The following is a 133,229-nucleotide window of genomic DNA, read 5'->3' as shown; positions in this document are numbered from 1 at the left end:
CCTAAAAACCCGGATCTGTCACTCATTGATTTTCAATGCACCTGTATTTAGTGATGAATCCTTTTAATTCTGTTTTGATTTCACTCAACCACATCCTAACGGAACAGATGTATCCTGATGTGTAAAATCAAAACTGATCCGTTTAATTCCAGCATTGAGATCTCTGCTGGATCTCAATACCGAAATTAACAACGCAAGTGTGAAAGTAGCCCATTTAAAACATTAATTGTGATCAAACAAAATAAATATATCTGATCAGGTTAACAAAATTATAATTTATCCAAGGAGATAGTACATTCTCTATATAAGGACTCATGCACAAAGACCATAGTTTTGGACTGCATCCGATCCCAATTTTTTGCGGATTGGCTGTGGACCCATTTACTCATTTACTGTTAAGGGGACAAGTTGGGTGTCACTGTTATGGGGATGCTGTGGATATCACTGTTATGGGGATGCTGTGGATGTCACTGTGGATGGCCCTGTTATGGGCCACTGTCAATGTCACTGTAATAGGAGCACTGTGAATGACACTGGTATGGGAACGCTGTGGATGACACTGTTATGGGAGCTCTGTGGTTGTGACTGTTATGAGAGCACTGTGTGGCAGGCGCAGCACTATGAAGTGCCTTTTGCGCTGTGGCATTAGAAGAATTTTGATATCTCTGACTTTTAGTCTAACCAGACTGTCTATTAGGCCTCATGCACACAACCGTTTTTTTTTGCGGTCCGCAAAACGGATTTCCGTTGTTCCGTGATATGTGACCGTTTTTTCTTCCGTGGGTCTTCCTTGATTTTTAGAGGATCCACGGACATGAAAAGTGAAAAAAAAAACGAAGTCAAGTTTGCATTGAAAATGATAGGAAAAACAGACACGGATCACGGACGCGGATGACTATCTTGTGTGCATCCGTGATTTTTCACGGACTCATTGACTTGAATGGGTCCGTGAACCGTTGTCCGTGAAAAAAATAGGACAGGTCAAATTTCTTTCACGGACTGGAAAAACAGATCACGGACGCGGAAGCCAAACGGTGCATTTTCCGATTTTTCCACGGAGTCAATGGGTCCGCAAAAAAAAAACAGAACAACGGCCGTGGATGCACACAACGGTCGTGTGCATGAGGCCTTACTCTGTAATTCCTCTAGCGCCGTTCTATGGAAACAGTAGGTTAAAGAGCACACAAAATGCTTCAAATAACTTCTTTATTACCTTCAACTTTTCTTCATATATAACACTGCCGCCTCAGCAGCAGATAGTCCATGTACAAAACATGTGTTGAAAAGATATCACAAAATGGCGGTATGCATAAGATGGTGGTTCAACTGTTCAATCTTGTCATTCAATTTAAAATGGTGGATATATTTCTCTCGAGTATCTGTACTGTCACTTTAAGTTATTTAAGCACTTTATGATCTCTTTGAGAGGTATATCTGAGGTCTAACTAATAGTTCTGCTTGCTCAACTTGGTTTGCAGTATGCAATTGCTTATGATCTGGTATGAGCAGTTCACAGTTTGTATGCAATTTGTATGGAATCTGGTTTGTATGCTTGCAATTTGTAGTTTGCAATTGTTATTTGCAATTTGTAGTTTGCAATTTGGTGGAACTGTAAGTAAACACACATATAACTGGTTCAGTATACAGTTCTAATCAAAATACTAACAATATGAACATTATATAACTGTTCTAAATACCTATTTTGGCCTCTTGTTCCCATAAAACTGGACTCTGACTGGAACTTTGTGTCTGTTCAGCTCCTCTCTCTGGTGAGTAATGATTCTAGCAGCTCCTGCTAGGGGAATTCCCAGACAGGCTGTGTGTGAGGCTGGCTGTGATTGGTGAAAACTCTTGCTGTGTGAGAAGCTGGCTGTGATATGTCTAGACTTCTGCCCAGCAACAACAGATTAACACTATGCTTTCTGTTGTTTCTGCTGTGTCACTGAGCTTACCTTACTTTACAAAATGAATCTTAAAGGCATATTATCTTTTTCTGCTTTTGTGAACACAAAATATAACAGTTATATGACATCCAAAACATGATGTCACAGTAAATAACTCTGCTTTTGTCTTTAACACATAAACATAGGAACTGTATTAAGGTTATTAGCAGGTCTAGCTGTATACACATATAAGCTATACTAGCAACCTAGGACAGGTCTTAGCTGGCCAGCTACACACTGTAGATGTCACTGGTATGGGAATTCTGTAGATATCACTGTTATGGGAGCAATGTGGATGACACTGGTATGGAGATTACTGTGAATATCTTTTAACAAACAAAATAGACCTCTGTGAAGCCAGGTGATTCTGCTAGTATTAAAAATTATTAAGAATTAATAAAACTTAACTTTAATTATTTCATTAAAACAAAAAGCAAACCTAAAGAGAAACAACCCTCCCCAGTCTCTTTAAAATTAGACAAGATGGACACGAGAATTGTGCAGAGAGTATAACACCTCATGCAGATGAGGCAGAATGGCACCTGTACAGCCCCGGTATAATTGTCATAAATAGAGTCCATGTTCCCTAGTGTGAACAGACCCTTACACAGGCACATTGAATTCTTTACTATAACATAGATCTCCTACAGAAAATGGGAAAAATCCTAACCCCTATGAGGGCCATATTATCTTCTCTGCTCTAGATTTATGGATGACACTTGTTACAAAGAATGTAGGGCATGTCAAATGTGTCCTGTAAACAGGGGTTTAAAATGGCACACAAGTGATAATGAGGTTAATTTACAAACCATTTTACACATCTTTTTGGAATAAAATTGATGCACAACCCCTTTTATTTGCTTTATAAATGCTTTTTGCCAATATTTGTTCCATGAGTGTTTTTTTACACAATGTTGGACACATAGGAGTGTCAAGGGAATGGCAAAGACTGGGACTCTAGCCCTGGCAAATGAACTAATCTTACACCAGCAAAAAGGTATAAAAGTTAACAAAAAGCTACGGCAGCCAGGGGCTGCTAAAGATTTTCTGGCAGGTGCAAGGATTACAAAAGATACGCCTAATTTATCAAGAAAGCAAAAACAAACACAATGCAACAGCACTCTGCAAACACAAATAATAAAGTAAATACAATAGTGCCATACTTACTATACAAAACTTGTAATATTATTACACTCCAAAAATGCATCCAGGACCCTCTTCAACTCTTTTAGTGAATTCACTACAACCACCTCCTCAGGCACCCTCTTCTATGTTTGTGTACAAACCTTCTTTCCTCTAAGTCCTGGGGATAAATAGATGATAGGAGAGATCTCTGTACTGACCCCTGATATATTTATACATAGTTATTAGATCTCCCCACGGTCATCTTTTTTCTAAACTGGATAACCTTAATTTTGCACAATGCTCCATGTGTGGTCTGACTAGTAATTTAAAAAGTGGCAGGACTATTTTCTCATCACGTGCATCTATGCCCCTTTTGATGCACCTCATGATTTTATTGGCTTTAGCAGCTGTCTGGCACTGGTGTCTATAGTTAAGTTTGCTGTCTACTAAAATTCCTAAGTCCTTTTCCATGTCAATGTTACCCAGTGTTTTACCAGGTACAGTCGTGGCCAAAAGTTTTGAGACTTACATAAATATTGGAAATTGGAAAAGTTGCTGCTTAAGTTTTTATAATAGCAATTTGCATATACTCCAGAATGTTATGAAGAGTAATCAGATGAATTGCATAGTCCTTCTTTGCCATGAAAATTAACTTAATCCCAAAAAAAACTTTCCACTGCATTTCATTGCTGTCATTAAAGGACCTGCTGAGATCATTTCAGTAATCATCTTGTTAACTCAGGTGAGAATGTTGACGAGCACAAGGCTGGAGATCATTATGTCAGGCTGATTGGGTTAAAATGGCAGACTTGACATGTTAAAAGGAGGGTGATGCTTGAAATCATTGTTCTTCCATTGTTAACCATGGTGACCTGCAAAGAAGCGCGTGCAGCCATCATTGCGTTGCATAAAAATGGCTTCACAGGCAAGGATATTGTGGCTACTAAGATTGCACCTCAATCAACAATTTATAGGATCATCAAGAACTTCAAGGAAAGAGCTTCAATTCTTGTTAAGAAGGCTTCAGGGCGTCCAAGAAAGTCCAGCAAGCGCCAGGATCGTCTCCTAAAGAGGATTCAGCTGCGGGATCGGAGTGCCACCAGTGCAGAGCTTGCTCAGGAATGGCAGCAGGCAGGTGTGAGCGCATCTGCACGCACAGTGAGGTGAAGACTTTTGGAAGATGGCCTGGTGTCAAGAAGGGCAGCAAAGAAGCCACTTCTCTTCAAAAAAAACATCAGGACAGATTGATCTTCTGCAGAAAGTTTGGTGAATGGACTGCTAAGGACTGGGGCAAAGTCATATTCTCCGATGAAGCCTCTTTCCGATTGTTTGGGGCATCTGGAAAAAGGCTTGTCCGGATAAGAAAAGGTGAGCGCTACCATCAGTCCTGTGTCATGCCAACAGTAAAGCATCCTGAGACCATTCATGTGTGGGGTTGCTTCTCATCCAAGGGAGTGGGCTCACTCACAATTTTGCCCAAAAACACAGCCATGAATAAAGAATGGTACCAAAACACCCTCCAACAGCAACTTCTTCCAACAATCCAACAACAGTTTGGTGAAGAACAATGCATTTTCCAGCACGATGGAGCACCGTGCCATAAGGCAAAAGTGATAACTAAGTGGCTCGGGGACCAAAACATTGACATTTTGGGTCCATGGCCTGGAAACTCCCCAGATCTTAATCCCATTGAGAACTTGTGGTCAATCCTCAAGAGGCGGGTGGACAAACAAAAACCCACTAATTCTGACAAACTCCAAGAAGTGATTATGAAAGAATGGGTTGCTATCAGTCAGGAATTGGCCCAGAAGTTGATTGAGAGCATGCCCAGCCGAATTGCAGAGGTCCTGAAAAAGAAGGGCCAACACTGCAAATACTGACTCTTTGCATAAATGTCATGTAATTGTCGATAAAAGCCTTTGAAACGTATGAAGTGCGTGTAATTATATTTCACTACATCACAGCAACAACTGAAACAAAGATCTAAAAGCAGTTTAGCAGCAAACTTTGTGAAAACTAATATTTGTGTCATTCTCAAAACTTTTGGCCACGACTGTAGTATGTATGGGTGACTTTTATTCCTTTCCTTGTGCATAACCTTACATTTGCCAGTGATAAAACTCATCTGCCACTTTTCTGACCAAGCCTCCAGCATAGCCAGATCGATCTGTAGTAGTATACTGTCCTCTTTCGTGTTAATTACTTTAAATAGTGTCATCTGCAAAAATTCAAATTTTTGCGTGCAAGCTTTCTACAAGATCATTATAAAAATTATTGAAGAGAATACGGCCAAATACTGACCCATGTGGTACCCCACTAGTGACGGTGACCAAATCTGAGTGTGTACTGTTAATAACCACCCTCTGTTTTCTATCACTGAGTCAGTTACTTAAACACATATGTACATTTTCTCCCAGTCCAAGCATTCTCATTTTATATACTTGACTTTTGTGTGGAACAGTATCAAATATTTTGGAGAAGTCAAGATATACGACATCCATTGACTCACCCCGGTCAAGTCTAGAACTTACCTGCTCATAGAAACTGATTATATTAGTTTGACATAACCGATCCCTCATGAATAGTGTTGCTCACGAATATTCGAATTGCGAATATCTGCACTTCGAGAATTCGCGAATATTTAGAATATAGTGATATATTCGTAATTTCGAATATTCTAGATTTTTTTTTTAAACCTCCCTTCTTGCTTGTGGGCCAATGAGAAGGCTGCAATGTCTTTGTCTCAGCTTAGCAACATCCCTAGCAACCAATAGGAAAATTTCCTACCCCTTACTTTATATGTCACGAGAAGGGGATGGGGAAGGTGCAAACTAACTCCACCCACTCCTCTGTCCCTGCCTATTTGCGCTTACCCGTCCTAGGCAACGGAGCACAACTGGGCGGCGATACCTAACCTGCATAAGTGCGGAGGGACAAACAAACAAAGCGAGATCAAATAGCAAGGTCAAAACCAGGAGGTCAAGGCAGCACAAGGGAAAATGCAGAAGCAGCATCAAAGAACAAACCAAGAGTCAATACCAGGAGAAGCAAGTCAGACAAAAGGAGCAAGCAAGAGACGAAGTCAAGTAACTAGCCGAAGACAAATACCAAGTAAAAATGCCAACAGAATATTCACTAGATATAGGACCTAAATCACAGGCAACCTGTGGCCAGCAGGCTGCCTGTTAAATAGGGGAGCGAAGGACTCATCCCCCTGAACACTGCTGACACGAGTGTCCAGTTCGGCTCCCAGACTTTTCGTCGAACTTACAGGAGCGGAGGACGCCGGTCACGCTAAGGAGGCGTGTGCAGCCGGTCCTCTCCACCCACGTTGCCTTGAAGACGTCCTTGCTCCGTAGTTATCGCAGGGAGCCAGCGGACAGAAGGGAAGGAGGGTGAAGCCGGCACCCTGTGAGAGTACCCCCTCTTCTACGAGGGGCCACCGGACCCAAAGTAGCTGGAGAAGGTTTTTCTGGATGAGCAAGATTAAAAAATTTTAGCAGCCTAGAAGCATGAATCTTATTCACTGGCACCCAGGACCTTTCCTCGGGTCCATAACCCTTCCAATGAACAAGGTACTGAAACGAATTATGGACTTTCCTAACATCAATGATTTTAGAAATAATAAATTAATTTTGACCATTCACCAGTACTGGGGGAGGGACTGCCTGAGATGGAACTACGGGTGAAATATATTTTTTAAGCAGAGATTTATGAAATACGTTGTGGATACGAAACGAGTCTGGCAGCTTCAACTTTAAATATACAGGATTAATGATGTCGAGAATTTCATACAGTCCAACAAATCGTGGCACAAATTTCCCCAACCCCTTTGGAACGCTTCCTATTGGCTTTAATTTTCTGAACTTCCTGAGCTTTTTCCAGGTTCGACTGAACCTGAGCCCAAAGTGTGCACAGTTCTGAAGTTACGCTATCAGCTTCAGGTAATAGATGAACAAGAATTAAAACGAGGATGGAAACCAAAATTACAGAAGAATGGCGAGACTCCAATGGAAGAGTTCACGCGGTTATTGTTGGCGATTCGAATTCTGCCAAAGTAAGATATTTCACCCATAATTGCTGATTATCAGAGATGTAAGATCTTAATAATTGTTCCACAGCCTGATTCATTCGTTCAGTCTGTCCATTAGTCTCAGTATGAAAAGCTGATTAAAAGGACAACGATATCTCACACCTCTGACAAAAGTCTCTCCAAAACTTGGAAACAAACTGAACACCCCTATCAGATACAATGTTCTCTTGAACTCCATGCAATCGTACCACTTGCTCAACAAAAACAGAAGCCAGAGTCAGAGCATTTGGGAGCTTAGCCAGAGGAACAAAATGTACCATCTTATTAAACCTATCGACCACTACCCAAGCCACAGATTTTCCCTCAGAGGGTGGCAAGTCAGTAATGAAATCCATAGAAATATGTGACCAGGGTTTACTAGGAATGGGTAGTGGTCGTAATTCACCAGCAGTGCGTGTTCTAGGAGTCTTGGATCTGGCACATACCTCGCAAGCAGAGACAAAAGAACTGACATCCCTAGATAACGTGGGCCACTCCCTAGATAACGTGGGCCACCAATAAGACCTGGACACCAGTTCTCTTGTGGCCTCAATACCAGGATGACCACATAAAATAATGACACTCGCTCAGCAGTCGGAGATGGAAATGACCAGGAACAAACAACTTATCTGTGGGTGTCTGTTCTGGAGCTAGGTGTTGTGCTGCAATATCAGAAGCAAGATCCGCGGATAAGGATGCCAGAATGATGTTAGTCAGCAAAATAGGTTCAGGAGGAGTGTCAGGAGGTTGAAACGCACAAAAGCTTCGAGACAAAGCATCAGCTTTGACATTCTTACTTCCTGGCCTAAAAGTAATAGAAAAGTTAAAACGCGTGAAGTACAATGCCCATCTGGCCTGACGAGGATTCAGGCGTTTCTCGGATTCGAGGAATAATACATTTTTATGATCAGTAAGAACAGTGATGCAATGTTTGGCCCCCTCCAAAAAATGTCTCCACTCCTCAAATGCCCATTTAATGGCTAACAACTCACGATTGCCAATATCGTAATTCCTCTCAGTAGGAGAGAATTTTCGTGAAAAAAGCACAAGGTCTTAAATTAGTGATGTTAGAGGGTCCCTGAGAAAGAATAGCCCCCACCCCGTCCTCAGAAGCATCAACCTCCACCACAAAAGGTCTCTCTTGATCCAGCTGAATCAAGACTGGGGCCTTCCCAAAAGATTTCTTAAGAGTTTCAAAGGCTTCTATGGCCTCAACAGGCCAGTTAACAAGATCCTCTGAATATGTCATTCATAAAGTTTTGAAAGACTGCAGGAGCATTACTGAGCCCAAAAGGCATGACAGTGCCCCTCCGGAGTATTAAAACCAGTCTTCCATTCGTCCCCTTCTTTGATACGGATCAAATTATATGCTCCTTTCAACTCAAGTTTGGAGAACCATGATGCCCCCAGAACCTGATTGAACAGATCGGGGATCAATGGGAGAGAGTATTGATTTTTAATGGTGATTTTGTTCAATTCACGATAATCAATACACGGTCTGAGGTCTCCATCCTTTTTTTTTTGCAAAAAAGAACAACGCCTCCATAGGAGACCCAGAGGGTCTGATGTGTCCATTATTTAGGCTCTCCTTAATATACTCCCTCATAGAACTGCGCTTTGGCCCAGATAAATTATATATCCGACCCTTAGGGAACTTGGAATCCATTACTAAATCAATAGTACAGTCATAAGATCTGCGGGGGGGGGTAGACTCCCTGGGTCAGATGAGGAGAACACATCAGCAAATTCCTTTATATATGAAGGTAACCTCTTAGATTCAGCAGAGATACCCGCCTGTAAAATGGGTAAACAAAAGTTACATTTGGGACCCTATTTTTCAACCTCACCTCTGGTACAATTAATGACAGGGTTGTGTAATTAGAGCCAGGGCATAGCTAAAACCATTTCAGCGGGTACATTTTCTAAGATCAACAAGGAGCAATTCTCAGTGTGGGTAATGCCTACAGTTAGGGTAATTTCAGGTGTACAACACTGCACAGTGCCCCCCAGCAAGGGGGTAGAGTCAATGACTACAATGTAAATAGGATTGGGAAGGGCCAACATAGGTATCCCCACCTGAAGAGCAAACTTAAGGTCCATTCACACGTCCGCAATTTCGTTCCACATTTTGCGGAACGGAATTGCGGACCCATTCATTTCTATGGGGCAGCACGATGTGCTGCCTGGATACGGAATTGCGGACCCGCACTTCCGGGTCCGCAATTCCGTTCCCGAAAAAATAGAACATGTCCTATTCTTGTCCACAATTGCAGACAAGAATAGGCATATTCTATTAGTGTCGGCAATGTGCGGTCTGCAAAATGCGGAAAGCACATTGCCGATGTGCGTGTTTTGTGGATCCGTGGATCCGCAAAACACACACAGACGTGTGAATGGAACCTTAAGATCAATAAAGTTAGAGGCCGACCCAGAATCAACAAAGGCCCCACCTGACCAAATGAAATAGTAAACGGTACCAATAACTTCTGCTTTACCACCCCAGGGTGTACCTTAACTTTAGATCCCTCTGGTTTGGGTGATCTTTCGGAAGGAGGGACCTTGGGACATTGCCGGATCCAATGATCGGAGTCGCCACAGTAAAAACATGTACAACGGCGATGACGTTGATTTCTTCTGGTCAAACCGAGCTGCTCAGGATAGGTTTCTGGTTTGGACATACGGCCTGTGATTCTGTCACGAGAAGGGGATGGGGAAGGTGCAAACTTACTCCACCCACTCCTCTGTCCCTGCCTACTTGCACTTACCAGTCCTAGGCAATGGAGCACAACTGGGCGGCGATCCCTAGCCTGCATAAGTGCGGAGGGTCAAACAAACAAACAAGCAAAGCAAGGTCGAATAGCAAGGTCAAAACCAGGAGGTCAAGGCGGCACAAGGGAAAAGGCAGAAGCAGTGTCAAAGAACAAACCGAGAGTCAATACCAGGAGAAGCAAGTCAGACAAAAGTAGCAAGCAAGAGACGAAGTCAAGTAACTATCCGAATGCCAACAGAATATTCACTAGATATAGGACCTAAATCACAGGCAACCTGAGGCCAGCAGGCTGCCTGTTAAATAGGAGAGCGAAGGAGTCATGTGACGTGGCCAGCGTCACATGACTCATCCCCCTGCACACTGCTGAGCGCCGAGTGTCCGGTTTGGCGCTCAGAATTTTCGTCGAACTTACGGGAGCGGAGGACGTCAGCCAAGCTAAGGAGGCATGCGCGGCCGAATATAGCCCTTTCCGCTCATTGCTACTCATGAAGCCAGGCTGATACGGTGTTATACGCTTATTTTCATTGAGGTACTCCAAGATAGCATCCCTTAGAAAACCTTTAGTTTACCCACAACAGATGTTAAACTTACCAGTCTATAGTTTCCAGGGTTCTGCTGTTGATTACTTTTTAAATATTGGCAAATATATATCTATACAGTGGATATAAAAAGTCTATACACCCTTGTTAAAATGTCAGGTTTCTGTGCGGTAAAAAAATGAGACAAAGATAAATCATTTCAGAACTTTTTCCACCTTTAATGTGACCTATGAACTGTACCACTCAATTAAAAAACAAACTGAAATATTTTAGGTGGAGGGAAGAAAACAAAAAAAACTAAAATAATGTGGTTGCATAAGTGTGCACACCCTCTTATAACTGGGGATGTAGCGGTGTTCAGAATTAAGCAATCACATTCAAAATCATGTTAAATAGGAGTCAGCATACACCTGCCATCATTTAAAGTGCATCTGATTAACCCCAAATAAAGTTCAGCTGCTCTAGTTGGTCTTTCCTTAAATTTCCTAATCACATCCCACAGCAAAAGCCACGGTCCACAGAGAGCTTCTAAAGCATCAGAGGGATCTCATTGTTAAAAGGTATCATTTAGGAGAAGGGTACAAAAGAATTTCCAAGGCATTAGATATAACATGGAACACAGTGAAGACAGTCATCATCAAGTGGAGAAAATATGGCACAACAGTGACATTACCAAGAACTGGACGTCCCTCCAAAATTGATGAAAAGACGAGAAGAAAACTGGTCTGGGAGGCTACCAAGAGGCCTACAGCAACATTAAAGGAGCTGCAGGAATATCTGGCAAGTATTGGCTGTGTGGTACATGTGATGTGACAACAATCTCCAGTATTCTTCATATGTCTGGGCTATGGGGTAGAGTGGCAAGACGAAAGCCTTTTCTCATGAAGAAAAACATCCAAGCCAGGCTACATTTTGCAAAAACACATCTGAAGTCTCCCAAAAGCATATGGGATAAGGTGTTATGGTCTGATGAAAACAAGGTTGAACTTTTTGGCCATAATTCCAAAAGATATGTTTGGCCCAAAAACAACACTACACATCACTAAAAGAACACCATACCCACAGTGAAGCATGGTGGTGGGGCTGTTTTTCTTCAGCTGGAACTGGGGCCTTAATTAAGCTAGAGGGAATTATGAACAGTTCCAAATACCAGTCAATATTGGCACAAAACCTTCAGGCTTCTGCTAGAAAGCTGAACATGAAGAGGAACTTCATCTTTCAGCATGACAACGACCCAAAGCATACATCCAAATCAACAAAGGAATGGCTTCACCAGAAGAAGATTAAAGTTTTGAAATGGCCTAGCCAGAGCCCAGACCTGAATACGATTGAAAATCTGTGGGGTGATCTGAAGAGGGCTGTGCACAGAAGATGCCCTCGCAATCTGACAGATTTGGAGTGTTCTTGCAAAGAAGAGTGCGCAAATCTTGCCAAGTCAAAATGTGCCATGCTGATAGACTCATACCCAAAAAGACTGAGTGCTGTAATAAAATCAAAAGGAGCTTAAACAAAGTATTAGTTTAAGGGTGTGCACACTTATGCAACCATATTATTTTATTTTTATATTTTTTCTTCCCTCTACCTAAAAGATTTCAGTTTGTTTTTCAATTGATTTGTACAGTTTATAGGTCACAATAAAGGTGTAAAAAGTTCTGAAATGATTTATCTTTGTCTCATTTTTTTACATCACAGAAACCTGACATTTTAACAGGGGTGTGTAGACTTTACATATTTTATTCTAAGCTGCCACTACGGTCCCCCAGGCCGTCAACTGGGACACCGGGGGATGGCCGGGGGATCGGTGCTGAACGTTGAGTCTATTGGTCGCCACCGGCAGCTTAGTGCACCCCCTTAGCCCTCCTTAATATCCACGGAGACATATGTGATGTTTGGGTGCATGTTCGCTTAGGCGATCATCTCGGTTCCTCCCACTGATGTTTAGCCTGGATGTATACATTCCAGGTTACCATGACCACAGGCACGCCCCTTACAGCTGAGTGGATGTGGCCCGTGTCACATGGTCTCCCCCCTTCTCCTGGCGCTGCCACACGTGCGATGTGCTCCACGGTAAGACGCTGCGTTCCAGTGAACGTGAGAGTGTGGGCACGTGGTGCGGGCCGGGAGAGAGGTGGAGACTGTCGGGCCCGGCGCATGCTCATAGCATAGATGGGGACGCCAATACTCGCTGACACGCTGAAACATTGATGCTACGTTTTTAAAACTTTATAAGATACAGCTGTATCTCTTTTGTTAAGAGATGTTTTTAACCTTTAATACACCTAGCACCTTTGTAGTATGATCTATACAGACCCTTGGCTCTGATATGTTAGCTGAAAAGGAGTATAGACTTATGTATAAGTCATACATTATGCACAGTATATTTGTACTTATATCACGACTGGAATTGTTTTACACTTTTGTATTAACATGTATTTATTAACGTTTATGGAAATGTCACAGAGAGTGTCATATGACGGAGCATGGATGGTGATCATGTGACTGATAATTTGCAATTGTTAACATGTGTATCCACTAATTGTATAATGTGATTGCACTGGCTTGTGGGTATATATACCCTTTGTTTTGCACTGTTGTATAGCTTGACAAAGGCCTCATTGAGCAGGCCGAAACGTTGCTGGGGAATAAATTTTGGGGTCTTCACCCTTTCACTGAAGTCTGGAAGTGCTGCCTCGTTTTTTGGAACGCATATTTCGTGGAGGAGAAGCCTGCCTCCAGGAGGAATTGCACCCAGTACACACAGTCTGACTGTGCTGCTGCGGTATTTGCTAAATAAATATATATATATATATATATATATATACTACTTAATAATATATTATATATTCTAAATATATAATAATATGTAAATATATTATGGCTAAAAACTTATATATATGTTCAAATTAAATTTAGCCTCCTTTTCTGAATAGTTTCTGACGGATTCGAACTCACTACCTTCTACATTACAGCCAAGAATCTTAACCACTACACTATAAAGCTGCATGGCCAGTTACTTAAAAAAATAAAAATAAATGAGACTTCTGCTGTATAGGAATACTTACTAGTAGTAAGTATTCCTATACAGCAGAAGTCTTTTATTTTTGTTTAGTAACTGGCCATGCAGCTCTATAGTGTAGTGCAGGGGTGGCCAACCCGCGGCTCCTCGGACCTTCACTTGCGGCTCTCAGAGGAGCGCGGCCTCCTCTACATATGCGGCTCGTAGAGGGGAGCAGGCCAGGGATGTCGCAGGTTTTCAGAATATTAGCAGCACAGGGGAGAAGGAAGAAGAAAGCAGTTTCCTCCTCCTCCCTGTGCTGCTGCCGCTGCCACCAATGAGAATGCAGAGGGGAAGAGGAGGGGAGGGGCTGTTTCCACTGCCACCAATGATGTTAACTCACTCATTTATTCAAATACAGGAGGCGGGTTCTGGCTGCAGAATCATATAGCCCGCACCTGAGGGGTTAAGTGCTGGGGAACGCAGCATAGAGGCCAGGTGTCGGCTATGTGATTCTGCCGGAACCCGCCTCCTGTATCTGTATTGAAGGTTGTCATTGGTGGCGCAGTGCACCCCCCCCCCCTTAATACATGCAGGCCCGCGCTCTGACCTGACGCTGTGCACGTCAGGTCACTGTGAAGAGGTCGCCACAGTCTTCAGAGCAGCGGCAGCAGAAGTAGGAATAAGCCAGCTCCTAAACAGTTTTATTTTATTAAAGTACTGATCTGGGGGTCTTATCTGACATGGGGGTAGTATGAGCTCAGATAAGACCCCCAAATCCTCATCAGACCCACAAAATAAGCCTCCCCAGTGCTCAGATAATACACTAAAAATCAGGGGGTGTCATCTGATAATAAGGCGGTCATCTGAGCATGGGGCGTCATCTGAGCATGGGGCGTCATCTGAGCATGGGGCGTCATCTGAGCTTGGGGCGTCATCTGAGCATGGGGCGGTCATCTGATAATAAGGCGGTCATCTGAGCATGGGGCGTCATCTGAGCATGGGTCGGTCATCTGATAATAAGGCGGTCATCTGAGCATGGGGCGTCATCTGAGCATGGGGTGTCATCTGAGCATGGGGCGTCATCTGATAATAAGGCGGTCATCTGAGCCTGGGGCAGTCATCTGAGCATGGGGCGATCATCTGAGCATGGGGCGGTCATCTGATAATAAGGCGGTCATCTGAGCATAAGGCGGTCATCTGAGCATGGGCGGTCATCTGTGCATAAGGGTGTCATCTGAGCATGGGCAGTCATCTGAGCATGGGGCGTCATCTGATAATAAGGCGGTCATCTGAGCATGGGGCGGTCATCTGATAATAAGGCGGTCATCTGAGCATAAGGCGGTCATCTGAGCATGGGCGGTCATCTGTGCATAAGGATGTCATCTGTGCATAAGGGTGTCATCTGTGCATGGGGTGTCATCTGAGCATGGGGCGATCATCTGAGCATGGGGCGGTCATCTGATAATAAGGCGGTCATCTGAGCATAAGGCGGTCATCTGAGCATGGGCGGTCATCTGTGCATAAGGGTGTCATCTGAGCATGGGCAGTCATCTGAGCATGGGGCATCATCTGATAATAAGGTGGTCATCTGAGCATGGGGCGTCATCTGATAATAAGGCGGTCATCTGAGCATAAGGCGGTCATCTGAGCATGGGGCGGTCATCTGAGCATGGGGCGGTCATCTGATAATAAGGCGGTCATCTGAGCATGGGCGGTCATCTGTGCATAAGGGTGTCATCTGAGCATGGATGGTCATCTGAGCATGGGGCGTAATCTGATAATAAGGTGGTCATCTGAGCATGGGGCGGTCATCTGAGCATAAGGCGGTCATCTGAGCATGGGCGGTCATCTGTGCATAAGGGTGTCATCTGAGCATGGGCGGTCATCTGTGCATAAGGGTGTCATCTGAGCATGGGCGGTCATCTGAGCATGGCCGGTCATCTGTGCATAAGGATGTCATCTGTGCATAAGGGTGTCATTTGAGCATGGGGTGTCATCTGAGCATGGGCGGTCATCTGAGCATAAGGCGGTCATCTGAGCATGAGGGTGTCATCTGAGAAATCTTGAAACACATTGTGAAAAACAAAGATTGCCAGAATTCTCACTAAAGCTGTCTACACTACAGGTAGGAAAGGTGGTTTAAATGCACTTTTAAATGTTTGAAAACTGAATTGCAGTAATACTGTCGTGTGCACGCATATTTGTGTAAACGGATAGCTTGTGGCTCTTGGCAGTCATACGATTTTTTTTTTCTGTCTCTTTGTGTCTGTAAGGTTGGCCACCCCTGGTGTAGTGGATAAGATGTATGGCTGTTATGTAGATGGCTGTGAGTTTGAATCCCACCAGAGACTTTTCAAAAATAGAGGCTAAATTAGATTTAAATACACTGGGTGTCCCCAAGCACTGACTCAATATATGGACATAGCTATATGTAAAGTCAGAGCAGGGACTCCTATGCCAAACTAGAGTCTCGACACCTTCCCCTATTCAGAACAGGTGGTGCCTGGTTTAATCCGTGAGTTCTTCCATTGACTTCCATTGTGCTCAGGTGCTCTGTGGAGCACCTGAGCATCGGAAAGTGTTCTACACCAGCACTTTGTTGACCAACACTACTTCCTTTATATTTCTATTTATCAACATTGTTTTTTTCTTGTTCCTTTTATTCCTATAAGATATGTACCTCTCACAATTAGAGTTTATAGTGCTTTTAAAAATATCCCATTTTGTGGCTGCATTTTTATTTTGAGGAGGTTGCCCCAATTAGTGAGGCTAATGGCCTCTCTTAGCTGGTCAAATTTAGGTATATTTTTCACCTCCCTGAAGAAACACTCTTTTGAATGACAATTGGAAGGTTATTATTTTATGGTCACTATTTCCCAGGTGTCCCCCAACCTGCACATCTATTGTTCTGTCTGTGAACCCTTTGGAATGATATGGATTTCTGCACAAATTGGTCATAAAATGTGATCTGATCTTCATCTAAGTCACAACAATAGACAATCACAGTCTGCTTAACCCCTTCAGGACACAGTCTTATTTCACCTTAAGGACCAGGCCATTTTTTGCAAATCTGACCAGTGTCACTTTATGTGGTAATAACTTTAAAACACTTTTACTTAGCCAGGCCATTCTGAGATTGTTTTTTCGTCACATATTGTACTTCATGACACTGGTAAAATTGAGTTAAAAAAATTCATTTTTATTTATAAAAAAATACCAAATTTACCAACATTTTGGAAAAATTTACAAATTTCTAACTTTCAATTTCTCTACTTCTACAATACATAGTAATAACTCCAAAAATAGTTATTAATTTACATACCCCATATGTCTACTTCATGTTTGGATCATTTGGGGAATGCTATTTTATTTTTTGGGGACGTTACAAGGCTTAGAAGTTTAGAAGCAAATCTTGGAAATTTTCAGAAACTTTCAAAAACCCATTTTTTTAGGGACCAGTTCAGGTTTGAAGTCACTTTGTGAGGCTTACATAATAGAAACCACCCAAAAATGACCCCATTTTATAAACTACACCCCTCAAGGTATTCAAAACTGATTTTACAAACATTGTTAACCCTTTAGGTGCTCCACAAGAGTTATTGGCAAATGGGGAGGAAATTTCATTTTTATTTTTCCATTTTAACCCATTTTTTTCCACTAACAAATCAAGGGTTAACAGTCAAACAAGACTGTATCTTTATTGCCCTGACTCTGCCGTTTACAGAAACACCCCATATGTGGTCGTACACTACTGTACGGCCACACGGCGGGGTGTAGATGGAAAGAAGCGCCGTGTGGGTTTTGGGGGGCTGATTTTTATGGACCGGTTAATTTACACCGTGTCCTATTTCAAGACCCACTGATGCACCTCTACAGTAGAAACTCCCTAAAAGTGACCCTATCTAAGAAACTACACCCCTCAAGGTATTCAAAACTGATCTCACAAACTATGTTAACCCTTTAGGTGCTCCATAAGAGTTATTGGCAAATGGGGATGAAATTTCTGAATTTGGGAGCTCATCATCGCTTGATGATGAGGAGGATGCGGATGACAACAGGAACGTGGGATCATCCTCATCCTCACTGGGGCTCTCGGGCTCAGAGGCAAGGAGGGCGTATGCCTCCTCGGCCGAGAAAGTCCGGCTGGCCATCGGGGAGTGTGTATCTGCTTGTGTGTGTGCATGCGTGGAAAACTTTATTAGGTGTGCGTGTTCACGCACTTACTCTATAGCTATAAAAAAATAAAAATAAAAAAAAGATCCCTAACTAAAAAAAGTTTAAAAAAAGTGTAAAAAAGAAAAAAAATACAAATGCGCTGTGGGGCGGGGTGGGCGATGTGCTAACAGTGGACGGACGCAAAGAGTGCCGGCCGCAGATAGCGCATGCAAAGAAAAAAGAAAAAAAACTTGCACCCCCAAAAAGTGTGTGTGTGTGTGGGGGGGCAAGCTGGGGGTCTAGGGTCACACAGCTAACTGCTGTGGACCCCAGACACCCGATCAAGGGGCTCACAGACCAAAAAAGTTTTTGTTTTTTTACCTAATTTAACCCTAAACTTGCCCTAACTACTCCTCCTACTACCTGCCTGCCCCTGCCTGCCCCTGCCTGTCCCTGCCTCCTAAGGTGCCTGATGGCACCAAAAACTCACAATGTCGGTGGGCAGCGCGATCTCCTGCTGCTCTCCCCGCTCAGGAGAGCAGCGGCGGAGATTCAAACTTGCAGCGCTCCGCCCACATGCCACATGGGGACCATCCGCAGGCGATCCTGAGAGGTGGCATGATCACCACCTCACAGGATCGAAGGACAGTGATTGGTGGTGTATAATCACACCACCGATCACGTCCTTTCCGGGTTATCGGGTCATCAAAGACCCAAATAACCCGGAAACGCAGAAAACCGCAGGTCTGAATTGACCTGCGGTTTTCTGCGATCGCCGACATCGGGGGGTCACAAGACCCCCTGGGCATTGGTACAGAGTGCCTGCCGAATAGTTTCGGTAGGCATTTTGTTCTGATCACCGTAGAAATTCTCAGGACGTACCGGTAAGCCCTGTGTCCTTAAGTACCAGGACATCAGGGCATACCGGTATGCCCTGTGTCCTGAAGAGGTTAAACTAATAACACATAAATAATTAAATGTTACAATGTTTTTATTTAACACACCATGTAAACATTCTCAGTGCAGGTGTAAAAAGCATGTGAACCCCTAGACTAATGACATCTCCAAGAGCTAATTGGAGTGAGGTGTCAGCCAACTGGAGTCTAATCAATCAGATGAGATTGGAGGTGTTGGTTACAGCTGCCCTGCCCTATAAAAAACACACACCAGTTCTGGGTTTGCTTTTCACAAGAAGCATTGCCTGTTGTGAATGATGCCTCGCACAAAAGAGCTCTCAGAAGACCTACGATTAAAAATCGTTGACTTGCATAAAGCTGGGAAGGGTTATAAAAGTATCTCCAAAAGCCTTGCTGTTCATCAGTCCACGGTAAGACAAATTGTCTATAAATGGAGAAAGTTCAGCACTGCTGCTACTCTCCCTAGGAGTGGTCGTCCTGTAAAGATGACTGCAAGAGCACAGTGCAGACTGCTCAATGAGGTGAAGAAGAATTCTAGAGTGTCAGCTAAAGACTTACAAAAGTCTCTGGCATATGCTAACATCCCTGTTAGCGAATCTACGATACATAAAACACAAAAAAAGAATGGATTTCATGGGAGGATACCACAGAGGAAGCTACTGCTATCCAAAAAAAAACATTGCAGCACGTTTACAGTTTGCACAAGAGCACCTGGATGTTCCACAGCAGTACTGGCAAAATATTCTGTGGACAGATAAAAGCAAAGTTGAGTTGTTTGGAAGAAACTCACAACACTATGTGTGGAGAAAAAGAGGCACAGCACACCAACATCAAAACCTCATCCCAACTGTGAAGTATGGTGGTGGGGGCATCATGGTTCGGGGCTGCTTTGCTGTGTCAGGGCCTGGATGGTTTGCTATCATCGAAGGAAGAATGAATTCCCAACTTTATCAAGACATTTTGCAGGAGAACTTAAGGCCATCTGTCCACCAGCTGAAGCTCAACAGAAGACTGGTGTTGCAACAGGACAACGACCCAAAGCATAGAAGAAAATCAACAACAGAATGGCTTAAACAGAAGAAAATACGCCTTCTGGAGTGGCCCAGTCAGAGTCCTGACCTCAACCCGATTAAGATGGTGTGGCATGACCTTAAGAAAGCGATTCACACCAGACATCCCAAAAATATTGCTGAACTGAAACAGTTCTGTAAAGAGGAATGGTCAAGAATTACTCCTGACCGTTGTGCACGTCTGATCTGCAACTACAGGAAACGTTTGGTTGAAGTTCAACCACTTATTAAATCCAAGGGTTCACATACTTTTTCCACCTGCACTGTGAATGTTTACATGGTGTGTTTAATAGCAACATGGTAAATTGAATTCTTTGTGTGTTATTAGTTTAAGCAGACTGTGATTGTCTATTGTTGTGACTTAGATGAAGATCAGATCACATTTTATGACCAATTTGTGCAGAAATCCATATCATTCCAAAGGGTCAACACACTTTTTCTTGAAACTGTAGTTGCATAAAGAGTTCACTAAACTATGTTAAAAGATATATACAAAAACAGTAAGTAACAGTAACGGAGAGCCGTCAACAAATGGATGAGCTCCATAGAACAGTGCCCAACATGGCACTCAGCCAATGCCCATATGATATAAAAAGAGGTGATGGTAGCAAGGCATCTTACCCTGAGGCTATCTTCAATGGATCTGAACTCTCTGTTCCAAAACTATGTTTTTTACTCTACTGGCCCCTCCTAAAGGTCAGTAAGCATGTACAGTTACCTCATACTGCATAAATGTGGCCAGGTATAGACATCCCTAAATATCTTCATGAAATTAAAGGGGATGTCACTGTGGATGGCTCTGTTATGGTGCACTGTCGATGTCACTGTTATAAGAGCACTGTGGATGACACTGGTATGGGGACGCTGTGGATGACACTGTTATGGGAGCGCTGTGGATGTCACTGTGAATGGCCCTCTTCTGTCAATGTCACTGTAATAGGACCACTGTGGATGACACTGGTATGGGAACGCTGTGGATGACACTGTTATGAGAGCACTGTAGATGTCACTGGTATGGGAATGCTGTAGATGTCACTGTCATGGGAGCAATGTGGATGACACTGGTATGGAGATTACTGTGAATATCTTTTAACAACAAACAAAATAGACCTGTGTGAAGCCAGGTGATTCTGCTAGTATTAAAAATTATTAAGAATTAATAAAACTTAACTTTAATTGTTTCATTAAAACAAAAAGGAAACCTAAAGAGAAACAACCCTCCAGAGTCTCTTTAAACTTAGACAAGATGGACACGAGAATTGTGCAGAGAGTATAATGCCTCATGCAGATAAGGCAGAATGGCACCTGTACAGCCCCGGTATAAATGTCATAAATAGAATCCATGTTCCCGAGTGTTAAAGGACCCTTACACAGGCACATTGAATTCTTTACTATAACATGGATCTCCTACAGATAATGGGAAAAAGCCTAACCCCCATGAGGGCCATATTATCTTCTCTGCTCTAGATTTATGGATGACACTGGTTACAAGGAATGTAGGGCATGTCACATGTGTCCTGAAAACAGGGGTTTAAAATGGCACGCAAGTGATAATGAGGTTAATTTACAAACCGTTTTACACATCTTTTTGAAATAAAATTGTTGCTCAACCCATTTTTTTAACTTTATAAATGCTGTTTGCCAATATTTGTGGCATGAGTGGTTTTTTTTACACAATGTTGGACATATAGGAGTGTCAAGGGAATGGTAAAGGCCGGGACTCTAGCCCTGGCAAATTAACTAATCTTACACCAGCAAAAAGTCATTGCCGTACATTTTGTACAAATTATTTGTGCCTGCTCGCCAACAACAAGGCGATCTGTTTAGGAATGTACAAAATGTATTTGCCAAGAATCTCACATTTATAATGTAGCATTAGTATTAGTACATTTTCTATAGTGAGTATGGCACTCACTCATCGTATTTACTTGACTATTTGTGTTTGCAGAATGCTGTTGCATTGTGTTTGTTTTTGCTTTTGTGCTTTCAGTCATGGCAACTGCACCTGCGCATTGGGGTGTGCTGATTAAGCCCCCTTTTTTTTTTTTTTGCTGCCTAATTTATGACTAGACTCACAAATGTCATAAATTAGGCACATCTTCTGGCAGCAACACTGACTTAAAAGGTACAAAAAAGACTGCCAAAAAAGGAATGTCTTAATACTGTAAATGACCCAATACTTACCAATGTTTCAGGGCATATAAGCCACACCGAACCCACTGGAAACACCCATGTATTGCCACTAAAAAGTCAGGACGCCTCCAATATACCTCATGGTAAGCAACAAATGTTATATTCTCCTCACAAAAATGCTGCTTGAGCCAAGGCCAGCATAAATTTACCGCCTTACTAGCCTCGTGACGTCATACTGGGGGCAGTAGTGATGGGAAATCTAGTTTCTTTTGCAGATTTGTTCATTCTGATTTAGTTCATCTGAGAGATTAGTTCATTATTTCTCTGGATCTGATGCTGCTGAGAAGTGAATAGAAACAGATCTAGTGTTTTATGCAAATAATTTACTATCTCCTTGAAAAAAAAATATAGTTTTGTTAACCTGATCAGATATATTTATTATTATGTTTGATCACAATTAATGTTTCAAAGGGGCAATGACTGATAACAAAGATGAATGTGACCTAAAAGGGGTGTCATTTACAAACATTTTTCCGTCAGTTTTTAGCATGTTTTTTGTGACCCTTTTTGAACAGCCATGCGACAATATTTTGTTGCATCAGCACTTTTGCTCCACGTTCTCCACATAGAAGTGCCTAGGATGTGATGGGGACGTGAAAACTGCTGGGACCCGACAAATTTACCAACATTTATGTCTCGAAACAGGAGCAAATGTTAGCAAAAACTACTCCAGCCAGGGGCTGGTCTAGTTTTTCTGCCAGGCACATGGACTGCTGAAGGTACGCCTAATTGATGATGAGGCACACATCTCATCATAGATTAGGCTCATCTTTCACCAGCAAAGTCGGCACAAAAGAGGAGTAAAAGACCAGCAAAAAGAGAAGTTTTTTGTAAATGATGCCCAATGAGTTAATTCACTTTGCAGAACAGTTGATTTTCAATTAATCGTCCGTGAACTACCCATCACTATTGTACAGTACATATGTTTTCACCCTTTCAGTCCCAGATTTTTTGTTTTCGTTTTTTAACTCCCTGCCTTTCCAGGGCCATAACTCTTAATTTTCAGCTCACATAGCCAAATAAGGGCTTATTTTTTGCAGGATAAGTTGTACTTTCTAATTGCACCATTTAATATTGCATTAAATGTGGTGGGGAGCAGGAAACAAAATCCAAATGGGGTGAAATTTGAAAAGAAATGCAATTGTACAACAGTTTTAACCACTTCATCTCCCCTAGCTTAAACCCCCTTAATGACCAGACCACTTTTTACAATTCTGCACTACACTACTTTCATGGTTTATTGCGCGGTCATACAACTTACAAATGAATTTTACCTCCTTTTCATTTGGTGGTATTTTATTGCTGCTGACATTTTTACTTTTTTTGTTATTAATCGAAATTGACCGAAATTTTTGCAAAAAAAAATTCATTTTTCACTTTCTGTTGTAAAATTTTTCAAACAAAACTACATTTCTATATAAATTTTTCTCAAAATTTATTGTTCTACATGTCTTTGATAAAAAAAATATGCAATAAATGTATATTTATTGGTTTGCGCAAAAGTTATAGCGTTTACAAACTATGGTAAAAAATGTGAATTTCTGCTTTTTGAAGCAGCTCTGACTTTCTGAGCACCTGTCATGTTTCCTGAGGTTCTACAATGCCCAGACAGTAGAAACACCCCACAAATGACCCCATTTCGGAAAGTAGACACCCTAAGGTATTCGCTGATGGGCATAGTGAGTTCATGGAAGTTTTTATTTTTTGTCACAGTTAGCGGAAAATGATTGATTTATTTATTTATTTATTACAAATTTTTATATTCCACTAACTCGTGACAAATTTTTTTTTTTTTACATGAACTCACCATACCCCTCACGGAATACCTTGGGGTGTCTTCTTTCCAAAATGGGGTCACTTGTGGGGTATTTATACTGCCCTGGCATTTTAGGGGACCTAAAGCATGAGAAGTAGTTTGGAATCCAAATGCGTAAAAAATGCCCTGTAAAATCGTAAAGATACTCTTTGGAATTTGGGCCCCTTTGCGCACCTAGGCTGCAAAAAAGTGTCACACATGTGGTATCGCCGTACTCAGGAGAAGTAGGGCAATGTGTTTTGGGGTGTCTTTTTACATATACACATGCTGGGTGAGATAAATATCTCTGTAAAAGACAACTTTTCCAATTCTTTTATACAAAATTTTCATTTTACAGAGATATTTTTCTCACCCAGCATGGGTATATGTAAAAAGACACCCCAAAACACATTGCCCTACTTCTCCTGAGTACGGCGATACCACATGTGTGACACTTTTTTGCAGCCTAGGTGCGCAAAGGGGCCCAAATTCCAGAGTATCTTTACAATTTCACAGGGCATTTTCTACGCATTTGGATTCCAGACTTCTTCTCACGCTTTAGGGCCCCTAAAATGCCAGGGCAGTATAAATACCCCACAAATGACCCCATTTTGGAAAGAAGACACCCCAAGGTATTCCGTGAGGGGCATGGCGAGTTCCTAGAATATTTAGTTTTTTGGCACAAGTTAGCGGAAAATTTTATTTTATTTTTTTTTTCTTACAAAGTCTCATATTCCACTAACTTGTGACAAAAAATAAAATTTTACATGAACTCACCATACCCCTCACGAAATACCTTGGGGTGTCTTCTTTCCAAAATGGGGTCACTTGTGGGGTATTTATACTGCCATGGCATTTTAGGAGCCCTAAAGCGCGAGAAGAAGTTTGGAATCCAAATGCGTAAAAAATGCCCTGTGAAATCGCAAAGATACTCTTTGGAATTTGGGCCCCTTTGCGCACCTAGGCTTCAAAAAAGTGTCACACATGTGGTATCGCCGTACTCAGGAGAAGTAGGGCAATGTGTTTTGGGGTGTATTTTTACATATACCCATGCTGGGTGAGATAAATATCTCTGTAAAAGACAACTTTTCCCATTTTTTTATACAAAGTTGTCATTTTACAGAGATATTTCTCTCACCCAGCATGGACATGGGTAAATGTAAAAAGACACCCCAAAACACATTGCCCAACTTCTCCTGAGTACGGTGATACCACATGTGTGACACTTTTTTGCAGCCTAGGTGCACAAAGGGGCCCAAATTCCAATGAGTACCTTTTAGCAGGGCATTTTTAGGCATTTGGATTCCAGACTTCTTTTCATGCTTTAGGGCCCCTAAAATGCCAGGGCAGTATAAATACCCCACAAGTGACTCCATTTTTGAAAGAAGACACCCCAAGGTATTCCGTGAGGGGCATGGCGAGTTCATAGAATTTTTTTTTTTTTTGCACAAGTTAGCGGAAATTGATTTTGTTTTGTTTTTTATCACAAAGTCTCCCTTTCCGCTAACTTGTGACAAAAAGTTAAATCTTTCATGGACTCAATATGCCCCTCAGCGAATACCTTGGTGTGTCTACTTTCCGAAATAGGGTCATTTGTGGGGTGTGTTTACTGTTCTGGCATTTTGGGCGGGGCTAAATTGTGAGCAACCCTGTAAAGCCTAAAGGTACTCGTTGGACTTTCGGCCCCTTTACACACCTAGGCTGCAAAAAAGTGTCACACATGTGGTATCGCCGTACTCAGGAGAAGTAGGGCAATGTACAGGTCCAGCTACAACGTAACCCTCATAAATAGATAAACTTTAATATTACTCATACAACAAAAAAATTGTCCAGTGGTGTCCAAGCGCATACCCGTCCACCGGGATTCGTAATGCTAGTTAGAATTGGGGGGAGGTTAGCCCTGAATTCATGTCCTGAGACTAGGCCCTCTGCCCAGGGGCGACTCCTGATGGTGGAGACCCCATGTCCTCAAACCTAGACTGGCAGCTCCTAGCTTGCCCTATTGTGAATGGGCTGGAAATCGTTGATCTAAAGGTGGACTGATATACGCACGGACAGAGAGGACCAAAAAACACAACACAAAGTGCACAGTGTATACAACCCTGATGGTGTATAACACCAAGAGGTACACGGTGCAACAGACTACTAATATAAAAGACACTTTAGTAGGATAGCTATTGATACCACAGAAATTTTGTGATCAACCCCAACGCGTTTCCCCCACGGTCTGGGATCATCAGGGGGTAAATAGATTTAGATATTTGTATAGATAACTTAGAAATTGTAGAACAGAGGGAGGCCCAAATAGTATTGGGGCATCCATAGAAGGAATAGATATGGCCGTTCAACATAAAGTGGTGTCAAATAACGGTCAATAGTGAGATTAAAAGATTGGACCAGATGACACTCCTGGGAAGAAAAGACGGAGGGACAGACACCAACTGTCTTGATGTACAGGACACGTATATTTCACATGGGACAGCCAAAGAAGGTATCTGTAGAAGAGAGAGGAGAATATACATATGTATATATGCATAAATTTAAACACAAACACCAATATAGGTTGCGTGAGGGACCACCACCAGCATAAGCCTTATTCAAGGGAGTCACTCACTGTGTCCAGGGGAAAGTAGTGCAATGTGTTTTGGGGTGTCTTTTTACATATACCCATGCTGAGTGAGAGAAATATCTCTGTAAATTGACAACTTTGTATAAAAAAAAATTAAAAAGTTGTCATTTACAGAGATATTTTTCACACACAGTATGGGTATATGTAAAAATACACCCCAAAACACATTGCCCTACTTCTCCTGAGTACGGCGATACCACATGTGTGACACTTTTTTGCAGCCTAGGTGCGCAAAGGGGCCCAAATTCCAATGAGAATCTTTACGATTTCACAGGGCATTTTTTACACATTTGGATTCCAAACTACTTCTCATGCTTTAGGTCCCCTAAAATGCCAGGGCAGTATAAATACCCCACAAGTGACCCCATTTTGGAAAGAAGACACCCCAAGGTATTCCGTGAGGGGCATGGCGAGTTCCTAGAATATTTTTTTTTTGGCACAAGTTAGCGGAAAATGATTTTTTTATTATTTTTTTTCTCTTACAAAGTCTCATATTACACTAACTTGTGACAAAAAATAAAATTTTACATGAACTCGCCATGCCCCTCACGAAATACCTTGGGGTGTCTTCTTTCCAAAATGGGGCCCTGGCATTTTAGGGGCCCTAAAGCGTGAGAAGAAATCTGGAATATAAATGTCAAAAAATTTTTACGCATTTGGATTCCGTGAGGGGTATGGTGAGTTCATGTGAGATTTTGTGTCACGTGTTAGTGGAATATGAGACTTTGTAAGAAAAAATAAAGAAATAAATAAATAAGTCAATTTTCGCTAACTTGTGCCAAAAAAAAAAAATCTTCTATGAGCTCGCCATGCCCCTCAAAAGTGATCTTTATAGAGCCGCAGCGATTTTACGGTGTTTTTGCAGTGATCAGAAAAAAAATATTTATGTCACTGTGGTGGGGCGGACTGAACGCAAGTGTGCGCACAAGATCAGGGCTGATCAGGCGAACACTACGTTTTTTGTAGACCCTATAGAACATGTCCTATTCTTGTCCGCAATTGCGGACAAGAAAAGGCATTTTCTATATAGTTCTGGCAATGTGCGCAAAATGTGGAAAGCACGTGTTTTGCGGATCCGCGGTGTCCGTGTTTTGCGGATCCGCGGATCCATGGATTTGCGGATCCGCGGATCCGCAAAACACATAATGACGTCTGAATGGAGCCTTACAGGGGGGTGATTAATGACAAGGGGGTGATCAGGGAGTCTATATGGGGTGATCACCCCCCTGTAAGGCTCCATTCAGACGTCCGTATGTGTTTTGCGGATCCATGGATCCGCAAAACACATACTGGCGTCTGTATGGAGCTTTACAGGGGGGTGATCAATGACAGGGGGGTGATCAGGGAGTCTATATGGGGTGATCACCCCCCTGTCATTGATCACCCCCCTGTAAGGCTCCATTCAGACGTCCGTACGTGTTTTGCGGATCCGTGGATCCGCGGATCCGCAAAACACATACGGACGTCTGATAGGAGCCTTACAGGGGGGTGATGAATGACAGGGGGTGATCAGGGAGTCTATATGGGGTGATCAGGGGTTAATAAGTGACAGGGGGGGTGTAGTGTAGTGGTGTTTGGTGCTACTTACAGAGCTGCCTGTGTCCTCTGGTGGTCGATCCAAGCAAAAGGGACCACCAGAGGACCAGGTAGCAGGTATATTAGACGCTGTTAACAAAACAGTGTCTAATATACCTTTTTGGGGTTAAAAAAATTGCATCTAAAGCCTGCCAGCAAATGATCGCCGCTGGCAGGCTGTAGATGTACTCGTTTACCTTCCGATCCTGTGAACGCGCGCTCCTGTGTGCGCGCGTTCACAGGAAATCTCACCTCTCGCGAGATGACGCGCCGGCGCGTCCAGGAGGAACAAATCGACCGCCTCCGGAACGCAATCCTGCGTTAGGCGGTCCGGAGGCGGTTAAAGGAAAAAATCCCTTGCCGACTCCAATCAGGCAGTCAGAATAACTCCCTGATCAATGACCCTTCTCCAGAAATCTAGTAACTATAACCTGTAATATTATTACACTCCAAAAATGCATCCGGGACCCTCTTCAACTCTTTTAGTGAATTCACTACCACCACCTCCTCAGGCACCCTCCTTTATGTTTGTGTACAAACCTTCTTTCCTCTAAGTCCTGGGGATAAATAGATGATAGGAGAGACCTCTGTCCTGACCCCTGATATATTTATACATAGTTATTAGATCTCCCCTCAGTCATCTTTTTTCTAAACTGGATAACCTTAATTTTGATAATCTTTCAGGGTACTTTAGTCGTCCCCCCATTCCAGTTATTACTTTAGTTGCCCTTCTCTGAACCCTCTCCAGCTCTGCTATGTCTATCTTGTTCACAGGAGCCCAGAACAGTGCACAATGCTTCATGTGTGGTCTGACTAGTGATTTGTATATGAATGCATAATATGTTGGAAACTACTGCTGATGTTTTAGCCATAATATATTTACCTTTATTATAATATATTATATATTCTAAATATATAATAATATATGTAAATATATTATGGCTAAAAACATATATAATAAGATCACCTGCGGTCACAATGTAAACAGTCCACTCCCGCTACTTACAACACAACACAACAAGGAAGGAGTGTGCAACACACCAATGGAGAATTAAAAAGAATTTTATTAAAGTATCAATAAAATATACATAATGCCAAATATATATATAGATAATAAAGCAGGGACAGCCACAGTCCTACATCACCCCGTACTCAGCCCAGAGATGTGAAAAATGTAAACCAATATCTCAATAATTACTCAGTCAATTACCATATGATCTAAAAGACATAATATGGGAATGAATGAGACTTCTGCTGTATAGGAATTCTTACTACTAGTAAGCAGAAGTCTCATTATTTTTTTTATTTTTATTTTTTAAAGTAACTGGCCACACAGCTCTATAGTGTAGTGGTTAAGATTCTTGGCTGTAATGTAGAAGGTAGTGAGTTCGAATCCATCTGAAACTTTTCAGAAATAGAGGCTAAATTAGATTTAACAACACTGGGTGTCCCCAAGCACTGACTCAATATATGGACATAGCTATATGTGGAGTCAGAGCAGGGACTTCTAAGCCTGGTTTAATGCTCGGGTTCTCCCATTGACTTCCATTGTGCTCAGGTGCTCTGTGGAGCACCTGAGCATCGGGAAGTGTTCTACTCGAGCACACGAGCACTTTGGTACTTGACCAACACTACTTCCTTTACACTTCTATTTATCTACATTGTTTTTTTCTTGTTCCTTTTATTCCTATAAGATATGTACCTCTCACAATTAGAGTTTACGGTGCTTTTAAAAATATCCTATTTTGTGGCTGCATTTTTATTTTGAAGAGGTCGTCCCAATTAGTGAGGCTAATGGCCTCTCTTAGCTGGTCAAATTTTGGTATTTTTTTTGGCCTCCCTGAAGAAACACTCTTTTGAATGACAATTGGAAGGTTATTATTTTATGGTCACTATTTCCCAGGTGTCCCCCAACCTGCACATCTGTTGTTCTGTCAGGTCTATTGGTTAATAGTAAGTCCAGTATGGCCGTCCCTCTAGTCGGATCCTGAACCAGTTGGACAAGGTAATTGTCTTTGGTTATTGCCAAGAACCTGTTTCCTTTGCAAGATTTACAGGTTTCTGTTTCCTTGTCTATATCCGGGAAGTTGAAGTCCTCCATAATAATGACCTTATTATGATTTGCCGCCTCATTTATTTCCCTTATTAGTCAATTTTCTGTGGACTCTGTTATACTATTTGGCTTATAAAAAAAACTCCTATCAGTATTTTATTATTGCTTTTGCCTCCATATATTTCTACCCACAGTATCTCCCTTGTTCATTTCTCTCACTTATATCTTCCCGAAGTGTGAGCTTCAGACAAGACTTTACATAAAGGCAAACCCCTCCCCCTCTCTGTTTTTACTATCTTTTCTAAACAGACCTTATGCTGTAAAACTGACTTGTTACTTTCTTCAGGTCAGTATGATTACTTATTATATTTTTTCTTTTGGGATTTAATACTGAAAAAAAATAAAAACCTTAAAAAAAAAATATATATATATATATATATATATTTTTTTTTTTTTTTCGCCGAATTCTGACCCCTATAACTTTTTTGTAGTTATGTTTACAGAGCTGTGCAAGGGCTTATTTTTTGCAGTGCAGCCTGTACAGTCGTGGCCAAAGTTTTGAGAATGACACAAAAATTAGTTTTCACAAAGTTTGCTGCTAAACTGCTTTTAGATCTTTGTTTCAGTTGTTTCTGTGATGTAGTGAAATATAATTACACGCACTTCATACGTTTCAAAGGCTTTTATCGACAATTACATGACATTTATGCAAAGAGTCAGTATTTGCAGTGTTGGTCCTTCTTTTTCAGGACCTCTGCAATTCGACTGGGCATGCTCTCAATCAACTTCTGGGCCAATTCCTGACTGATAGCAACCCATTCTTTCATAATCACTTCTTGGAGTTTGTCAGAATTAGTGGGTTTTTGTTTGTCCACCCACCTCTTGAGGATTGACCACAAGTTCTCAATGGGATTAAGATCTGGGGAGTTTCCAGGCCATGGACCCAAAATGTCAACGTTTTGGTCCCCGAGCCACTTAGTTATCACTTTTGCCTTATGGCACGGTGCTCCATCGTGCTGGAAAATGCATTGTTCTTCACCAAACTGTTGTTGGATTGTTGAAAGAAGTTGCTGTTGGAGGGTGTTTTGGTACCATTCTTTATTCATGGCTGTGTTTTTGGGCAAAATTGTGAGTGAGCCCACTCCCTTGGATGAGAAGCAACCCCACACATGAATGGTCTCAGGATGCTTTACTGTTGGCATGACACAGGACTGATGGTAGCGCTCACCTTTTCTTCTCCGGACAAGCTTTTTTCCAGATGCCCCAAACAGACGGAAAGAGGCTTCATCAGAGAATATGACTTTGCCCCAGTCCTCAGCAGTCCATTCACCATACTTTCTGCAGAAGATCAATCTGTCCCTGATGTTTTTTTTGTAGAGAAGTGGCTTCTTTGCTGGCCTTCTTGACACCAGGCCATCTTCCAAAAGTCTTCGCCTCACTGTGCGTGCAGATGCGCTCACACCTGCCTGCTGCCATCCCTGAGCAAGCTCTGCACTGGTGGCACTCCGATCCCGCACCTGAATCCTCTTTAGGAGACGATCCTGGCGCTTGCTGGACTTTCTTGGACGCCCTTAAGCTTTCTTAACAAGAATTGAACCTCTTTCCTTGAAGTTCTTGATGATCCTATAAATTGTTGATTGAGGTGCAATCTTAGTAGCCACAATATTGTCACGGAAGGTGTACAGCAAACAAGAAGACACAAAAGGAAGATCCGACTGACTGGATCCAAAACTAAGGAACAAAAGGGGGAGCCCTGCAACAGACCTGACTCTCTCCCTAACTGCTCAGCCTATGCAAAATTCTCAATGGTAGAAGATCGCATATCCTCGTACCTCGACTGTATAACACCTGAACACCCTATAATAGTGAGGGGACACGAACACCGGCTCCCTATACTTGATACGGAGGGAGTCAGGGTCACCTGAGATCCAGCAAACAGGAAAATATAAATGAATGAACAAAACTTATCTGTAGAAGACTCAGTAGAAGCATCCAGCATGCATACACTCCAGGAAGTTGTATAAACTGCAAAGTGAAGCAGTATGGGAAGGGATTTAAAGGGATGCAATCAGTGCAACTACATGACAGCTGAGAGAGGCTAACGAGATGAGAAAATGAAAGCAAAACAAAAGGAACCTCAAGGAGGAGGTTCTGAAGGACGTCTGTCAGAGCTTCTCAGATGTCTGGTGGTGACAAATATCCTTGCCTGTGAAGCCATTTTTATGCAACGCAATGATGGCTGCACGCGTTTCTTTGCAGGTCACCATGGTTAACAATGGAAGAACAATGATTTCAAGCATCACCCTCCTTTTAACATGTCAAGTCTGCCATTTTAACCCAATCAGCCTGACATAATGATCTCCAGCCTTGTGCTCGTCAACATTCTCACCTGAGTTAACAAGACGATTACTGAAATGATCTCAGCAGGTCCTTTAATGACAGCAATGAAATGCAGTGGAAAGTTTTTTTGGGGATTAAGTTAATTTTCATGGCAAAGAAGGACTATGCAATTCATCTGATCACTCTTCATAACATTCTGGAGTATATGCAAATTGCTATTATAAAAACTTAAGCAGCAACTTTTCCAATTTCCAATATTTATCTAATTCTCAAAACTTTTGGCCACGACTGTACTTTTCAGTGATACCATTTTGGAGTGTGTATGACTTTTTGATCACTTTTATTCAATTTTTTTGTCGGAGGTGAAGTGACCAAAAAAGGATGCAGGCAGCGTTTTCGCGCACAGCGATGCCCATGATGTTTATTTTGTTATTGTTTATGTATTTTTATTTTGTGAAAAGGGGGATGATTTTTATTTTCCTATTTTTTTTTTACATTGATTTTTTTACTGTTTGTATTATGATGGGATCAGAAGTTCAGGAAAAAATAGACTTAACACGATATAGGTGCATAAAGAGTTCACTAAACTATGATAAAATATATATACAAAGATATACAAAAACAGTAAGTAACGGAGAGCCGTCAACAAATGGACAAGCTCCATAGACAAGTGCCCAACATAGCACTTAGCCAATGCCCATATGATATAAAAAGAGGTGATGGTAGCAAGGCATCTTACCCTGATGCTATCTTCAATGGAGCCGAGCTCTCTGTTCCAAAACTATGTTTTCTACTCTCCTGGCCCCACCTAAAGGTCAGTAAGCATGTACAGTTACCTCATACTGCATAAATGTGGCCAGGTATAGACATCACTAAATATCTTCATGAAGTTAAAGGGGATGTCACTGTTATGGGGACGCTGTGGATGTCACTGTGGATGGCTCTGTTATGGGGCACTGTCGATGTCACTGTTATAGGACCACTGTGGATGACACTGGTATGGGAATGCTGTGGATGTCACTGTTATGAGAACACTGTAGATGTCACTGGTATGGGAATGCTGTAGATGTCACTGTTATGGGAGCAATGTGGATGACACTGGTATGGAGATTATTGTGAATATCTTTTAACAAGAAACAAAATAGTCCTGTGTAAAGCCAGGTGATTCTGCTAGTATTAAAAATGATTAAGAATTATTAAAACTTAACTTTAATTGTTTCATTAAAACAAAAAGGAAACCTAAAGAGAAACAACCCTCCAGAGTCTCTTTAAACTTAGACAAGATGGACACGAGAATTGTGCAGAGAGTATAATGCCTCATGTAGATAAGGCAGAATGGCACCTGTACAGCCCCGGAATAAATGTCATAAAGAGGAATCCATGTTCCCGAGTGTTAAAGGACCCTTACACAGGCACATTGAATTCTTTACTATAACAGGGATCTCCTACAGATAATGGGAAAAAGCCTAACCCCCATGAGGGCCATATTATCTTCTCTGCTCTAGATTTATGGATGACACTGGTTACAAAGAATGTAGGGCATGTCACATGTGTCCTGAAAACAGGGGTTTAAAATGGCACACAAGTGATAATGAGGTTAATTTACAAACCGTTTTACACATCTTTTTGAAATAAAATTGTTGCTCAACCCATTTTTTTTACTTTATAAATGCTGTTTGCCAATATTTGTGGCATGAGTGGTTTTTTTTACACAATGTTGGACATATAGGAGTGTCAAGGGAATGACAAAGGCCGGGACTCTAGCCCTGGCAAATTAACTAATCTTACACCAGCAAAAAGTCCTTGCCAAAAAGCTACGGCAGCCAGGGGATTTTCCGGCAGGTGCAAGGATTACCAAAGATGCACCTAATTTATCAAGAAAGCAAAAACAAACACAATGCAACAGCACTCTGCAAACACAAATAATAAAGTAAATACAATAGTGCCATACTTACTATAGAAAATGTACTAATGCTAATGCTACATTATAAATGTGAGATTCTTGTACATTTTGTACAAAATTATTTGTGCCTGTTCGCCAACAACAAGGCGATCTGTTTAGGAATGTACAAAATGTATTTGCCAAGAATCTCACATTTATAACGTAGCATTAGTATTAGTATATTTTCTATAGCGAGTATGGCACTATCGTATTTACTTGACTATTTGTGTTTGCAGAATGCTGTTGCATTGTGTTTGTTTTTGCTTTTGTGCTTTCAGTCATGGCAACTGCACCTGCGCATTGGGATGTGCTGACTAAGCCCCCTTTTTTTTTTTTTTGCTGCCTAATTTATGACTAGACTCACAAATGTCATAAATTAGGCACATCTTCTGGCAGCAACACTGACTTAAAATGTACAAAAAAGACTGCCAAAAAAGGAATGTCTTAATACTGTAAATGACCCAATACTTACCAATGTTTCAGGGCATATAAGCCACACCGAACCCACTGGAAACACCCATTTATTGCCACTAAAAAGTCAGAACCCCTCCCATATACCTCATGGTAAGCAACAAATGTTATATTCTCCTCACAAAAATGCTGCTCGAGCCCAGGCCAGCATAAGTTTACCGCCTTACTAGCCTCGTGACGTCATACTGGGGGCAGTAGTGATGGGAAATCTAGTTTCTTTTGCAGATTTGTTCATTCTGATTTATTTCATCTGAGAGATTAGTTCATTATTTCTCTGGATCTGATGCTGCTGAGAAGTGAATAGAAACAGATCTAGTGTTTTATGCAAAGAATTTACTATCTCCTTGAAAAAAAATTGTAGTTTTGTTAACCTGATCAGATATATTTATTATTATGTTTGATCACAATTAATGTTTCAAAAGGGCAATGACTGATAACAAAGATGACAATATCTATCATTCTTACCATTGCTCTTATATTTTACTGCTATATCATAGTGTGCAAAATGGGAAAGTAGAACACAACCAAACACATAGAAAACCCCTGGAATGTATATCTTATAGCCTGTAATAAGAACAAGCAGATGATGTGTGTAGAGTAAACAGCACTACAGTATAGCTTATAGCCTGCCCTGCAGCTCTCAGCACTGTATTCTGAGGAGGCTGATAGGGAATGGATTCCGTGACTTGTGACCTAACTGAACTGGATGAATAAGGCCTCTCGAGTTTGTGGATCCAGCAGGGTCTCCCGGCACAGAGCAGCCTGCCGGATCTCACAGATTCGGCTTTGCCAGATCCTCTACTTCACTGCTGGATGCCCATTGACTACAATGGTGTCCGGCAGTGATCAGGCCGATTGCTAGCAAAAATGCTGTGTTTCATACAGACATAAACCACTGCATGCAATGGTTTTCTTCTGGCCAAAACCCTGGCATTTTTGCTGGAAATTGTCTGGATTACCACCGGACCTCATTGCAATCAATGCAGTAAAAATTGTTTGCATGTCCCCCCATGTGACAACATTAAGTGACACAGCCAGTATCGAAAAGTTTTCGACAGTTGCGCAGAATGGGGCAGAGCGGGGACCATGCTCGAGGCACCAGGAAATTTACTGTTTCCAGGCGTACACATTGGGCTAATTCCCCGGCTGGCAAGGGGAAACAAAGACCGGTTGGTCTTTATAAATGTTCCCCACTCTTTCTCACACACCTACACATGGGCTGTGCCTAGGCAGTGTGATTTCCGATTTTTTTATTTTATTATATTTGTATTTGCTGGGCTGTATTGTTGTGTTTTTCTACTTTTCTAGCAGTAGGAACTGAAAAGTATATGGTAGTGTGACAGTGAGTGATCCTGCTGTAGCTTCTGTATCATCACTGTATAACCCTCCCACTTGGTTTAGTTCCTAACAAACTAATCTTTGTCAGGAATGTGACCTAAAAGGGGTGTCATTTACAAACATTTTTCCGTCAGTTTTTAGCATGTTTTTTGTGACCCTTTTTGAACAGCCATGCGACAATATTTTGTCGCATCAGCACTTTTGCTCCACGTTCTCCACATAGAAGTGCCTAGGATGTGATGGGGACGTGAAAACTGCTGGGACCCGACAAATTTACCAACATTTATGTCTCGAAACAGGAGCAAATGTTAGCAAAAACTACTCCAGCCAGGGGCTGGTCTAGTTTTTCTGCCAGGCACATGGACTGCTGAAGGTACGCCTAATTGATGATGAGGCACACATCTCATCATAGATTAGGCTCATCTTTCACCAGCAAAGCCGGCACAAAAGGGGAGTAAAAGACCAGCAAAAAGAGAGTTTTTTTGTAAATGATGCCCAATGAGTTAATTCACTTTGCAGAACAGTTCATTTTCAATTAATCGTCCGTGAACTACCCATCACTATTGTACAGTACATATGTTTTCACCCTTTCAGCCCCAGATTTTTTGTTTTTCGTTTTTTAACTCCCTGCCTTTCCAGGGCCATAACTCTTAATTTTCAGCTCACATAGCCAAATAAGGGCTTATTTTTTGCAGGATAAGTTGTACTTTCTAATTGCACCATTTAATATTGCATTAAATGTGGTGGGGAGCAGGAAACAAAATCCAAATGGGGTGAAATTTGAAAAGAAATGCAATTGTACAACAGTTTTAACCACTTCAGCTCCCCTAGCTTAAACCCCCTTAATGACCAGACCACTTTTTACAATTCTGCACTACACTACTTTCACGGTTTATTGCGCGGTCATACAACTTACCACCCAAATGAATTTTACCTTTTTTTCTTCTCACTAATAGAGCTTTCATTTGGTGGTATTTCATTGCTGCTGACATTTTTACTTTTTTTGTTATTAATCGAAATTGACCGAAATTTTTGCAAAAAAAATGTCATTTTTCACTTTCTGTTGTAAAATTTTTCAAACAAAACTACATTTCTATATAAATTTTTCTCTAACTTTATTGTTCTACATGTCTTTGATAAAAAAAATATGCAATAAATGTATATTTATTGGTTTGCGCAAAAGTTATAGCGTTTACAAACTATGGTACAAAAATGTGAATTTCCGCATTTTGAAGCAGCTCTGACTTTCTGAGCACCTGTCATGTTTCCTGAGGTTCTACAATGCCCAGACAGTAGAAACACCCCACAAATGACCCCATTTCGGAAAGTAGACACCCTAAGGTATTCGCTGATGGGCATAGTGAGTTCATGGAAGTTTTTATTTTTTGTCACAGTTAGCGGAAAATGATTTATTTATTTATTTATTTATTTATTACAAATTCTCATATTCCACTAACTCGTGACCAAATATTTTTTTTTACATGAACTCACCATACCCCTCACGGAATACCTTGGGGTGTCTTCTTTCCAAATATTTTTCTCACCCAGCATGGGTATATGTAAAAAGACACCCCAAAACACATTGCCCTACTTCTCCTGAGTACGGCGATACCACATGTGTGACACTTTTTTGCAGCCTAGGTGCGCAAAGGGGCCCAAATTCCAGAGTATCTTTACGATTTCACAGGGCATTTTCTACGCATTTGGATTCCAGACTTCTTCTCGCGCTTTAGGGCCCCTAAAATGCCAGGGCAGTATAAATACCCCACAAATGACCCCATTTTGGAAAGAAGACACCCCAAGGTATTCCGTGAGGGGCATGGCGAGTTCCTAGAATATATTTTTTTTTGCACAAGTTAGCGGAAAATTGATTTTTTTTTATTTTTTTTTCTTACAAAGTCTCATATTCCACTAACTTGTGACAAAAAATAAAATTTTACATGAACTCACCATACCCCTCACGGAATACCTTGGGGTGTCTTTTTTCCAAAATGGGGTCACATGTGGGGTATTTATACTGCCCTGGCATTTTAGGGGCCCTAAAGCGTGAGAAGAAGTCTGGAATATAAATGTCAAAAATTTTTTACACATTTGGATTCCGTAAGGGGTATGGTGAGTTCATGTGAGATTTTATTTTTTGTCACATGTTAGTGGAATATGAGACTTTGTAAGAAAAAATTAATAAATAAATAAGTCAATTTCCGCTAACTTGTGGCAAAAAAAAAAAATCTTCTATGAACTCGCCATGCCCCTCAAAAGTGATCTTTATAGCGCCGCAGCGATTTTATGGTGTTTTTGCAGTGATCAGAAAAAAAATATTTATGTCACTGTGGTGGGGCGGACTGAACGCAAGTGTGCGCACAAGATCAGGGCTGATCAGGCGAACACTACGTTTTTTGTAGACCCTATAGAACATGTCCTATTCTTGTCCGCAATTGCGGACAAGAAAAGGCATTTTCTATATAGTTCTGGCAATGTGCGCAAAATGTGGAAAGCACATTGCCGGTGTCCGTGTTTTGTGGATCCGTGGTGTCCGTGTTTTGCGGATCCGCGGATCCGCAAAACACATAATGACGTCTGAATGGAGCCTTACAGGGGGTGATTAATGACAAGGGGGTGATCAGGGAGTCTATATGGGGTGATAACCCCCCTGTAAGGCTCCATTCAGACGTCCGTATGTGTTTTGAGGATCCGTGGATCCGCAAAACACATACTGGCGTCTGAATGGAGCTTTACAGGGGGGTGATCAATGACAGGGGGGTGATAAGGGAGTCTAAATGGGGTGATCACCCCCCTGTCATTGATCACCCCCCTGTAAGGCTCCATTCAGACGTCCGTATGTGTTTTGCGGATCCGTAGATCCGTGGATCCGCAAAACACATACGGACGTCTGATAGGAGCCTTACAGGGGGGTGATGAATGACAGGGGGTGATCAGGGAGTCTATATGGGGTGATCAGGGGTTAATAAGGGGTTAATAAGTGACGGGGGGTGTAGTGTAGTGGTGTTTGGTGCTACTTACAGAGCTGCCTGTGTCCTCTGGGGGTCGATCCAAGCAAAAGGGACCACCAGAGGACCAGGTAGCAGGTATATTAGACACTGTTAACAAAACAGCGTCTAATATACCTTTTTGGGGTTAAAAAAAATCGCATCTACAGCCTGCCAGCAAATGATCGCCGCTGGCAGGCTGTAGATGTACTCGTTTACCTTCCGATTCTGTGAACGCGCGCTCCTGTGTGCGCGCGTTCACAGGAAATCTCGCCTCTCGCGAGATGACGCGCCGGCGCGTCCAGGAGGAACAAATCGACCACCTCCGAAACGCAATCCTGCGTTAGGCGGTCCGGAGGCGGTTAAAGGAAAAAATCCCTTGCCGACTCCAATCAGGCAGTCAGAATAACTCCCTGATCAATGACCCTTCTCCAGAAATCTAGTAACTATAACCTGTAATATTATTACAGTCCAAAAATGCATCCGGGACCCTCTTCAACTCTTTTAGTGAATTCACTACCACCACCTCCTCAGGCACCCTCCTTTATGTTTGTGTACAAACCTTCTTTCCTCTAAGTCCTGGGGATAAATAGATGATAGGAGAGACCTCTGTCCTGACCCCTGATATATTTATACATAGTTATTAGATCTCCCCTCAGTCATCTTTTTTCTAAACTGGATAACCTTAATTTTGATAATCTTTCAGGGTACTTTAGTCGTCCCCCCCCCCCCCCCCCCCCATTCCAGTTATTACTTTAGTTGCCCTTCTCTGAACCCTCTCCAGCTCTGCTATGTCTATCTTGTTCACAGGAGCCCAGAACAGTGCACAATGCTCCATGTGTGGTCTGACTAGTGATTTGTATATGAATGCATAATATGTTGGAAACTACTGCTGATGTTTTAGCCATAATATATTTACCTTTATTATAATATATTATATATTCTAAATATATAATAATATATGTAAATATATTATGGCTAAAAACATATATAATTAGATCACCTGCGGTCACAATGTAAACGGTCCACTCCCGCTACTTACAACACAACACAACAAGGAAGGAGTGTGCAACACACCAATGGAGAATTAAAAAGAATTTTATTAAAGTATCAATAAAATATACATAATGCCAAATATATATATAGATAATAAAGCAGGGACAGCCACAGTCCTACATCACTCCGTACTCAGCCCAGAGATGTGAAAAATGTAAACCAATATCTCAATAATTACTCAGTCAATTACCATATGATCTAAAAGACATAATATGGGAATGAGCAGGAGATATATATATAATGCGTGTCTGTGCCCTGGCACTACTACAAGGCTATATGGCCTGGATCCGGATGAAACAAATCAAAATACCAGGTCATGCACAGAGTGGTGAGGCAACATACCTAAAAGACAGGGACTGGAGTCAGGGTAATGGCGCTCCTCGACGAGCGTTTCGCGTGTTGTTCGCTTCCTCAGGAGGAGTTCAATAGCCATGTAGTAGTGCCAGGGCACAGACACGCATTATATATATCTCCTGCTCATTCCCATATTATGTCTTTTAGATCATATGGTAATTGACTGAGTAATTATTGAGATATTGGTTTACATTTTTCACATCTCTGGGCTGAGTACGGGGTGATGTAGGACTGTGGCTGTCCCTGCTTTATTATCTATATATATATTTGGCATTATGTATATTTTATTGATACTTTAATAAAATTCTTTTTAATTCTCCATTGGTGTGTTGCACACTCCTTCCTTGTTGTGTTGTGTAAAAACATATATACTGTATGTTTAAATTAATTTTAGCCTCTATTTCTGAAAGTTTCTGACATATTCAAACTCACTACCTTCTACATTACAGCCAAGAATCTTAACCACTACACTATAGAGTTGCATGGCCAGTTACTAAGCAAAAAAATAAATAAATGAGACTTCTGCTGTATAGGAATTCTTACTACTAGTAAGCAGAAGTCTCATTATTTTTTTTATTATTTTTTTTAAAGTAACTGGCCACACAGCTCTGTAGTGTAGTGGTTAAGATTCTTGGCTGTAATGTAGAAGGTAGTGAGTTCGAATCCATCTGAAACTTTTCAGAAATAGAGGCTAAATTAGATTTAACAACACTGGGTGTCCCCAAGCACTGACTCAATATATGGACATAGCTATATGTGGAGTCAGAGCAGGGACTTCTAAGCCTGGTTTAATGCTCGGGTTCTCCCATTGACTTCCATTGTGCTCAGGTGCTCTGTGGAGCACCTGAGCATCAGGAAGTGTTCTACTCGAGCACTTTGGTACTTGACCAACACTACTTCCTTTACATTTCTATTTATCTACATTGGTTTTTTCTTGTTCCTTTTATTCCTATAAGATATGTACCTCTCACAATTAGAGTTTACGGTGCTTTTAAAAATATCCCATTTTGTGGCTGCATTTTTATTTTGAAGAGGTTGTCCCAATTAGTGAGGCTAATGGCCTCTCTTAGCTGGTCAAATTTTGCTTTTTTTTTGGCCTCCCTGAAGAAACACTCTTTTGAATGACAATTGGAAGGTTATTATTTTATGGTCACTATTTCCCAGGTGTCCCCCAACCTGCACATCTGTTGTTCTGTCAGGTCTATTGGTTAATAGTAAGTCCAGTATGGCCGTCCCTCTAGTCGGATCCTGAACCAGTTGGACAAGGTAATTGTCTTTGGTTATTGCCAAGAACCTGTTTCCTTTGCAAAATTTACAGGTTTCTGTTTCCTTGTCTATATCCGGGAAGTTGAAGTCCTCCATAATAATGACCTTATTATGATTTGCCGCCTCATTTATTTCCCTTATTAGTCAATTTTCTGTGGACTCTGTTATACTATTTGCATAAATGTCATGTAATTGTCGATAAAAGCCTTTGAAACGTATGAAGTGCGTGTAATTATATTTCACTACATCACAGAAACAACTGAAACAAAGATCTAAAAGCAGTTTAGCAGCAAACTTTGTGAAAACTAATATTTGTGTCATTCTCAAAACTTTGGCCACGACTGTACAGGCTGCACTGCAAAAAATAAGCCCTTGCACAGCTCTGTAAACATAACTACAAAAAAGTTATAGGGGTCAGAATTCGGCGATAAAATCATGTATCTCCCCTGTCCACCTTATAACTACAGTAATGTGAAGTTTTATAACCTGCTGATATCGGGTTCAATCTGCCCAAGGGGCGGTGCTTCACCTCAGAGGCTGCCTCTGAGAATGAGACTGTGCGCAGGCGCGATGTGATCCCGGCCAGTGAGGGTGCCGGGCGCATGCGCTGAAGATAGCCGGGGACACTAGTAGCCGCCCAGCGCCGCCCAGCGAAGTGAATATTGATGCGCTTCAAATGGCAGTTGCGGCGAGGCTGGCTGGGCGCAAGCTGAGGTAAAGCACCGCCCCTTGGGCAGATTGAACCCGATATCAGCAGGTTATAAAACTTCACATTACTGTAGTTATAAGGTGGACAGGGGAGATACTTACATGATTCTTATACACTTTATAAGACCTGTACGGTCATATATATACCTTATTATGCTTTTTGGCCCTGTCAGTGTCCCTTTAAAAAAAATATATATATATATTTTATCGCCGAATTCTGACCCCTATAACTTTTTTGTAGTTATGTTTACAGAGCTGTGCAAGGGCTTATTTTTTGCAGTGCAGCCTGTACAGTCGTGGCCAAAGTTTTGAGAATGACACAAATATTAGTTTTCACAAAGTTTGCTGCTAAACTGCTTTTAGATCTTTGTTTCAGTTGTTTCTGTGATGTAGTGAAATATAATTACACGCACTTCATACGTTTCAAAGGCTTTTATCGACAATTACATGACATTTATGCAAAGAGTCAGTATTTGCAGTGTTGGTCCTTCTTTTTCAGGACCTCTGCAATTCGACTGGGCATGCTCTCAATCAACTTCTGGGCCAATTCCTGACTGATAGCAACCCATTCTTTCATAATCACTTCTTGGAGTTTGTCAGAATTAGTGGGTTTTTGTTTGTCCACCCACCTCTAGAGGATTGACCACAAGTTCTCAATGGGATTAAGATCTGGGGAGTTTCCAGGCCATGGACCCAAAATGTCAACGTTTTGGTCCCCGAGCCACTTAGTTATCACTTTTGCCTTATGGCACGGTGCTCCATCGTGCTGGAAAATGCATTGTTCTTCACCAAACTGTTGTTGGATTGTTGGAAGAAGTTGCTGTTGGAGGGTGTTTTGGTACCATTCTTTATTCATGGCTGTGTTCTTGGGCAAAATTGTGAGTGAGCCCACTCCCTTGGATGAGAAGCAACCCCACACATGAATGGTCTCAGGATGCTTTACTGTTGGCATGACACAGGACTGATGGTAGCGCTCACCTTTTCTTCTCCGGACAAGCCTTTTTCCAGATGCCCCAAACAGACGGAAAGAGAATTCATCGGAGAATATGACTTTGCCCCAGTCCTCAGCAGTCCATTCACCATACTTTCTGCAGAAGATCAATCTGTCCCTGATGTTTTTTTTGGAGAGAAGTGGCTTCTTTGCTGGCCTTCTTGACACCAGGCCATCTTCCAAAAATCTTCACCTCACTGTGCGTGCAGATGCGCTCACACCTGCCTGCTGCCATTCCTGAGCAAGCTCTGCACTGGTGGCACTCCGATCCCGCAGCTGAATCCTCTTTAGGAGACGATCCTGGCGCTTGCTGGACTTTCTTGGACGCCCTTAAGCTTTCTTAACAAGAATTGAACCTCTTTCCTTGAAGTTCTTGATGATCCTATAAATTGTTGATTGAGGTGCAATCTTAGTAGCCACAATATTGTCACGGAAGGTGTACAGCAAACAAGAAGACACAAAAGGAAGATCCGACTGACTGGATCCAAAACTAAGGAACAAAAGGGGGAGCCCTGCAACAGACCTGACTCTCTCCCTAACTGCTCAGCCTATGCAAAATTCTCAATGGTAGAAGATCGCATATCCTCGTACCTCGACTGTATAACACCTGAACACCCTATAATAGTGAGGGGACACGACCACCGGCTCCCTATACTTGATACGGAGGGAGTCAGGGTCACCTGAGATCCAGCAAACAGGAAAATACTAATTAATGAACAAAACTTATCTGTAGAAGACTCAGTAGAAGCATCCAGCATGCATACACTCCAGGAAGTTGTATAAACCGCAAAGTGAAGCAGTATGGGAAGGGATTTAAAGGGATGCAATCAGTGCAACTACATGACAGCTGAGAGAGGCTAACGAGATGAGAAAATGAAAGCAAAACAAAAGGAACCTCAAGGAGGAGGTTCTGAAGGACGTCTGTCAGAGCTTCTCAGATGTCTGGTGGTGACAAATATCCTTGCCTGTGAAGCCATTTTTATGCAACGCAATGATGGCTGCACGCGTTTCTTTGCAGGTCACCATGGTTAACAATGGAAGAACAATGATTTCAAGCATCACCCTCCTTTTAACATGTCAAGTCTGCCATTTTAACCCAATCAGCCTGACATAACGATCTCCAGCCTTGTGCTCGTCAACATTCTCACCTGAGTTAACAAGACGATTACTGAAATGATCTCAGCAGGTCCTTTAATGACAGCAATGAAATGCAGTGGAAAGGTTTTTTTGGGATTAAATTAATTTTCATGGCAAAGAAGGACTATGCAATTCATCTGATCACTCTTCATAACATTCTGGAGTATATGCAAATTGCTATTATAAAAACTTAAGCAGAAACTTTTCCAATATTTATCTAATTCTCAAAACTTTTGGCCACGACTGTACTTTTCAGTGATACCATTTTGGAGTGTGTATGACTTTTTGATCACTTTTATTCAATTTTTTTGTCGGAGGTGAAGTGACTAAAAAAGGATGCAGGCAGCGTTTTCGCGCACAGCGATGCCCATGATGTTTATTTTGTTATTGTTTATGTATTTTTATTTTGTGAAAAGGGGGATGATTTTTATTTTCTTATTTTTTTTTACATTTATTTTTTTACTGTTTGTATTATGATGGGATCAGAAGTTCAGGAAAAAATAGACTTAACACGATATAGGTGCATAAAGAGTTCACTAAACTATGATAAAATATATATACAAAGATATACAAAAACAGTAAGTAACGGAGAGCCGTCAACAAATGGACAAGCTCCATAGACAAGTGCCCAACATGGCACTTAGCCAATGCCCATATGATATAAAAAGAGGTGATGGTAGCAAGGCATCTTACCCTGATGCTATCTTCAATGGAGCCGAGCTCTCTGTTCCAAAACTATGTTTTCTACTCTCCTGGCCCCACCTAAAAAGTCAGTAAGCATGTACAGTTACCTCATACTGCATAAATGTGGCTAGGTATAGACATCACTAAATATCTTCATGAAGTTAAAGGGGATGTCACTGTTATGGGGACGCTGTGGATGTCACTGTGGATGGCTCTGTTATGGGGCACTGTCGATGTCACTGTTATAGGAGCACTGTGGATGACACTGGTATGGGGACGCTGTGGATGACACTGTTATGGGAGCGCTGTGTATATCACTGTGAATGGCCCTGTTATGTCAATGTCACTGTAATAGGACCACTGTGGATGACACTGGTAGGGGAATGCTGTGGATGACACTGTTATGGGAGCGCTGTGGATGTCACTGTTATGAGAACACTGTAGATGTCACTGGTATGGGAATGCTGTAGATGTCACTGTTATGGGAGCAATGTGTATGACACTGGTATGGAGATTACTGTGAATATCTTTTAACAAGAAACAAAATAGACCTGTGTAAAGCCAGGTGATTCTGCTAGTATTAAAAATGATTAAGAATTAATAAAACTTAACTTTAATTGTTTCATTAAAACAAAAAGGAAACCTAAAGAGAAACAACCCTCCAGAGTCTCTTTAAACTTAGACAAGATGGACACGAGAATTGTGCAGAGAGTATAATGCCTCATGCAGATAAGGCAGAATGGCACCTGTACAGCCCCGGAATAAATGTCATAAAGAGGAATCCATGTTCCCGAGTGTTAAAGGACCCTTACACAGGCACATTGAATTCTTTACTATAACAGGGATCTCCTACAGATAATGGGAAAAAGCCTAACCCCCATGAGGGCCATATTATCTTCTCTGCTCTAGATTTATGGATGACACTGGTTACAAAGAATGTAGGGCATGTCACATGTGTCCTGAAAACAGGGGTTTAAAATGGCACACAAGTGATAATGAGGTTAATTTACAAACCGTTTTACACATCTTTTTGAAATAAAATTGTTGCTCAACCCATTTTTTTTACTTTATAAATGCTGTTTGCCAATATTTGTGGCATGAGTGGTTTTTTTACACAATGTTGGACATATATGAGTGTCAAGGGAATGACAAAGGCCGGGACTCTAGCCCTGGCAAATTAACTAATTTTACACCAGCAAAAAGTCCTTGCCAAAAAGCTACGGCAGCCAGGGGATTTTCCGGCAGGTGCAAGGATTACCAAAGATGCGCCTAATTTATCAAGAAAGCAAAAACAAACACAATGCAACAGCACTCTGCAAACACAAATAATAAAGTAAATACAATAGTGCCATACTTACAATAGAAAATGTACTAATGCTAATGCTACATTATAAATGTGAGATTCTTGTACATTTTGTACAAAATTATTTGTGCCTGTTCGCCAACAACAAGGCGATCTGTTTAGGAATGTACAAAATGTATTTGCCAAGAATCTCACATTTATAACGTAGCATTAGTATTAGTATATTTTCTATAGCGAGTATGGCACTATCGTATTTACTTGACTATTTGTGTTTGCAGAATGCTGTTGCATTGTGTTTGTTTTTGCTTTTGTGCTTTCAGTCATGGCAACTGCACCTGCGCATTGGGGTGTGGTGATTAAGCCCCCTTTTTTTTTTTTTTGCTGCCTAATTTATGACTAGACTCACAAATGTCATAAATTAGGCACAACTTCTGGCAGCAACACTGACTTAAAAGGTACAAAAAAGACTGCCAAAAAAGGAATGTCTTAATACTGTAAATGACCCAATACTTACCAACGTTTCAGTTGGTAAAATTGGGGCATATAAGCCACACCGAACCCACTGGAAACACCCATTTATTGCCACTAAAAAGTCAGAACCCCTCCCATATACCTCATGGTAAGCAACAAATGTTATATTCTCCTCACAAAAATGCTGCTCGAGCCCAGGCCAGCATAAGTTTACCGCCTTACTAGCCTCGTGACGTCATACTGGGGGCAGTAGTGATGGGAAATCTAGTTTCTTTTGCAGATTTGTTCATTCTGATTTATTTCATCTGAGAGATTAGTTCATTATTTCTCTGGATCTGATGCTGCTGAGAAGTGAATAGAAACAGATCTAGTGTTTTATGCAAATAATTTACTATCTCCTTGAAAAAAAATTATAGTTTTGTTAACCTGATCAGATATATTTATTATTATGTTTGATCACAATTAATGTTTCAAAAGGGCAATGACTGATAACAAAGATGACAATATCTATCATTCTTACCATTGCTCTTATATTTTACTGCTATATCATAGTGTGCAAAATGGGAAAGTAGAACACAACCAAACACATAGAAAACCCCTGGAATGTATATCTTATAGCCTGTAATAAGAACATGCAGATGATGTGTGTAGAGTAAACAGCACTACAGTATAGCTTATAGCCTGCCCTGCAGCTCTCAGCACTGTATTCTGAGGAGGCTGATAGGGAATGGATTCCGTGACTTGTGACCTGGATGAATAAGGCCTCTCGAGTTTGTGGCTCCAGCAGGGTCTCCCGGCACAGAGCAGCCTGCCGGATCTCACAGATTCGGCTTTGCCAGATCCTCTACTTCACTGCTGGATGCCCATTGACTACAATGGTGTCCCGACAGTATTTAGGCCGATTTCTAGCAAAAATGCTGTGTTTCATACAGACATAAACCACTGCATGCAATGGTTTTCTTCTGGCCAAAACCCTGGCATTTTTGCTGGAAATTGTCTGGATCACCACCGGACCTCATTGGAATCAATGCAGTAAAATTAGTTTGCATGTCCCCTTTCTGACCGGCCATGTGACAACATTAAGTTGGTCTTTATAAATGTGCCCCACTCTTTCTCACACACCTACACATGGGCTGTGCCTTAGCAGTGTGATTTCAGATTTTTTTAAAAAAATTTGATTTGTATTTGCTGGGCTGTATTGTTGTGTTTTTCTACTATTCTAGCAGTAGAAACTGAAAAGTATATGGTAGTGTGGCAGTGAGTGATCCTGCTGTAGCTTCTGTATCATCACTATATAACCCTCCCACTCGGTTTAGTTCCTAACAAACTATTCTTTGTCATGAATGTGAACTAAAAGGGGTGTCATTTACAAACATTTTTCCGTCAGTTTTTAGCATGCTTTTTGTGACCCTTTTTGAGCGGCCATGCGACAATATTTTGTCACATCAGCACTTTTGCTTCACGTTCTCCACATACTGTAGAAGTGCCTAGGATTTGATGAGGACGTGAAAACTGCTGGGACCCGACAAATTTACTAACATTTATGTCTCGAAACAGGAGTAAATGTTAGCAAAAACTACTCCAGCCAGGGGCTGGTCTAGTTTTTCTGCCAGGCACATGGACTGCTAAAGGTGCACCTAATTGATGATAAGGCACACATCTCATCATTGATTAGGCTCATCTTTCACCAGCAAAGCCGGCACAAAAGGGGAGTAAAAGACCAGCGTAATTTTGTAAATGATGCCCAATGAGTTAATTAACTTTGAAGAACAGTTTATTTTCAATTAATAGTCCATGAACTACCCATTACTATTGCACAGTACATATGTTTTCACCCTTTCGGCCCCAGAGTTTTTTGTTTTTTTTTCATTTTTATGTTTTAGGTTTCTTTTTATGAACATTAATTTTTATTAAGCATTATAATAGGCATAATCAGGGATAATGAAATATATAACAGTCACAATACATAGAATTAAATGGAGATGTAACAATTGTAACAATTGAATCGTATGTTACAGAGAAGGGTAAGTTAGGAGGGGGAGGGTGGTATTCAAAGTAACCCAAGGCGATGCAAATACAGAAAACCATTGTGAATAAAAGGCTAGATAAAAGGGTCTAATATCTCATAAAAGAGTCAGCAGAAATATTGCAAAAGTTGCTCTGAAGCCATGTTTCCCATCTATGAAGAAAGGAATGCTTTTTATTATTTGACGAAGCCCACATATAGTGATGGACGAACATCGGTTGGGACGGTTCGCGGCGGGCCCCATACACTTTAATGGCAGGCGAACCTGAAAAACCTTCAGCTCATATTTGCAGCCAGCAAACACTTACTAGAAGTACACAAATAGTCCCACAACATGGACAGTGATATACCAGAGGGGGATCATTGGCAAAAATTCCCACAAAACATACGTATTTTAATCAGGGGCCATTTTTATGCGTCTTAAAGGGAAACTCTCAAAAATGTGCCCTGCTGGAGCCTAGAAAAAATTTATTTCCTATCGGTTTGATGTATACAAATGTGCAGCACTCCATGTTTTTGTATCCTGCAGAGTCTATTAAAAAATGCGTACGTTAACGTATTTTTTTTCTACCATGGAACTGTATGGTGTACTGACGGATGAGGACTGTGTTTCCCAAGGATCATTTTCTACTGGGAAATACAGGGCACAGTATAATACACTAGAATCTATATAATATAAAGATATTAGCCCTACCCCGGAATGCATGCTCCTGATGAGGTGGCGGACGGTCTCCTGAGGGATCTCCTCCCAGACCTGGACTAAAGCATCTGCCAACTCCTGGACAGTCTGTGCTGCAACGTGACGTTGGTGGATAGAGCGAGACATGATGTCCCAGATGTGCTCAATTGGATTCAGGTCTGGGGAACGGGCGGGCCAGTCCATAGCATCAATGCCTTCGTATTGCAGGAACTGCTGACACACTCCAGCCACATGAGGTCTAGCATTGTCTTGCATTAGGAGGAACCCAGGGCCAACCGCACTAGCATATGGTCTCACAAGGGGTCTGAGGATCTCATCTCGGTACCTAATGGCAGTCCGGATACCTCTGGCGAGCACATGGAGGGCTGTGCGGCCCTCCAAAGAAATGCCACCCCACACCATTACTGACCCAATGCCAAACCGGTCATGCTGGAGGATGTTGCAGGCAGCAGAACGTTCTCCACGGCGTCTCAAGACTCTGTCACATGTGCTCAGTGTGAACCTGCTTACATCTGTGAAGAGCACAGGGCGCCAGTGGCGAATTTGCCAATCTTGGTGTTCTCTGTAAGCACAATCCCCACCTGTGGACATCGGGACCTCATATCACCCTCATGGAGTCTGTTTCTGACCGTTTGAGCAGACACATGCACATTTGTGGCCTGCTGAAGGTCATTTTGCAGGGCTCTGGCAGTGCTCCTCCTGTTCCTCCTTGCACAAAGGCGGAGGTAGCGGTCCTGCTGCTGGGTTGTTGCCCTCCTACGGCCTCCTCTACGTCTCCTGATGTACTGGCCTGTCTCCTGGTAGCGCCTCCATGCTCTGGACACTACGCTGACAGACACAGGAACTATCCCATTTGCACAACAGCATGTGAAATTGATTGTCACTCAGTGTTGTTTCCTAAGTGGACAGTTTGATTTCACAGAAGTGTGATTGACTTGGAGTTACATTGTGTTGTTTAAGTGTTCCCTTTATTTTTTTGAGCAGTGTGTGTATATATATATATATATATATATATATACAGTACAGACCAAAAGTTTGGACACACCTTCTCATTCAAAGAGTTTCCTTTATTTTCATAAATATGAAAATTGTAGATTCACACTGAAGGCATCAAAACTATGAATTAACACATGTGGAATTATATACATAACAAACAAGTGTGAAACAACTGAAAATATGTCATATTCTAGGTTCTTCAAAGTAGCCACCTTTTGCTTTGATTACTGCTTTGCACACTCTTGGCATTCTCTTAATGAGCTTCAAGCGGTAGTCCCCCAGGGGTCTACCTCTTGAAGCTCATCAAGAGAATGCCAAGAGTGTGCAAAGCAGTAATCAAAGCAAAAGGTGGCTACTTTGAAGAACCTAGAATATGACATATTTTCAGTTGTTTCACACTTGTTTGTTATGTATATAATTCCACATGTGTTAATTCATAGTTTTGAAGCCTTCATAGTCATGAAAATAAAGAAAACTCTTTGAATGAGAAGGTGTGTCCAAACTTTTGGTCTGTACTGTGTATATATATATATATATATATATATATTAGCTCTGGATAGGCGGCACTTCTATTAATAATATATGCTGGCACTTGTAGTTCAAGCACAATAGACCACTCCATCATAAAATAAATGCTTAAAATTAATATATGCAAAAATCATAAAAATCAAAAGGGAACATTATACTGTATACTGGATTGGTCCAATACATGATTTACATAGATCTGTCACAATTAGAAGTTCATAGCCACAGCAACATCAAGGTTGAGAGTGGGGGGTAGGGTGTAAAGTTACACCATATACTGTTAAAGAGACGCCCTCACTTGTTCACAAATAGCCAAACATGTGATAATGAAGGGCTCTATTAGCATATGAACTTTTATCTCATTCTGTTAATAAAACCTATTTTTTTTTATTGTGAATGGGCAGGGCAAAAACATATGTGAATATATATATATATATATATATATATATATACACATATATACACACACAATATACAGTATCTATATATAGAAGCTGCAATTTAGAACTTGGCTACTACTATAGCGAACTCCATGAGGTACTAAATCACCTAGCGCTGACACCAGAGGAGGAGGGGTTAAGTGCTTTAACCTAACCCTGCACCCTCAGAAATGAGGAACTCTGCTTCAAGTACAAGTGACACTGGAGCGCAGTTCATCATTCCTGGGGGTGCAGGGTTACGTTAATGCACAGAGGAGTTACAAGTGCAAGCATAAATCATTGATTAAAAAAAAGTACCCTATCCAGAATACATAAAAAGATAAATAAAAAAAATCTATATACACCTAAAGAACAAAAATACAGATGAATGCAATAATATAGATTGTGTATAAAATATACTTAAAGAATAAAAAATATATACAGATATAAGGAGTGAGTTAGTAGTGCCACCAAGCACTCGCCACCCCCTTCCATTCACTCCTAACAGTGAGTACTACGCTGGAATAACATAATATATATACATTGTTTCACACTATTTCAATTGGGATAGATTGAAAAAGAGCACCTTTGATACAAGAGACTTGCTCTGTTTAGCATATCCCACAGAGCTCTATATCAACAGCTGCACGTAATGCAGGCCCCATAGAAATGAATGGGGTTGCGTGAAAATCGCAAGCATCCGCAAGCAAGTGCGGATGCGGTGCGATTTTCACACACGGTTGCTAGGAGACGATCGGGATGGAGACCCGATCATTATTATTTTCCCTTATAACATGGTTATAAGGGAAAATAATAGCATTCTGAATACAGAATGCATAGTAAAATAGAGCTGGAGGGGTTAAAAAAAATAAAAAATAATTAAACTCACCTTAAACCACTTACTCGCGCAGCCCAGCTTCTCTTCTGTCTCCTTTTTTGCTGTGTGCAGGAAAAGGACCTGTGGTGACGTCACTCCGGTCATCACATGGTCCGTCACATGATCTTTTACCATGGTGATGGATCATGTGATGACCGGAGTGACGTCACCACAGGTCCTTTTCCTGCACACAGCAAAGAAAGAAGACAGAAGAGATGCCGGCTGCGCGATCAAGTGGATTAAGGTGAGTTAAATTATTATTATTATTTTTTAACCCCTCCAGCGCTATTTTACTTAGCATTCTGTATTAAGAATGCTATTATTTTCCCTTATAACCATGTTATAAGGGAAAATAATACAATCTACAGAACACCTAACCCAAACCCGAACTTTTGTGAAGAATTTCGGGTTTGGGTACCAAACATACCGATTATTCTCACGCGAGTGCAAAACGCATTACAATGTTTTGCACTCGCGCGGAAAAATTGCGCATGTTACCGCAACGCACCTGCACCTTTTCCCGCAACGCCCGTGTGAAAGAGGCCCAACAGTATATGGTGTAACTTTACACCCTACCCCCCACTCTCAACCTTGATGTTACTGTGGCTATGAACTTCTAATTGTGACAGATCTATGCAAATCATGTATGGGACCTATTAGACCATTGATTTTTATGATTTTTTTATATATTAATTTTAAGCATTTATTTTATGATGGAATGGTCTATTGTGGTGAAACTACAAGTGCCAGCATATATTATTACTGTATTACTTTTAATACAATAGATTTGTATTAAGGAAAGCATAGTTTTGTTTTAAAAAAAACAATTTTATATATATATATATATATATATATATATATATATATATATTAAGGGGGTGGCGAGTGCTTGGTGGCACTACTAACTCACTCCTTATATCTGTATATATTTTTTATTCTTTAAGTATATTTTATACACAATCTATATTATTGCATTCATCTGTATTTTTATTCCTTAGGTGTAAATAGATTTTTATTTTTTATTTCTCTTTTTATGAATTCTGGATAGGGTGCTTTTTTTATCAATGATTTATGCTTGCACTTGTAACTCCTCTGTGCATTAACGTAACCCTGCACCCTCAGGAATGATGAACTGCGCTCCAGTGTCACTTGTACTTGAAGCAGAGTTCCTAATTTCTGAGGGTGCAGGGTTAGGTTAAAGCACTTAACCCCTCCTCCTCTGGTGTCAGCGCTAGGTGATTTAGTTTTTCTCTATAGTAGTAGCCGACTTCTAATTTGCGGCTTCTATATATATAGATAGATACTGTATATTGTGTGTGTGTTTGTATGTATATATATATATATATTAGCTCTGGATAGGCGGCACTTCTATTAATAATATATGCTGGCACTTGTAGTTCAAGCACAATAGACCACTCCATCATAAAATAAATGCTTAAAATTAATATATGCAAAAATCATAAAAATCAAAAGGGAACATTATACTGTATACTGGATTGGTCCAATACATGATTTACATAGATCTGTCACAATTAGAAGTTCATAGCCACAGCAACATCAAGGTTGAGAGTGGGGGGTAGGGTGTAAAGTTACACCATATACTGTTAAAGAGACGCCCTCACTTGTTCACAAATAGCCAAACATGTGATAATGAAGGGCTCTATTAGCATATGAACTTTTATCTCATTCTGTTAATAAAACCTATTTTTTTTTATTGTGAATGGGCAGGGCAAAAACATATGTGAATATATATATATATATATATATATATATACACATATATACACACACAATATACAGTATCTATATATAGAAGCTGCAATTTAGAACTTGGCTACTACTATAGCGAACTCCATGAGGTACTAAATCACCTAGCGCTGACACCAGAGGAGGAGGGGTTAAGTGCTTTAACCTAACCCTGCACCCTCAGAAATGAGGAACTCTGCTTCAAGTACAAGTGACACTGGAGCGCAGTTCATCATTCCTGGGGGTGCAGGGTTACGTTAATGCACAGAGGAGTTACAAGTGCAAGCATAAATCATTGATTAAAAAAAAGTACCCTATCCAGAATACATAAAAAGATAAATAAAAAAAAATCTATATACACCTAAAGAACAAAAATACAGATGAATGCAATAATATAGATTGTGTATAAAATATACTTAAAGAATAAAAAATATATACAGATATAAGGAGTGAGTTAGTAGTGCCACCAAGCACTCGCCACCCCCTTCCATTCACTCCTAACAGTGAGTACTACGCTGGAATAACATAATATATATACATTGTTTCACACTATTTCAATTGGGATAGATTGAAAAAGAGCACCTTTGATACAAGAGACTTGCTCTGTTTAGCATATCCCACAGAGCTCTATATCAACAGCTGCACGTAACGCAGGCCCCATAGAAATGAATGGGGTTGCGTGAAAATCGCAAGCATCCGCAAGCAAGTGCGGATGCGGTGCGATTTTCACACACGGTTGCTAGGAGACGATCGGGATGGAGACCCGATCATTATTATTTTCCCTTATAACATGGTTATAAGGGAAAATAATAGCATTCTGAATACAGAATGCATAGTAAAATAGAGCTGGAGGGGTTAAAAAAAATAAAAAATAATTAAACTCACCTTAAACCACTTACTCGCGCAGCCCAGCTTCTCTTCTGTCTCCTTTTTTGCTGTGTGCAGGAAAAGGACCTGTGGTGACGTCACTCCGGTCATCACATGGTCCGTCACATGATCTTTTACCATGGTGATGGATCATGTGATGACCGGAGTGACTTCACCACAGGTCCTTTTCCTGCACACAGCAAAGAAAGAAGACAGAAGAGATGCCGGCTGCGCGATCAAGTGGATTAAGGTGAGTTAAATTATTATTATTATTTTTTAACCCCTCCAGCGCTATTTTACTTAGCATTCTGTATTAAGAATGCTATTATTTTCCCTTATAACCATGTTATAAGGGAAAATAATACAATCTACAGAACACCTAACCCAAACCCGAACTTTTGTGAAGAATTTCGGGTTTGGGTACCAAACATACCGATTATTCTCACGCGAGTGCAAAACGCATTACAATGTTTTGCACTCGCGCGGAAAAATTGCGCATGTTACCGCAACGCACCTGCACCTTTTCCCGCAACGCCCGTGTGAAAGAGGCCCAACAGTATATGGTGTAACTTTACACCCTACCCCCCACTCTCAACCTTGATGTTACTGTGGCTATGAACTTCTAATTGTGACAGATCTATGCAAATCATGTATGGGACCTATTAGACCATTGATTTTTATGATTTTTGTATATATTAATTTTAAGCATTTATTTTATGATGGAATGGTCTATTGTGGTGAAACTACAAGTGCCAGCATATATTATTACTGTATTACTTTTAATACAATAGATTTGTATTAAGGAAAGCATAGTTTTGTTTTTAAAAAAACAATTTTATATATATATATATATATATATATATATATTATATATTAAGGGGGTGGCGAGTGCTTGGTGGCACTACTAACTCACTCCTTATATCTGTATATATTTTTTATTCTTTAAGTATATTTTATACACAATCTATATTATTGCATTTATCTGTATTTTTATTCCTTAGGTGTAAATAGATTTTTATTTTTTATTTCTCTTTTTATGAATTCTGGATAGGGTGCTTTTTTTATCAATGATTTATGCTTGCACTTGTAACTCCTCTGTGCATTAACGTAACCCTGCACCCCCAGGAATGATGAACTGCGCTCCAGTGTCACTTGTACTTGAAGCAGAGTTCCTCATTTCTGAGGGTGCAGGGTTAGGTTAAAGCACTTAACCCCTCCTCCTCTGGTGTCAGCGCTAGGTGATTTAGTTTTTCTCTATAGTAGTAGCCGACTTCTAATTTGCGGCTTCTATATATATAGATAGATACTGTATATTGTGTGTGTGTTTGTATGTATATATATATATATATATATATATATATATATATATAAAATCACATATGTTTTTGCCCTCCCCTGCTTATTCACAAGAAAAAAATTGGTTTTATTAACATAATGAGATAAAAGTTCCCAGGCAATCAAGTAAATTGATGATTACAGGGTTTTTTTTAAACAAGTTTTATATTGGTTAACAAGGTAATTAACCTCAATTGCCTGGGAGCTTTTATCTCATTGGCTCTCAGGACCGTAAGAACATTTCACTGATTGTCTGATTATGATGTAGTCTGTGAATGAAACCTATTTTTTAATTGTGATTGGGCATGGGAGGCCATGTGACTTATGGAACCAATGAAACAAAACCTCCCCGTATATAAGGACCAGCCAGAAAAGAAAATGGCAGTCCAATTTTGTTTGGGGAGCAGGGATGTTGCTCTTTTTTTATTCTTTAGAGCTACTGTAAGATGCATGATAATTTATAGATTCTGCATATTTTTATTTTCTTTTTCATAGGAAATAAAATGTATTTAACAATATATCAGGATGTTTTGTGTGTGTGTTTCTGCTGAAGCGCTGCAGAGCTCAGTGACAGACTGAGACTGAGGCTACAGAGGAGACTGACCGTTCCACAGCTATAGAGGACACTGACCCTCCTTAACTGTATTTGGTGAACAGAAAGCGGGAGACTATTTGCTATATATACACACATGAGGTACTAACCTAGCGCTGACACCAGAGGAGGAGGGGTAAGTGCATTAACTTAACCCTGCACCCTAAGGAATGATGAACAGCGCTTCAAGTACAAGTGACATTGCGGCTTCTAAGGAGCATTTTGCTTTTATTGGGACTTTAGTTTTGCATGTAATTTATATTTCAGCATTTTTATTTATTTATTTTTTTATTCTGGGCAAACTCCTATACATCACACATCGCAGGATCATAGTGGGAGTAGTATATTAATAAATCAATACAGCAGTGCTGCCTAAGGTGTAAAATACACCAAATGTTGACAGGCTAAAATAGAACAATATGCTCATGCTGTATTGATATATTAATATACTACTCCCACTAATTATTTAAACTAATTAAATGTCTATCATTTTTATATATTTAAAATGGGTTAATAAATAATCCTTTTTTTAACCAAACATGCATATATTAATACAAAAATATATACTATCTATATATATCTATTGAAGCCGCAATGTCACTTGTACTTGAAGCACAGTTCATCATTCCTGAGGGTGCGGGGTTATGATAATGCACTTCTAGGGTATAGTCATCTGCCTTGTGTTTCTGCCGACTTCTGTGCTCATGGAGCGTCCCCATCACCATGGGAACGGCTCCATGCTAGAATGTACTGTCGGATTTGAGAAAGTTCAAATCGCAATGCGATTAATTCAAGTTCTATGAATCACATTGTGATTTCAACTTAGTCCTAGGCGCAACATCGTGAGCCGGAGCTACTGTACAGTACTGTACCGTACAGTGCACAGTAGCTGTCTGGTGAACTTCCCCCCCCCACCCCGACACCCGATTTCTTCTTTTTGGCCGCGTGCGTGATGAAGGGGACAGTATACTGTACATTACCGTATATATTGTCCTCAATGCCACGCAGGTTACTGTAATCTCCGCCACCTTGGTGTTTCCATAAGGGTGAACGCGACCAGACGGTAATTACAGTAAGCTGCGCAGAAGCGATAATTCATGCATGTGTATGTCTTGTACATGGCTGTATTTTTATTCATGTATTGCCATACTTTTTAATTAAATACAGCACATGTACAGTACAGTACAGAGTCCAACAGAGTATAGGGAACAGGAGGATGATGAAGTCGGCTACCCGACAGACCATACGGCTTAACGCAGCCACAAGTACTGTAGATAATGATATACTGTAGGTGCTTACTGTACACATACAGTGGGGGGACACTAAGTTTAGGGGAAAACAAACATTAAGGGTGCTAGGCAGAGTGGGGAGGGATGACGGGAGTCGGTAAAACGGGAAGTATTTGAATACCTTAACTAAACACCACCATCTAGTGGCTTTGCTGTGTATTGCTACACTGAAGGAGATAAAATCGCGTTTCGGTATTAACGAATTGCGAAAAAAGGGAGCGGTAACGATGATACATCTGTATATGTACAGGTTTGGGAAAATACTTTTGTGATCTAAGGCGCATGGGAGCTATGACATCCCTAGCGTTAGAGATGTGTGAATTTTATTCAATATTTTTTTTATCTCTAGGACTGTAACTGGTTAATCTTAAGTTGTTACAAACTTCTTCTTATCTCAGGAGCCTCCCCCCTCCCCTTTTTTCTGTTACTCGAGCTCTGTCTATGCAACGCTATGAGGAGAGGAAGGGGGGAAGAGAGCTGTGCTGTGGGCAGCATCTGAATTCCATCTTCCCACAGATGCCTTGAAGAAGATGTGTGCACAGTGATAGGACGCTAGAGTGTTATCTCTTCTTCTCCCATCCCTTCCTCCCTTTGAGCCAACGAAACAATGCCTGGGCCTCAAAGCACTGCCCCTTTAATCTAAGTCATATTTTTGGAAGGAATGGATATATCTGTGGGATATTTCCTAAATAGGGAGGAGAGGTCTTCTGAGGTGAACCCCTTGTCAATTCTTTTTCTAACTCATGTTTCTTTTTATATCCCTCCTGGTTCTCTGCCTTCTGTTTCTTAACCTTTTTATTTGGTCTATCATACCAATATGGTGCATAAGTAAGCCAACTTTCCCCTCCCAACTTCATATACTGCAGGTCCCACTGGGGGTCTGGACCATAATATGGATAACCCTTTTACCATATCCATATGGAAGGTGTCATTAGCCCCTTCCTGAGGGAACGAATTTATACTCTTCATCCCCTCTGTCTATACTGCTATATTATCCACCCAGGGAGTAACTAAATAATAATCAGTACCACAGACCTGGGCTACATAATCCTTACATGTTTCTCCTACATTCGGAGGGGGTGGAGAGACCTTTCCTTGCTTTACACCCATTTCTTATAACTGAATTGAGACGGAAGCAGAGCTGAACTCTCCCCAGGACTGGCTGTACTGAACCGTAAAGGCTCCGACAATCCTGTCAACTGGTTAGAGAGGACTTATGTCTATGCTCAACTTCCTTCTCAACGGACTGTTAGTATTATCCCTTCAAACCGTCACTTGCGTTCACTAGTTTTGGGTTAGCGGGTTTCCCCTCGCCAAAGTAGTGGGGCGTCTTACAGTTATCCAGGACACACACAATAAAGTTAGTACAGTTTTCACAGTATCCTTTGCTGCTTACCTTCAGCATAAAAATTACTTAATGCTTCATAACATCATAAAATACAAGAGAGCATAAAGAAAGCGACAGATAAGAAGCAATAGAAATTGGCTGACAAAAAAAAAAAAACAGGGTGCAGAGACTATTTAAATTCTTCCCAAAAGAATTCCTCTTTGAAATCCTTCCCTAAAGAATTTCTCTTTTAAATTCTTCCCTAAAGAATTTATCTGTTAGACTTGGCCAGTAGTCTATTTATAGTCTATCTTGCCTAAAGATAGGTACTATTCCTTTCAGTGTGTCTGAAGTGGATTCAAAATAGAAGCAACAGCATGTTTTTGTTCGGAAAGCATCGGAATGTCCCCAGTCATTAAAGACAGGAATATTCCTTACTTACCCGAGATGCTGTATTGTTCTATCCCGGACAGAGCTCCTAGCTGAAATAAATCTGCTTCCTAATGCACCCTGGTTCTTCCTTTGTTTGTCACAGACAGGTACCCGGGGAACTGGTCTCAATAAGATACACACACAGGCGTGTTTCTGAAACCGTTCTGCTTTAATTCTCGGAATTCAGCACCTTTATAGACATTCTTCCACACATATTGGAAACAGATGTGATTCACATATTCACTGTTGCTGGGCAGACTCCATTCCCTATATGGACATAAGGCTAATGTAAACATATTCTCCCTCTAGAATGATGTCACCCAGCATCCTGTCCCGCATACAGATCATATATAGGGATGAGCGAACCCGAACTGTATAGTTCGGGTTCGTACCGAATTTTGGGGTGTCCGTGACACGGACCCGAACCCGAACATTTTCGTAAAAGTCCGTGTTCAGGTTCGGTGTTCGGCGCTTTTTGAAAGGCTGCAAAGCAGCCAATCAACAAGCGTCATACTACTTGCCCCAAGAGGCCATCACAGCCTTGCCTACTATTGGCATGGCTGTGATTGGCCAGTGCAGCATGTGACCCAGCCTCTATATAAGCTTGGGTCACGTTGCGCTGCACGTCACGCTGCTGATTGAAGCATAGGGAGAGGTTGCAGCTGCGACGTTAGGGCGAGATTGGGCAGTGATTAACTCCTCCAAAAGACTTCATTCTGTGATCGATCTGCAGCTGTGGATCATTGAAGTGCTAGTATTGACTTGCTCACTTTTTTGAGGCTGCCCAGAGCGTTTTTAGATCACTTTTTTTCTGGGGTGATCGGCGGACATTTTGTGACTTGTGGTGCGCCAGCACAAGCTATCACCAAGTGTATTTAACCATCAATAGTGTGGTTATTTTGTGCTATATCCTACATCAGCTGCAGGCTGAGCCTGTGTCACCGAAGTGCATTTAACCATCAACAGTCTGGTTATTTTTTGGCCATATACTACATCAGCTGCAGGCTGAGCCTGTGTCACCGAAGTGCATTTAACCATCAACAGTCTGATTATTTTTTGGCCATATACTACATCTGTTGCAGGCTGAGCCTGTGTCACCCAAGTGCATTTAACCATCAACAGTGTGGTTATTTTTTGGCCATATACTACATCAGGGGCAAGTTGAGCCTGTCACCCAGCGCCTAAAAAATAGACCTGACATTTCTATTCAACCAAATCTGTACTGTTTTAGCTGGTCAAGTTATTTGTAGTGACCGTAAAAGCACACTTTTTGTTCTGGGTTGAAAAACTATTCCCAAATTTGCCACTCTCAAAATAACTAGTTTCTGGTATATGAGGCCTACTTGAAATCTATCCCAAAAAGGATATCTTACATTGAAGGTACTGATAGTGTCATTCAGAAAAACCTAAGACACACGCTACCGTGCAGATAGAAGTCTGATTCTGAGATTAAACCTTAACCTGTCACACAGTGCAAAAAAAAACAGGTCTCACATTTCTATTCAAGCAAATCTGTACTGTTTTAGCTGGTCAAGTTATTTGTAGTGACCGTAAAAGCACATTTTTTTTTCTGGTTTGAAAAACTATTCCCAAATTTGCCATTCTCAAAATAACTAGTTTCTGGTATTTGAGGCCTACTTGAAATCTATCCCAAAAAGGATATCTTACATTGAAGGTACTGATAGTGTCATTCAGAAAAACCTAAGACACACGCTACCGTGCAGATAGAAGTCTGATTCTGTGATTAAACCTTAACCTGTCACACAGTGCAAAAAAAAAACAGGTCTCACATTTCTATTCAAGCAAATCTGTACTGTTTTAGTTGGTCAAGTTATTTGTAGCGACCGTAAAAGCCCTTTTTTTTTTCTGGGTTGAAAAACTATTCCCAAATTTGCCATTCTCAAAATAACTAGTTTCTGATATTTGAGGCCTACTTGAAATCTATCCCAAAAAAGGATATCTTACATTGAAGGTACTGATAGTGTCATTCAGAAAAACCTAAGACACACGCTACCGTGCAGATAGAAGTCTGATTCTGAGATTAAACCTTAACCTGTCACACAGTGCAAAAAAAAACAGGTCTCACATTTCTATTCAAGCAAATCTGTACTGTTTTAGCTGGTCAAGTTATTTGTAGCGACCGTAAAAGCACACTTTTTTTTCTGGGTTGAAAAACTATTCCCAAATTTGCCATTCTCAAAATAACTAGTTTCTGGTATTTGAGGCCTACTTGAAATCTATCCCAAAAAGGATATCTTACATTGAAGGTACTGATAGTGTCATTCAGAAAAACCTAAGACACACGCTACCGTGCAGATAGAAGTCTGATTCTGAGATTAAACCTTAACCTGTCACACAGTGCCAAAAAAAACAGGTCTCACATTTCTATTCAAGCAAATCTGTACTGTTTTAGCTGGTCAAGTTATTTGTAGCGACCGTAAAAGCACACTTTTTTTTCTGGGTTGAAAAACTATTCCCAAGTTTGCCATTCTCAAAATAACTAGTTTCTGGTATTTGAGGCCTACTTGAAATCTATCCCAAAAAGGATATCTTACATTAAAGGTACTGATAGTGTCATTCAGAAAAACCTAAGACACACGCTACCGTGCAGATAGAAGTCTGATTATGAGATTAAACCTTAACCTGTCACACAGTGCAAAAAAAAACAGGTCTCACATTTCTATTCAAGCAAATCTGTACTGTTTTAGCTGGTCAAGTTATTTGTAGCGACCGTAAAAGCACACTTTTTTTTCTGGGTTGAAAAACTATTCCCAAATGTGCCATTGTCAAAATAACTAGTTTCTGGTATTTGAGGCCTACTTGAAATCTATCCCAAAAAGGATATCTTACATTGAAGGTACTGATAGTGTCATTCAGAAAAACCTAAGACACACGCTACCGTGCAGATAGAAGTCTGATTCTGAGATTAAACCTTAACCTGTCACACAGTGCAAAAAAAAACAGGTCTCACATTTCTATTCAAGCAAATCTGTACTGTTTTAGCTGGTCAAGTTATTTGTAGCGACCGTAAAAGCACACTTTTTTTTCTGGGTTGAAAAACTATTCCCAAATTTGCCATTCTCAAAATAACTAGTTTCTGGTATTTGAGGCCTACTTGAAATCTATCCCAAAAAGGATATCTTACATTGAAGGTACTGATAGTGTCATTCAGAAAAACCTAAGACACACGCTACCGTGCAGATAGAAGTCTGATTCTGAGATTAAACCTTAAAGGGGTTATCCAAGTTATATTTATTGATGACCTATCCTCAGGATAGGTCATCAATATCAGATCGGCGGGGGTCCGACACCCGGCACCCCCTCCGATCAGCTGTTTGAAGAGAAGGCATGTGGTGTCAGCGCTGCCTCCTCTTCACTGTTTACCTTCTAGCCGTTGCATCTGCAGTGGTGAGCAGGTGTAATTACACCCAAGCCGTCCCATTCATTTCAATAGGAAGGCTTGGGTGTAATTACACCTGCTCACCACTGCAGATGCAACGGCTAGAAGGTAAACAGTGAAGAGGAGGCAGCGCTGACACCACATGCCTTCTCTTCAAACAGCTGATCGGAGGGGGTGCCGGGTGTCGGACCCCCGCCGATCTGATATTGATGACCTATCCTGAGGATAGGTCATTAATAAATATAACTTGGATAACCCCTTTAACCTGTCACACAGTGCAAAAAAAAACAGGTCTCACATTTCTATTCAAGCAAATCTGTACTGTTTTAGCTGGTCAAGTTATTTGTAGTGACCGTAAAAGCACATTTTTTTTTCTGGTTTGAAAAACTATTCCCAAATTTGCCATTCTCAAAATAACTAGTTTCTGGTATTTGAGGCCTACTTGAAATCTATCCCAAAAAAGGATATCTTACATTGAAGGTACTGATAGTGTCATTCAGAAAAACCTAAGACACACGCTACCGTGCAGATAGAAGTCTGATTCTGAGATTAAACCTTAACCTGTCACACAGTGCAAAAAAAAACAGGTCTCACATTTCTATTCAAGCAAATCTGTACTGTTTTAGCTGGTCAAGTTATTTGTAGCGACCGTAAAAGCACACTTTTTTTTCTGGGTTGAAAAACTATTCCCAAATTTGCCATTCTCAAAATAACTAGTTTCTGGTATTTGAGGCCTACTTGAAATCTATCCCAAAAAGGATATCTTACATTGAAGGTACTGATAGTGTCATTCAGAAAAACCTAAGACACACGCTACCGTGCAGATAGAAGTCTGATTCTGAGATTAAACCTTAACCTGTCACACAGTGCCAAAAAAAAACAGGTCTCACATTTCTATTCAAGCAAATCTGTACTGTTTTAGCTGGTCAAGTTATTTGTAGCGACCGTAAAAGCACACTTTTTTTTCTGGGTTGAAAAACTATTCCCAAGTTTGCCATTCTCAAAATAACTAGTTTCTGGTATTTGAGGCCTACTTGAAATCTATCCCAAAAAGGATATCTTACATTAAAGGTACTGATAGTGTCATTCAGAAAAACCTAAGACACACGCTACCGTGCAGATAGAAGTCTGATTCTGAGATTAAACCTTAACCTGTCACACAGTGCAAAAAAAAACAGGTCTCACATTTCTATTCAAGCAAATCTGTACTGTTTTAGCTGGTCAAGTTATTTGTAGCGACCGTAAAAGCACACTTTTTTTTCTGGGTTGAAAAACTATTCCCAAATTTGCCATTCTCAAAATAACTAGTTTCTGGTATTTGAGGCCTACTTGAAATCTATCCCAAAAAGGATATCTTACATTGAAGGTACTGATAGTGTCATTCAGAAAAACCTAAGACACACGCTACCGTGCAGATAGAAGTCTGATTCTGAGATTAAACCTTAACCTGTCACACAGTGCAAAAAAAAACAGGTCTCACATTTCTATTCAAGCAAATCTGTACTGTTTTAGCTGGTCAAGTTATTTGTAGCGACCGTAAAAGCACACTTTTTTTTCTGGGTTGAAAAACTATTCCCAAATTTGCCATTCTCAAAATAACTAGTTTCTGGTATTTGAGGCCTACTTGAAATCTATCCCAAAAAGGATATCTTACATTGAAGGTACTGATAGTGTCATTCAGAAAAACCTAAGACACACGCTACCGTGCAGATAGAAGTCTGATTCTGAGATTAAACCTTAAAGGGGTTATCCAAGTTATATTTATTGATGACCTATCCTCAGGATAGGTCATCAATATCAGATCGGCGGGGGTCCGACACCCGGCACCCCCTCCGATCAGCTGTTTGAAGAGAAGGCATGTGGTGTCAGCGCTGCCTCCTCTTCACTGTTTACCTTCTAGCTGTTGCATCTGCAGTGGTGAGCAGGTGTAATTACACCCAAGCCGTCCCATTCATTTCAATAGGAAGGCTTGGGTGTAATTACACCTGCTCACCACTGCAGATGCAACAGCTAGAAGGTAAACAGTGAAGAGGAGGCAGCGCTGACACCACATGCCTTCTCTTCAAACAGCTGATCGGAGGGGGTGCCGGGTGTCGGACCCCCGCCGATCTGATATTGATGACCTATCCTGAGGATAGGTCATCAATAAATATAACTTGGATAACCCCTTTAACCTGTCACACAGTGCAAAAAAAAACAGGTCTCACATTTCTATTCAAGCAAATCTGTACTGTTTTAGCTGGTCAAGTTATTTGTAGCGACCGTAAAAGCACACTTATTTTTCTGGGTTGAAAAACTATTCCCAAATTTGCCATTCTCAAAATAACTAGTTTCTGGTATTTGAGGCCTACTTGAAATCTATCCCAAAAAGGATATCTTACATTGAAGGTACTGATAGTGTCATTCAGAAAAACCTAAGACACACGCTACCGTGCAGATAAAAGTCTGATTCTGAGATTAAACCTTAACCTGTCACACAGTGCAAAAAAAAACAGGTCTCACATTTCTATTCAAGCAAATCTGTACTGTTTTAGCTGGTCAAGTTATTTGTAGCGACCGTAAAAGCACACTTTTTTTTCTGGGTTGAAAAACTATTCCCAAATTTGCCATTCTCAAAATAACTAGTTTCTGGTATTTGAGGCCTACTTGAAATCTATCCCAAAAAGGATATCTTACATTGAAGGTACTGATAGTGTCATTCAGAAAAACCTAAGACACACGCTACCGTGCAGATAGAAGTCTGATTCTGAGATTAAACCTTAACCTGTCACACAGTGCAAAAAAAAACAGGTCTCACATTTCTATTCAAGCAAATCTGTACTGTTTTAGCTGGTCAAGTTATTTGTAGCGACCGTAAAAGCACACTTTTTTTTCTGGGTTGAAAAACTATTCCCAAATTTGCCATTCTCAAAATAACTAGTTTCTGGTATTTGAGGCCTACTTGAAATCTATCCCAAAAAGGATATCTTACATTGAAGGTACTGATAGTGTCATTCAGAAAAACCTAAGACACACGCTACCGTGCAGATAGAAGTCTGATTCTGAGATTAAACCTTAACCTGTCACACAGTGCAAAAAAAAACAGGTCTCACATTTCTATTCAAGCAAATCTGTACTGTTTTAGCTGGTCAAGTTATTTGTAGCGACCGTAAAAGCACACTTTTTTTTCTGGGTTGAAAAACTATTCCCAAATTTGCCATTCTCAAAATTGTGGTGAAAGGGAACAATGAGGAAAACATCTAATAAGGGACGCGGACGTGGACATGGTCGTGGTGGTGTTAGTGGACCCTTTGGTGCTGGGAGAGGACGTGGCCGTTCTGCCACAGCCACACGTCCTAGTGTACCAACTACCTCAGTTCCCAGTAGCCACCAGAATTTACAGGGATATTTGGTGGGGCCCAATGCCGTTCTAAGGATGGTAAGGCCTGAGCAGGTACAGGCATTAGTCAATTGGGTGGCCGACAGTGCATCCAGCACGTTCACATTATCTCCCACCCAGTCTTCTGCAGAAAGCGCACAGATGGCGCATGAAAACCAAGCCCATCAGTCTGTCACATCACCCCCATGCATATCAGGGAAACTGTCTGAGCCTCAAGTTATGCAGCAGTCTCTTATGCTGTTTGAAGACTCTGCTGCCAGGGCTTCCCAAGGGCATCCACCTAGCTCTTCACCAGGGGTGGAAGAGATAGAATGCACTAACGCACAACCACTTATGTTTCCTGATGATGAGGACATGGGAATACCACCTCAGCACATCTCTGATGATGACGAAACACAGGTGCCAACTGCTGCGTCTTTCTGCAGTGTCCAGACTGAACAGGAGGTCAGGGGTCAAGACTGGGTGGAAGACGATGCAGGGGACGATGAGGTCCTAGACCCCACATGGAATGAAGGTCGTGCCACTGACTTTCAGAGTTCGGAGGAAGAGGCAGTGGTGAGACCGAGCCAACAGCGTAGCAAAAGAGGGAGCAGTGGGCAAAATCAGAACACCCGCCGCCAAGAGACTCCGCCTGCTACTGACCGCCGCCATCTGGGACCGAGCACCCCAAAGGCAGCTTCAAGGAGTTCCCTGGCATGGCACTTCTTCAAACAATGTGCTGACGACAAGACCCGAGTGGTTTGCACGCTGTGCCATCAGAGCCTGAAGCGAGGCATTAACGTTCTGAACCTTAGCACAACCTGCATGACCAGGCACCTGCATGCAAAGCATGAACTGCAGTGGAGTAAACACCTTAAAAACAAGGAAGTCACTCAGGCTCCCCCTGCTGCTGCCGCCTCGGCCTCTTCTGCTGCTGCCGCCGCCTCGGCCTCTTCTGCTGCTGCTGCCGCCTAGGCCTCTTCCTCTGCCTCTGGAGGAACGTTGGCACCTGCCGCCCAGCAAACATGGGATGTACCACCAACACCACCACCTGCGTCACCAAGCATCTCAACCATGTCACACGGCAGCGTTCAGCTCTCCATCTCACAAACATTTGAGAGAAAGCGTAAATTCCCACCTAGCCACCCTCGATCCCTGGCCCTCAATGCCAGCATTTCTAAACTACTGGCCTATGAAATGCTGTCATTTAGGCTGGTGGACACACACAGCTTCAAACAGCTCATGTCACTTGCTGTCCCACAGTATGTTGTTCCCAGCCGCCACTACTTCTCCAAGAGAGCCGTGCCTTCCCTGCACAAACAAGTGTCCGATAAAATCAAGTGTGCACTGCGCAACGCCATCTGTGGCAAGGTCCACCTAACCACAGATACGTGGACCAGTAAGCACGGCCAGGGACGCTATATCTCCCTAACTGCACACTGGGTAAATGTAGTGGCGGCTGGGCCCCAGGCGGAGAGCTGTTTGGCACACGTCCTTCCGCCGCCAAGGATCGCAGGGCAACATTCTTTGCCTCCTGTCTCCTCCTCCTCCTACTCAGCTTCCTCCTCCTCTTCTTCCACCTGCTCATCCAGTCAGCCACACACCTTCACCACCAACTTCAGCACAGCACGGGGTAAACGTCAGCAGGCCATTCTGAAACTCATATGTTTGGGGGACAGGCCCCACACCGCACAGGAGTTGTGGCGGGGTATAGAACAACAGACCGACGAGTGGTTGCTGCCGGTGAGCCTCAAGCCCGGCCTGGTGGTGTGCGATAATGGGCGAAATCTCGTTGCAGCTCTGGGACTAGCCGGTTTGACGCACATCCCTTGCCTGGCGCATGTGCTGAATTTGGTGGTGCAGAAGTTCATTCACAACTACCCCGACATGTCAGAGCTGCTGCATAAAGTGCGGGCCGTCTGTTCGCGCTTCCGGCGTTCACATCCTGCCGCTGCTTGCCTGTCTGCGCTACAGCGTAACTTCGGCCTTCCCGCTCACCGCCTCATATGCGACGTGCCCACCAGGTGGAACTCCACCTTGCACATGCTGGACAGACTGTGTGAGCAGCAGCAGGCCATAGTGGAGTTTCAGCTGCAGCACGCACGGGTCAGTCGCACTGTGGATCAGACACACTTCACCACCAATGACTGGGCCTCCATGCGAGACCTGTGTGCCCTGTTGCGCTGTTTCGAGTACTCCACCAACATGGCCAGTGGCGATGACGCCGTTATCAGCGTTACAATAACACTTCTATGTCTCCTTGAGAAAACACTTAGGGCGATGATGGAAGAGGAGGTGGCCCAGGAGGAAGAGGAGGAAGAGGGGTCATTTTTAGCACTTTTAGGCCAGTCTCTTCGAAGTGACTCAGAGGGAGGTTTTTTGCAACACCAGAGGCCAGGTACAAATGTGGCCAGACAGGGCCCACTACTGGAGGACGAGGATGAGGAGGAGGTGGAGGAGGATGAGGATGAAGCATGTTCACAGCGGGGTGGCACCCAAAGCAGCTCGGGCCCATCACTGGTGCGTGGCTGGGGGGAAACACAGGACGATGACGATACGCCTCCCACAGAGGACAGCTTGTCCTTAACTCTGGGCAGCCTGGCACACATGAGCGACTACATGCTGCAGTGCCTGCGCAACGACAGCAGAGTTGCCCACATTTTAACGTGTGCGGACTACTGGGTTGCCACCCTGCTGGATCCCCGGTACAAAGACAATGTGCCCACCTTACTTCCTACACTGGAGCGTGATAGGAAGATGCGCGAGTACAAGCGCACGTTGGTAGACGCGCTACTGAGAGCATTCCTAAATGTCACAGGGGAACCAGTGGAAGCCCAAGGCGAAGGCAGAGGAGGAGCAAGAGGTCGCCAACGCAGCTGTGTCACGCCCAGCTCCTCTGAGGGCAGGGTTAGCATGGCAGAGATGTGGAAAAGTTTTGTCAACACGCCACAGCTAAGTGCACCACCACCTGATACGGAACGTGTTAGCAGGAGGCAACATTTCACTAACATGGTGGAACAGTACCTGTGCACACCCCTCCACGTACTGACTGATGGTTCGGCCCCATTCAACTTCTGGGTCTCCAAATTGTCCACGTGGCCAGAGCTAGCCTTTTATGCCTTGGAGGTGCTGGCCTGCCCGGCAGCCAGCGTTTTGTCTGAACGTGTATTCAGCACGGCAGGGGGCGTCATTACAGACAAACGCAGCCGCCTGTCTACAGCCAATGTGGACAAGCTGACGTTCATAAAAATGAACCAGGCATGGATCCCACAGGACCTGTCCATCCCTTGTGCAGATTAGATATTAACTACCTCCCCTTAACAATATATTATTCTACTCCAGGGCACTTCCTCATTCAATACTATTTTTAATTTCATTTTACCATTATATTGCGGGGCAACCCAAAGTTGAATGAACCTCTCCTCTGTCTGGGTGCCGGGGCCTAAATGTGTGACAGTGGCCTGTTCCAGTGGTGGGTGACGTGAAGCCTGATTCTCTGCTATGACATGAAGACTTATTCTGTGCTGACATAAGGCCAGATTCTCTGTTACGGGACCTCTCTCCTCTGCCTGGGTGCCTGGGCCTAAATGTGTGACAGTGGCCTGTTCCAGTGGTGGGTGACGTGAAGCCTGATTCTCTGCTATGACTTGAAGACTGATTCTGCGCTGACATAAGGCCAGATTCTCTGTTACGGGACCTCTCTCCTCTGCTTGGGTGCCTGGGCCTAAATGTGTGACAGTGGCCTGTTCCAGTGGTGGGTGACGTGATGCCTGATTCTCTGCTATGACATGAAGACTTATTCTGTGCTGACATGAAGCCAGATTCTCTGTTACGCGACCTCTCTCCTCTGCCTGGGTCTAAATATGTGACAGTGGCCTGTTCCAGTGGTGGGTGACGTGAAGCCTGATTCTCTGCTATGACATGAAGACTGATTCTGCGCTGACATAAGGCCAGATTCTCTGTTACGGGACCTCTCTCCTCTGCCTGGGTGCCTGGGCCTAAATGTGTGACAGTGGCCTGTTCCAGTGGTGGGTGACGTGAAGCCTGATTCTCTGCTATGACATGAAGACTGATTCTGCGCTGACATAAGGCCAGATTCTCTGTTACGGGACCGCTCTCCTCTGTCTGGGTGCCGGGGCCTAAATGTGTGACAGTGGCCTGTTCCAGTGGTGGGTGACGTGAAGCCTGATTCTCTGCTATGACATGAAGACTGATTCTGCGCTGACATAAGGCCAGATTCTCTGTTACGGGACCTCTCTCCTCTGCCTGGGCCTAAATGTGTGACAGTGGCCTGTTCCAGTGGTGGGTGACGTGAAGCCTGATTCTCTGCTATGACATGAAGACTGATTCTGCACTGACATAAGGCCAGATTCTCTGTTACGGGACCTCTCTCCTCTGCCTGGGCCTAAATGTGTGACAGTGGCCTGTTCCAGTGGTGGGTGACGTGATGCCTGATTCTCTGCTATGACATGAAGACTTATTCTGTGCTGACTGCTGACATGAAGCCAGATTCTCTGTTACGCGACCTCTCTCCTCTGTCTGGGTGCCGGGGCCTAAATGTGTGACAGTGGCCTGTTCCAGTGGTGGGTGACGTGATGCCTGATTCTCTGCTATGACATGAAGACAGATTCTGTGCTGACATAAGGCCAGATTCTCTGTTACAGGACCTCTCTCCTCTGTCTGGGTGCCGGGGCCTAAATGTGTGACAGTGGCCTGTGACAGTGGTGGGTGACATGAAGCCTGATTCTCTGCTATGACATGAAGACTGATTCTGTGCTGACATGAAGCCAGATTCTTTGCTATGGCATGAAGAGACTGATTCTCTGCTGACGTGAAGCCATATTCTCTGCTATGGGACCTCTGTCCAATTGATATTGGGTCATTTTTATTTTTTTTATTTTAATTTTAATTCATTTCCCTATCCACATTTGTTTGCAGGGGATTTACCTACATGTTGCTGCCTTTTGCAGCCCTCTAGCTCTTTCCTGGGCTGTTTTACAGCCTTTTTAGTGCCCAAAAGTTCGGGTCCCCATTGAATTCAATGGGGTTCGGGTTCGGGACGAAGTTCGGGTCGGGTTCGGATCCCGAACATTTCCGTGAAGTTCGGCCGAACTTCTCGAACCCGAACATCCAGGTGTTCGCTCAACTCTAATCATATAGCTTATTCTATTTAACCCTTCATCCACCCCTCCTGTCTCACTCCTCTGCCTCTCATTATGGTGGCGTCTGAACTACATTCACCATAAGGACCTTCTAACATCACAGGGTCATGTGACTGTGCCCCCCACCCTGTACTGTGCCCCTTTATACCCTGCATTGTGCCCTCTTACCACACCCTGTACAGTGTCCCTAGTCATTTTATGTACTGTGCCCTCTTATACCCTTTTATCCGGTCAAAGTATGGCGGTGGTATCCAATAACTGGATGGCCATAACTGTATCCCTTTTCCTGTCCACGAAAATCCTTTTTTTAGACCTGGCATGAGCGAGAAAAAAAATACAGATTGCGGTGCTAAGGACCTTTGCGCCACATCTGTCAGAAATACACCTAACATAGACGTATTTCTATATAATAAATGACCACCTAATTGTATTATTATTCAGGGGTAGGGCTAATATCTTCATAGTATATAGATTCTAGTGTATTATACTGTGCCCTGTATTTCCCAATAGATAAATGATCCTTGGGAAGCACAGTCCATATCCCTAACCACCAAGACCAGGTAGCGCTCTGTACATGGCGGCCTCCCCTCTCTGCCACGCTGCTCCGCTGTGTACTGGTGCTTATTTTGACACTAGGGCTGGGTTCACATCCTATTTGTGCCATCCATTTAATGTATACCAAAAATGTACGCGTTAACAGATGCCTCAGACTGATGCCATACAGTGGCGTCTGTTCACCATACAGTTCCATTGTAAAAAAACATACGTTAATGTATGCATTTTTTAAATAGACTCTGCAGGATATAAAAACGTGGAGTGCTACATATTTGTATACATCAAACCGACAGGAAAAACGTGATGTGAACCCACTGGGGTAGGGGGGGGCGTACTAAAAGTTTCTGTGGGGCCCAGTCAGTTCTAGCTACATCACTGCACAGCTCCTTCTCTTCTCCATGCCCAGCCCAGCAGTGACATCATGACGTGTGTCTCACTGCTGCAGCGGGCCTGAGGAGAGAAGGAGCGCAGTGAATGACAGGACCGCCGGCTCCCCTGCGCTCCAGCAATTATAGGTATGTGAGGGGGCCACTGGGGGGGGTCATTACAGTGTGAGGGCCCCTTACACAATATAATGACCCCCAGCGCCCCCTCTATACAGTATAACCCCCAGTGTGGGGGCAACTGGGGGTCATTATTCTGAATGGAGGGCCACTGTTGGGTCATTATACTGTGAGGGCCCTTTACATAGTATAATGACCCCCAGTGTCCCCAATTTAGTATAATGAACCCCAATGACCCTCCATTCACTATAATGACCCCCAGAGCCCCCATTCAATATAATGACCCCCCAGTGTCCCCTCCATACAGTATTCACACGGTTTGGGGGCTACTCGGGGTCATTATTCTGAATAGGGGGCGACTGGGGGTTATTATTCTGAATGAAGTGCCGCTGTGGGGTCATTATGCGGTGTGTGGGGCAACTGGGTGTCATTATACTGTGTGAAGGGCCACTAGTTGTCATTATACTGTATAGGGGCCACTGGGGGTCATTATACCGTGTGGGAGCCACAGGGGGACATGTAAATGTAAAAAAATGCCTCAAGGGGGCCCACTGGGATTTATCGCCCAAGGGCCCACATGAACCTGGAGCTGGCCCTGTGTGTTACCTAAGGCTGCGTTCACACGGGCGAGTATTCCGCGCGGGTGCAATGCGGTAGGTGAACGTATTGCACCCGCACTGAATCCTGACCCATTCATTTCTATGGGGCTGTTCAGATGAGCGGTGATTTTCACACGTCACTTGTGCGTTGCGTGAAAATCGCAGCATGCTCTATATTCTGCGTTTTTCACGCAACGCAGGCCCCATAGAAGTAATTGGGGTTGCGTGAAAATCGCAAGCATCCGCAAGCAAGTGCGGATGCTGTGCGATTTTCACGCATGGTTGCTAGGTGACAGTCTATTCACTGTATTATTTTCCCTTATAACATGGTTATAAGGGAAAATAATAGCATTCTGAAAACAGAATGCATAGTAAGTGATCAGTTGAGGGTTAAAAAAATAAATAAAAATTAACTCACCTTCTCCGTTTGTTCGCGTAAGTCCCGGTCTCTTCTTTACTTCTCAAAAGATGAACTATGGGCTAAAGGACCTTTGGTGACGTCAGATCACATGCTCCAATCACATGGTCCATCACTGCGGTGATGGACCATGTGATTGGAGCATGTGATCTGACGTCACCAAAGGTCCTTTAGCCCATAGTTCATCTTTTGAGAAGTAAAGAAGAGACAGGGACTTACGCGAACAAACGGAGAAGGTGAGTTAATTTTTTTTAACCCTCAACTGATCACTTACTATGCATTCTGTTTTCAGAATGCTATTACTTTCCCTTATAACCATGTTATAAGGGAAAATAATAACATCTACACAACACCGAACCCAAACCTGAACTTCTGTGAAGAAGTTCGGGTCTGGGTACCACAGTCGGTTTTTTATCACGCGCGTGCAAAACACATTGCACCCGCGCGATAAAAACTGAACATCGGAACGCAATCGCAGTCAAAACTGACTGCAATTGCATTCCTACTCGCGCGGGTTTGCCGCAACACACCGGGACGCATCCGGAACTAATCCGGACACGCTCGTGTGAACCCAGCCTAAGTAAAATATGCATATGTAATGTGCTAGTTACATAAAGCAGTGGTATACATTAGTACATCACATTACTCCACAAAAAGTTTGTGACATTTGGCTTGTGGGTGAAATTTCAGGGATAACCTACAATGCACTCTAACTTTTACAGGTGAAGTTATTGTGATCTCTTTTGAATCCACATGTCCAACTGTTTAGGCCTCTTTCACACAAGCGTGACGGATTAGGTACGGATGCGTTCAGTAAAACTCGCACCATTTTGCAAGCAAGTTTAGTCAGTTTTGTCAGCAATTGCGTTCAGTTTTTTTCACATGACTGTATGAGGGATTATTTTTTGCGGGACGGATGGTACTTTCTAATGCCACCATTACGGTAATTATGGAATAAAATGTAGTGGGAAGCGGTAAAAAATTCCAAATGGGGTGGAATTGGAAAAGAAATGCAATTCCTCCACCATTTTACGTGTTTTATTTCCACAGCGTTTCATTTACGGCAAAACTGACTCATGCCCTTCCTTCTCTGGGTCAGTACGATTACGACTAGTGTTGAGCGAACTTTTGTTTTAAGTTCGGCGTCTAAAGTTCGGATTCGGGTTATCGAAGAATCCAGTTATTGATTCCGCTACCACGGACCGCAACGGAATTCGGAATCCATGTCGGGATTCTTCGATAATCCGACGCCGAACTTAAACCACAAGTTCGCTCAACACTTATTACGACGATACCCCATATGTATAGATTCTTTATGTCTAAATAGTATAAAAATAAACTTAAACTTTGATTAAAAAAAAATTTACATCACCATATTCTTACATCACCTTGTGTCTACTGAGCTATTTAGGGGCTCATTTTTTGCATAACAATCTGTAGTTTTTATTGATACCATTTTGGAGTATGCGTGACTTTTTGATCACATTTTATTAAAAAATTTTGGGTAAGAGAGGCAATGAAAAAAAATGGCAAATCGGCCATTTTGACCCATTTTTGCATTACACCATTCGCTGTATTGGATATTTTTTTTTCTATTTGAATAGTATGGGCGTTTTAGGTCGCGGTGATATCCATGATGTTTATATTTATTGTTATTTAGGTATTTATTTTTTAAATATATGGAAAGGGTGGGGGCATTTAAACTTAAAAAAAAAATAAAAAATTGTGAGGATTTTATGGTTCATATATGAGCTTATAAATTATGTTTTTTTTAAATTTTGGTCCATCAGGGATTTTTTAAATGCCATTTAAACTCGATTTTGCTCATTTCTTATCCTGGCTTGCCATCTGGGGGCCAAAATAACAATTGCAGCATTAACACTTTCAGCCTCATTAGAAAGGCTGAAAGTATTCAGCACAAGTACCGATGCCCGAATTGGCCACACGGGGTATCGGTAGGAAGCCTGGAAACACGAGCTTCCGGGTTTTTGCGCATTTGGATGCTGTGATCTCACTTGATCAGGACATCTAAAGCATTTAATTGCCGGTCACTGTAATTACCACAGATCTCTGCGGTTTTAAACAGCAGAGATCTGCTGGCCATGATGCCCGCTGCGGGCGCCATGTTTACACATCGCTCCAGCACCATACATGTACGGCGCTGGTAGCGAACGGGTTAAGTAGAAGCATGCAATGGTGATTTCCTTATCTCAAACAATTTATAAAAAAAAAAAAAAGCCAACAGTGGTGGGTATACCCCCACAAAAGTGTCAGTGTCTCAATAACCTGGCATGTGGCCTTGAGCATCAATTACAGCTTGACAACGTCTCATGCTGCTCACAAGTCAACTTATTGTCTGTTGAGGCATGGCATCCCACTCTTCTTGAAGGGCGGCCCTCAGGTCATTGATGTTCTGGGGTACAGAGTTACGAGCCTCTACATGGCTACTCAGCTGATCCCATAGGTTTTCAATGGGATTCAAGTCTGGAGAAAGTGCAGGCCACTCCGTTTGAGATACCCCAGTCTACAGCAGCCGTTACCTAATGATGCGACCTCGATGAGCTGGCACATTGTCATCCATGAAGATGAAATTAGGCCTGTGTTTTTATGCAGAGGCATGATGACTGGATTAAAGGGGTTCTCCGGTCAAACACTAAAATGAGCTTTATAAATATACCTGTAGAGGGAAGATTAGAACTTACCTTTCAGAGCGCAGCCCATTCAGAGATCCACCTCCCAGTCATGTGATTGCGCCTGCGGGTTTACTAGCTGAAGTCAGTCTTCTGCTCTTCCTTTCTGCAGCAGGGGCAGATTGTCACAAGTAACGTCACTACCTCCTGCTGGAGAAAGCGCAGGCTGGCAGTCTTCACAAGCGCACTAGGCTGAATGCTAGTGGGTATGTGCGGGATCGCTGGCCAGCCAGCAGTCATTCTCTGCAGCGTACAGGCTTCTATGTGAAGCCTGTACTGACTCCTACAAAGCATGATTTAAGCGCTGTGCAGGAGTGACAGCATAGCAATCAGCCACAGAGGCTGATCTCGCTGCTGTGCATGTCCCTGGGGGCACTAAGGATGGCAAACCAGGGGCACTGGTTGCCACAATTGGGGAGCTGGGTGGCAGAGTGTAGGTCACTTATAGGGACACTGTGGTGGTCACTGTTATGAGGGCATTGTGGATGTCACTGCTGTAAGGACACTGTGGATGTCACAGGAAAATAGGGGGCACTGGATGGCAGTGTAGGTCAATGTTATGGAGCACCGTTGACTTCACTGTTATGGGCGCTCAGTATGAGCGATAGGGCTCATGCACACAACCGTATCCATTTTGTGGTCTGCAAGTCGCAGATCTGTGCGATTCACCTTTTTTTGCAGACCCATTGAGTTCTATGAATATGTTTAGGACATATCAATTTGGTTGAGATTTATCATAATTGGTTCAAAGAAAACTCTTAAACCTCATGCACACGTCCGTGGAACACGAACCGTGTGATACCGGCCTGGATTTCTTCTGAGTGCAGGAGCGCACAGAGTCATTGGTTGCTATGACACCGTGCGCTTCCTGCTGCCGCTGTACAGTAATACACGTGCAGCAGGAAGCGCATTGCGTCATAGCAACCAATGACGCCGTGCGCTCCTGCACTCCAAAGAAATCCAGGCCGGTATCACCCGGTCCGTGTTACACGGACGTGTGCATGAGGCTTTAGTTGCCCATTTTCCAACCAATCTGATTGATCCTTTCAGTTTCATGAGGAACTTAAAAATGAAAGATTGAATCTGATTTGCTGCTATGGGCATATTAGCCAGTTTGCCTTTACACTGGTTTTGAAAAATCTCCACTTAATAGTTCTATGATGTCTCTTAGGATCTGTAGCTGCTGAGCGTAAAGATAGGGTCTCTTCTAAGGGAGTAGCTGATTTACAACCTATGTGGACAGTCTACACTAGAAGTCAGCTACTCCCTGTCTCTCCTGCTCAATAGCCAGTACTGACTGCACAATCTGCCCTGCAGCTCCTGGTGGCTAGTTAAGTTACTCAGTGTGCCGGGGATACAGAAGAATTATTCACTGTCGGCGTTGGCCCTGCTGATCAGTGTCAGTATAGCAGGAGGGCAGAGCAAATATATATGCATAGTACAGATGCCAATTTCTATAAATAAATAGGAGCCAGCAGGGAGGTAAAAAGAATTAACCCCAGCCATCTTCACAGTGAGCTCTGTACTGTGCAGACGGACATGCTTTTGAAACACTTAGTGCACGCTTCTTGAGGATTGACCACAAGAAGTTCTCAATGGGATTAAGATCTGGGGAGTTTCCAGGCCATGGACCCAAAATGTCAACGTTTTGGTCCCCGAGCCACTTAGTTATCACTTTTGCCTTATGGCACGGTGCTCCATCGTGCTGGAAAATGCATTGTTCTTCACCAAACTGTTGTTGGATTGTTGGAAGAAGTTGCTGTTGGAGGGTGTTTTGGTACCATTCTTTATTCATGGCTGTGTTTTTGGGCAAAATTGTGAGTGAGCCCACTCCCTTGGATGAGAAGCAACCCCACACACAAATGGTCTCAGGATGCTTTACTGTTGGCATGACACAGGACTGATGGTAGCGCTCACCTTTTCTTCTCCGGACAAGCCTTTTTCCAGATGCCCCAAACAATCGGAAAGAGGCTTCATCGGAGAATATGACTTTGCCCCAGTCCTCAGCAGTCCATTCACCATATTTTCTGCAGAAGATCAATCTGTCCTTGATGTTTTTTTTGGAGAGAAGTGGCTTCTTTGCTGCCCTTCTTGACACCAGGCCATCTTGCAAAAGTCTTTGCTTTACTGTGCGTGCAGATGCGCTCACACCTGCCTGCTGCCATTCCTGAGCAAGCTCTGCACTGGTGGCACTCCGATCCCGCAGCTGAATCCTCTTTAGGAGACTATCCTGGCGCTTGCTGGACTTTCTTGGACGCCCTGAAGCCTTCTTAACAAGAATTGAACCTCTTTCCTTGAAGATCCTATAAATTGTTGATTGAGGTGCAATCTTAGTAGCCACAATATCCTTGCCTGTGAAGCCATTTTTATGCAACGCAATGATGACTGCACGCGTTTCTTTGCAGGTCACCATGGTTAACAATGGAAGAACAATGATTTCAAGCATCACCCTCCTTTTAACAGGTCAAGTCTGCCATTTTAACCCAATCAGCCTGACATAATGATCTCCAGCCTTGTGCTCGTCAACATTCTCACCTGAGTTAACAAGACGATTACTGAAATGATCTCAGCAGGTCCTTTAATGACAGCAATGAAATGCAGTGGAAAGGTTTTTTTGGGATTAAGTTAATTTTCATGGCAAAGAAGGACTATGCAATTCATCTGATCGCTCTTCATAACATTCTGGAGTATATGCAAATTGCTATTATAAAAACTTAAGCAGCAACTTTTCCAATATTTATGTAATTCTCAAAACTTTTGGCCACGACTGTACATTGGAGGAAACCTCAAGTAAAGTACTGGGCAGATTCTAACCATGCAAATAAAAGTAGGTTCACTATGCTGGGGGAACTGAATGCAGGGCAGCCTGGGAACTGTAAATCAGGACAAAGTTTCGCAGAGCTGACATGCATCAATATCGGATCTTCACCATGTGGTGCCTGCCAGGAGCACCAGGTAAAAAAAAAAAAAAAATAAGCAAAACAACCCAAAAGTGCATAAAGTATTTTTAATTCTAATGTAAGCATGGTTTCATAGTGCTGCAGGAATTTGTCAACTCCTTTTAATTCACCACTTTTGTTTTCACAACTATTGCCAATAACATATGGAACAGAAATATTTTAGGCTTCCAATGTGTAAGAATAAGCAGTCTAGCAAATCAGTGGACTACAGGTTCTGCAAGATTATTATTTATTGGCCCATGAAGCCATTCGGTTGTTAATACGTGTTTTTATAAAACGGGGTGTTTTCATGTACGCAGCAATAGCAGGCAGAGCCTAAAAGGAAAGAAAAAATAAAAATAAAGTTTAAAAGTTAGCAACAGTTCATTAAATAAAAAAATTTCAATGTTTTTACTTACTATCCTTAACCCCTTTCTACAGTACAGCTTAAAGGGAATGTGTCACCAAAGTGTTTTTTGGCCAGTTAATACCAGATAGCGACACACCCACTTTTTTTTTACAGATTTATGTCTTCTATTCCCTGAACATGATTATGGGGGCGGCCATCTTGCCCGAGCTGTTCTTAACGGCATTTAGAAAGCATTTAAAGAATTGCTTTACAGCAGCCACATGTGCAATAGACACAACAGACACGAGCTGACCTCATTTACTTCTATGAGAGAGTTTTCTAGGCATGCTCTGTGACCTGTACAGAGGTAATTTTATAAGCAAAGAATAGATCAGCTTGGACAATCACTTATTATGCATGGAGGATTTTTTCTTATCTGTACAAAGAGGTGATATCATTACAGGCAGGATTACAATGACATAAGCAGGTAGCTGCAGTAAAGTGATCTCTACCGACCAAGAAGTGGCGCCTATTAGGCAACATGGACAGTGTTACAGGATTCTTTGTTTAAAAAATAAACTATATATATATTATATATATATATATATACATACACACACACACACACATACTCTATCATCTCCTAGGTTGTCTGATTTACCACATCTAAAAGTTTCTGTGGATGCTGCGGGCTCAAAAACTGTCTGTGCCATTTGCAGTGGCATCTAATTGTAAAATACAGTTGGGCTATAGCTGCAACTGCCAAGATAAGAGATAACTAAAACACTACACAGATTTGGAAATTATGTAATTGTACTGACATGCAAAAACGAGATTTTTGTATAACTTACCAGTAAAATCTCTTTCTCGATCTTCCTTGGGGGACACAGGAAACCTTGGGTATAGCTCATCTCCATAGGAGGCGTGACACTAAGTGAAAGACTGTTAAGCCCCTCCTCCAGCAGCTATACCCTCAGCCTGGAGCGAGAGACTACCAGTTATGTGCCCAAGTAGTTAAAACAAAGGCAAGGATCAATCAAATTAACACCAAGTCAAAAAACACCCGTCAGGGCAACTAAAACAATGGGTGGGTGCTGTGTCCCCCAAGGAAGAGCGAGAAAGAGATTTTACTGGTAAGTTATACAAAAATCTCGTTTTCTCGCCCAATTCCTTGGGGGACACAGGAAACCTTGGGACGTTCAAAAGCAGTCCACAAATAGGGAGGGACCACAACCCAAGATGAATTAAAGCACCATAGGCATTAAGGCACCGCCGCCTGCAAGACCAGGCGGCCCAAAGCAGCATCCGCCGATGCATAAGTGTTCACCTTGTAGAACTTGGTGAAAGTGTGCAAAGAAGACCAGGTGGCCGCCTTACACAATTGTTCAGCCGAAGCTCGATTTCGCTGAGCCCAGGAAGCCCCGACCGCTCTGGTAGAATGAGCGGTAACACCAAAGGGTGGTTCCCTGCCCTTAGCACGGTAAGCCTCAGCAATAGCCATCTTGATAAAGCGGGCAATAACCACTTTAGATGCCGCCAGCCCCCTGCGCGGACCCTCCGGAACCACAAATAGAGAATCCGAGCGCCGAAAGGGTCTAGTTACATCCAAGTAGATCCTCAGAGCCCTAACAACATCCAGACGGTGAAGATCCCGTTCCCGAGGATGAGACGGGGACGGGCACAGAGAAGGAAGGACAATATCTTCATTCAGGTGAAAAGCGGACACCACCTTCGGAAGGAAATCCGGAACCGGGCGGAGAACCACCTTATCTTGGTGAAAAACCAAGAGGGGTTCTACGCAAGAAAGTGCCGCCAATTCAGACACACGCCGAAGAGACGTGATGGCAACGAGGAAAAAACTTTGCAAGACAACAAGCGAAGGGAAACCCTGCGCAGAGGCTCGAAAGGAGAATATTGGAGAGCTGTCAGCACAACATTAAGATCCCAAGATGGAACGGAAGCGCGATACGGGGGAGCATAGTGAGCAACCCCCTGAAGAAAAGTCTTAACTGGACCGAGCGGAGCCAGAGGTCGCTGAAAGAGGATCGAAAGCGCTGAGATCTGACCCTTTAGGGTACTGAGACCCAAACCCAAGTCCAGACCAGACTGCAAGAAGGATAAAATCGTGGGGAGAGAAAACCGAAGGGGATGAATATCCAAGGTCTCGCAGAAATTCAAATAGGCCGGCCAGGTTCGGTAATAAATCCTGGACGATGCCGGTTTACGCGCATGAATCATTGTACGGACCACGTCAGCAGAAAACCCCCGCCGCGTTAGGACCGCGGTTTCAATAGCCACGCCGCTAAACGTAGCGACCCTAAATGCTGGTGGAAGATCGGCCCTTGAGAGAGGAGGTCTTCTCTTAGAGGCAGAGGCAAGGGAGCGTCTGCCAGGAGCAACATAAGGTCTGCGTACCAAGGACGACGAGGCCAATTCGGGGCTATTAGGATCGCAGGCGTGCCTTCCGCCGCGATCTTCCGAAGGACTCGTGGAAGAAGAGGCAGGGGCGGAAAAACGTAGAGTAGAGAGAACTCCGTCCAGGGAAGGACGAGCGCGTCCGCGCTGTAAGCGTCCGGATCCTTGGTTCTGGCCATGAAGGTGGGAAGCTTGTGGTTGAATCTGGAGACCATGAGATCCACGTCCGGACGACCCCAACGGAGGCAAAGAGACTCGAAGACGTCGGGGTGCAGAGACCACTCGCCCGGGTCGATCGTCATCCGGCTGAGGAAATCCGCCGCCCAATTGTCCACCCCCGGGATGTAAATGGCCGAAATGGCTGGAACATGAACTTCCGCCCAGCGAAGGATTAGAGACACCTCCCTCATCGCCGCCGCGCTGCGAGTGCCCCCCTGATGATTTATGTATGCCACAGCCGTGGCATTGTCCGATTGGACACGAACAGGGTGACCCTGAAGCAGCGAAGTCCAATGCCGGAGTGAGAGGAGAACCGCCCTCAGCTCCAGAACGTTGATCGGCAGTTTGGACTCCGATGGAGACCAAGTGCCTTGTACGGACCGAGGAGGAAACACCCCCCCCCCCCAACCCCGCAGACTGGCATCGGTGGTAATCACCAACCAAGTTATCGGCAGGAAGGACTTCCCTTGGAGAGGGGTCCGTAACCACCAGAGGAGAGAGGAGCGAACCTGGGGGGGGAGGGGAAAGTGCCGATCCAGACTCTCCTGGGACTTGTCCCATGCGGACAGAATGGCAGTCTAAAAGGTGCGGGAGTGATACTGCGCGTAGGGGATTGCTTCGAAACAGGACACCATCTGTCCCAAGACCCGCATGCTGAACCGGAAGGAAGGATGGCAGTGGGTCAGAAGGCTCCGAACCGACCGATGAAGGAGCTGGCGCTTCTCTGACGGAAGCCGAACCTCCGCTGCATCTGTATCCAGCAGCATCCCCAGAAAGATCAGTTGCCTGGATGGAACAAGAGAGGATTTGGGAAGATTGATAATCCAACCGAACCGGCGTAAGGTTTGTAGCGAGAGGTCCACACTGGCGGATGTCAGTGACAGAGAGGGTGCCTTGATAAGGAGATCGTCCAAATATGGAAGAAGAAAAACTCCCCTGGAACGAAGTAAGGCGAGGACAGGGGCAAGGACCTTTGTGAAAACGCGAGGGGCCGTCGCCAGCCCGAAGGGGAGAGCAACGAACTGGTAGTGGTCGGACCCCACTGCAAAGCGCAGAAAGCACTGATGACACCGAGCGATTGGAATATGAAGGTAGGCGTCCTGGATGTCGATAGAGGCCAGGAACTCCCCTTTTTCCAGAGAGGCCACCACCGACCTGAGAGACTCCATCCGGAATCGCTGAAGACGAAGGAAACGGTTTAACCGTTTTAGATCCAGAATGGGACGAACCGAGCCTTCTTTTTTGGGGACCACAAAAAGGTTCGAATAGAACCCCTTGAATCTTTCTTCCATGGGAACCGGATCGATGACCCCTTTGTCCAGAAGGGTGCGAGTGGCAGTAAGGAAATCGGCCGCTCCTTGGGGATCCCGGGGAACCCGGGAGCGAAAGAACCGAACTGGGGGGAGGGACGCAAACTCGAGTTTGTACCCGGAAGACACAACTTCGAGAGCCCAGGCGTCGGAGACGTGCGCCTGCCAGAAGTCCCTGAACAGGAGGAGACGTCCCCCCACCCGGGTGGGTGGGGGCGCACCTTCAGGTAGTGTTCTGCTTGGTCGCGGGAGGGCGAGCAGGCTGTGACTTGCGCCAGGAGGGCTGGGTCCGAAAAAAAGGTTTCTTACGTCTGTCCTGGACAGAGTTAGGGGATGGACCTGAAGAGGTGCGAGGTGCGGGAGCCCTGCGGGAAGACCTGAAGCGAGAAAAGGTGGGACGGCCTCGAGTGGTGCTCCTAGTCCTAGATTGAGGAAGATGCGTACTCTTCCCCCCCGTGGCTTCGGATATGATTTCATCCAAGCGGGTCCCGAACAATCGAGAACCAGTAAAGGGAAGGGCAGTAAGAGACCGCTTTGACTTGGAGTCCGCCGTCCAAACCTTTAACCAAAGCTCCCTCCTAGCCGAAACGGCCAGGGCAGACGAACGGGCTATGAGAGCTCCCGCATCCAGGGATGCCTCACAGACGAATTTGCCGGCTTGAACGATAAGTTGGGCTAGAGCACGGAGGTCCTGAATAGGGACGTCGGATTCAAGCTCCTGATCCAGCTGAGAAGCCCACTCTGAAACCGCTTTTCCAGCCCAAGCGGAAGCAAAGACCGGCCGGAGGGCGGAACCGGAGGCTGCAAAGATACCTTTGGTAATGGCCTCTATACGGCGATCCTCAGTGGATTGTAAGGAAGAGCCATCAGCAACGGGAATAGCCGTGCTTTTGGCCAAACGGGCCACCGGGGGGTCGACTTTGGGTGGTGACGCCCAGTTTGTAATGCAATCTGCCGGAAATGGATAACAGATATCCAACTTCTTAGGCGGAGTAAAACGGGCATCAGGACGGGCCCAGGCCTTGGAAACCACCGACGAGAAGTCAGCGTGGAGGGGAAAAACCGCAGACGTCTGTTTTTGGCGAAAAAAGGAAACACAGTTTTTTTCAGAATTAGGAGGATCATCGTGAATCTTAAAGGTATCACGAATATTGTTAATAAGATGGCCCACAGCAGAAACCAGTTTTGAAGGCAAGGCCGAGTCCATATCACAATCTGAATCAACTAGTTCCCCTTCAGAGGGCATATCCTGTATTGAGGAAGGGCCCGACTGAGAGCGCACCCTTGGGGGTGATACTGAAGCATCCGAGGATGATAGGCGCTCTGCCCTGGACCGCTTCTGGGGTTGACGGGCTCTGGAGGTGTCGCCTGGAGAGAGGGACTCAGACGGGTCAGCTAAGATAGCGGACCCGGAGGGCCCAGCAGGGGAAATATCCGGCTGCAATAAGGGCAATACCTCTGCAAGGCGGCCCACAACGTTAGAGAGACTGACCACAGCCTGGGAAAGGGATCTAGCCCAGTCAGGGGGATCCAATAGGCCAGGGGGTGACACAACAGATGGCGGACCCTGTAATGGGGCTTTGCAAGCCGAGCAATGCGGGTCAGGCTGCCCTTGAGGAAGGGGCGCCTTACATGCGGTGCAGGTATGATACCAAGGACCAGCCGGCGCTGAGGGGTCAGACATGTTGGCTGAAGTAAATAAAAATGCATCCAGGCCAGAGGGCTGCAGTGCTAGAAGGGGTCAACAGTCCTACCAGGTCACAGTGGGAGCGGACGGCAACAGCAGCGACAACAGCAGTTGCAACAGCAGCGGCAACACCTGAGGTAAAAACGATCCTCTTCCCCCTTCCTGAGAGCAGGCTGGCACGAAGAAGAGGCGGGGCCAGCGAAGAGCGGGAAGAAAGACGTCCGCCCCCCCGACTGAAGCCTAACATGCACTGGAGAAGTGGAACGAAGCTCCGCCCCCCGCTGGAACTTTCGCGCGCGATTCAAACAAATATGCCGCCGAAGAGAATATTTGCCCCCCGTCCACCTCCATATAAACCGGAGGCGAACGACACACCGGTAGCCGGCAAGAGAAGTCAGCCGGCAGCTGAACATAGCGGCAGCACTGGCCGAGATAACAAAAGGCGGCCCCACATGGCCGCCGCACCTAAGGTAAATCTTGCGCAATAAACCCTCCCCCACGAGCACCGCTCCGCTCCACACACAAAGGGGGGAAGCCGACAGGAAGCCTTGTAAAGGTGACAAGGCTAGGCAGAGGGGACAGCAGAAGTTAGAGCCCTAACAAGGGGGGGAGGGGGGGGGTAGGAACGGCTGCATAGCCACCTCACCAGTCGACGTTTTCACCCTCAGTCCATCCAGCAGGGACGCCCCTTCAGCCACTGGCACCGAAGTGGCAGGAAGCTGGAGAGGGGCTTGCAGGCGGGCGACCCTTGTGCTGGCGGGATGCAGGGGAGCTGGGCTGCCCTGGTCCTCCTTTTCTTCTGTGGGGGAGGCAGCAGTGCGGATAGCCGGCACTGGCGCAGCTCAACCCCGGGAAAACAGAGAGGTCTTTGCGACTCTGTTGTCCCTGTTGAAAAAAGGAAAAAAATTGAAAATAATAAAAAGAGAAAAAATAAAATCTTTAGCAAAGACAGCTCTGCAGTGCAGAGAGTGTCTTGCCTCCTTGACTCAAAAAACTGGTAGTCGCTCGCTCCAGGCTGAGGGTATAGCTGCTGGAGGAGGGGCTTAACAGTCTTTCACTTAGTGCCACGCCTCCTATGGAGATGAGCTATACCCAAGGTTTCCTGTGTCCCCCAAGGAATTGGGCGAGAAATAAAAGTTAACATCTCATGCATCGTGAATGTGGTAAAATGATACTCTCTCACCCCCCCACCCAAAAAAATCTAAATAAAATATAGCTCAATGGCTTCCCCATGCCCTGCGAAAAAATGTTTTAAATGTACCCTAAAATGATGCCATTAAAAACATGTGTCCTGCAAATTAAATAAGTCCTCATATAGCTGTCAACAGAAAAATAATAAAATGTATAGCTCCTGGAAGGGGGAGGGGGTGTTTAAATTAAAAAAAAAAAAAAAAAAAGACCCTGCATCAAAACTCCCTTGTCATTTTGCATATGTGATGCAGTCAGTGATACAAAAGACTTGCTGTGCCTTTTTTTTATAACTTATACTGTATACTGCAGACATTATCCACCAGAGCCATGCTTTATAGATGGCTGATTGATTATATTAGCCACTTTCACCAAAGACATAGTACCACACAATCAGACAGCAAGGGAACTTTTCTTCATATCACTCGTCCCTCATACCAATAAAAGAGGATATGTGCGCTTTTGCATATTTTGGGAGGGAGAATTTAACCCCTTCCAGGCCTCCTCCGTACATGTACAGCGGGAGTTTGGTTTTTAACCCTTTCTACCCAGGGCCAGTTTTCACCCTTCTGCCCAGGCCATTTTTTTGCTAATCTGACGTGTCACTTTATGTGGTAATAGCTTTGGAACGCTTTATTTATCCAAGCCATTCTGAGATTGTTTGCTCGTCACATATTTTACTTCATGACAGTGGTAAAATTGACTAAAAAAATAATTAAATTTTTATTTAGAAAAAAAAATACCAAGTTCACCAAAAATTTAGGAAAATTCGCAGCTTTCCAAATTTCAATTTCTCTGCTTTCTAAAATAGATTGTGATACCTCCTAAAATTGTTATTAAAATTTACATTCCCCATATGTCTACTACATGTTTAGATCATTTTCTAAATGTCATTTTATTTTTTGGGGACATTAGAAGGCTTATAAGTTTGGAAGCAAATCTTGACATTTTTCTGAAAATTTCCAAAACCCACTTTTTAAGGACCAGTTTAGGTCTAAAGTCACATTGTGAGGCTTACGTAATAGAAACCACCCAAAAGTGACCCCATTTTAGAAACTACACCCCTCAAGGTATTCAAAACTGATTTTACAAACTTTAACCCTTTAGGTGTTCCACAAGAATTAATAGGAAATGGGAGATGAAATTTCAGAATTTCACTTTTTTGGCAGATTTTCCATTTTTTCCGCTTACAAAGCAAAGGTTAACAGCCAAACTAAACTATTTATTGCCTTGATTATGTAGTTTACAGAAACACCCCATATGTGGTCAAAAACTGCTGTATGGCCATACGGCAGGGCACAGAAGGAAAGGAACGCCATATGGTTTTTGGAGGGCAGGTTTCACTGGGATATTTTTAACTTGCCATGTCATATTTGAAGACCCCCTGATGCACCCCTAGAGTAGAAACTACAAAAAAAGTGACCCCATTTTGGAAACTACGGGATAAGCTGGCAGTTTTGTTGGTACTATTTTAGGGTACAGATGATTTTTGGTTGCTCTATATTACACTTTGTGAGGCAAGGTAACAAAAAAGTAGCTGTTTTGCCACTTATTATTTACAACATTTATCTGACAGGTTAGATCATGAGCTATTTTTATAGAGCAGGTTGATACGAACGAGACAATAAAAAAAAAAAAAAAAAGATTTTTTAGTTTCTCCATATTCTGAAAGCCATAGTTTTTTTTATTTTTTGGGCGAATGTCTTATGTAGGGTATAATTTTTTGCGGGATAAGATGGCTGTTCAAGTCCCAAAGTGGGACAAAAAATAAAGTGAAAAAAAAAGTTTCAAAAATAAAGTTTTCCCCAATTTTTTTTTTCAAGTTTCAAGTAAAAACAAACAAAAATGTCATTTTCCCCAAATAAAGTTAAAAAAAATTGGGGGGGGGGGGGGGGAAGTATACATATTAGATATCGCCGCGTCCGTATCGACCGGCTCTATAAACCTATCACATGACCTAACCCCTCAGATGAATACCGTAAAAAATAAAAACTGTGCTAAATAAACCATTTTTTGTCACCTTACATCACAAAAAGTACAACAGCAAGCGATCAAAAAGGCGTTTGCACACCAAAATAGTACCAATCTAATAGTCACCTCATCCCGCAAAAAATGAGCCCCTACCTGAGACAATCGCCCAAAAAATAAAAAAACTATGGCTCAGAATATGGAGACACTAAAACATTATTTTTTTTGTTTTAAAAAAGCTGTTATTGTGTAAAACTTAGATAAATAAAAAAAGTATACATATTTGGTATCGCCGCGTTCGTATCGACCGGCTCTATAAAAATATCACCTAACCCCTATATGACCTAACCCCTCAGATGAGCACTGTAAAAAATTTAAAATAAAAACTGTGCTAAATAAACAATTTTTTGTCACCTTACATGACAAAAAGTGTAATAGCAAGCGATCAAAAAGTCACACGCACCCCAAAATAGTGCCAATAAAACAGTCATCTCATCATACCCTAGCCAAGGTAATGGCCCAAAAACTGAAAAAAATTATGGCTCTCAGACTATGGAAACACTAAAACATGATTATTTTTTTGCTTCAAAAAAGAAATCATTGTGTAAAACTTACATAAATAAAAAAAAATATACATATTAGGCATCGCCGCATCCGTGACAACCTGGTCTATAAAAATATCACATGATCTAACCTGTCAGATGAATGTTGTAAATAGCAAAAAATAAAAACGGTGCCAAAACAGCTATTTCTTGTTATCTTGCCTCACAAACAGTGTATTATAGAGCAACCAAAAATCATATGTACCCTAAACTAGTACCAACAATACTGCCACCCTATCCCGTAGTTTCTAAAATGGGGCCACTTTTTTGGAGTTTCTACTCTAGGGGTGCATCAGGGGGGTTTCAAATGGGACATGGTGTAAAAAAAAAACAGTCCAGCAAAATCTGCCTTCCAAAAACCGTATGGCATTCCTTTCCTTCTGCGCCCTGCCGTGTGCCCGTACAGTAGTTTACGACCACATATGGGGTGTTTCTGTAAACTACAAAATCAGGGCCATAAATATTGAGTTTGGTTTGGCTGTTAACCCTTGCTTTGTAACAGGAAAAAAATTATTAAAATGGAAAATCTGCCAAAAAAGTTACATTTTTAAATTGTATCTCTATTTTCCATGAATTCTTGTGGAACACCTAAAGGGTTAACAAAGTTTGTAAAATCAGTTTTGAATACCTTGAGGGGTGTAGTTCATAGAATGGGGTCATTTTTGGGTGGTTTCTATTATGCAAGCCTCGCAAAGTGACTTCAGACCTGAACTGGTTCCTAAAAATTGGGTTTTTGAAAATGTCAGAAAAATTTCAAGATTTGCTTCTAAACTTCTAAGCCTTGTAACATCCCCAAAAAATAAAATATCATTCCCAAAATGATCCAAACATGAAGTAGACATATGGGGAATGTAAAGTAATAACTATTTTTTGAGGTATTACTATGTATTATAGAAGTAGAGAAATTGAAACTTGGAAATTTGCAATTTTTAAAAGAATTTTGGTAAATTTGGTATTGAATTTTTTTTTTACTTCATTTTACCAGTGTCATGAAGTACAATATGTGACGAAAAAACAAATCTCAGAATGGCCTTGATAAGTCAAAGCATTTTAAAGTTATCAGCACTTAAAGTGACACTGGTCAGATTTGCAAAAAGTCCGTAAGGTGAAATAAGGCCGAGTCCTTAAGGGGTTAAAACAAAAGATGAACTATATAAATGTGGTATGGTTGTAAATGCACTGACCTAGAGAATGAAGGGCCTCGGTCAGCTTTACCACATTGGGAACGCCGTAAAAACAAAACCAATAAAACTGTGGCGGAATTGTACTTTTTAAGGGCATCATTTACTGTTACACATAATGTAATGGGAAGCTGGAAAAATGAGGTGGAATTGGGGGAATAAATAAATAAATAAATAAGTCCTCCTATGGCTATGTGAACAGAAAAATAGAAGAAAAAAAATAAAAATAAAGTTATGGCTCCAGGAAGACAGGGAGTAAAAACCGAAAAACACAAAACCAGAAAATCTTAAAAGGGTTAAAAGGAGTGAGGAGATGAGCAATGGTACATGTTAATCACCTCTTGCACCTAAACAGACCAGTTTGTCAACTATGTGATGTGAATAAAGGAGATTAATCAGTTTAGTTCTGGTTGACAATGTGAAGTTATGTGCACAGACATAAGCCGCACATCTAAACTCTGAACACCTAGTACTTTTATTTTTAGAAGTGAAACAATATGATATTTTCAATTTATAGCTTGGGGTTTGTGTTTGCCAAAATGTTGTCATGGCAGTAATAGTACGCCATAGCGGGAAGTGACTTCCTGCAATTTGAAGTACTATTACGTCATGGTGACTCTGCAGGGGCCCGGCAGTCACTGATAGCCGGGCCCCTGCTGTAAAGGCCAATGCTGCAGTCTAAGCAGCAGTCAGCGCTGACCGTGGCATGGAAGGTGTTTGTGGTGGGTGAGGGATCTCACAGGGGACCCAATGGGGGAGAAGGCAGCCCGATGACTTGCAAAAGCATCAGGACCTGCCTTCTACAGAAGGCGAGGAGATCCATCCCCAGACTGGGTCTCCTAGGCAACCTGTTAGGCTGGTTTCACACGGGCGTTGCGGGTGCATTGCGGGAAAAGATGCGGGTGCGTTGCGGGAACATGCACGATTTTTCCACGCGAGTGCAAAACATTGTAATTCATTTTGCACATGAGTGAGAAAAATCGGCATGTTTGGTACCCAAACCTGAACTTCACAGAAGTTCAGGTTTGGGTAAAGTGTTGTGTAGATTGTATTATTTTCCCTTATAACATGTTTATAAGGGAAAATAATAGCGTTCTTAATACAGAAGGCATAGTACAATAGGGCTGGAGGGGTTAAAATAAAAATAATAATAATTTAACTCACCTTAATCCACTTGTTCGCGCAGCCCGGCTTCTCTTCTGTCTTCATCTTTGCTGTGCAGTAGGAAAAGGACCTGTGATGACATCACCACGCTCATCACATGGTCCATCACCATGGTGATGGACCATGTGATGAGCGCGGTGACGTCATCACAGGTCCTTTTCCTACTGCACAGCAAAGAAGAAGACAGAAGAGAAGCCGGGCTGCACGAACAAGTGCATTAAGGCAAGCTAAATTATTATTATATATTTTTTTTTAACCCCTCCAGCCCTATTGTACTATGCATTCTGTCTTAAGAATGCTATTTTCCCTTATAACCATGTTATAAGGGAAAATAATAAAGATCGGGTCCCCATCAAGATCATCTCCTAGCAACCGTGCGTGAAAATTGCACCGCATCCGCACTTGCTTGCGATTTTCACGCAGCCCCATTCACTTCTATGGGGCCTGCGTTGCGTGAAAAACGCACAAAATAGAGCATGCTGCGATTTTCACGCAATGCACAAGTGATGCGTTAAAATCATCGCTCATGTGCACAGCCCCATAGAAATTAATGGGTCCGGATTCAGTGCGGGTGCAATGCGTTCACCTCACGCATTGCACCCGCGCGGAAATCTCTCCCGTGTGAAAGAGGCCTTAGTGTACTACAGTGAGTAATACACTAACAGTCAAAGCGTTACAATACAGATGTATTGTAACGCATTGCAGAGGGGAATCAGACCCCCAAATGTTGGAGGTCCCAGAGTGGGACAGAAAAAAAAACAAAAAAAAACACACACACACACACACACACACACACATTAGATATTGCTGTGTGCGTAATGACAGGCTCTAAAAATATTTAAATATTTTACACAATCTACCCAGTCAGATAAACATCGTAAAATAAAATAAAACCGGTGCCGAAAATGCTATTTGTCACCCTACATCAGAAAAAGTGCAACACCAAGCGATAAAAAAAAAAGCTGTATGCACCCCTAAGTGGTACCAATCAAACGTCACATCTAGGGCTGCAGTAAACGATATTCTATCAATTATTTTTTACGATTAATGGAGTAATCTAATAAGAAAAAAATTAATACAGTTTTCCTTTATAAAAACTCATAAGACCCCATGCCATTAGTCCCCAACACCCTTTGTACCCCACTGTGCGATCAGCCCAAGTGCATCAGTTCCCCCCAGTGCCCTCAGCTTTCACCCGTGCCATCAGCTCTCCTCCCCCATTGTGCCATCAGCTCTCCTCCCCCATTGTGCCATCAGCTCTCCTCCCCCATTGTGCCATCAGCTCTCCTCCCCCATTGTGCCATAGTCTCTGCTGCCCAGCTCCTCCTGAAAATCGGATTGCACACCGCCTCGGTTTCACCAACTTACCTTTCCAGCAGGGGCGCCGCTGACACGCCATCGTTGCGTCAGGTCACGACGGTGTGCGTAGGTCAGGAGGTCAGTGCAGCGCGGGACCATGGATGTGCTGTGAAGTGTCCGGAGACCCCCTGGTGGAATGGTGAGTATTCCAAGCACAGCGGGAGACCACGGAGCAGGAGTAATAGCAAGCGCTTCACTCCCGCTCTGTGGTCACATGACACGAACGAATCTTCAATGCAAAAAATTTGCATTGAGAATTTTTTTGTCGCATTACTCGATTTAAATCACCTTTTAAGTCACCTCATCCTCCAAAAAATGAGCCCCTACATAAAATAAATAAGAAAAAAAAATAATAAATATATATATATATATATATATATATATATATATATATATATATATAAATATATATATATATATATATATATGGAATTGCCACGTCTGTAACAACCTGCTCTATAAAAATGTCACATGACCTACCCCCACAGGTGAACGCTGTAAAATAAAAAAAAATAAAACTGTCCCAAAACAACCGTGCCCCATAAAGTAATAAAATAAAATCATATATACCCAAAAATGGTACCAATTAAAACATCAACTCTTTCAGCAAAAAACAAGCCCCTGCACAAGATGATTGGAGAAAAAAAGAAAAATGAAGTTCAGAAAGTGGAAAATGCTCTATTATGCAAAACTGAAACAAAGACATATTTTATATAGTTGCATCCATAAGAATCTGATCTATAAAAATATCACATGATCTAACCTGTCAGATGAACATTGTAAAAAACAAAAAATGAAAACTGTGCCAGAACAGCCATTTTTGGTTACCTTGCCTCACAATTTTTTTTTATATACAGCGATCTAAAAAAATCATATGTACCGCAAAATAGTACAAATAAAATGGTCACCTTATCCTGTAGTTTGCAAAATGAGGTCACTTTTTGGGAGTTTCTACTGTAAGGTGCATCTGGGGGGCTTCAAATGGGATATGGTGTCTAAAAACCAGTCCAGCAAAATCTGACTACCAAAAACCATACGGTGTTCCTTTTATTCTGCACCCTGCCGTGTGCCCATACAGCAGATTACCACCATCTGTGGGGTGTTCTGTAAACTGCAGAATCAGGGTAATAGATACTGAGCTTTGTTTGGCTGTTAACCCTTAATGTGTTACAGAATAAAATTGAAAATCTGCCCAAAAAAGTGAAATTTAGAAATGTCACCTTCATTTTCCTTTAATTATTGTAGAACACCTAAAGGGTTAACCAAGTTTGTAAAATCAGTTTTGAATAACTTGAGGGGCGTAGTTTTTTAAATGGTGTCATTTATGGGTGGTTTCTATTATTTAAACCCCACAAAGTTGCTTCAGACCTGAACTGGTCCTTAAAAGTGGGTTTTGGAAATTCTTTCAAATTTTAAGAATTGCTTTTAAAATTCTAAGCCTTCTAACGTCCTAAAAATAAAATGACATTTACAAAATGATGCCAACATAAAGTAGACATATGGGGAATGTTAAGTAATAAATATTTTATGAGGTATCAATTTCTGTTTTAAAAGTAGAGAAATTAAAATTTAGAAAAGTTTTTGATTTTTTAATAAATAAAAGGTGAAATATATTGACTCAAATTTATAACTGTCTTGAAGTACAATGTGTCACGAGAAAACAACCTCAGAATGGCTTGGATAAGTAAAAATGTTCCAAAGATATTACCACAAAGTGACATGTCAGATTTGCAAAAAATGGCCTGGGCAGGAAAGTGAAAACTGCCCCCAGGGTTGAAAGGGTTAATGGTTAGCTGTCCACTGCATCTACACTTTGGAGGCATCTCAACGCCTGCATATCACTATAGGTTGTCTAGCATAAATAGCACAGTACCTCAAATCTTGCCAGAAATTCCTGTAGATTCTTGAACTTTTTCAAGCATGTAGGATCCAACATACTGTGCTGATCGAGTACATCATACATCAGGAAGTCTGCAAATGTAATCTTTGGGATAGAAATAAAGTGGATGTTTTTAGTGATACATAGTTCTACCTTCCCATTTATTACAGGTTTGCTAGTATCAATAGCACATATAAAAATGTACACCATTACAATTTATTTACCTTGTCCCCAACAAACCAGTGCCTTTCGCCCAAAAATCGAGAGTATCTTTCCAACACAGTTGGTAGCTTTTCAAGATATGGTCCCTTCAGCTCTTCCTGAAAAATTGAAGTTGAAGGATGATTTATATATCCTTTTGGGTTTCAGTTTGAATCAATTGTTAATTACAAAATTAATAATTTTACATGTGAATTTAAACCAATGTGGTAGTAACTGTCAGGCATTAAAAAATATTCTCTAAGGGCAGGATAGGATATAAAATGAAAACATCAACCCTTAATTCCACCACTGCTCTGGTGGTCCCTGCCAGGCCTGCAGAGATGATGTCACGTAAATGACTGCTGCAATTTATTGGACATGAATTGGCAAGACACATCCCTGTCTATATAAAGGTCTCACAGCTGACAATGCATATCAAAGCAAAAAAACAAGCGATGAGGAAGTAGTAACTGTCTGTAGAGCCCAGATCTAGAGAATCGTATAAAAAAAATTCTGATCCACTGAAAGTTCCCAAAGACACAGCGGTCTTCATAATTCTTAAGTGGAAGAAGTTTGGAACAACCAGCACTCTTTCTAGAGCTGGCCAGACCTCCAAGCTAATTGGGGGAAAAGGGAATGGGTAAGAGAATTGATCCCAGTGGTCACTCTGGCTAACGTCCAAAGATCCTGTGTACAGATGGGAGAAACTTCCAGAAGGCCAACCATCACTGCAGCACTCCATTAATCTGGGCTTTATGACAGAATGGCCAGAAAGAAACCTTCTCTCAGTAAAAGGCCTCTTGCACACAAACTTATTTTCTTTCCATGTCTGTTTAGTTTTTTTTGCGGACCGTATACGAAACCATTCACTTCAATGGGAAAAATAATAGAACATGTTCTATTATTGTCTGCATTACGGACAAGGATAGTACTGTTCTATTAGTCGTGTGAAAGAGGCCAAAGACTAATGAAAGTTTGCAAGAGAAAAGAAAAAGCACATAAAGGACTTTCAGACCGTGAGAAACAAGATTCTCTAGTGTGATGAAATAATGATTGAAATTTTCGGCTTCAATTCTAAGCGTAATTAAAGTGTGAATATGGAGTTTCTGATCATTTTGGACCTCATTGTGTCTGACAAAAAGATCATGACATGTATAAATTTAAGACTTGTTTGACATGATTGTGAGAGACCTTGTCCATTTTTGTCTGATGGAAAGAAGAAAGAAATTTGTCTGAGATATTTGTGGAAGACATTATCATCTTTTCTGCCTATCAGATAAAATGGACATGTCTGAAATAGGTGTACAAGGTATTGTCCCACTTATTAGATGACCTGTAAATGAACAAGGACTTGTTTGGAAAGGTGTGCACACTAGTGAGTTAACTATTGTCTGCCAAGGTTATCTTGGGATTCTGATTGCAAATCAAAAAAATTGGCCATTCCCAGGTCCAAAATAATAAAAGATAAAATATACACAGTGACCATTTCAGATGGCATAATCTGGTTACATTCCACTAGGGGGATGAAGCTCTTTGGTTAAACAGTATAAAAGCTGAAACAAGCTGAAACCTTTCAGCAAGCCACTGAAGTTGACCTATGAGAAGGACGCCTCTGTGTAGAAAAGTTGGCGTTTTTTTCCAATCGAGTCTCTGACTGCTTCCGCTGAAATGGGCTTCCCAGCAGATGTGCGCCGCTGTTAGACGAGATTAACTCAATTGGTGATGTAAGCACCTTAATGCCTCATTCACATGTCAGTGTTCGATCAGCAATTTCGAGACAGAACCAGGTGCGGCTCTAAACACAGAACAGGTGCAGATCTTTCCCTTATATCTTATCTCTGTGGAGTCTCCAATCCTGGTTTTGGCTCACAATCACTGATGGAAATCACTGACCGAACACTGTGTGAATGAGGAATAATTCTGGATGTAGTCAGTGAAGTGTGGATGCAATTAGTAATTATGTGTTATGTTTTATCTACCGTATTTTCCGGCGTATAAGACGACTGGGCGTATAAGACGACCCCAAACTTTTCCATTTAAAATATAGGGTTTGGGCTATACTCTCAGTATAAGACTTCCCCTGAATGCCCAGCCCTCCCTGTCTTCAAGACAGTCTTCTCCAGTCCAGGGAACTGACTGGGATCTGTGGATGGCACTGTTATGGGAGGGGGATCAGTGGATGACACTGCTATGGGGGGGGGGGGGATCTATGGATGACACAATATAGCATCTTATGCTATGTGTGTCACACTGAAAATGCAGTACAAACTGCAGGATGTTATAGAGCAGGAGCAGATTGATGGATCGTTTTATGGAAAAGGATTCAGCAGTTTTTTGTTTTACCACAATTTCCTGCTCAGTCTGGGTTTAGGAGTCCACTGAGCAGTCTTGTCAGTGATTGACAGCTACCCCTGTATGCATACTTATACAGGGAAACTAGTCAATTATTGATAGACTGACAACGTGACTATTGAGCCTAGAATGAGAAGAGACATAAATGTACTACTACTACTCAGCTCCTCCTCTATAGCAGGCTGACAGATTGCAGTTATTTGTTATTAAAGTGCCATTCTTTCCATAGCGCTGTACAGGTGAAACTCAAAAAATTAGAATATCGTGCAAAAGTCCATTTATTTCAGTAATGCAAATTAAAAGGAATTGCATTAATGCAGCTTAAAAAATTGGAATTTTTGTGAAAAGGTTCAATATTCTAAGCTCAAAGTGTCACACACTAGTCAGCTAATTAATTCATACCCCCTGTGCAAAGGTACCTCAAAATTGTGACTTTGGGGTTTCATAGACTGTAAGCCATAATCATCCAAATTATAACAAATAAAGGCTTGAAATATCTCGCTTTGCATGTAATGAGTCTATCACATATGTTAGTTTCACCTTTTAAGGCTACTTTCACACTTGCGTTCGGTGCGGATCCGTCTGGTATCTGCACAGACGGATCCGCACCTATAATGCAAACGCTTGCATCCGTTCAGAACGGATCCGTCTGCATAACTGTTTTTTCAGATCTGAGTTTTCACATCGTGAAAACTCAGATCTGACAGTATATTCTAACACAGAGGCGTTCCCATGATGATGGGGACGCTTCAAGTTAGAATATACTAAAAGAACTGTGTACATAACTGCCCCCTGCTGCCTGGCAGCACCTGATCTCTTACAGGGGGCTGTGATTAGCACAATTAACCCCTCAGGTGCCGCACCTGAAGGGGTTAATTGTGCGTATCATAGCCCCCTGTAAGAGATCAGGTGCTGCCTGGCAGCAGGGGCCAGACCCCCCTCCCTCCCCAGTTTTAAATTCATTGGTGGCCAGTGCGGCCCCCCTCCCTCCCCAGTATTATATTCATTGGTGGCCAGTGCGGCCTCCCCTCCCCCCCCACCTAATTAAAATCACCCCCCCATCATTGGTGGCAGCGGAGAGTTCCGATCGGAGTCCCAGTTTAATCGCTGGGGCTCCGATCGGTTACCATGGCAGCCAAGACGCTACTGCAGTCCTGGCTGCCATGGTTACTTAGCAATTTTAGAAGCATTATACTTACCTGCGCTGTCTGTGTCCGGCCGGGCGCTCCTCCTACTGGTAAGTGAAAGGTCTGTGCGGCGCATTGCTTATAGCACAGACCTTTCACTTACCAGTAGGAGGAGCGCCCGGCCAGTCACAGACAGCGCAGGTAAGTATAATGCTTCTAAAATTGCTAAGTAACGCAATTGCCACCAATGAATATAATACTGGGGAGGGAGGGGGGTCTGGCCCCTGCTGCCTGGCAGCACCTGATCTCTTACAGGGGGCTATGATACGCACAATTAACCCCTCAGGTGCGGCACCAGGGGGCCGTTATGTCCACAGTTCTTAGTATATTCTAACTTGAAGCGTCCCCATCACTATGGGAACGCCTCTGTGTTAGAATATACTGTCGGATCTGAGTTTCACAATCTAACTCAAATCCGATGGTATATTCTAACAGAGGCGTTCCCATGGTGATACCGATCCGATAGTATATTAATAGGGACTCCTGACTTTACATTGAAAGTCAATGGGGGACGGATCCGTTTGCAATTGCACCATATTGTGTCAACGTCAAACGGATCCGTCACCATTGACTTGCATTGTAAGACAGGACGGATCCGTTTGGCTAGGCACGGCCAGGCGGACACCAAAACGCTGCAAGCTGCGTTCGGGTGTCCGCCTCCTGAGCGGAATGGAGGCGGAACGGAGCCAAACTGATGCGTTCTGAACGGATCCGCATCCACTCAGAATGCATCGGGGCTGTACGGATCCGTTCGGGGCTGCTTGTGAGAGCCTTCAAACGGAACTCACAAGTGGAACCCTGAACGCAAGTGTGAAAGTAGCCTAAGTTGCATTACTGAAATAAATGAACTTTGCACGATATTCAAATTTTTCGAGTTCCACCTGTACATGTGATAAGGGGTGCACATACATAATACAAAACAATTGCAATAAGCATGAACAAGATGAGTTACAGACTGGTACAGAAGGAGAGAGGGCACTGCCCACAAGGGCTTACAATCTACATTTTCAGTGCAAGAGGTTCGCTTTAAATAGAAAATCTATTTAATTAATCTCATTGCCTAGCCCCAAATGACAATTCACCGATTGAGATATAATTGGATTACGTTCACCTCTAAACACTTATCACTGAACAATAGAACGTTTGTATGTGTATATATTTTAAAATGTTGAACTTTATTAATACACCTTAAAAGTTGGAACGAGAGTGAATCCCTATGCAAAATAATGATCACAATAAGGGTTATCCCTTGTATAGCTATAAATGCAACAATTGGCACCAGTACTGGTCAGAATACTCTCCCTCCCCTATCACTTGATGTCGGGTATATGGAGGAGGTATCTCTGCCAGAAATTAGCTTGCAAGGTAATAACCCCCTATCAATTGTAGAGCATCCACCAATACTATGATTTATTGTGACCAGTACTGGTGCCAATTGTTGCATTTATAGCTATACAAGGGATAACCCTTATTGTGATCATTATTTTGCATAGGGATTCACTCTCGTTCCAACCTAGCCCCAAATGACACAAATCATAAGGCCTGTTTAACACGGGCGTTGCGGGAAAAGGTTCAGGTGCGTTGCGGGGAACATGCGCGATTTTTCCGAGCAAGTGCAAAACATTGTAATGTGTTTTGCACTCGCGTGAGAAAAATCGGCATGTTTGGTACCCAAACCCGAACTTCTTCACAGAAGTTCGGGTTTGGGTTATGTGCTGGGTAAATTGTATTATTTTCCCTTATAACATGGTTATAAGGGAAAATAATAGCATTCCGAATACAGAATGCATAGTAAAATAGCACTGGAGGGGTTAAAAAATAATAAAAAAATAATTAAACTCACCTTAATCCACTTGCTCGCGCAGCCAGTCTTCTTTTTTGCTGTGTGCAGGAAAAGGACCTGTGGTGACGTCACTCCGGTCATCACATGGTCCGTCACATGATCCATCACCATGGTAAAAGATTATGTGACGGACCATGTGATGACCGGAGTGACGTCAGCACAGGTCCTTTTCCTGCACACAGCAAAAAGAAGACAGAAGAGAAGCCGGGCTGCGCGAGCAAGTGGATTAAGGGGAGTTTAATTATTTTTTATTTTTTTTTTGACCCCTCCAGCCCTATTTTACTATGCATTCTGTATTCAGAATGCTATTATTTTCTCTTATAACCATGTTATAAGGGAAAATAATAATAATCGGGTCCCCATCCTGATAGTCTCCTAGCAACCGTGAGTGAAAATCGCACCGCATCCGCATTTGCTTGTGGATGCTTGCGATTTTCACGCAACCCTATTCATTTCTTTGGGGCTTGCGTTACGTGAAAAACGCACAAAGAGGAGCATGCTGCGATTTTCACGCAATGCACAAGTGATGCGTGAAAATCCCCGCTCGTGTGCACAGCCCCATAGAAATGAATGGGTCAGGATTCAGTGCGGGTGCAATGCGTTCAACTCTCGCATCCCATCTGCGCGGAATACTCGCTCATGTGAAAGGGGCCTAAGTGCCTATAAAAACCAATGCAAAATTCCTCCACATATAGATGAGGTGCTTTCCCCTTGACATTTTACTTACAAAGTTAGGGTTGTATGCAATAGTGACAAGTCGCATACGAAAATCCATGGCTTCATTTTCAATCTGTGATACAAGGATCTTTTCACTGTCAGTATTACCACCTGCAAAGCACATCAATACAGTAAGTGCCAATAGCTGCAAGTTTAACAGTCCTTCTATCCCACTAAGGCTACATTCACATGAGAGTGAAAAAATATCCATATCTTCCATCTATTTTCTGGCTGTTTTAAAGGCCATAAAAAAAATATAATAATTGATGAACCCAAATAATTCAGTATTTTTTGCATTTTTGTTGATGGGGTGGTTTAAAAAAAAAAAAAAGTTATCTTTATTATATGGATTCTGGCAAAGTGTGGTGTGTGGGATTTTTTATTTACCACTTAAAAAAAAAAAAAAAAAACTTTATTTAAATAAAATTTATTGATCTACAACTACACTGCTCAAAAAAATAAAGGGAACACTTAAACAACACAATGTAACTCCAAGTCAATCACACTTCTGTGAAATCAAACTGTCCACTTAGGAAGCAACACTGAGTGACAATCAATTTCACATGCTGTTGTGCAAATGGGATAGACAACAGGTGGAAATTATAGGCAATTAACAAGACACCCCTAATAAAGGAGTGGTTCTGCAGGTGGTGACCACAGATCACTTCTCAGTTCCTATGCTTCCTGGCTGATGTTTCTGTCACTTTTGAATGCTGGCAGTGCTTTCACTCTAGTGGTAGCATGAGACGGAGTCTACAACCCACACAAGTGGCTCAGGTAGTGCAGCTTATCCAGGATAGTGTAGGAATAAAAAAAATTTGCTGCCCCCAGCTTTAATAATGCCCCAATGTAGGCCCCCAGCTTTAATTTCCCCAATAGTGTATTTTTTTTTTTTTATTATTATTTTTTTTTTTACTGCCCCCAGTCTCCCACAGTGTCAATTTTTTTTTATAGTGCCCACAGCTTTAATAATGCCCCCATGTAGCCCAGCTAATGTCCCCCATAGTGTAGGATTTCTTTTTTTTTTTTACTGTACCCTGCTTTAATAAAGTCCCCCATGTAGCCCCCTGGTAAAATAATGTACCCCATAGTGTATGATTTTTTTTTTACCGCCCCGAGCTTTAATGCCGCCAATGTAGGGCCCCATCTTAAATAATTTCCCCCATGGTTTAAATAATGCCCCCATAATGGCCCACCGCATTTTTATTTATTTTGTTTTGATTTTACAAAAAAATAAATAAACTCACCTTATCCACTTGCTCGCGCTGCAGCAGTCTCTTCTCTCTTCACTGAACAAGACCTGCGATGTGCGCGATGACGTCACTGAGCGCTCCCACGTGGTTACGTCACCACGCATATCACAGGTCCTGCTCAATGAAGAGAGAACAGACTGCTGCAGCATGAGCAAGTGTACCCGTTTTTAACGGCCGTTAGATGGGTGAACTCCTGTCAATCGGCCGTAACGGTCCCATTGTCATACCCGTGATGACGTACTTGCGCTACGTTGTGCCTGCCTCCTCCCTATCTCGCCATGCGGTGAGAGCTATGCTTTATCAAGCCCTGCCGTGTTTGATCACTATGGGTGACCCTGACCTTCAGAACGCCCTCCATGCTCTCTGCGGTACCTTATGGACGGCTGTTGCGTTCCTGGCTTCCGCTCACCTCCTCCCTGCTCCTTGTTTCTCTGATCTCTGGCTCCTCGTCTGCAGATACCATCAGGAGTAAGGTTTGAAGACTCGTTGTCTTATGTGGTCTCTGACTTGACTGGCAGCTTTGAGTCGCTTTCCCTCCTGTTTCTTGTGCATACTTCCCGACCCCACTGTGTCTGCCCTGCCACTTTGGGATCCACTTCATTCCTTGGGTTCCTACTCCCCTGATAATAACAGTGATTTGGACTTCCCTGTTCTCTCCCGCTCCGCTTCCTTGGTCCCCGATGCCTGCTGGTGTTTGGTTGCAGGTTTGAAACGGTGAATGTACGCTCCCTCCTGCATGCCCCTGCTTTCATGTGTAAATTACTCTCCCCCTGTTCCTCGCAACTATCTCCTCGATCTCCAAGCTCTCTGTAACTACTGTTTTGATCCTCCTCTAGCGAACCCTCCCGCTTTACTAATATATTGTCTCTCCTGCTCCCTGGAATCTAACATCAGTTTAAGCTGGCTGGCTCTGGATGTGGATGAACATTGTACAAATAAGGCTGTTGAGACCTGGCTCGGATGCTGGCCTTAATAAGTGGGAGAGGTTTACAATGATAAAATAAAGAAGCAAATTAAAGTGAAGGAAAAAGAAAGACTTAGGCCTCATGCACACAACGTAGTTATGGTCCGCATCCGAGCCGCAGTTTTTGTAGGACCGGGCCCTGGGAGAGAAGATCTTCCCTTGGAGGAATGATCCAAGGGGGCTCCCTGGATAGGTTTATCAGGGTTGAATACCACACTCTCTTGGGCCATCTTGGGGCTACTAATATTATGGAGGCTCTTTCCCTCTGGACTTTTTTCAGGACTTGTGGAATTAGGGAAAGGGAAGGGAAGGCGTATCCGTATTCCTGATTCCAATGTTGAGCTACACAGTCTACAGCTGTAGGATTCTCTGAACGATTTAGGGAGAAGAATCTTTCCACCTTCCTGTTCTTCCGGGAGGCAAAGAGGTCTATTGTCGGAGACCCAAATCTGGACACAATCTGAGAGAATACTTCCTCGTTTAAACTCCATTCTGCTTGACTGAGCTTGACTCGACTTAGAAAGTCGGCTAGGATATTCTCTTTCCCCCTTAGATGGACTGCGGATAGAAAGAGGTTCCTCTCTTCTGCTACCTGAAAAATCTCCTGGCAGAGGGAGAGAAGGGATGGTAATCTTGTTCCGCCCTGGCGATTTATATAAACCACTGTTGTTGAGTTGTCTGAGTAGAAGATAAGTTTTCTGTTTGAGACTTCCGGAATTGCAATCTTTAGGGCCATCACTACAGCTTTGAGCTCCTTGTAGTTTGAAGTGCATTTTCTTGTTTTTAAGTCCCACCTTCCTTGCCAGTATCTTCTTTCGGAGTGTACGCCCCAGGGACTGGCATCCGTAGTTATCATGGGATCTGCAAAAGACCAAGGCATTCCCACCGAGAGGTTTCTTTGGGACATCCACCATTAGAAGGGATGATCTTGCTCTGGATGAAAGATGGAACCTTTCCTCCAGCGTTTGTGGAAGTCCATTCCAGGTCTGCAATATATCCACCTGCAGTGGTCTCGTGTGAATCTGCACGAAGGGTACGGCTGGAATCGTAGCAGTCAAATGACCCAGTACCATCATTGCTTGTCTGAAGGAACACTGGAAGGAACGAAACAGGTCCCAAACATGCTCTATGGTGGACGAGACTTTTCTTTGAGGAAGAATTGTCTTCTGGGACTTGGAGTCTAGCTGCATTCCTAGAAAGGTGCAATTCTGAGACGGGGTTAGACAAGATTTTGCATGGATTTATCTTCCACCCGAGATCTTTTAACAGGGAACATACCAGAACTAGATCTTTCTGTAATTGGTCTTCTGTGTGGGCAATGAACAAAAAGTCGTCCAGATAAGGTATCAACACCACCCTGGACAGACGGAGGAAGGCCACCATCTCCGCCACCACTTTTGTAAAAATTCTCGGGGCCTGTGATACCCCGAAGGGGAGTGCCCTGTATTGTAAATGTAGAAGCTGACCATGCATGTAGACTGCTGTTCTCAAATATTTTTGGGAGGAAGTATGAATTGGGATATGGTAATAAGCATCCTCTAGATCTATGCTCGCCATCCAGCAGTCTTTCTGAAACCGGTCTCTTTCCTTTTTATCGTAGGGTTTGCCCCTCTGTCTTCTAAAACTCTGCTGGGGTTTACAAAAGAAAGGATTCCTCTGAGGAGTAGGAAAACCCTTCTTCTTGTCTGAAGCTTTCTCCAATATTTCATCCAGACAAGATCCAAAAAGTCTGTTCCCTTCACATGGAGGGGCGCAGAGTCTGGCTTTAGAACCTTGATCCCCTTTCCATGACTTAAGCCAAATGGCTCTTCTAGTGGCATTAGTCATGGCCGAGGATTTGGCAGCAAAACGGATAACATCGGTAGAAGCATCCGTTAAGAAATCCGCCGCCTTAGAGAATGTAGGTAAGGAGGCCAGGATTTCTTCCCTAGATTTCTTTTCTTTCAGATGAATCTCTAGCTGGTCCAACCAGAGACGGAGGGACCTGGACACCCAGGTGGCTGCGATAGCAGGTCTGAGACAAGTGGCTCATGTTTCCCAGGCACGTTTTAAATAAATATCGGCCTTTTTATCTAGAGGATCAGACAGACAACCTAGATCATCAAATGGAAGTGCTGCCTTTTTGGCTACTTTGGCGACCGGGGCGTCCACTGTAGGAGCCTTATCCCATATTGAGGATACCTCTTCATCATACGGGTACTTTCTTTTTACTGAGGTGGGAATAAAAAACTTCCTGTCAGGATTTTTCCACTCTTTTTTGATAAGGCCCTGTAAATTTTCGTGCATAGTAAAGACCCTATGTTTTTTGGGGCCTAGCGCTTGGAAGGCTTGATCCGCAGCAGATCTAGACTGTTTGATATCTTCTAGCTGCATAGTGGATCTTACAGCTTTCAGTAATGGCTGTGTATCCTCAGGGGGAAAAAAAGAATCTTCCTGAATATTCATCATCCGAGGAATCAGAGTCGCTGGAAAACAACAGTCCTGATTCTTTATCTTCGGTATCCAAAGAGTCAAATTCCCCACTTTCATATTCTGCGGACCTATCCGGGGACCTGGTACGGCCTTTACTGAATGCTTTAAGTGAATCCTTCACTTCTGACCTAATCAAACATTTCATGGACCTGGTCAAACTCTGGGACTCTTCCGCCACAAGCTTATCTATGCATGTAGAACACAAAGGTTTAAGGTATGAAGCGGATAGGGCCACTTTACATCCTGCACATTCCTTGTGCTTGATCTTGCTAGAAGACTTTTTTGGCGGCTTTGAGGTCTACAACATCAAATATACCATTAGTAAGGAAAAGAACGTTCTCACCCATAGCGAAGAAACTTTTCCTTCCCCACTCCTTAGGACCGGTACTGGGCTTGCGGGCCTTAAGGGTTCCAGGGGTTCAGCGCGTCCATCCACAGGTTCCATCACACTGCCAAAGCTGGGAACCTCTTCAGCACAAACACTGTGTGCCTTCCACGCTGGCTGCCTGCTCCTGCAGCCGCTCTTGTATTTAAAAAAATGCACCTCGGCTCCTACTTCCGGTACCCTGAGGTCCCTGAAGGCTCCGCCCCCGACGTCATCAAAATGCGCCCCAGAGCGGCCGCGCGCATGCGCAAAAGCGCTTGATGCACGCGGCCGCCATTTTTAGTACTGGCGGCGGCCCTTACACCGGGACAAGAGTGGGGAGCCGCCTGAACACGGCCACAGCGGCTCCCCGTAGGACTGGACAGTAGCGCAGGAGGAAGAGGCAGACTTGCGGGGAGCGGCTTCCGGCACGGCCACAGAACTACCGCTCCCCAGGGAAAAGGTATCCGTACGGCAATCGGCCCAGACCCTCCCCCAGCAGCAGATGGTGCTAAGGTATGTCTTCGGCAGCGGACCTCCGCTGCCCCTTCTCAGGATCTCCCATCCGGAGGACAGGAAACCTGAACTGGTGCTTGGTGGGGGTGTGTTCTTTTTATCTTCTCAGGTTTCCTGTCCAGATGGGAGGTCCTGAGTCGCATAGGGTGCCGTCATGGGTGAGGGGAAAAAAACGGTTCTGTGAAAAACGGACCGCAAAACACTGAAAAAGCCATACGGTTATGTGCAATAAGCCTAAGTTCAATGCAGTAATAAAAAATGTGCCCCCAAAGGTGTACATAACCTGCTCGACAGGCTAACCACACACACACTTTTTAAAACTGGAATGAGTGGAGTAACGATGCAAAATTTGCAAATAAGCTCAAAAAGTCACAAATCCCTATGTTGCACTTTTTGAAGAAAGAATTCTGTAGTGTTAAGTTTGAAAGATTCCAAAACAACTATTCTAGAGATGTTCCTCTAAAAAAAAAAAAACAAGCAGAAGATATTAAATTAAGTCATTATCTTGTCCAAGGGTAAGGGTACTTTCACACTAGCACTAACACTAGCGTTGTTAGAATCCGTCAGGCAGTTCCGTTGCCGGAACTGCCTGCCGGATCCGGAAATCCGTATGCAAACGGATATCTTTTTTTTTTTTTCCGGATACGGATCCATTCGACTTATTCATAGAAATACCGGATCAGTCTTTCCGGTATCATCCGGAATAACGGATCCGGTATTAAATTTTTTCAAAGCTAGAAAGAACTGTGCATGCAAAGACCGGTACCGGATCCGGCATTAATACATTTCAATGGAAATTTAATGTCGGATCCCGCAAATGCGTTAGTGTTCTGGAATTTTGGCTGAAAAAAAAAGACCGCAGCAAGCTGCAGTATTTTGTCCGGTCTAGTACCGTACAAGGGACGGAATGGAAGACATCCTGATGCATACTGAACAGATTGCTTTCCATTCAGAAAGCATTGGGACCAAACAGAAGCGTTTTTCCAGTATTAAGACCCTTTACTGGATTTCAATACTGGAAAAAAATATTGCTAGTGTGAAAGTACCTTAAAGCAGCTAAATATAAAAAGGCAGAACTGGTAAAAGTCCCAAGTCTATTCACTGAACTAAAAGTCTATACTCACATAACCCATGCTTGCCGGCAATGTAGCGCAGAATAGTGTTACTCTGTGTCAACTTAACGTCTCCATCCAAAAGGTAGGGCAACTGTGTAACACAAAACATGTATTATCATCAATTTGGCTCTTAAAGAGGACCTTTCACCGATTCTTACCCTATGAACTAACTATACAGACATGTGGAGCGGCGCCCGGGGATCTCACTGCACTTATTATCCCCGGGCGCCGCTCCGTTCTGCCGCTATGCCCTCCGGTATCTCCGCTCACTAAGTTATAGTAGGCGGAGATACCAGTCCCTAAGTTATGGTAGGCGGAGTCTGCCCTAGCGCTGGCCAATCGCAGCGCAGAGCTCACAGCCTGGGAGGTTATTTTCTCCCAGGCTGTGAGCTCTGCAATGCGATTGGCCAGCGCTAGGGCAGACTCCGCCTACCATAACTTAGGGAACGGAGATACCGGAGGGCATAGCAGGAGAACGGAGCGGCGCCCGGGGATAATAGTAAGTGCAGAGAGATCCCCGGGCGCCGCTCCACATGTCTGTATACTTAGTTCATAGGGTAAGAGGGTCCTCTTTAAATACATTAAATGGTATTCCTTTTGTTTGAAGTTATCCCCAGCCACAGGACGGGGATAGCTATTAGATCAGTGGGGGTCCTACCGATCACAAGAACGGGGGCCACGTACCCCCTGCAGCCCCCCACCTGAAATAAGTGAGGCGGCCAGTTGCACATTTTCGTGGCCGCTCTATTAATTTCTATGGGAGTTCCAGAGAGTCAAATACATTTTCGGCTATCTCCGTTCCATTCATTTCAGGGGCTGCGGGGGTACGTGGCCCCTGTTCTCATGATCGGTGGGGGGGTCACAACAGTAGGGTCCCCATAGATCTAATAATTACAGGATAGGGAATAACTTCAAAACAACTACAATACCCCTCTAATCCTGCTCACTACTTCTATTATATAAACCCATCTAGTAACCACCAAATACTTAATTGCATTTACAAACAATGGGCCAGATTTATCATTAGCTCAAGTCAGAATAATGGAGTGAAAAAGTCGCAAATTTTTGCGCAATCAATTGAACTGCGCAAAAATTTACGACTTTTATTGGCTCTGCACTATGCTCGCCAGTTTTCTGAAAGTGGGCGTTTTCTTATGTAAATGAACCTCTAGACAGATTTACTATTGCGACAAAAAGTCGCAAAAAATGTGCAATTTCACTCTAATGAGGACCATGCTTATCTTATGCAACTTTTTAATAGAACATGCGACTTTTTCAAAAAGACGTGCGACTTTTGTAAAGCTGCTTACTGACAGAAACTGCTACCGGCAAACCACATTTATTACGGTCTTAAAGGGCTGATCATAAATCGGACTTGGCTAAAACTGCCTTTAGCCATATGTGAAAGTGGAGTGAGCTGTCAGAGTAATGATAAATCTGGCCCAATGATTTTTCTTTCTCCAAGTTCACGTACATTTGGAAAGTCCAAGCCCAGCTTCTCCTTCTCATCCAACCACTGACTCTTGTCATAGTCTGGGGCTGTAAGGAGACATTGAAATGTAACAGAAACATAAGACATGGAAAAGCTAGTGGCACAGAAATTTTTTCCCTAATAGCGCAGCTATCAGTTTTCCATACAAGGCTAGGATGTAATAGTAGCACTGCTATAAACATACCATTCCCAAACTCCCATACCACTGTATAAAACGCTGGCAATGGTTGAGAAACAAGCTGTGCCTGTGCGATCACCATTAGATGTCAGCTGCCGCTACAGCAGATATCCTACTGGAAGATCAGTGATAACTGCGATACAGACCATTTTATTCCTTAGATGCTGCAGTCAATAGCAACTACAGAATCTAGATGGGTTGAAAGGGGAAGAGGGTTTTGGTAAGTCCTATAGTGGCAGCCCACAATATGATCTCAGGGTGTCAATAGGTAGCCGAGGTAACTTAGTGCCTAACATGGGTACATGTCTATTAGGCCAGACCTCTATTAATACTGCAATGCCTTATAGAGAAATTACCAGATGGTAAAATTATGGCTCATGGAATACGGAGATACAAAACTGAAGACAATATCTCTTCATTAATGGCTAAAATTGGAGACATACTTTTCAATGTTCATTACGTTATTACTTCTTTCTGTCATGCGTTTCCTAAGACGGCCCTTCTTCTGGTTTTGTGTAGCATAGTTGTCGTGAAAAGCCACTTTATTTCACAGTCAGGGTATGTAAATTACCTCTTTGACGTCAAGGATGCAGGACATTCCCTGCAGCAAGTCATGCTTGCTGTGCACTTTTCCTGCCCTCATCCCCTTGGACATTTTGGATGCGTGTCTACATCATCTTCCTGTGTCTCTTATTCTAGCGCACGCATTCTCAGCCATGGTGCACAAGCGGTGAAGCTGGGTGTACATCGCCTGGCTTTATCGCTTCTTTGTACAGGAAGAGGGCAAGAAAAGGGCACCAACAGCATGACTTGCACAAGGGAAGATCCTATCTCCTTGACTTCAAAGAGGAAATTTACATACGAGGAAAATGTGTAATAAAAAGGGCTTTTCACAACAACCATGCTATACAACAGCAGAAGGTCCACACTGGGAAACACATGACAAGTATTAAAATAACGGGCATAGTAAAAAGAAATAGAAAAGCTTTTGATACCAATGACCTATTCTCAATGTACGTTGCTGTGCTTGATTTAGCTTTGATTTAGATTTTGATAGAAGTCCACTGCAAGCACCAATGCCTCCTCAAACAGCTAATATGGGGGGGGGGGGGGGTTAGTCTTACCCCTTACGCAGCTCTGTAGACACACAAACGTGGCAATTCAAAAGAAAAATGTTTTCTTATTTACAAGTTTATTTTTAAAGTATCAGTCTGGTATAATCACAACTACATGCTCCATTATACGTCAACACTCCCTGCACTAAAGCTCTAGCATGCTCCACTTACTCAGTACACAGTCTCGAAAATGCAGGACATAGAGTGAATCAATGTACAATGAATTCCAAGTCTTCAGACTGTGCCAAAATAAAATAAGAAATTCAATGCTTCCCTCCATCAACTTGCACTTAAAGGGTTTCTGTCACTTGAAAATTGGGTATTAAGCTGGCTGACATTAGCGATGTGCTAATGTCAGCTGAACATAACTATATTAGTGCCATCTCACTGCCTAAAGCCTTTATTGAGAAAAATAAACTTTTATAATATGCTAATTCAGGGCTTGACAAATTTCCTTGGAATCTAGGAGCCAGCTAAAAAAGTTAGGAGCCGTTTTTTTTTTTTACCTTATAAAGCCTTATTTTCAGCGACAAAAATAACCTCTTAAATTAACATATAAAGAAGTCTAGAACCAAACAACATGGGCATTGTTTGTTTATTATCAGTGTACTGTGATGTCACTGTGTGCCGCATCTCTTCATTGTTTATCAGTGTACTGTGACGTCACTGTATGTATAATCCCTGCACTGTGAAGTCACTGTGTGTATAATCCCTGTGCTGCAGCTGACAGAACTGAGATCCCTTCCCCAGGATGTTTGGTCCGGGCTCATTCATCTCATAGAACTGCAGCTATGAAATCCACAGCGTCTTGCAGCAAATACCAGCAAAGTGGATAAGATTTTACCAAAAATCCTCACACTTCATAAAATTCACACGGAAATGAACCTACTGTGCACTAGGGCTGCACGATATATCGAAAAAATAATCGAAATGCGATATGGCGATTTGGCCGACCTGAAAATGATGCGATTATATATGAAGGGGCCCCGCGCACATAACTGGCTTTGTGTGTAAAGTATTTTACTAGTGTCTGAAACAAGCTCTCGCCTATTGATAAAATGGCCAGCCTCTGTACTCACTTTCACAATGAATGCACGGCAGCGAGCGAGCCGGCCGTCGCGTGACTGACGTCACTTAGTAACGCTCCTGCTTCCTGAATTAAGTGGGAGGAGCGTGACAGTGACGTCAGTCACGCGCCGGCCGGCCAGCTCGCTGCAGTGCATTCATAGTGAAAGTGAGTACAGAGGCTGGCCATTTTATCAATAGGAGAGAGCTTGTTTCAGAGTTCAGACAGTAGTAAAAAACTTTACACACAAAGCCAGTTATGTGCGCAGTTTAGGACACATGAGGGGACACATAGGGCCATGAGGGGGACCAGCATAAGATGCTATATGTGTGTCTTATGCTGGCCCCCCTCATGGCCCTATGTGTCATAGCACACATCCTCCACATAACAGCGTCATCCACAGATCCCCCACATAACAACGCCATCCACAGATCCCCCACATAACAGCGCCATCCACAGATCCCCCACATAACAGCGTCATCCACAGATCCCCCACATAACAGCGCTATCCACAGATCCCCCACATAACAGCGTCATCCACAGATCCCCCACATAACAGCGCCATCCACAGATCCCGCTCATAACAGCGCCATCCACAGATCCCCCACATAACAGCGCCATCCACAGATCCCCCACAAAACAGCGCCATCCACAGATCCCCCACATAACAGCGCCATCCACAGATCCCCCACATAACAGCGCCATCCACAGATCCCCCACATAACTGCGCCATCCACAGATCCCCCACATAACTGCGCCATCCACAGATCCCCCACATAACAGCGCCATCCACAGATCCCCCACATAACAGCGCCATCCACAGATCCCCCACATAACAGCATCATCCACAGATCCCCCACATAACAGCATCATCCACAGATCCCCCACATAACAGCGCCATCCACAGATCCCCTATAACAGTGCATCATCCACAGATCCCCCATAACTATGTCATACCCAGCCGTGTCAGCGGCTCATATGGGAAAATCCAAGCAAATAGACCTCTAGCACAATTCCCTTAAAATATCGCATATCGTTATCGCAATTTTTAGGGCCCTAATCGCAATCGCACAAAATTCCCATATCGTGCAGCCCTACTGTGCACATTTCAAATCCGCACCGTGGTAATATATGATTTCACCATATGTAACTGATCGTGGCTGAATTCCACACGCTACATGTAGAGTTTGATAAAAATCCACAACAGGTAATCCTCTGTGGAAAATATTTCCATTGGAATTACCCTAGGAATACTGAGGGGGCCTTCCAGCTCTCTCATGGATTGTCACCAAGCTTTCCTGGTCTCCTAGTCCTGAGGAGAACATATCTCAGTACGGGAACATATAGAGAAGTCATCAGATGATTTAGCCATTCAGGAGTCTTATGGCAGCTCCTAGGAGACCTGTGTGGTATACAGCCTGTCACCCAGCTTTCCTGAGGAGAATATATCTCAGTATGGGAACATATAGAGAAGTCATCAGATGATTTGGCCATTCAGTAGTCTTAGTTCTCATAGGAGCTGCAACCCGGCTTTCCAAGACTCCTGAATGGGTAAATCATATGATAACGTATCTAAATGTTCCTATTCTGAGATATATTCTCTTCAGGAGACCAGGAAAGCTGGGTGACAGACAGCCTGTATACCACACAGCTCTCCTAGGAGCTGCCACCCGGCTTTCTGTGTGGTATACAGGCTGTCACCCAGCTTTCCTAGAAAGGGAAAGAACTAAGAAATGGCCGAATGGTAACTGCAGGGATGGAGCACGGTGCAGGAATGGCCACCAGTTGTGGCTAGCAGGAGCTCCGGCCTAATGACGGCAGCTGGTATGCAGCTCCCCGCTGGGTTCATGGCTATGCTCGAGGCCAACTTGGCTGTAGCAGGCAGACATTACAAACTTTGAGCCTGGCGGATAAGTACAGAGCGCATCATTTACCGCCGCAGAGCAGGCCGTGCAGGGACCTGCCAGCACTTGGTGTCCTGGGATGTTGTGCTGCCTGATCATGTCCCCTGCTGTATACAGCAGGAGGAATGATGATGGGCTGATTGTCTTCCCTCCACTTGTCAGCGAGTGCAGCGCCGCTACCTGTGCTCCCGCTCTGCCTCCCCTGCACTAACTCCTCTTCCCCCGCCGAGGCTCTCTCACCGGGACACGGGCTCTGATGTCTGCCGGACAGTTATCACATAAGTATCGGCCGGGCCCCGGTAAAGGCTTCGCCATTTTAACTGCCCTGGAGATGACGCACGGCGACATCAGCACGCTGCGACTGATAGACGGCGAGAGAGAGTGGCCAAACCACGATGGAGCCGAAAGCTGAGGGGTCCGGGCAGGGTGGCAGTCCGAGCCTGGGCGCAAGTGATTAAAAAAAAAAAAGTTTCATTTTGCTCGCGGTCCTAACCCTCCAGTGGCTGCGCCCGGCTGCTGGTGTGCTGGGCCTATTTTCAAGCAGGGGCAAATACCCAGGCACCAGGACAAAATTTCTAGTCGCCATGGCGACCTGGGATTTGTCGAGCCCTGTGCTAATTAGCCTCTAGGAGCAGGGGGGGGGGGCGTTGCACCTGCTCCTAGAGTCTCCGTTTGCCCACCTCTTTTAAAGGGATTCTGTCACCTCCCCTAACCCAAAATCGGATTTTAAAGCAGTCATGCAGCACAGCTTACCTTGAATACCAGTGACGAGGATGAAGCTCCTGCCCTCAGTCTCCTGCAGATCGCACTGGCGCAGCCCTCAGTGGGAGGGGGGTGAGAGGCTGTGGGCGGTTAGGCAGTCGGAAGGAAGGCGTTTTGGGCACTGTAAGAGGGGCGTTACTGGGCACACTAAGTGGAACAAAACGCCCCTCTGGGCACCTTCAGGGCTAATTTACATAATCATAAAAGTCGTTTTTCTCATAAACTACTGGACGGATTACAAGATAGAAGAGCACAGCCGATTCAAGGCAAGCTGTGCTGCATGACTGCTTTAAAATCCGATTTTGGGTTAGGGAGGTGACAGAATCCCTTTAACGCCCTTCTCTTGATTGACAGGGCAGCGCTGCTCTCCTCCCGCCGGCCGTGTCTGCAGTGTAAATCTCGCGCCGTTCAGTATTGAGGGAAGGACACTCGGCGGCTGCTGGCTTCTTGCACTGCAGACACGGCCGGCGGGAGGAGAGCAGCGCTGCCCTGGCCCTGACAATCAAGAGAAGGGAGTTAAAAGAGGTGGGAAAACGGAGCCACTAGGAGCAGGCGCAATGCCCCCCCTGCTCCTAGAGGCTAATTAGCATATTATAAAAGTCTCTCAATAAAGGCTTTAGGCAGTGAGATGGCACTAATATAGTTATGTTCAGCAGGCACCCTCCATGCCTGGATGGTGCCAAAAAGCAGGGCTCCATAACTGATAATAAAATTCATGATTTATATGCAGGCATAGCTGATAATTTTAAATGCCAGTTTAGTGTAATGTTTTATTCACAATAAATAATAAATGTTACGTTTTAGTTTCAACTATCACACGTGTCAATCAAGAGACAACTATTGGTCCTAGTGACCATTTGAAAATAACAAAAAGCACCTAAAGGACTCTCAGACTGAGAAACATGATTCTCTGGTCTGATAAAACCAAGATTGAACTTTTTGGCCTCAATTCTAAGTGTCATATTTGGGGGAAACCAGGCACTGCTCATTAGCTGTCCAATACCATCCCTACAGTCAAGCATGGCGATGGCAGCATCATGCTGTGGGGGTTGTTTCAGCGGCTGGAGCAGGGAGACTGGTCAGGGTCAATGGACTGGAGCAAATTACAGAGATATTCCTAATGAAAACCTTTATCCAGAGCGCTCTGAACCTCAGGCTGGGCCAAAGGCTTACCTTCCAACAAGACAATAACCCTAAGCACAGAACCAAGGTAACACAAGAATGATGTGTGAATGTCTGAGTGGTCCACCCAGAGCCCTGGCTTCATCCCATCTCTGGAGAAACCTGAAAATGGCCGTCCATTGACCGTCCTCATCCAACCCGACAGAGCTGGAGAGGATCTGCAGAGAAGAATGGCAGAAAATCCCCAACTCCAGATGTGCAAATCTTGTGGCATCATACCCAAGATGACTGGTGGCTGTAATTGCTGCTAAAGGAGCTTTAAGTACAGAGTAAATGGCCTGAATACTTATGTGAATGCAAGATTTAAGTTTTTCCCTTTTCAATAAATTAGCAAAGATTTTCAATATTCTGTTTTCAATGTCATTATGGGGTATTGTGTGCAGAATGATGGGGGAAAAATTTTTTTTTTAGAAAAAGGCTGCAACATAAAATGTGAAAAAAAGCTGAAAGGTTTAAAAACTTTCTGAATGTATAAAGGTGAGGCAAAAAAAAAATAGGATTTGTCTCACCTTTAAACTGTATTGCTATATTTTGCTGTAATTGTACTGACCCACAGAATTAAGTTAACATGTCAGTATAAGGGGTCATTTATGAAGACTGACGTTTTAGACGAAGCCACCTTCTACATAACTTCGGTGCATCTAGCGCCGGTCTAGATGTAAGTCAGCTTCCTTGCCGGCTTAAAGTTAGACCATGACAGGCATAAAAAAGGCATCCACACCACACCTGCGTGGCAAATAACCTTTGTGTCACAATCTGTGCCAGAAATATGCCTATTATAGGCGTATTTCTGATCGTAAATGACCCCCCCATAGCATATGCCATTAAAACAAAACCCATAAAACAATGGCAGAATTATGTTGTTGTTTTTTTCAATTACACCCCACTTAGACTTTTTTCCCCCAGTTTTTCACTACATTTCCATGCAGCATAAAATAGTGCCATTAGAAAGTACACCTTGCTCCACAAAAGTAAAGCCTTTATCCAAATATGTGAAAAAAATAAAAATAATTAAATAAAAAATTCTTTACGATCCTTGAAAAGCATGGAAAAAAATAAAATAAAATAACTATCATAACGGACCAAGTGATAAATGTGGCTAAAAATTTAATGCTGGCCACAAAACATCTTTCCGCTCCTTTGTAAATACAAATATCGGGAAAAACGACATAAAAAAATTTAATACAGACTTAATACATTTGTCATATATCCTAATCCACCGACAAAATAAACACTTCACGTGTAGTTAGTTCACCACTGAATGCTGGAGAATGTGGACCAGAAGAACAAACAGGGGGCTCTGTAACATACATAAAAAAAAAAGAAAGAATAGATTTACTCCATGTATTCATAATACTTCATTTAAAATACCCTATATTAAATACCGTACTTTTCATGGAATATATAGTGCTGAGTAATATTTAAGAAAGACATTCCATGAAAAAATAAATGGGGGCGGGGCTTCTGGTGAAAGTGTGATCCTGCATCACAAGATGTGTGTCCCTAAGGCTTTATACACACGGCCGTGTCCGTTTTGCAGTTTACAAATTGCCAGTCCGCAAAACAGATACCGGCCGTGTGCATTCCGCATTTTGTGTTCATGAGGCCTAATACAAGGGACGTGGTTATTAAACAGTCAGCAGTGAATAGGTTTGCCATTTGACTGGTATTCGTGTCAGTATTTTATTTTTCCCGGTCCATTGAAGAGCCACTGCTTAATAGTCCCTGCTGTAACTCCATACATGGCTAAGGCTACAGGCACACGCGCTTGGCGACGTCATCACATAGCATCATAAATCAATATAATGCTATGAGACCCCAGCAGTGCTGGAAGGTCAGAACTCCCTCTTCTGAAAGGGGCCTAAGGCTTGATCATAATCATCGTTAGGAAAGGCCAGGAGATGCAAATTTAAAGCTTTATAAATACCCAGATTCAGACATTGTCTCAAAAAAAACAGCAGCTCTGGGTTTTTCTAAGCAGCTGCCTAGCACTCTGAAAATGAAAAATGGTTGAGACCAACAGAGCAGGAGAAGGCTATAAGAAGATAGCAAAGAGTTTTCAGGTTGCCATTTCCTCATTTCAAAAGGTAATTAAAAGGGATTATCCAGTAAGTGATAGGGATGAGCGAATCGACTTCGGATTAAAACAACCAAAGTCGATTCGCATAAAACTTAATTCTAATACTGTACGGAGCAGGAGCTCCATACAGTATTAGAATGTATTGGCTCTGAGGAGCCGAAGTTATTACTTTGCGAAGTCTCGCGAGACTTCAAGCTATAACTTCATAAATTAATTTGTACTGTAAAAAAATCATTTCCCAAACTGTGGTTCACTTCCAAGGTACCACCTGGAACCAAACCAGAGTTCGGGAAATGGTTTTTTACAGTACAAATTTATTTATGAAGTTACTACATCGGAGCCAATACATTCTAATACTGTACGGAGCTCATAGCCGCAGTGAACATTGAGCGCCCAACCTTTCCTAACAGCTGATTAGCAGGGATCCCAAGTGTCGGACCCCAGCCGATCGGATATTGATGACCTATCCAGAGGATATTACTGGATAACCCCTTTAAGAAATGGCAGTTAACAGGGACAGTGGAGGTCAGGAGAGGGTCTAGAAGACCAAAAAAAATTTCAGAGACAGCTGCTCGTAGGATTGTTAGAAAGGCAAATCAGAACCCCACGCCTGACTGCAAAAGACCTTCAGGAAAGTTTAGCAGATTCTGGAATTGTGCTACATTGTTCTACTGTTCATTGACACCTGCACAAATATGGCTTTCATGGAAGTCATCAGAATAAAACCTGCATCCTCACCACAAAATTCAGCGTCAGAAGTTTGCAAAAGAACAGCTAAACAAGCCTGATGCATTTTGGAAACAAGTCCTGTGGACCGATGAGGTTCAAATAGACGTCTTTGCCCACAATGAGCAAAGGTATGTGAGAAAAAAAAAGCAAAAAAAAAAAAAAAAAGCACAGCATTTCATGAAGAGAATACCTCTCCAACCAATAAGAAGGGGATGGATCAATCATGCTTTGGGGTTGTGTTGCAGCCAATGGCACGGGGAACATTTGACAGGTAGAGGGAAGAATAGATTTAATGAAATATCAGCACATTCTGGAAGCAAACATAATATCAACTGTAAAAAAGCTGAAGTTGAAAACAGGATGGCTTCTACAAATGGATGATCATACTAAAAACACCTCAAAATCCACAATAGACTTAGCTCAAAAGGCACAAGCTGAAAGTTTTTCTATGGCCCTCAAAGTCCCCTGATCTGAACATCAATGAAAATCTGTGGATAGACCTCAAAAGAGCAGTGCATGCAAGACAGCCCAGGAATCTCGCAGAACTGAAAAGACTTTTGCAAGGAAGAATGGATGAAGATCCCTCAAAAAAGAAATGAAAGACTCTTAGGCCTCATGCACACGACCGTTGTGTGCATCCACGGCCGTTGTTCCATTTTTTTCAGCGGACCCATTGACTTTCATTTCTCATGTCCGTGGATCCTCCAAAAATCAAGGAAGACCCACGGAAGAAAAAACGGACACGCATCAACGGAACCCGTTTTTGCGGACCGCAAAAAAAAAAACGTCAGTGTGCATGAGGCCTTAACCTCTTAAGGACACATGACGTACCGGTTTGTCATGATGTCCTGGTACTTAAGGACACATGACGTACCGGTACGTCATGTGTTGTTCCGATCACTGCCGCCCGGCCGGCAGTGATCGGAACCCGGTGCCTGCTCAAATCATTGAGCAGGCACCTAGGCTAAATGCGCGGGGGGGTCCCGTGACCCCCCCATGTCGGCGATCGCGGCAAACCGCAGGTCAATTCAGACCTGCGGTTTGCTGCGATTTCTGCAGTTTCTGGTCCCAGCGGGGATCAGAAACTTTATATGCCTAAAAAAAGTTTTATTCACCCCCCCCTGCACCCCCGAATGATTTTTATGGTGGCGGGAGGTGCAGGGGGAGGGTTGCGGGAGGTGTGGGCGGTGCGGGAGGCGGGCGGTGCGGCAGGCGGGATCGCGATCCCCCGCCCGCCTCCCCTTGAAAATTCATTGGTGTTCAGTGGGTATACCAGGGTGCCAGCACATTGCTGGCACCCTGGTATAAACGGCTGACATCTGCGATGCGATGTCAGCCGTTTAACCCTTTCCATACAGCGGTCCGTACGGACCGCTGTATGGAAAAGGTTAACAGCGCAGGGAGCTCCCTCCCTCTCCCATCGGGGGGCTGCTGTGCCTTTGCAGCCCCCCGATGGAGAGGGAGAGAGCCCCCAGACAGCCCCCCGAGAGATCCCCTCCTTACCCTTCCCCGTCTGCGAAGTTCTGAGCAGACGGGGAAGGTTCCCATGGCAACAGGACGCCTCTCAGGCGTCCTGCTGTCCATGGTGCTGAACAGATCTGTGCTGAAAGGCATAGATCTGTTCAGTGTAAGTAAAATACAGTGCAGTACAATATATATTGTTCTGTACTGTATTATACAGACATCAGACCCACTGGATCTTCAAGAACCAAGTGGGTCTGGGTCCAAAAAAAGTGAATAAAAGTGAAAAAAAAGTAAAAATCAAAAAACACATTTATCACTGATAAAAAAATGAAAAAAATAAAATTCCCTACACATGTTTGGTATCGCCGCGTCCGTAACGACCCGATCTATAAAACGGTCATGTTACTTTACCCGAACACCATAAAAATAAAAAATAAAAAACTATGATGAAATTTAAATTTTGCCCACCTTACTTTCCAAAAAAGGTAATAAAAGTGATCAAAAAAGTCGCATATACGCCAAAATTGTAACAATCAAACCGTCATCTCATCCCGCAAAAATCATACCCTACCCAAGATAATCGCCCAAAAACTGAAAAAACTATGGCTCTTAGACTATGGTGACACTAAAACATCATTTTTTTTGTTTCAAAAATGAAATCATTGTGTAAAACTTACATAAATAAAAAAAAAGTATACATATTAGGTATCGCCACGTCCGTATCGCCCGGCTCTATAAAAATATCACATGATCTAACCCCTCAGATGACCACCGTAAAAAAATAAAAATAAAAACGGTGTAAAAAAAGCCATTTTTTGTCATCTTACGTCACAAAAAGTGTAATAGCAAGCAATCAAAAAGTCATATGCACCCCAAAATAGATGCCAATCAAACCGTCATCTCATCCCGCAAAAAATGAGACCCTACTTAAGATAATCGCCCAAAAACTGAAAAAACTATGGCTCTTAGACTATGGAGACAAACATTGTGTAAAACTTACATAAATAAAATAAAAATTGTATACATATTAGGTATCGCCGCGTCCGTGACAACCTGCTCTATAAAATTACCACATGATCTAACCTGTCAGATGAATGTTGTAAATAACAAAAAAAAAAAACGGTGCCAAAAAAGCTATTTCTTGTTACCTTGTCGCACAAAAAGTGTAATATAGAGCAACCAAAAATCATATGTACCCTAAACTAGTACCAACAAAACTGACACCCTATCCCGTAGTTTCTAAAATGGGGTCACTTTTTTGGAGTTTCTACTCTAGGGGTGCATCAGGGGGGCTTCAAATGGGACATGGTGTAAAAAAAAACAGTCCAGCAAAACCTGCCTTCCAAAAACCATATGGTGTTCCTTTCCTTCTGCACCCTGCCGTGTGCCCGTACAGCGGTTTACGACCACATATGGGGTGTTTCTGTAAACTACAGAATTAGGGCCAAAAATAATGAGTTTTGTTTGGCTGTTAACCCTTGCTTTGTAACTGGAAAAAAAATATTAAAATGGAAAATCTGCCAAAAAAGTGAAATTTTGAAATTGTATCTCTATTTTCCATTAAATCTTGTGCAACACCTAAAGGGTTAACAAAGTTTGTAAAATCAGTTTTGAATACCTTGAGGGGTGTAGTTTCTTAGATGGGGTCACTTTTATGGAGTTTATAATCTAGGGGTGCATCAGGGGGGCTTCAAATGGGACATGGTGCCAAAAAAACAGTCTAGCAAAATCAGCCCTCCAAAAACCAAACGGCGCACCTTTCACTCTACGCCCCGCTGTGTGCGTGTACAGTAGTTTACGGCCACATATTGGGTGTTTCTGTAAACAGCAGAGTCAGGGCAATAAAGATACAGTCTTGTTTGGCTGTTAACCCTTGGTTTGTTAGTGGAAAAAATGGGTTAAAATGAAAAATTAGACAAAAAAAATGAAATTCTCAAATTTCCTCCCCATTTGCCAATAACTCTTGTGCAACACCTAAAGGATTAACAACGTATGCAAAATCAGTTTTGAATACCTTGAGGGGTGTAGTTTCTTAGATGGGGTCGTTTTTGGGTGGTTTCTATAATGTAAGCCTCGCAAAGTGACTTGAGACCTGAACTGGTCCCTAAAAATTGAGTTTTTGTAAATTTCTGAAAAATTTCAAGATTTGCTTCTAAACTTCTAAGCCTTATAACATCCCCAAAAAATAAAATATCATTCCCAAAACAATTCAAACATGAAGTAGACATATGGGGAATGTAAAGTCATCACAATTTTTGGGGGTATTACTATGTATTACAGAAGTAGAGAAACTGAAACTTTGAAATTTGCAAATTTTTCAAAATTTTTGTTAAATTAGGTATTTTTTGGTGCAAAAAAAAAATATTTTTTTGACTCCATTTTACCAGTGTCATGAAGTACAATATGTGACGAAAAAACAATCTCAGAACGGCCTGGATAAGTCAAAGCGTTTTAAAGTTATCAGCACTTAAAGGGACTCTGGTCAGATTTTCAAAAAATGGCCTGGTCCTAAGGTGTAAAAAGGCTGTGTCCTTAAGGGGTTAAGCTGGCTACAAAAAGTGTTTACAAGCTACGATACTTGCCAAAAGGGGTGCTACTAGGTACTAACCGATTATCGGTTTTACCAATATTAATCGACCGATATTCAGGATTTTGAACGTTATCGGTATCTATTTTGCAGATATATCGATAACGTATCGGGAGCAAGGATCGCGCTGCTGACAGCGCTGAGCGCTCTCCGTGTTCCCTCAGCAGCGTCTCTCGCCCGTGCCGCTGATGCCACCAATGAGAGGAGAGAGGACAAGAGGAGGGGCTGTGGCCACTGCGCCACCAATGAAGATAACTCTCTCATTAATTAAAATACAGGAAGCGGGAGCTGGCTGCAGAATCACATAGCCGGCTCCTGACCTCTATGAACGGTAGCTGCGATCTGCGCTAGTTAACCCCCCAGGTGCCGCACCTGAGGGGTTAACTGCCGCGGATCGCAGCTACCGCTCATAGGAGGTCTGGAGCCGGCTATGTGATTCTGCAGCCAGCTCCCGCCTCCTGTATATGAATTAATGAGAGAGTTCTCCTCATTGGTGGCGCAGTGCACCCCCCCAAACCCCAGTATCAATCATTGGTGGCGCAGTGCGCCCCCCACCCAAGCCCCCCAGTATTAATCATTGGTAGCAGTGGCCACAGCGTCCCCTCTCCCCTCCTTCTCAGTGGCAGTTCCCATCGGAGCCCCAGCAGTGTAAGCCTGGGGCTCCGATCGGTTACCATGGCAGCCAGGACGCTATTGAAGCCCTGGCTGCCAGTCTGCTCCATGCTGCTGTGTGCACAGAGCACAGAGCAGCAGGGAGAGTGTGAGGTCCTATTCACCCTGATAAACACAACCACACACACCAAAATATTAAGTATAAATTAAAAAGGAAGATTTACAAGAAAAAAAATACACGTTAACAATAAACATTCATTTTCAGCAGATTTGTGTAGGATTTTTTTTTTTTTTTTTCAAAATTGAAAATTCAAAGAATAATCGGTATAAATTATCGGCTTGAAAATTCACAGATTATCGGCTCAAAAAAAATCTATATCGGTAGATCCCTAGTACTAACCATGCAAGATGCCCAAAGTTTTGCTTTGGGCCCTTTTCCAATGAAAAAAAAAATTGTTTTTGCTTAAAATACAAAAAGGGACAAATTTGTCATCTTTAACTGTACGCCATTTGGAGATCATTTCATCTTCATCTTGCTTAACTGGGTCAGTTGGCAAATTTAAAAAATACACGCAAAAAAGAGACAACGCTGAATCCAAGCAGATTTTTCTGCCTCAAAATTAGGCGTGCTTTTTGTGTGCATTTTTCTGCTTCCCATAAATTACAAAGGGAAATCTGTGCTTTTTACGGCAGTTTACGAGCGTAATACGTGTCACAATACGCAAGAGTCGTGTGAACTGACCCCGACAGTAATTTTGACCAGGGGTGCCCAAACTTTTGCATGCCACTGTATGGCTGTGTCCATGTATGGAGTCAGCGCTTCTTGAACCAAGGACCTTCTGTATTGGAAGCAGACACTAAGCATTGAGCCAATGCAATTAATAGGTTCCCTTACGTCCTACCAGCAGCACAGATGGGGTTAACCACCCCCCATGGACTGGTAGGACCGGCGGAATTTTAATGAGTCCAAGTAATAATTAAACACTTAAACCTCCCCTATAAAGGAGGGAATCGCCTCCAGCCCATTGTGTTTTTTTCTGTCCTCCGGACAGATGGACTAGGCGGTGATTCCCCCTCTCTTAGGGGGGGGAATCTTTTTTTCATGTTATCTGTGGGCTTTGCGTCCGCTTTTACTACTATGGCTTGTCCGGCAGCTTACCTGCTGCCGGCGCTGCGCAGCGGTGCGTTTTTCAGCGTCCTTTTCCTTGCGGCCGCTGGGCGCCGCCATCTTCCGAATCTGATGTCACTTCCGGAATTTTTTCCTTGCGACGCGATTTTGCGTCATTATTGCGATTTTTTTATATATAATCCGCAATTTTCCCTCCGGTTGGAGGTTTTATTGTATTCCTTCCTGGGGGGAAACCTTTTTATTTACCGTTATGTGTTTTCTCCTCTGGGGCGGGGACTCGGCTCTGAGCCCACTCCCTCCCCTATTTAAGGAAACATTATGAACCAGGTCGTTCTCTGGCTGCACATGCTTTTTAAGCTAGCTCCCAGAGTCCCATAAGCTGGTGTTCCTCCACTTGTTGGTGCCTTATTTCTGGTCCTCATTTTCAGCTATCCGCCAGTCTGCCTTTTCTTTTACCTTTCTCCTGAAACATTTATTGGTTGTTTACAAATGTTTTACTTATCCTTTTTTCCCGCAGTGAGGTCAGTCAACTGTTATTCTAAGCTGAATTTACCTGCACTCGTCAGATCGCAGAAGATAAGCAGCTTGGGGTTTGGTAGGAACCAGCTTGGAAGACTGGTTGGGAATTCCTTGTTCCGTTGACTAAGAAAAAAAATAAAAAAAGCGGAAATATTTTTCGTGCTATGATTGTAGCGCGCTTTTGGAGGATAGCTGTCCCTACTCCAGGTGTGACGGCTGCCGTCCGAGGGTTCAACCTTCCACCGAACCTACGATGCAGGATATGTATCAGTGGGTAAAGACCTATGTTGATGGATCCATCAAAGGGGTTATAAGTCTGCTGGATGAGAGGCTTCCTACTCAGACTCCTATGGAGTCTTCGGCTCCAGTAGAGAGACCGTCCATAGTCTCCTTGAGTTCCTCCTCCTCGGATGAGGAGGAGCTTACTTCATGCTTCTTTCCTCCTGATAAGACGCAAAAGTTACTTAAGTCCATCAGGTCGGGGGACCATGATGTTGACCTGGGGGAGCCCTCTGATCCCGCTAGTCGGGCACTTCGTGTCTTTAAAGCGGATGAGACCCTCCTCTCTGTCATACGCACAGAGTGGAAGAAACCCGAAAAGGGGTCCGATTCTAACTAAAGATTCACCCTTGGTGGAATCGTGGGGTTCCATTCCCAAGGTGGACATGGCTATTGCCAAACTGTCCAAGCGCACTCTGGTTCCTGCGGACGATGGGTCGAGTCTGCAGGATCCCCTTGACAGGAGAGCAGAGCGCACACTCAGGAAAGGTTATACGGCAGCTGCAGCTTCCGCGTCTAAGGCCATCGCTGCTATAAAAGTTTCTACATTCCTCCGGTCTCGATTAAACCAGATCCAGATGGATGTGGATCAGAAGGTGTCTCCGGACGACATTCTGGCGGCTTTCAAGACTGTCAACCTGGTGATGAATTTACCGTCTGATACAGCGCAACAACAGCTGAAGTTGGATAAGATTATGGAAGACCTGTCAGATTAAAAGGGGAAGAGTCTTCCCCAACAGTCGTTTCGGGGGTGGGGCAGACAAAACCGTGGTGGTAGGTCTGACCAGCTCTCAAGAGCCCGGAGGGACTGGGGAGCGCAGCGAAGAGGTTCGAGGCGCTCTCGTGAAGGAGCCAAGGATAAAAAATCCACCTCCTGACTACGGGCCTCCTCAAGGCTCTTGGATGACTCCCGTGACTCCTGCCAGAAGACTTCCCCACTCCCCTGCCTCATCTTCCCATCGGAGGTCAACTCTCCCAATTAAAGGACATCTGGATCCGAGAGATTTCGGATCCCTGGGTCCTGAATGTCATATCAGAGGGGTACTCAATCAATCTTCTTTCTCTGTCTCCGGACAGGTTCATCAGAACCAAACTTCCACAGGCCACAAGGCAGTCGGTTCTGGAGGCTTACATTCAGGATTACATCCACAAGGGGGCTTTGGAGGAGGTTCCGGCAGGGGAACGGGGCTTAGGGATTTACTCACCAGTGTTTCTGGTTCCCAAGGCGTCAGGGGATCTCCGGATGATTATCGATTTGAGATTCTTCAATCGATACGTAAGGAAAGTAAGGTTCCGTATGGAAACCATCAGGTCAGTGGTTCGCGTTCTCAATCCTGGAGATGTGACGGCAACCCTGGACCTCAAGGATGCATATTTGCACATCCCGATTCATCCTGCTTCCAGGAAATATCTCAGGAACGCGGTCCAGGTGTCACGTGTCACCAGACACCTTCAGTTCGTTGCCCTTCCCTTCGGCATTTCTTCTGCCCCTCACACTTTCACCAAAAGATGGTAGTTTCTGTGGTGGCGGGTAGCACTCCAAGGACTGACCATCATTCCTTATCTGGACAATTGGCTTTTAAAAGCCTCTTCCTTTGTGGTCCTGACCCACCATCTTCATGTAGCGATTTCCTTTCTGTTCCGCCTAAGGTGGATCATCAACTGGCAGAAGTCGAACGTGAGCCCGTCGACTTCAGTAAGATATTTAGGCTTCATAATCGACTCCGTTGGGAGATCTCTCCGGTTGACTCCAGAAAGAAGATCCTGAATACAGAACATGGCAGAATTCCTATCCGTGCCTTGGCGAGTTCCAATTTGGACTCTCATGAAGATGTTGGGGCTCATGTCAGCGTCTGCGTAAGCAGTCCCTTGGGCTTTATGGCACCTCCGGCCGCTGCAGTCGGAGGTTCTCTCCAAATGGAATGGCAGCCCCGCCGGGCTGAACTCCCTGTCTTGGCAAACTCGGCATTCCCTCAGATGGTGGAGCCATCTTTTTAGACGGGAAGTCTATGACCCAGCCAACCTAGGTCATATTGACAACAGATGCATCCCAAGTAGGCTGGGGTGCTCATCTAGACGATTCTCCAGTGCACAGATCATGGTCTCCTCAGGAGCGGCTCCTCTCATCCAATCTCCGCGAGATTCAAGCTATCCGGCTAGCCCTCCTTCACTTCGCCCCTCAGATCCGGGGCAAAGCGGTGAAAGTCCAGTCAGACAATATGACTGCGGTACTTTACATCAACAAGCATGGAGGCACAAGATCACTTACCCTCTTATCAGAGATCGGGGTGATTCTGGATTGGGCAGAATTGAACCTTTCACACTTATCTGCGATCCACATTCGAGGCTCCCTCAATATGATAGCGGATCGGTTGAGCCACGGTCTTCCAACAGTGGAGTGGTCTTTACATCCGGAGATATTCAAGCAGATAGTCCTCAAGTGTGGAATGCCAGAGGTGGATCTTATGGCAACAAGGTTCAACACCAAGGTGGAGAGGTTTTGCTCCCTTTACAGGGAGGACAATCCCCTGGCGATAGATGTTCTGTCAATATCCTGGAGGTTCAGGCTGGCTTACATCTTCCCTCCCTTTTCCATGATACCGAGGGTATTGATGAAAATTCGTCAGGATCAGGCTTCGGTAATAGCCATCATACCGTTTTGGGCCAAGAGATCCTGGTTTACCCAGCTCATTCAGATGAGTCGGGGACATTATTGGAGGCTCCCCCCACGGCAGACCCTGGTGTCATGGGACACTCACCTCTGCCCAGATCTGCACAGGTTCAACCTGACAGCCTGGAGGTTGATCAGTCCCTTCCCAGAATAGAAGGGCTTTCAGAGTCGGTCCTGAGAACGCAGTCTCATTCAAGAGCAGACTCTACTAAGAGAGCCTACTCACAGATTATGAGGATATTCTCTTCTTGGTGTTCCTCAAAGGAGGTGGCGTCTGCAGATCCACCCCTCCCCATCATCCTTCAGTTTCTGCAAGATGGCCGTGACAAAGGCCTTGCTCCATCTACCTTGAGCTGAAAGATTAAAGCCTACAGTACTGAAACCCATCCCTCAATGGGATTTATCAGTAGTTCTCAGGGGGTTAGCATCTCCCCCCTTTGAGCCTTTGGAGGAGGTAGATTTCAAGTTTGTCACATGAAAACTTGTTTTTTCTTCTTGCTGTGACTTCGGCCAAGAGGGTCTCTGAGCTTCAAGCTCTATCAGCGCACGAGCCCTATACCATTTTTTTTTGCAAGACCGGGTCCTTTTAAGATTTCTCCCGTACTTTAGGCCTAAGGTTCCTTCTTTCCAGAATATCAACCAGGTGATATCCCTCCCGGTTCTTTCTAGACCTTCTACCTCCTCCGAGGAACCTGCTATACATCCTTTGGATGTCTTGAGATGCCTCCGGATCTATGTGGATAGATCAAGGAGTTCAGGAAAGATGAAAATCTTCTAATCCTGTTTGCCGGTAAGTTTAAAGGCCGTAAGGCGTCTAAACCATCCATCAGTCGATGGATTAAGGAGGCTAATGGGGAATCCTTTTTTTCCCAATCTCTAGACCCTCCGGGGTTTGTAAAAGCCCATTCTACGAGGGCTGTAGCTACTTCTTTTGCCGAGAGGAGTCTTCTTCCGCTCGACATGATTTGTAAATCTGCCTCCTGGAGCTCTGAATCAACATTCATCTCCCATTATAGACTAGATGCCAGATTAGCTGAGTACTCGGCCTTTGGGCAGACTATTCTTTGTTCTGCCAGGCATGATGGCCCTCCCTAGGGGTTCTTCTTGCTATCTCCCCATCTGTGCTGATGGTAGGACGTAACGGAATCGTTAATTTCTAACGATAATTTGTTTTCCCTTAGTCCTAACAGCAGCACACAAATTTCCCACCCTAGTAAGACTAGTTTTTTCTTGCTATAACACAATGGGCTGGAGGTGATTCCCTCCTTTATAGGGGAGGTTTAAGTGTTTAATTATTACTTGGGCTCATTAAAATTCCGCCGGTCCTACCAGTCCATGGGGGGTGGTTAACCCCATCTGTGCTGCTGTTAGGACTAAGGGAAAACAAATTATCGTTAGAAATTAACGAATTTTCTCTCACTAAAAACCTCAATAGTATTCTTCCCATGCACAGTGTACTGGGGTCTACAGATAGATCTCTCTATATACAGCAGTACATTATTGGTTGCTTGTAGTGGATAAAAGCATAAGTTCACAGAGTCACATTATTATGATCACTTCATATGTTTGTCGTCAGTGTCAAGCGAGAGAAAAAAAAAATAATAATAAATAAATAAATAAATAAATCTGAGAACAACCACCCTGCAACCATGGCTGGAAGAACACAGCTGGCGGTGGCAGTGTTATGGTCTGGGGAATGTTTTCGTGGCATTCTCTCTGTGCCCACTCATCCATGTGGAAGGCACTCTCAACCGATTTGGGTATGAATCCATCCTTGCAGATCATGTAGGCCCATACATGCAGATTGTCTTCCCTGTAGCAGACGGGATCTTCCAGCAAGACAATGCGACATATCACTAAGCTATAAGTGTCCAACATTGTTTGGCATGAGATTGGCAAGAGCATGATCGACACTTCCAAGTAAAACCCTAGCCCCCTAATTCCCCAGACTTGAACCCAATCGAGCATCTGTGGGACTGCCTCGATCATCATGTTTGCTCTATGGGTGCACCTCCACAAACCTTCCAGTGGGATGCACTGAAGTCAGCATGGCTCCACATACCTGTGACAACCTACCTGGACCTTACTGAGTCACTCCCAGCCTGTCTAGCTGCTGCCCGTGATGCACACGGTGGTTACTCTGGGTATAATTACAATAATCCCAAAACCATCCATTATCGGACAATTATAATAATGGAAGCAGCGTTTCCATCAACTGATGGAAATGAATGCCACCAGTAGGACTTCTACTCTGGTTTCATTTGACAACCCAGCATTTTACCAGATAAGAAACCATAGCGTGCTACGCTATTATGTCCCGTGCTGGCTCTGCTACTTCTGGCAGTCCCACAGAGGAGAACGGAGAGGTGGCCGTGCGGTGAGCTCTCCATTCACTTCTATGGATCTGCTGAAAAGAGCAAGCTTGCACAACTATTTTCAGAGCTCCCATAGAAGTGAACGGAGAGCATGTGCTGTGCACTCTCCTTCACTATGGGGGGCCCATTCTGGAGATCTGACATTGGTGGCATATCCTTTAACCTGTTCACACTTCAGGCTTAAGCGTTATTTTTGTCTGCATTTTTTTTTTTTTTATTAAAGGGGTTGTGCAACCAGTACATATTGATTACCTATCCTCAGGATAGCTCATCAATATATGATTGATGGGGGTCCGACTCCCTGCACCCCTGCCGATTAGCTGTTTGAAGACTAGGCAGCGCTGCTTTCTCTTCACGATTACAACGCGTTTCGTTTGAGGTGGCGGTGCAGTGTAATACGGAACAAGCACTTCTGAGACAACGCGCAGTGTAATCTTGAAGAGGAAGTAGTGCTTACATGAATGCCACCTCCTCTTCACACAGCTGATAGGCAGGGGTGCCAGAAGTCCGACCCCCACCGATCTGACATCAATGGCCTATCTTGAGATATTGATGTCCGACATTATCCTATTTATAAAAAACGTGCAAAACTCAAAATATCATCAAATCCTCAGTGTCAAATAGCACCCCATGTTAGAGGGAACCGGTCACCTAGAAAATGCATATTAAACTGTCGGCAGTACCTTATTGCAGCCTGTAGCAGGACTATAAAGGTGTCTGTGTCTTTTCTGTACAATGCGCCAAAAGTCTGAAAAAAGACTTTTAGAACAATAGTCTTGAAGTCAAGGGGGCAGCGGCTTTCTCGCCTGAAGTCAAGTGCGCCCCACCTCCTTTACCTCTCCATAGTGAATAATTGATAGGATGCCAGATTCCTTCACTGCCGGTTGCTTGAATGTAGTCTTGAGCATGCACGGGCTCTCGTGTGCCTGAGCATTGAGCGCATAGCGGAGTGGAACAGGCACAGCGCAGGCGCCGGTATTGCAGGGACGCGGCGCATGTGCAAGACTACATTCATGCGTCCAGTAGTGAAGGAAATCCTATCAAACGCTAAGGGGAGGAAAAGGGGGGCGGGCACACTTGACTTCAGGAGAGAAGGCCTCTGCCCCCTTGACTCCAAGACTTTCGTTTACATAGCGCGGCCCATTGAATAAAAGTTTTTTCAGACTTTTGGCGCATTGTACAGAAAAGACACAGACACCTTTATAGTCCTGCTACAGGCTGCAATAAGGTACTGCTGGCGGTTTAATATGCATTTTCTAGGTGACAGGTTCCCTTTAAGCTGCCAGACAACCCCCCCCCCCCCCCCCTACTTTTACTTGGGGAAGGTGCAACCAGAGCTTGTATGCAGGGCCTTCACATAGGGAGTGGTGTACAGCCAGAAAGGCTTCACTTCCTGCCAAAATTGAGACTTTTTACAGCTGTATGCTCAGTTCACACTTGTGGATCTCGGTCCTGTAAAGTAACAGTAAATCTTCATACCCCGAGGATGTCTGACATCAGGATTTATGTTTGGCAATGAAAGGGTAGCCAGCAGGCTCAGTGCCCCCCGGACATGCAGAACTCACCATCCCCTGTCAGATAGCGCTTCTCTTCATAAGGAGTCCCGGTGTATTCCAGCAGCAGGCGGATTGCATGGCCGATCTAAGCCAATAAGAAGACAACACATATTATGATGGCGCCGGACGGCCTTCATCTACCTCATACAGTATAAGTATACAGCGCTCACCCCGCGTATGTCCCAGTAGCCGAGAATCATCATGTTGACCAGTAACGTCCTTACCCCAGCGCCGCTCACTGCACTCTGCTACTCACGAGCTCTTCACTGCCCACACTCCACAGAGCTGGGTCAGCTGCTCACGTGACTAGACTCTCGGATTCCAGCCAATCACATTCCAGGCTCAAGCGTCCCTGGGGAAGAGAGAGCGCGTTGATAGATGAAAAGCTGTGGAACACATTATTATTATTATTTGCGCCTTTTTTAACCTCTGTTTTCAGGACACATGTGACATGCCCTACATTCCTTGTAACCAGTGCCATCCGTAAATCTAGAGCAGAGATAATATGGCCCTCATGGGGGTTAGGCTTTTTCCCATTTTCTGTAGGAGATCTATGTTATAGTAAAGAATTCAATGTGCCTGTGTAAGGGTCTGTTCACACTAGGGAACATGGACTCTATTTATGACAATTAAAGGGAACCTGTCACCTAATACAAAAACCGCCTCCTAAGCTGCCAGCATTATATAGAGAAAGTTAATAGAAGGCACTTACTAATGTAGTGTGATTCTATCTGCTATTGGGAGCCCAAACCAGGTGCGGCTCTGAACACAGAACAGGAGCAGATCTTTCCCTTATACCTGATGTCTGTGGAGGCTACAATCCTGGTTTTGGCTCACAAATTTACCCAAAATTTTGAAAAATTAGCAATTTTCAAAATTTCTATTCCTCAGATTTTAAAACAGAAAGTAATACCTCATAAAATATTTATTACTTAACATTCCCCATATGTCTACTTTATGTTGGCATCATTTTGGAAATAAAAAATGTGGGGGATTGGGTCAGCACAACCTGTATGTAGGTGCACATCACTATGGTGAAATACATATACAAACGGAAAATACAAATGTGATCGCACTCTACATCCAGCACTCCACCCTGCCTCCATGCTGGATGTTGAATGAGGCATTGGTGTACATTTTGGCCAAAGCGTAATAAGCCACTCACCACGTCAAGGTTGCCTCTATTGAGTGGTCCCTAACACTAGTTCCTACCTGTTTATGGGACATGACAGCCACACAAAGTCCAGGGAATGCAGGTCAGCATGCAAGCCAAGCACACTCTGCTTTTAACCCCGTCCGGTGCCATTACAGCTTTCATCGGATCCAGGGATGCAAGTACCAACATGCATGCTGAGCCCACCATATACTTCTCCTGGAGCCAAATGGCTACTGGTAGGTTCTATATAAGCAGACTCAGTTTTATACTGACTTTAAAACCAGCCTCCCGGACAGATTGACTGGTCAGGTGTGCCTGAGTCCATGGAGATCGCCACGCCTCCAATATATACTACAAAGAAAAAATGTGGGGGATGTGGCCCATAAACAGGTAGGAACTAGTGTTAGGGACCACTCAATAGAGGCGACCTT

General features: G+C 43.3%; 1 protein-coding gene across 2 annotated transcripts; it reads right to left on the bottom strand.

The window, feature by feature from the left end:
* Positions 1 to 54,163: 54,163 nt before the first annotated feature.
* GSTM4 (glutathione S-transferase mu 4) lies at positions 54,164 to 131,975 on the bottom strand. 2 transcript variants are annotated; one of them, XR_005777523.1, is made up of 10 exons: positions 131,813 to 131,975; positions 131,652 to 131,727; positions 109,417 to 109,481; positions 107,952 to 108,033; positions 101,269 to 101,369; positions 95,183 to 95,278; positions 94,953 to 95,063; positions 79,800 to 79,973; positions 76,565 to 76,570; positions 54,164 to 54,184 (listed from the first exon to the last, which is right to left on the bottom strand). XR_005777523.1 is itself a non-coding variant. In XM_040424081.1 (8 exons), exons 1-8 carry the CDS (start codon positions 131,843 to 131,845, stop codon positions 79,884 to 79,886), a joined length of 654 nt encoding a protein of 217 aa, XP_040280015.1. In that variant the 5' UTR covers positions 131,846 to 131,975; the 3' UTR covers positions 79,687 to 79,883. The 2 variants fall into 2 exon arrangements, 1 of the variants encoding a protein (XP_040280015.1); XM_040424081.1 differs by lacking the exons at positions 54,164 to 54,184; positions 76,565 to 76,570 and having other exon boundaries at positions 79,687 to 79,973.
* Positions 131,976 to 133,229: the final 1,254 nt, after the last annotated feature.

The sequence above is a fragment of the Bufo bufo genome, chromosome 3 (genome assembly GCF_905171765.1).
Source record: "Bufo bufo chromosome 3, aBufBuf1.1, whole genome shotgun sequence".
Lineage (NCBI taxonomy): Eukaryota > Metazoa > Chordata > Amphibia > Anura > Bufonidae > Bufo > Bufo bufo.
This window is presented reverse-complemented; position numbering and strand designations above follow the sequence as displayed.

Bases quoted from the DNA above. Each gene is read 5' to 3' on its own strand.
- GSTM4 (XM_040424081.1), bottom strand. From the start codon at position 131,845: ATGATGATTCTCGGCTACTGGGACATACGCGGG. The intron at 95,279-101,268 runs GTAAGTAAAATG...TCAATTTTTCAG, and splicing joins TTGCATACAACCCTAACTTT to GAAGAGCTGAAGGGACCATA. The intron at 79,974-94,952 runs GTACTGTGCTAT...CTTTCCTTTTAG, and splicing joins AATTTCTGGCAAGATTTGAG to GCTCTGCCTGCTATTGCTGC.